This window comes from Lytechinus pictus, chromosome 15, assembly GCF_037042905.1.
Source record: "Lytechinus pictus isolate F3 Inbred chromosome 15, Lp3.0, whole genome shotgun sequence".
NCBI classification, from domain to species: domain Eukaryota; kingdom Metazoa; phylum Echinodermata; class Echinoidea; order Temnopleuroida; family Toxopneustidae; genus Lytechinus; species Lytechinus pictus.
Window position 1 is genome coordinate 6594851 of NC_087259.1, and position 144179 is coordinate 6739029.

Sequence of the window (144179 nt, forward strand, 5' to 3'; positions counted from 1 at the left end):
ACCACGATGGTAATTATGTGTCCAACCAATTTTGGGCAGTATTTTACCCAATGCGGAAAGCATATAGTCCAGTAAGGTTAAAAAAATAAGCAGCCATTACTTTAGAATGGGCAAAATTTTCATCACACTGGATCAAGAAAAATACCCCAAAGAAATGCCCAATGTTGGTTGGACACATAATTACCCTCATGGGGCACTTTTACCCAATATTTTTTTAGAGTGCACTGTGATTTGATTGTTCGCCCATTTTGTCCATTGTCTGGAGCGGATGAAAACGAATGGAGCCACCCCAAAATTTTGTCCGCTGTATCCGTTATGCTTATGAATACGTTTTGTGTCCGAGAGAGTAAGAGGGTATAGTGAAACAGAGTGGGGGCTGAATAGAGAGAGAATAGTAAAGGAATTAGAGGGTTTGTATAGAGGGAAAAGAAGATTGATTGTCATTGACAATATGAGGGGTCTAGAGATGCATCAAATCGCAATTAATTTTCGAGGTTTTTTTTTGTAGCCCCCTCTCATTTCCGCGGTCCCTGTAATAAATGGTCAAATATTATCTGTTTCATATCTTTCTGTAAATAAAATTGGCCCTTAATTCCCTACAGAATATTTATTCATTTATTTTCTTTATTTTTTACTTGAAGGGTAGGCCTGTTCAATTATGAAAAACTGCATCCTTTCCAAAGGCGCCCTGCAATTTAACAAATAACTCAACATCTTGTTCAATATTATTACACTAATTGTGTGAAAATACAGTTTAAGTGGTGTGGTTATGCAAATAATAATATACAAAAAATAACATATACGTAATATATTATTAATTATGACTGCAAAACTGTGTTTTACTCTAATCTAAGCCTAAGGACGACATCTAATTGAAAATACTGTTTTACATTGGCAACCCTGCTGAATAATAAATTATGTTTGCTGTTAAAACTTTCCACAGTTCTTCAGATAATTGTTTTACTAATTATGTACTTCTACTAATATTATTACTTTTATAACTAACATTATCATCATTATTATTATTATCAAAACAACAATTATATTGATGATAGTGGTAGCAATAATAGTTAATGTCATAATTATCATGACAGTTACTATGATCATCATGATTCATCTTTATCATTATCATTGTGACCATAGTAGTAGTATTCGTAGTAGAAATAGTGGTTAGGTTCATGAAGCAAACATAATTACCCGAAAGAAAACAAACAAACTACAGTAGGTCTACTCTTTTTCTTTAAAATTTAATATCACATCGTAATTGTGTTTCTTTCTTTTTATTTTTACAAAATACAATTTCAACATTGCAGTCACACACAATAAAATGATTATAGTGCTTGTAATATAGGCCTATTCTACAAAACGAAGCAAAACTAAAAATATCTTAAAGAAATATCAACAGTGCACACTTCTATTTCAAAAGAATTTGAAAAGATCAATCCAAAATTACATGCAGAAATATTTTTTTTTGTTTGTTCAATTTGTCTAAGTGGGGACACCCAAGTTGTCTAGTAACTTTATATCCGGAGTAATTATCAACCGGGATTATATAATATTCTTAAAGGGATGCTCCGGGCTGAAAATATTTTTATCTAAAGAGAGAAAAATTCACAGAGCGAAATGTTGAAAATTTCATCAAAATGTGATAACAAATAACAAAAAAGTTATTGAATTTTAAAGTGTAGCAATATATTGCGAAAACGGTTATATGCACGTCTTCATGAGTATTCATTAGGTGGACTGATGTCACATCCCCACTGTTATTAAATGATATCATAATTGTTTCATTTTTTTCATTCAGCCATTATACAATGCAGTTTTGTAACAGTCAAAGGAGCGCATCAGTTGGGTGACAGGGGTGGTGGTACACGGAGTGGGGGCGGTCTTTCCATATAATATTTGAAGAAGTGTTAAAGGGGGGGGGGGCGATAGAGAAAAAAAAGGGCGAAAGAGGACGAAAAAAGAACTAGAGCTTTTAAAAATTATAGGTATGGATTATGCAACTTAAAAAAAAAAAATCGTCATCTAAAGTCGCCCCCCCACCCCCATTAAGACATCCGTGGTTGGCTGGCATCAGGGGAAGAGAGAATACATTCTACAACTGTAACCATAAACAATCTGCACTGTAAAAAAATCCCGTGTTTTAAGGAAAAACTTTTTCTAGCCCAATTTTGTAATGAAAACATCGTAAAATGTACAAAAGACCATATTACATGGTAAAATTACGGAAAAGGCCCTATTTCTTATCACGGTAAACCATAAAAGTTTCTTTGCAAAGTTGCCAGGAATTCACCATTAAAACAAATAGGTTGAATTTCAGGCAACATGATCCGCTACTTTTCACAGGCCGTAACTTTTAAGGTTTCGGGGGTTTTACGGTATTTTCACTGTCCAATTGGGTCTTCCTTAAATTTTACGTTATTTCGCGTACAAAATTGGGAGGGAAATAACGGTTTCACCGTAATCTAACTGTGCAAAATGCGGCATTTTGCAGACAGTACGAACGACTGATAACCTCGAAAAATAGCATAAGGGTAGTGAAGAAGAGAAACAAATCAAATATAAAAAGAAGTAGTCATAAAAAGGAAAGAAGCACGTGTAACGTCTGGTTGATACTGCAAATACAAATTAATTCACAATTTGCCCTTATTAAAATAAATTGCATGAAAGCTGAACGATATTAAAGCATGTTAAAACAGGAGAGCTGCGTGGCAGAAATATCTGGCATTTCATCATTCTTGCTATATTGCTGAAGATCTTTTCCTTTCATCGTCTGCATGATTTTTCTTCTAAATTTCTTCCCATTTCTTAAGCTTCGTTTTCGCCTTCTGTCTCCAGACGGCTGTATCCTTTGGATGGTTTGCCGCGTGATCTCAACTTTCTCACGGTTACCATGGCAACCATGGTAATGAAGAATCCAGCGGCCGCCACCAGCATCATATTGACTGGATTAGCCAACCATGATGTGTCTGAGAGAGAGAGAGAGAAAGAGAGAGAGAGAAGAATATTATTATTCTTAAAGGTTTGCATGATATAAACAGTGTAATATATACTCAGAAAATTATTTTAATGACCTTTTTTTCTCCAAGTTATGGTGTGTCTATGGGCCTATCTTGTGTTAAACCTTTCGAGATACTGGGAAGAGTGATGTTGAATATCAGGGGCCTCGATCCGTGTTTTGGATAGGGGGCAAACGTGAAGAAATTGCCCCAAATTTTCGCGCCAAATTACAATACAGAATTGTGAACAATTACAATTTGTAGTATTTTTATACCAAGTTCAATGGTTTTACAGTAATTTCCAATGCAATTTAAGCATTATATTTGCATCGCATATTTTATTTCCAGTTGCCAAATTTATATAGAGGCAATCGCCCCTACCCCTCTCAACCACCCCCCCCCCAACCTGGATCGACGCCTCTGGTGAATATGACTTATACCATCTACGTAGATATATAAACAACAAAAATCGACATTCAACAATTTGGAAACAATGATGGCGCTATTTTACCAAAACACTGGAGGTCCATCAAATTACGGGTCTACGTCTGGGTCTACTAAGGCATCAGAGGTTCTACCATGGAGCTATTTTTGTAATCGCTCCATGGTGCTAATAAGATGTAAGTCTGTGGTTTAATTGCCGGCAGCTAATTTTTTTTCCCGGTAAGGCTCTTAGGCCCATGCAGGAGCAATCAAGCCATTCTATTTTCAGGGCATTTTAATGCGATATGCATTTTTTTGTATCAACACAGGAGATGCGGACCCGGGTGGCTTGAATGAGCAACCCCTCCATCCGACGTTTTTTCCCCAGAAAATGTGTAAAACCGAGAGAAAATGATAATCAATTTCAAGTCTTGGTGCATGGTGTGCTTTCTACTTGTTGTTTGATCTGTCGTTGTTATAACTTGACGTCATTTGTATTTTATCGGTTGTCCATCATTGTGAATGAATTGAATGAACTTTGAAATAAAAAAAGTAATATAAAACAGATATTACAAAAATAAAAGAAATTCTTTGCAGTTATAATGAGTCCCCTGGCTTATATCACTATAGAAACGCTGTTTAAATTTTTGGCACATTCTTTAAGTCCATCACTGTAACAACTTAAAAAGACTTTTAAACAGGTTGTTTAAACTATTGACAAGTTGTTTAAAAATGAAGTTTGAATAGCTGTTAAAATGACAGGCTTAAAAAGTACTAAACATTTTAAGCATTTTTTGTTTATAGTATAGAGTAAAAAACTCACCAATGGACCCGGCATGTTGACTAGACGTTGGACCGTTGGAAATGGTGTGTGGTTGGGAGCTCGAACCCCGAGACTCGCCGGCTGCACGTCTTGCCCTGGACACACATCCCTGTGAGCATCGGGACGAGGGGTCATTGTCTTCGCAAACAAGGATGTCACAGTGAAGGTAGACCTTTACGCACAAATAAAATATGATAGAAAGAGTTCTCGTTAGGGTATTACAGCACAATGGCGGATCGAGGTAGGGGCACATCCGCCCATGCCCCTCCCTTCCCCCTTTGAGAGGCACACAACAAATTTAGGGGAATATTGTATGCATTACGCATACGAATGTGAGGACTTTGTTATTTTTTTTAGCTTTTTCATTTTTTCCCCTGGAACAAAATTACCTCCATTTTGTAGTTAAAACCTTTTTTGTTTCTGTTTGTGGGGTTTCTTTTTGCTGGTCAAATTTTTCCTGTACATAATCCCCCCCCCCCCCTTGGAAAATCCTTGATCCGCCTCTGTCACAGCAAATTCAGTGTAGCGTCTTTTTATCATTGGGAGTATCAGGATTTCATAATAGTGATAGCAATTCTTATTTCCGAAGGGTAGCCACTTCAGCTCTTAAGAACCATTCTCCCAGCGGACCCTCTATGTCATTACCCTTGTCTAAATGTTAAGCGCCTAGCAAGAAGGCAGAAGGTCCCGTTTTTTAAAAGTCTTTGGTATGACTCGGCCTGGGATCGAATCCACGACCTCCCGGCAAGAGGCCGGTTCAGGTCTACCGCTGAACCACCTTGCCCAATTTATTTTTTTAATGCGATTTTACAGGTTTGTCAGATTCATGATAGGAAAAGACTGATGTGTATGAAAAATGCAACAAACACTACAAAGATCAAATTATATCGTATCAATTTATTCGGGCTTTCCTTGCTGGGGGCCGTTTCATAAAGTTGTTTGTAAGTATATAAGAGTGACTTGAAGAACGGCTGGTGATCCTTTTCTGTGGTAAATGATATTCACCATTAAATGTTCATTGGTGATTGTTAGCTCGTAAGACTTTGAAAGGATCACCATCAGTCGTTCGCATCTTACGAACAGCTTTATGAAACACCCAACAGGAATGAATAGTGTCACACAGTTTGATCACAGTGTGTTCATATGTGGACTATGTGAAAATATTATTCACAGTCACTATTAAAATCTTCAAATTGTGCGAAGATGTGGACGCCTCGACAGTCGACAGTGTGACTGTTCACGGCGTATTCGCATGATCGACTGTGTATGTGATTCACACTGTTGGAATGCTCAAATTTTGCAGTGTGAAGGTGATTTCACACTGTGTCCCATACTGTGAACACACTGTGGGACAATGTTATGCATACAAAGGGCCTAATTTTCCAAAGTAGTTCTTTCCTGCTACGATTCTTGCACATTTTGAGCCTGAAAGGTATATATAGTCACACAGACCAGACTCTCTCTCTTTCTACTGCTATTAAGTTTCCTTATTCCAATTCTATTCCTCCCTTAAAGCAATATAAATTTATTGCATGGGAAATCATCAAGGGGGCGCTCTGTCGTCCTGCTCCAAATTTATTTTATCATTCCACGATCACCACTCCCCTTACCTCGGGGTATTCACCAATGAAAGCAAAGGCGTCGATAGAGAATCCTTTTAACGAGGCTTCTTCTTCGTAAAATGCAACGGTAGCATCAAGTCCACATCTGTGCGGATGTAAGAAAATGAAAACGCCCAAAATTATATAATGACGATGATAAATTCAAAATTAATGATAAAGATAAAGATGATATTAGTTGTGCGGTATCCTGTATCCACCCTTTTTTAATTTCGAACTGTTTTCTCCTTGGTCAAATATTTAAGGTGACAGTCAACCCTCACAAAAAGTCGATGAGGAAAGAGAAAGGTCGCGCAGGCCTGCTGCTGAAAATTTCATCAAAATCGGATGTCAAAAAAGAAAGATATGACACTTTTTTTTATGCTTAAAGTTTTCACTTAATTTCACTTTTCACTTAATTATTTAAAAACAGTTATATACACATCGGTACACTCTTAAAAATATTGGGTAAAAATGCTCCATGTGGGTAATTATGTATCCAGCCAACGTTGGGCATTTCTTTTGGGCATTTTTATTATCCAGTGTGATGAAAATTTGCTCATTCTAAAGTAATTGCTGCTTATTTTTAACCTTACTGGACAATATGCTTCCCGCATTGGGTAAAATACTGCCCCAAATTGGGTGGACACATAATTACCCTCGTGCTGGTAAAAATTTTGCCCAATATTTTTTACAGTGTACGCAAATGAGGTAAGCGACGATGTCGCTCACTCACTATTTCTTTTGCATTTATGAAGTATGATTTACTTTGATTTTTTTTCGTCCCAGAACATGTTGAAATATTGCAGTAATAACCTCTACTCTCATTCTGACTTTCTCAATAGCACTTCACTGTGTTGTGTAAATGACTGTTTCGTGGAAATGAGAGAAACTTAGAAATGGCACAACTTTCTAATTTCACTTCCGATTTTAGTGATATTTTTAGTGCTAAGGCCACCGTACATCTTAGGATCGGTCCACGATCTGATTTTAGAAAAAATCGCATTTTGCTCATTTTCTGAAAATAATTTATTGAATGAAATGTATTTTTTATTTGAGGTTCAAATTAACAGAAAGAATGGCAATTTTGTTGGATGATTGCAAGTCTTTAGTTTGGAGTAAAGGCAAAATTAGGTTCATATCGTAGCCAATCGTACGATTGCTATTACGTCATTACGACGAGATATTAAATTCGCTTTTATTCTAATAAGGATCATAACAGTGTCATGGACAGATTTGAACATAGGTAATCGTGCCATGATTTAGAACGCTACACAGCAAGAGATGCCATGTCTCAATGTTAGCACGAAATTCTACTACGTTTTATTCCTAAAATCGGGTCGCACACCAATCGTAAGGGGTGCCGTGACCTTTATAATAGTCTTATTTTCTGATCTTTGCAAAGATATTTGGCAGGTATGAACCCACTCCTGTCACACAAAAATCAGAACAAGGTGCTCGGACACACACACACACACAATGGTACGTTTGCTTTGAGAGCGCAAAAATTCTAAGAAATTCGTGTCATTTTCATATTAAAAAGCAACCATAATGTACGAAATTAAAGAAAATTGTTGACCTCGAACTTAGTTACTTACCCGTCTCTAATGAAGATATATTTGGTTGGGTTCATCGGGAAGACATCAGGCGTTGCCCAGCAGCGATCGATCAACAGAGTCAGCTCGGTAGAGGCATTCAGTTTTACTCCAAAGTACAGCGGTTCTCCCAGATACACCTGCGCGTCGAGGTCGGGTGGAGGCGCGGTGAAATGCTCATCGGCGTAGCGACCGAGATTGAGCGAGAAGTTACCGTAACCCACCTCGGTGAAACTCACGATGCCAAGCTTGGGCTTGAAGTTACTGCCAAGCAGACTGTGACGGTTGATCTCGCAGATGACCGGGATCTTCAACCGGAAGTCTCGGGTGATCAGCGAACCGTTTTCACCGGTCGGTTTGAAGTACGTCACGACATTGGAATATTTGATGACAGTATCAGTTTGCTGTATGAATAATCAATAAGAAATGACCAGCAAAATTGATTGTGAAAATGAGATTGAATGGTTATTCAGCATTTCGGTATTGATTTTGGCTTCATTGCTACCTTAGACTTGGGTACCAGGCCCCTTTAATCCAGGGGCCTCTGACCCGTGAGAGGGGGGGGGGATGGGACTGAAGCCCCCTTCCCCCCCCCCCCCCACACACACACACCTGCCCTTTTTCGATGATCATGTACAATATCATCATGCCGCCGGACACTTTCAAAATCGCTGCGTAAGATTGATTAACAATCATGGAATCTATAATCTTCAACTCTAATACCCTAAGGATGGGGTAGTCACTGCCGAGATATATCTTGCAAGTTGTAGGTGACCAGATTTTCAAAGAATAATCCATTGATTTTGAGTGTTCCCGAAATTGCAAATTCCAAGTAAAAAGACGAACAGAATTGCCAAAATCCGGAATAAAAGGAATGTACTTTAAGACGATGACGACAACGATTTAGGGTATGGAAAAGTCATGTCAAAATGCATCTTTATAGAGCAACGCTGACGACAACGATTTAGGGTGTGGAAAAGTCATGTCAAAATGCATGCACTCGGGCTCTGGGACGCTCTGAGATCGAAAGATGGAGGCTCGATCTGGACTTTTTTTACAAGTGCACTCATAGTACCACGAATGCTAATAACCTTTCCATTTATTTGAATGGAAAGGATAAAAGATTAATGTCTTAATTGCTCACGGGCATAGCATAGGTTTCACATGTGCTAAAAATTCGTTAATAGCCTTATTTTTCACTGGAATCATCATTCAAATTACGAGTTTTATTTTACCGTGTGAAAGAGCGGCTAGTCAGGCACCTTAGACCACTCGGCCGCGGCTTCTCCACATTTAGAGCATGGTGCCTGCCTTGTAATGTCAGTTCGCCCCCGCCCCCTACCCATCCACCCCACCCCGGGATTCGATCTGAACTGTAAAAGTGTAAAAGTTTACCTCGCTCTGTGTATCGCACTCATCATATCTGGTCGTGACAGCGATTTGTGAGCCACTGTAGTCGTAGCCGGTGCAACTCTGATCTTCGAAGTGGACATCGACAGCGTCCCCGTTGTTCTCCAAGAGGGTTCTATCGAGAATGGCGGTCATGCTCATACTGCCACAGGTGACAGAAGCTCCTGTGGATGAAGACATTAGTAAGCGCTTGTACGTGAAAATCAGTCGGGAGTTTACGATTCAGAAAGGAAACTTGCCGGTAGTCCCGAGAATAATGCCACAATATATTCGCGCAAACGCTACCGCACTCCATATTTCTGATGATTTCATGACATTTATACGAGCAAAAAAAATCGTACAAACTTCGTATGCCATCGTAGTGAGATCGTAAGATGCGATCGTAGGATGCGAATACCTTACGGTCATATACTACGATGGTCGCGGAACAAACGTAAGTGGAGTAGGGCCTATCAATGGAACCAGACGCAATCTTTAAAAAAAAATATTGATATAAGCAGAATCCAAGGCCTTTGAAACAGTTCAAATTATCGTGTAATATAATGACGAATATTGATAAAGAATGATAAAATTTCGGACATCATACCTGGTGCAATAGTTGTACCTGCGGGTGGAATGTGTCTTGTGGTGCTGACTGTATGGGAAACAAAAAATAAGTAGGTATAAAATAACAACATCAACAGCAGGAATAATGATAATAATAATAATAATGATGGTAACAATCATAATAAAATCTTACCAATCCATTAATTACCAAAAGCGCATGGTCAGAGAATGAAACAAATCATATTAAGTACACTATACTTTAAAGGTCAAGTCCACCCCCAAAGGTTGATTAAAATAAATAGAGAAAAAATCAATCATGAATAATGCTGAAAACTTTATCAAAAATCGCATGTAAAATAAGAAAGTTATGACAATTTTAAGTTTCGCTTATTTTTCAAAAAACAGTTCTATGCTCAACTCAGTGATATGCAAAGGAGAGAGAGAGAGAGTCGATGATGACACTCACTCACTATTTATTTTGTATTTTATTGTTTGAATTACACAACATTTCAATTTTTACGAATTTGACAATTAGGATCTCCTTGCTTGAACCACAAAATGTTAAAATAATGGAACTCCACGTGTTCATGGAGGAATGTGTTCATGGAGGAATGAATCTTTGTTTTATATGACAATGACGAGAAAACCAAAATATTTCATATTTCATATAATAAAAATACAAAAGAAATAGTGAGTGGATGATGTCATCAGTCCCCTTAATTACATACTGTCCAGGAAGTGAATATAACTGTTTTGTGAAATTAAGCGAAACTTTTATGTTATAACTTTCACATTTTACATCCGATTTTGATGACATTATCAGTGTTATGAATGTTTGAATTTTCTCTTTCCCTTCAAAAAAGCTTTGGTTGTGGTTGACTTGTCATATAAATTAAATGAGAAAATCAAGCAAGATCTATTATTAAGAAAAAATACTTACTCCCGATGGTTGGGGAAGGGGGACTCGTGGGTGGTATTGTCGTCATGTCGTCAGTTGTACCTGAAACATAATTTACCGAAAGTTACTTAGGCGGAAACTATCACAGAAAATCTTCAATTCGCGATTGGAAACGAAGTTTGATTATTCACCTCTGTAAATCTCTATACTCCTCCTGCACTGCAAAAACTCCGGTGTTGATTTAACACCAGCCCGGAATCTATATATGTGCACACCAGAGAAGTGTTAAACAACACCAGTTTCCTTTTGGTCTAACACCAGATAGGTATTAGTATTAAAACAGCATCGGTTTGATTCCAAATTGGTGTTGTTTCAATACTTCTCTGGTGTGGACATATATATTCTGAGCTGGTGTTAAATCAACACCGGTGTTTTTGCAGTGTGCATATATATATATATATATATATATATATATGTGTGTGTGTATATATATATATATATATATATATATGTGTGTGTATATATATATATATATATATATATATATACACATTTTGTATATATATTTTGTATATGTATATTTTGTATATTTTGTATATGTATATATACATATATACATATATATACACATATATACACATATATATACACATTTTTCATTTCATTTCATTTATTTCATTTATTCATTTATTTTGAGAGCTATGCTCCTTTTAAAATCTACGATTTTATTTCTACGGCATTTACTAAACCTTTTGTGATTATTTTATTCCTTATGCCGAAGCAGACTATTTTCTATATATATATATATATATGTATATATATACATATATATACGTGTGTTTATACTGCATGGTTGAAGAATATCTGTATTAAACAATTTAACAATCTAACAGCGTTTGACCGATACATAGTACATACATGTATCTTATAAGGATCTTCTACAGACGTGATGGTGAAAGTCATCAATTAACGAACATCAGTTCAAAATTTTGAATATGAGTATCATGACAAACCCTTTGAGTTAATTTCGTTGGGCAACCACTGTTGGCCAGAATTTTTTCCCAAACCGAGCAGATAATAATGACCACATTAATTGACCAATTTGTGTTGTAAACATTCTGCTCATCTTCTGGGGACCTGTTGCAGAAAGAGTTGCGTTTAAACGCAAGCCAAAATATCAAGCGCAAGTCCCGAATACGGGTGCTTCATTGGCTGAAAATCAAGTGGCGCAAAATTTTTTGAGTTGCGTTTGATCGCAACTCTTTCTGCAACCGGCCCAGGTCGCTGTGGACTTGTACGTTCACTAGCATCTTATGCCAAGTTTCTCAAAAATATACTAGTAGTCAATAAATATATATTTTTTTTTTATCTCAAATTGTTAAAGTTTTTAGTCTTGTATGGTATTCATGGTATTGTGAAATAGATAATTGTACTTACTTAAAGGCCACATTGACGAGTAGTACCAATTAATGTTAGCATCTGAATGTTGAAGACAAAAATAAAAACAAATGAATGGTCTAACACAATAAAAAAGGATGCGATATACCTGCACAATCTTTTGCGGGACTAGATAAAGTATGAACATTTACTTGTACATAACGTTGTTTTATCTCACTGATTCTCTTCGATTTGGCGACAGTGACACCATCTCCTATACCGCGACATTATTACAAAATCATAATATTCATAGAATGAGTAAGACGCTGAGAATTTCATAAAAATACATTGTATAATAACACTTATTGAATTTTAAAGTTAAGCAATATTTTGTGAAAACGATTATGTGCATGCCTTCGTGAATGTGCTGACGTTCTCATGTTCCCGCTCTCTTCTTTTCTTCTTTCATGACATAAATTAATCACAATTATTTCATGCTTTCTTGCATTGTGTATACGACTTTTTTTTTCTTGTAAAACAAATGGGTGTCATCAGTAATGACCTTACACGACAAAGCAGTGAATGTCATTTTCATTTTTGGATTCTTGGAGAAAAACATTTTAATAAAATACAAAAGAATAAGGAGATATGACTTCATCAGCTCGCCCTTTGCGTATTCATGAAGAAATGCAAAGAACTGTTTCACAAACTTAGTCATAATGTTATTTTATTCTATCCAATTTTGATGATTTGAAATCATATCACTTTTTTCAACGTGGAGTAGCCCACTTTATCTTCTTGGAACAGCGAATTCTAATTTTCTTGATCGAAAACAAACCATAACAAGAAATTGGAACAATTATTTATCTAATCGATAAACGGCTATTGCGATTTTTTTATTGTTTACTAATCATTTTTACCGAGATTGGTTTTTAGAAATTTAAAATGAATTTCTATCTATGACTTAAACTCACGATATTATTGATGCTTTACCATGGAGCAAACTGTTAGTTTTTTTTTTTAGTAAACGGGGAATGAAAAATGATACAATTATTAAATATCATTTCATATTCACCTTATGTAAAAAAAATGTAAAATGAAGATACGCAAATGCTATGACACTGACATTTACAAAAAAATAAATAAACCCCCTGGGCCATGGTTTAATCTATACAGTGTATCCCCTTCTTTAAACGTTGCTGGTCTCTTAAAATGCCCCTATAACTGACAAATATTGCACCCTAAATTACACACTATATTTTCTAACAAACTTAATGTAATTTATCAACCAACCATCTCATCAGTGAGCAGCTGACAAAATAAACCCATTAATCATCTAATTAATGATTTAATGCTTAAATTTCAACTGTGGGGGTAGGGGAGCCCGAGGACAAGTGTAACAAAAATTACTAAATTTGAATTATCACTTATATTAAAGCCAATTACATGCTCAAACCTATATAAAACGAAAGATGCATATCTTGGCTTGACATATAAATAGGTTTGGATTAAGTAAAACAATTCATTTAGAAGCTATGTTCATTTAAAAACGAGAGGTCAACTGTTACAATTGCCCCACAGCACGGGGTAATTTTAACACACCTTTGGGGAAATTGTAACACATGAAACTGTAACATTTTGTTTTTCTTTTTCAAAGTTTATGCACTTGACATCAGATGCAACAATTTTAATATTTAACTTTAAACAACATTAGCTCCATACAATCATGACAATGGTTGACGCACTTACATTTTATTTTCGAGCTATTATTATGGGAAACGTTTTGGCCGGTTGTTTAAAGGTTGTTGTGGCTTTGAATGATAGGTACCTACCCAACCGGTGGCGTACCGTGGGTCACGGCATTGGCGGGGCACCAGCAAAATTTTTGAGTCACTTATATAGTGATCGCGCGAAGCGCGCTAAGTTGTCAGGTATACTGACCTAATAGAGACATTTTAAGGAAGCACTTGCAGTCATTGTAATCATGAATAACATACGCATCTCAGCAATCAAATAATGCGAGCGCGAAGCGCGAGCTGAAAATTTTTGATATTCAGACCTAAAAAAGGACTTTATAATCGAATTTTTGTAATCATGATACGTACCTGTCATGCTAAACAATGCGAGCGCAAAGCGCGAGCCGAAATTTTTGTATATATTGATCCCAAACAGGGAGATCTTAAGGACTATATTTTAGGAATAGTATACATATCTCACCATAGTCATGTAATGCGAGTGCCAAGCGCTTACTGATTTTGTTAGAATTACATCTGAACACATGAAGCACTTTTTGTAGTCAATGTTATCATGATTATCATACGCATCTCACTAATCAAATATTGCGAGCGCGAAGCGCGAGCTGAAAATTTAGATAATTCAGACCTGAAGCGGGGCAGTCTAAGGCTTGTTTGTAGGAATTCACTAAGACCATACGTATTTCACTAACCAAATGATGCGAGCGCGAAGCGCGAGCTGAAAATTTTGGATATTCAGATCAGAAAAGGGGACATTTCAAGGACTGATTTTAGGAATTCATGGAGAGCAGACATATCTCACCAATCCACTGAAGCGATCGTAATCACGGACAGGAAATGTTTTATATTAAGACCTTAACATGGGGCAATCACTTTAAGTAGTCATGAAAAAGAAGCATATATCACTACATAAAACAATAATATATTTGGTGTATATATATTGACTTGAAATCGGGAAGTTTTCGAACAACAGGTTTATATCTCTTTAAACAGACAATGCGAGCACCAGGAACAATGAAGACATGGACCCTGAGCAAATTATGTTTCATAAAGTTATGATAAAAATGTTTCCTATGTAATATAACATAACATGATTATAATACAATATACAATTATATATAATGAATAATAATTTCTTCTTTGCCACTACGTTCCTCTTCCTTTCTCCCTCTTTTTCTCCTTTTCCCCGTTTTTTTTTTTTGGTCAGCCGATTGGGGGGGGGGCACGTGCCCCCCATGCCCCCCCCCCGTAGTTACGCCACTGTACCCAGCATATCTTTAAATAGACGACTGTGGTGAAACACATTGTGCTTTTTAACTTTAATGTATTCTTTTCCGAAGAAAGTTATATTATTTCTTAAAGATTAGGAAATGACAGCTTTGTCTAAAAAATATGCCACTCTTTCGGACATAATAATGATATTTCTTTACCTTGTTAACAAACCTATCGAATCTGGAATAACTGTTTTTTTTCAGATATTTTGTTCCAAAGACATGTTCCTCTTTACTCCCTTTAATTTACTAGGCAATAGAAATACATATAAATGCCCGACATATGGTATAAGGCATTTTTATTACCTTTTTGTATTATACTGAAATTGTATCGTGTAAAAATTATGGTAATTCAGCCTTTCGCTGATAGTTTAATTTCATTGATTTATCCATATCTATTGAATAGATATGTTCAAAGTTATTATTTTCATGTCTGAGCTTATAGAAAAGGTTTCCATTTTCCTTGTAAACAAAACATTATGATTGACAAAACGTTTTCATGTTTTAGCTTATTGATGAGGCTACTCTGTGCTGTGCTTTTATTTCCAATTAGCCTAGATAGGCCTACTCAGATTTACGATTTTGACATTGGATGAACCTATAATAGTAGTACACTCTCATCGTGTCTTTAACTTATTATTTTCTAGTAGAGTGATAAAGATTACGAAAAACAGACTAACACATGAAAACACTATAGGTTCGTATTACTATTAAACAAGTAATACGCAAACCTTATTAGAAAAAAAAAACCAAATCACATTTTGTATTACCGATTACAACAAAACAAATTTGACAAGATATACGTTAAAAGTTATGTAGACCTTATTTCTAAGCTTAGTATATATGATAGCCTTGAAGGCTATACCTTTTCCTTGCAAACAAACAAAATGATCGACAGATTCATCTCAAGTTATGCAATTCTATTTTCCTATTTTCTGAGTATTATTTTTAACAGTTTACAAAGTGAAAGGGGCAATTGTATCACGGTGTTACATCTGCCCCCGAGGAGGGTGGCCACATTTGGAAATATTTTTTTTCCTATCAAACGTAGCATCTGTATTCGTCGTTGAAATTTTATTCAAATCCAGGCCTAAGATCATACTTTCTAAACATATAAAAATGACACCTATTGCTTAAATTACATATTTTTACATATGTGGAGGAGCCGTGGTGTAGTGGTTCTGACTCTCGCCTTGTAAACAGAGGGTCGTGTGTTCGAATCCCACCGCGGTCTGGCGTCCTTTGGCAAGGCGTTAATCCACACTTTGCCACTCTCGACCCAGGTGCTAAATGGGTACCCGGTAGGATGTGAAAGTCATTGTAGCTTGTCCAGTACTGTGTGCGCCTCACCAGCGACTGACTGGAATACTCCCAAGGGAGTGGAGGATGTGCACACATTGTGTGCGGGAATGACTGATTGAATCCGATGACCGGGGTAATAATATATCTGTAAAGCGCTTAGACACGTCGTTCCGATGTATTAAGCGCTATATAAAAACGGATTATTATTATTATTATTATTATATTTTTCCAGAAGACAAACATTATCTTAAAAAATCTAAAATCTTAAAATCCATATTTTATTGTTCGAAATAGACACCAGAAATGAAATACTCCGAAAATTTGTTTTGCCCAATTGATCGTGGGCCCGGCAGCCGCTGTGCAGCGAGGCTCTATCCCTTTAATTGTTGAACGCCACACAGGGTAGCAGCAACATTACATTATGTAATGTGAGATATTACTTTCCTACTAAAAAACCCTATTATTTTGCTGTAGAAAGTTTCGCGAACTGGTATATTTGCTTACACGATGAAATGCGCATGCTCTGTAAAAAGCTTATCTTTGTAAAAGTTTGTAGCTTGTTTCTGCTAGCAATGGGAACCTCTGTTACGTTTGCCCCGTGTTACAATTGTCCCCGATCTCCCCTACGAAATAATTTAAATTTTGTTATTCATCACGCATACGATATCAATCTTCAAAACCGTGTATTTTGGGGGTTCATTAATGAAGGAATTAAAAACATCTTACCATTGCCTGCTAGAGAATTTCCGACAGTTACAGCCAGCAGAAGGCTGATCAAGATTGCCTTTGCCATGGTCTTTCTTGACAATATGTTGAACTCTTCTATTCTAACAAATGTTTGAAATGACCAGCTTCCACTATTTCCTGTCCATTCAACAGATCGTCTTATGCCAAGAACTGTTAACGTCTATGAAGGCTTGTATTACAAACTTCGATTTTTATCACAGATTTGAGATCGTAACATCTCCATGGCGTTCTCAGCAACTTCATGTTCGCGGAAGGATTTCGTTATCCAAGACAGGTTCAACCAATGAGGGACTCGAGATTCGCGCATGCTCAGCTAATCATGAAGTCCCGGCATGAAGTTGTAGGAACTGCATTGGACTACCGTTTCCAATGTATCATTAAAATCAATAAGGTAAATTATTGATTATTTTTTTATAATTTTTTTAAAACTTATTCATGAAAGCCTTCCGATTATTCTCACCCCCTCTCTTGAATGGCTGCCAGATAATTCTAACCAGTTGATGATAAAAAGAGCTATTGTTCGAACCAATGCCCTTTGTTTACAGCACTGTCTTAATGAATCCGAAATGTAGGCATACATGTTTTTTTTCTCGAAAATACTCATATTAATTACAGACTCGGGCCATTTACAATGGAATGTTCGTGTTTCTAACTGATCAAGGTGTATTTTCATTCGGATTATCCAGTATAGTTCATACAACTTGACGTTTGCAAAAAGTAGGTAGGTAGGTAGTAGTAGTAGTACTAGTAGTAGTAGTAGTACTACTACTACTACCAGTAGTAGTAGTAGTAGTAGTAGTAGTAGTAGCTAGTAGTAGTAGTAGTAGCAGCAGCAGCAGCAGTAGTAGCAGTAGTAGTAGCAGTAGTAGTAAGTAGTATACTACTTTACTACATGTACTACTATACTACAACTACTGCTTCTTCTTCTAATGAGTATGACGATATACAATGGGCTAAGATAAAAATAATAATGGTGATGGTGGTGGTAGTAGGGGTAGTAGTAGTAGTAGTAGTAGTAGTAGTAGTAGTAAGCATGTAAGAAAGCAATACTCCTTTAACACTACTACTACTACTACTACTACTACTACTACTACTACTACTACTACTACTACTACTCCTACTACTACTACTACTACTACTACTCCTCCTACTACTACTACTACTACTACTACTACTTCTACTACTACTACTACTCCTCCTACTACTACTACTACTACTACTACTACTACTACTTCTTCTACTACTACTATTACTACTACTACTACTACTACTACTACTCCTACTACTACTACTACTACTACTACTACTACTACTACTTCTACTACTACAACCACCACTATCACTACTATTTCTAATTGCAATGCTCTACTTTTTTTTTATCACACTACTTCTTCTACTATTACTATTTTGACTGACATAAAACCAAATAGATTTGAGGTTACCTAAATATAAAGCAAAAACATCAGTGGCATTGTCAGTGTGCAGTTTAGTTTGTTTATTTCCCTTGTTAACACCAAATTAAGTTCTCCAATTCAATGATGGTTGCAATAAGGCCAATATTGTCACATATTGCAGCATTGTCCACTCTTTCCTCTTCAAAATTGGGCAAAATAGGTCTAAATGAACGATTATTCAGCAATTCTATATTTCACCTTCCTGTATAAAAAAAAAAATTTACTCAGAAGGGGATCATTCATTGTTTTTTTTTTTTTTATCTCATCTTAATTCTTCAAAAAGCGGATTGGGATACATACATGTAGGCACGTACTTAGGTTTGTATTATCGAAATATTATCTCACATATTTTGTTTTATCTCGAGTGCTATTTGGCGATTAAATAAGCTTCAATACTAAATATCCGTCTATGACGTTATATCTAATCTCCAAGTATTTACATAATCATCAAGCCAAAACAATAAGCGTCTTGTTGGCTGCCTAAATCAAATAAAACGAAATCCAGAAGTGAGTTCAATGCACCAAGCAAACGTCAGCAAAATTAATGGAAATTATGAAAAAATAAAGATAAAGGATGTTTACGTGATGATACCGGTCAGCTTGAAAATAAGGATAATAAGAACAATGATACAATAAATTATTATGTTATTGTCTTTATTATCTTTATAACAAAGATAATTTTGATTAGATTATTTTTGCTTTTTTACTTATTTACACAGAATAAACAAAACAAAATAATATCGTTTTGTTTATTCTGTGTAAATAAGTAAAAAAACAATACTAATCTAATCAATTTTTTTGTTTGTTATTTGTTCGGTATTCATTCACAAGTTTGTTTTGCCAGGTCACGATTGGACACAACTTTCCTTATTGCCATACACTGCTGGAATGCATGCGAAATGCCTTTCTACCATTAGCACTACTACCGCAACCAGGATCTTGCTACTTCTACTACTACTACTATTACTACTATTACTACTACTACTACTACTACTATTACTATTATTACTACTACTACTACTACTACTACTACTACTACTACTACTACTACTACTACTACTATACTACTACGACTACTTATACTACTACACTACTACTACTTATACTACTACACTACTAGTACTACTACTACTACTACTACTACTACTAATACTACTATTACTACTATTACTACTACTACTCCTACTACTACTACTACTACTACTCTACTACTACTACAACGGCGACAACAATTACTACTACTACTACTACTGCTGCTGCTGCTACCACCACCACCACCACCACTATCACTACCACTACTACTACTACTACTACTACTACTACTACTACTACTACTACTACTATTACTACTACAATTACTACTACTACTAATGCTACTACTACTACTAGTAGTAGTAGTACTACTACTATTACTACTACTACTACAATTACTACCATTACTACTACTTCTAGTACTACTTCTCCTCCTCATCCTAATAATACTTCTTTTGTTACCGCTGCTACTATATTGAATTACCTGTTGCTACTACTTTTCAATGAAACAATGACGATAACGTCTTTTACTACTAGTACTACAACAACAACAACAACTACTACTACTACTAATACTACTACTACTGTAACTATTACTGCTACTACTACTCCTACTACTACTACTTCTACTACTCTTACTACTACTGCTACTATTCATAATACAGATACTACTTCTACTTTTACTACCTTGACTTCTACTGTCTGGTGTGCTATCGTTTATTCTTCTCAAATGTCATACTGCCCCCATTTGTTTTTATGTTATTACCACAATAAAACGATGTTGCACTGTAATCGTTTGATTCGTTTCAAATTGTGTATTCTCTTTTCTCATTTGGTTGTGAAATTTCAACTTTCGCCTATTTCAATTCTGTGCAATCATCAGCTTTGACATACTTTATCTGACAAAAATTATTGTAGAGGCCTTTTCGTATAAATAATGCAAAAGAATATGCATTGTTTTCTTTAATTTGTTTTATATTTTACACACTGAGAAACTTGAAGTGTGATTTGTAAGAGACCGATTACGTGATTTCTTTTGCTTCGTTTTGCTTTATCTGTTGTTTGCTAGTTATGATTTCGATCGGGTTTCAATCTTCACATAAAGGCCAAATTCTGAACTCGGGTTTAATTGCAATTCTGGTCCAAAGTTGTGGTTTAAGCCAATTGTTTTAGAAATATCAAACAGGAAAGATTCATTTTGACAGCAGGCATGGAGCTCACTTCATTCACTACTGCTTTGGAATAATAAATAAACCTCTTTTCTTCACAATCATATCTTTGAAAAATAACAAAAAAAATGCGTACAAATTTGATAGAACTTTGTACATTTTCGGGTCCCCATAATTTTAGCAAAGAGGTATACAAAGTTCTGTAAAACAAACTTAAGAGTAAGGGTCATAGAGTCACAGGATGCAATGTCAATATAACGCGCTGTCTACTCTCATGAAAACCAAAATGTTGCACCGTGTCATATATACATGTATATTTGGTTCACTTGAATTTGTATTGTTAGCTGTCGTATCAATGAGGGCGACAACATCAGAATAATCAGCTAGGGCATGCGCATCCTTTGAAACAACTGCTCACATTCACTGCGTGTCATCAATTTATCATCTGATAAGTCATCAGATCTGACAATTTTTCTCGATTTTGATTGGCTGAAAAGCACAGATGTTACCGCTATATAGTTACCAATAAGACAGACTTTGTCGAAAGTTTTAAAACGTTACTTCTACTCATACTTTTAATACTACTACTACTACTACTACTACTACTACTACTACTACTGCTGCTGCTGCTACTACTGCTATCACTTCTAATAATAATGATAAAAAGAAGAATATGAGTAATCGTAATACTTTAAAGTATAACTGCTACTATTATTATTACTACTACTAAATGATAATACATCTACTGCAGATATATTGCTGCTTTTATTTCTTTACTACTTTGTCATCCACCACAGTGAAAAAATTGTATTTCTTCACTCACTGCTATCGATACAACCACGTTTACTACTATTACTGCTACTTTCTCATTTACTGCTTCTGCTAATTCTATATCTACTACAGTTGCTAAAACCATTCACATCCAAAATTTTAATCGGTGAAGTGCACAAAAGGGAAGTTTATCTTAATAGAAAAACCTAATGTCCGCTGGTACCACTTCTAACAAAAAGCCTAAAAACGTGCTTGCTTTGGCGGCTAGTAAACATCAAACCCTTTGCACGCATCCATTCTTGAGAGCGCTGACGAAAACATCAATTGTTTTATTTTGTTTGTAATTTATTTTCGAGGTTATTGCTCCGAATTCCTCCTTTATTTTGCTGGGAAATAAAATAAAGTTTACTACTGATGTGAAAAAGTATTTGCATGTTTAAAGTAATGCATGTTTTTTTTTCATTTTCCCCCTTTTCTGTGACATGTTGCCTAAATGTTTCTGTCATGGTTACCATTTTCCTTGAATTTGACGGGCTGTCTATATTTGTTAGTATGGTAAATACTATTAAATGATAAAGTTGCCATAATATTTACTTCGTGCAATTGGACCGTAGCCTCGTTTCTACTTCATGTTAATGGGAGGTTGATTTTACTTTGAAAGAGTCTATTCTTTACGTTTGAATTACAAAATAGAAGAAAAACAAATTAGTACAACAAAGAAGCTCACCTTTGTTTCAACGGGATAATTCGGATATAACAAAATGATATGTAACTTCAACCGCTACAGTATTGGATACTTTGTTGTCGTAAAAAGGATAGAAAGAAAGATATCAGAGGAGGATTAAGGGAAGGAAAGGAGAGAGAGACAGAATAGATGGTGCTAGACAGAAGTTAGGGAGAAATGGAGAGAGAGAGAAAAAGAGAGTGAAAGAGGTAGTAACAGCGAGGCAAAGAGAGTAAGGGGTGAAACGGATGGGGGAAAACTGAAAAGATATAAAATTGTAAATAGTATAGGGATAAGAGAGTTTATAAATATATATTAAAGAAATTTGACGTGATTTAAAGAAAAAAAGAATGATAAAACAATCTCGTTTTTGTAGACGCCCCCCTTCCGTGGTCATTGTGATAAATAGTTCTCAAATGTAATCTGTCTCATCTCTTCCTACAAATAAACTTGGCACTAATTCCGTAAACAAGTATTCAATATTACAATATACTTTTGAAAATCCATTTTGAGTGGTGTGTGCAAATAAAAAAAAACCCTAACCGTCATAAAGTATTAATTATGACTGCAATATGTTTAATTTTACTGTAAACTGTTAAAAACACACATATTTTACAGGAAAAAAAAATTCACAGGAAGCAATAACAGAATCATTCTGTAAATTCTTAAAACAGGAATATTTTTGCAATTTAATAGAACACGTCTGCTTAAAAAGGGGAAAGGGGTATTATTTTAGGAAGTTTGTAAGGTTCCATACACCAAATACCAATTCCCTATAATTGTACACGATAAAATGTAAGATTACGCAATTTTGGTGAGATTACAGGTGTTCTCGAGACTCTGCTGTAGGAACTTCTTTTTTTAAGGATAGATTTTCTAAGTGTACTCTAAGCCTAAGGACGACATCCAATTGAAAATACTGTTTTACATTAGCAACCCTGCTGAATAGTACGTTTGCTGTTAAAACTTTTCCACAGTCCTTCAGAAAATTGTTTTAATATATACTACTATTAATATTACTCCTTTCAAAACTATCATTATTATTATTAATATTATCATCATCATCATCAAAACAATAATACTGATATTGATGATAGTGGTAACAATAATAGTTAATGTCATAATTATCATGACAGTTTCTACGATCATCTTTTTTCACACCAAAATCTGCATAGGTAATTCATGCCCGCTTTCCTGCTCACATCTCTCTCTCTCGATTTCTTTTATTGCCTTTCTTCTTCCTGCCCTTTCCTTGCCCTACTTCATATGCGGATCCAGGGGGGCCGAAGGACCTCCCCCCCCCCCCCCCCCCTATTGGCGGAGCAAAAAAAAAGAAGGGGGAAAGAAGAGAGGTGGGAGAAAAAAAGAGGAGGAAAATAAGAGGAGGAAGACGAGTGAATAAAATAAGGTCAGGGAAAGACTTGGAACATTTAAAAAAATCTTTCATGTCACTATATGAAATTTTCGCTCACGCTTCGCGCTCGCATTGCCTGTTCGATGAGATACATATCTTGCTCAATAGGCTGATATGAAGTTTCAGTATCAAGTTCTGAAGTCAATGTACAAAACATATTTCAGCTCGGACATCGAGCTTTCATTATTATTTTTGTCTACAGATTAGTTTTTTTAAAGTGCTCTGTAAAATATCCGTTTTAAGGTGTAAATATCAACATTTTCAGCTTGCTCTGTGCGTTTGCAATTTGTTTGGTGAGTTATATGTATACCTCTATATTAATTCTATAACAAACTACTTAAAATCCCCCTTTTATGACAGTTTGTCAAAAATTTCGACTCACGATTTGCGGTCGCATTAATTGTCAAAAATATATTAACCTATGCATTCTATTTATAATTACAAAAGTGCTGAAAATGTCTGGCTTTCAGGCCTCAATATCAACAAATTTCTAGCTCTCATTAGGCTTATAAAATTAATAAATAAGATAAAATTTTCATGAATTCCTTTAGTGACTTAATTGTCCCTTTTTCAGCATGGAATATCGACAAGTTTCATCTTGTGCTAGGAAGAGGAATAGGAAGAAAGTCATCATTTTTATATAATGACAAAATGTCCTGAGAATGTCCCGGTCCTCGGTCAAAATAATCACATAATGATATGAAATATCAGCTCGCGCTTCGCATCATTAATTAAGTGCGATCCACATCTATTTCACAATTTTCCTATGCAGTACTTGAAATAGTGCTTAAATCTACCATTTTCACATATGATTATCAAATATTTTCAGCACTCGCTTCGCATTATTGATTTTCCTGATAAAAGAACAGTATTCAGAATGCCCATAATCTGTCTAACTCTAACGCGCTGGCATGTTTATTGATTTACGAAGCTTGTTCTTAATTTAAAACGTGCTTAAAATACCCAGGCTTAGATCAGAATATCAAAGATTTTCTGCTCGCGCTTTGCGCTCGCATTATTGATTTAGGAATATCCCTAATTACTCTTACTTTTTCATATGTCCCGTTTTTAAGTCGGAAATCTAAAATTTTCCGCTCGCGCTTCGCGTTCGCATCAATATTGTTCAGTTATATATGTATCCGTTTCATGATTACAAAAAAGGGCTTAGAATAATATCTTCTTTTTCTTAGGTCGACATGTCAAATCTTTTTAGCTCGCGCTTCACGCTCGCATTATCTAATCCTTAAGATATGTATCGTCTTAAAGGGATGGTCTAGGCTGGAAATATTTATATCTCAATAAATAGAGTAAGACTCACAGAGCAAAATGCTGAAAATTTGATCAAAATCGGATCACATATAACGAAGTTATTGAATTTTAAAGATTTGCACTATTCCGGTGAAACAGTTCTAGGCATGTCTTTATGAATATTCATAAGGTGAGCTGATGATGTCATATCCCCACTTGTTATTTTGTATTTTATTATATGAAATTAGGTTTATTCAAAAAAATTCTAACTAGAACTAAAACAATTGGATGAACAACTGATTAAGTGCATTAGTTATTTGTTTACTCTATTTATCAACATATAAATATTTTCAGCCCGGACCAACCCTTTAATGGCTAACTGCAAAGAGTCCTTAAAGGAGAAAGAAACTCTTGGAGCAAGTTAGCTTTTGTGAAAGCAGAAAAATCAAAGAATAAGATCAACAAAAGTTTGAGTAAAATAGGACGAGCAATAGAAGAGTATGAGCATTTGAATGTCGAGATCACTAATGCTATGGAGATCCTCCCATTGGCAATGCGACCAAGATCTATGATGTCACAGATGAACAACTCTCCCCTTTTGGACACTGAAAATATACCCCAGAACATCTCTTTTTGCTCATTCTAATCATATGACAAACGATTCATCAATTATATAATGTTGTGAAACCTCTGTACTTGTCCTCTCATACAGGGAACACCTCACCTTGTGATAGACTCTATAAAAGTGAGAATATAAGTGAAATAAGTACTAAAGTAATGAGGGAGTTGTACGTGTGTGACATCACAGATCTTGGTCGCATTGCCAATGGGAGGAACTACATGGCATTAGTGATCTCAATATTCAAATGCTCATAACTTTCTTATTATTCATTCAATCTTCCTCAAACTTTCAACAATTTGTTTCTTTGATTTTTCTCTTTGATATGGAGTCAGCTGGTTTCAAGGGTTTCATTCTCCTTTAAGATGTCCCTTTTCGATCCGGCCAGAACGCATATTAAAATTTTCTGCTCGCGCTTCGCAGTAATTATGTAGGTACATACGCATCATGTTCAGGATCACAAACATTGCCCAGAATGTTCAATTTTCAGGACAAAATACATGAAATTTCAAAAAGTTTATCTGGAGCTTTGCGCTCGCACTATTTAAATAGGGTTTGTGAGATTTTTAAATTTATGTAGTTTTATAAGAATAAAGCTAATAAGTGACTGTTATGAGTACCCCATCAAAATACGGCGAAAGATGGATCCGCCCTTGCTATTTCTTTTCTCGTTTTGTATTTGCTGTATCTGTGTTACAGGCTTATCCCGCCACAAGCTTTTTGCTTTTAGGAAATTATGCCTTCTTCTGTTAAAAAATCTTTTACGAAAATTATTTTTATGGATTAAATTGCAAATTGATATCATGTGAAAATGGAAGAAATTAATATTTATTTGAATTGAATTGAATTGAATCATCTTCTTCATCGTCATTATCATTATTGATGTGAACATAGTATTATCATTATTATTATTATTATTATTATTATTAGTAGTAGAAATAGCAGTAGTTGTAGTAGTAGTAGTAGTAGTGGTAGTAGAAGTAGTAGTAGTAGTAGCAGCAGTTGTTGTTGTTTTTGCTGTTGTAGCAGTAGTCGGTGGTTAGGTACATATAGCAAACATTACAACCCGACTTAAAACAAGCAAAATACAGAAGGTCTACTTTATTTCTTGAAAATTTATTATCACATAGTAATTGGGTTTCTTCTTTTTTTTTTTCAACATTGCAGCCACACACAATAAAGTGATTCTAGTGCTTGTAATATATGCCTATTCTACAAAGCGAAGCGAAATAAACAAATTATCTTAAAGAAATAACAGTGCATACTTCTATTTTAAAAGAAATTGTAAGATCAATCCAAATTTTCATGCAGAAATAGTTCATTTTTGCATATATATTTTATATTTTTGTTATATTCTTAAAGTGTGGTTACCAAATCGTGCAGCCAACGTAGGCTCAAAATAGGCTTAACTACATATGCCATGTATGCATGGAGTCTCAGAAGCAACATAATGTTATCAAACTGGGTATAAGTCCAAGTAAGATTTAGAAGAAATAGTATTAGTATAGGCCATGTCAAAATGATTGTAGATTGTAAAATATACAGTTTGAATAATCAAAGTGTTAGTTTTACCTTTAAAGCTTCTTGTTTATATGAAATGGTTATAGACCAAACGAGAGAGAATATAGAAAAAACAGCGCCCAATATCTCCGAAATAGCTGATTACCATCACATGAGCAAATTTTGTTTTATTCGTTCATTTTTTTTAGTTCATATATTATCGATCTGGCTTTATCAAGAACATAATGCAACAGAATAATAGTGTGACAAAGTACGAGAAGACATTTAACATTGTTTCTAATGATTTTTGTATCAAACCATAAATCAATTCAACTTTGGTCAGTGGTTTATGGATTCAATTAAACTTAGTATCCTGCTCGACACATTGATTGCAGAACTAATGAATATTTAGTATACAATGCAATTGTTTAACCGTCAAAACAGAGCATCAGTTGGGTGGCAGGGACAGTCGCTTCCTAAAATTTTTAAGAAGTGCTTTTAAAAAGAGAGGAAAGGGGGGAGTGAAAGACAATGAAAACAGAATTGAAGCTACTCAAATTAAAGCATGGATTATGCATCGTTTTCATACCCCACTATCAAGTTAGAAAAAAAGAATGACGTCATCTAAAAAAGGTCACCCCTCCCCTATTAAGACATCCGTGGTTAGTTCGCAGTCATCACGTAAAGAGGGAACACATAAATCTGTAATCGTAAACAATCAGCATTGTACGAATTACCATGTTTTACGGAAAAATCGTAATGCTTATATTATATTATTTTGTTATGTAAATAGCGTAAAATTTACGAAAGACCCGATTAAACGGCGACATTAATGAAAAAAAAACTTTTCACGGTAACCATACAGGTTCTATAAAGTTGCGTTCTGGCAACTTGATGCGCTACGTTTCACCGGCTTTTTACTGTAAATTTTTTTTCTTTGGGGTCTTCCTGAAATTTTACGCCATTTAACGTACAGTATTGGGCGGGAAATTACGGTTTATACGTAATCTCCCCGGAAAAATAATATGGTAATTTTAAAGACAGTCCAAACAACTGATACACTCGAAACAAAAATCAACAACAAATAGCATCAGTGTAATGAAGTAGAGAATTAAATAAGATTAAAAAAGAAGTAATCATAAAAAGCAAGAAGCACGTGTAAAATCTGCTACTGAAATTAGAAATTAATTCACAATTTGCCCTTTTTGAAATAAAATGCATGTAAGCTGGACGATAAGCATGTTTAAAAGAACAGGCGAGCTGGGAGACAGAAATATCTGGAATTTCGTATAATTCTTCGTATCATTATATTGCTGACGATCTTTTCCTTTCTCCTTCTTCATCATCTGCCTGATTCTTCTTCAAAATTCTTCCCATTTCTTAAGCTTCATTTTCATTTTCTGTCTCCAGACGGTTGTATCCTTTGGATGGTTTCCCGCGTGATCTCAACTTTCTCACTGTTACCATGGCAACCATGGTAATGAAGAATCCAGCGGCCGCCACCAGCATTATGTTGACTGGATTAGCCAACCGCGATGTGTCTGAGAGAGAGAGAGAGAGAGAGAGAGGGGGGGGGGAACGCTATTATTGATGAGCGTTTGCATGATATTTATACTCAAAAGTAAATTATTCTATTTTTTAAACCAAATAATGATGCGTCTATAGGCCTATCTTGTGTAACGCCTTTCGAAAGACCGGGAAAGTGATATTGAATATTAGGGGCGTCGGTTCGTGTTTCGGATAGAGGCAAAAGTAAAGAAAATGCCCCCAAAATTCTGCTCTCGGCTCGCCAAAGGATAATACAGAATTGTGAGCAAATGACAAATTGTATGTATATGCAAAATTTTTATGGTTTTATAGTGATTGCCAATGCTTTTGAAACATATTTGTATTGCATATTATGCAAGTATTGTTGGTGATTTTTTACCTGATGCTAAGAAAGAATGAATACTTGTAAGCAACAACGAGAGAAACAACGGCTTAAAGGCTCTCTCCGAAGAACCTGGTAAGGAGGATGAATGTCTTCAAACCCGGGTCACCGTGATCCGAAACTCCCGCTCTATACCGACTGAGCTATCGCGCTCTCTATGAATTCTCTATTCTATTATGACTATTGTTATTCATGATAGAATTCTACACGTGTTCTTTTTTGTAATAAATTGACGTCACATGTAGGCCTATTTTATAGATTGTCAATCACTTATTGTGAATGCCTTGTTTTATAATACTCTGAAATAGTCAATGATCTCAGAGATTACAAAAAGCCCTAAAATTCTTCACAATATTTGGATCAATATACCGACCGACACAGGCGAGGGGAATAAAACACACATTTATGTACTTATAGCCCCTAGGTAAATATAAAAATGATAAACATATCCAAGATATAAATGAAGACATAAATATGAAGAAAACAATCGAATTAAAATAAAATGTTATAGTGAGCTCACTGGCTTATATCGCTTTAATAATATTGTTTAAAGTATTGAGCACACCCTTAAAGTTTAAGCCCGTCATGCTAACAACTTTTGAAAAAAATGTTAAAAATAAGTTGTAACAGTTTTAAACAAATTGTTTAAAATCTTAAACAAGTTGTTAAAAAAAACCAAAAGTTTGAATAATACATGTAGTTGTTAGAGTGACGGGCTAAAACAAAACACTTAAAATGTAAACAGTTTTGTTTACACTGTAGATGGGAAAGCTCACCCATTGACCTGGCATGTTGAGTAGACATTGGACCGTTGGAAATGGTGTGTGGTTGCGAGCTCGAACCCCGAGCCTCGCCGGCTGCACGTCTTGCCCTAGACACACATCCCTGTGAGCATCGGGACGAGGGGTCATTGTCTTCGCAAACAAAGATGTCACAGTGAAGGAAGACCTTTTGCGCACAAACAAAATAGGATGATAAGAATTCTCGTTAGTATTAATATAAAATTAATAATAATGAATAATATTATTATGGTAAGGTTAATGGTTTTACAGTGCTTTAATGCTTTTTTTAAACATATCTTCGCATTTACAAAATTTTCGGAATACATTTTCTAGGGCGATCGTCCACCAAATGAACTTGTAAGATTTGTGTTTGAGAATAATATTGTTGAGAGCTATACAGCGACAGGATGAAGGAATTTCCCAAATTTGATGAGCGAAAATGTTGTTTTGGAGCACTTTATAATTTGAGTAGGGTGCTTAGCAGCATTTCCTATACATTTTTTCCAGTTTTCAAAATTTCGGAGGGGGGGGGGCAACGATCCTGACTGGGGCCAAATGCCCCCGTGCCCCCTCCCCTTGGTATCGCCACTGCCCCTGTCGCCCTTGATCCAAATGTGTTTTATTATTCCATGATAACGCCCCCTTACCTCGTGGTATTCACCAATGAAAGTAAAGGCATCGATGGAGAATCCTTTTAATGAGGCGTCTTCCTCGTGGAATTCAACGGTAGAATCAAGTCCACATCTGTGCGGATATAAGAAAAGTAATTAAAATCGACGAAAATATAAGGACGATAATAGATTAAATATTTATAATATAGATATTCCTCACCTATTTATAAATAAAAACTGTTTTCTCCTCGGTCAAATGTTTAAAGTGAAAGTTCCTCCCCCCCCCACAACAAAAGTTGAGGAGCAACGAGAAAAGTCAAGCAACGCTGAATGTTTCACCAAAGTCTGATGTAAAAATACGAAAGATATAACACTTTAAATTTTCACTTATTTTTACAAAACAGACATATCGGTATGCAAATGTTGCAACCGACGATGTCGCTCACTCACTATTAATTTTTGCATTTTATGAAATATGAAATATTTTGATTTTCTCGTCAATTAGCATGTCAATATCTATGTTCTGTTTTTAATGCTAGTTTCAAGACAGGTGAAATTCCCAGTGACTGGAAGATTGCCCGCATTACCCCATGTATATAAGAGCAAGGGGAACAAAGATGACATTCCTAACTAAATGTTGTATGTCACGTATCGAAAATGATTGAAAAAGGAGTTCAATTGCAATAGTAAACTATCTTAAAGAGAACGATATAATAAATGTAGATCAATGTGCATTTCTCTCTCACCATTCTACAACTACTTGCCTTCACCGGGTAATTGATGATTTTTACGAGGCTCTTAACAATAAAGAATTAATTGGTTCATGTTTTCTCGACATCTCAAAATGCTTCGACTGTGTCTTTGCACGCTGAATTAATTTTGGGGGATAATAATCACAATTGTTTCCATGTTATTTTCTTTAATTCAAGATTTACACATTGTACCATTGATACTTGTTATTAATATATAGAAGTTATCAAAGAACTACTGCCTTTTATTAGCTCATCAAATTTGAAGGTAGGGGACAAAACTATTTTTACGATTGTTGAATTTAATTGTACGAATGTCAAAAAAATGTACATTTCAAACAATAAATTACAATAGAAACAGTCAGTTACATCGTCAACATTCGCATTTTCACCTCACTGTGATGCGCAAATGACTGTTTCGTGGAAAAGAGTGAAACTTAGCAATGACATAACTTTCTTGTTTCACATCGAGTCCGATTTTGGTGGCATTTGAGGTACGTGTTATACTAAAGAGTGAGCCATAAAAATGTCCCAGTGGCTTGAAGTTGTTTTGTCTGAGGTGTGATCATTCAATCATTGATCTATTGATATGTCCTGATGGAGTTATCCTCCCGACATAATTTGGTATCATTTGCATAAGGATCTGTACATGCATGACTGACTACGAGACAATAGGTTACACGGGCCTAACTACAACTGGCAGGCCTAGATATTCATTCGAGCCAACCCATAGCTCAATTTTTAAATTTGATATTGCTGATTGACAAAAATGAATGAATATGACTGACAATCTAACACTGATTTTAGGGAGGGTACCTACTGAACTTCCTTTTTTTCCAAATTGGAAAGATATATCACCACTATGGAACTATATTTTTACTGGCGGAAGAATTAGGGCCATTTTACTCTCTCAAGTGATGAATTTGATCCCGTCAGGTGTAGTCTTCATAAATGCTGATTTATTTTTAAAATGAGCCGATCGAGGTACCCTTTTCTGGTCAGACATGGAATGTCAGACAATTATCCTATCCACTGGTGGTAAACATTCAACCCCCGAATTTCCTCCTTATTTATTATGAATTCTTTTTAAGTGCCACTTTAACACACGAGTCTATGGGAAATGAATCAGGCCTGTGAGCCCTATAGGTCGTAAATTTTCAGTTGCGCCAAGTTGCTAGATGAAGAATGAAAGTTTCACCAAAGTAACTGATTGAATACAGACAGATCCCTGCCCATCATTCAACCCCCTACACACCCACACACAACACATCACCTCTCTCGCACACACACACCCACATACATTCATTCACCCTCTCCACCCACACCACTGGTGTCGATCCAAGCGGTGAATCTAATGTTCAATGGTGGATGATCCATAGACCAAAAGCTTCAGTCTCTGTATTTTGGTTGTTCCGCTGAACTACGTTGGCTCCACTCACCATACATAGACTGAAGGGGATGGGGCCCCGTACCTACAGCCAACGTATAGTGAACTAGCGTTTTATAGATCGCGATTTAAAACTGTTTTTTAAGCAAAATTGAAAGTTTCATGGTTTCCATTATCAGGGAAATATAAATAAATTAAGTAATTGCATACCTTGGGCCGGAGTTATTGAAAAAAATCCTCTGGATGATTGAGAAATCTGTCATCTAAGACATTTTCACCTGACCTGACGGTTTTTCTTGCAAGTTGCCATCTTGAATGACGTCATTATCGTTATTAACTTAATGTCTCGAATCGATATATCGCGATTATAACTAGTACTAGTACTAGTATAACTAGTATCGTTTATCTTCGGTTTCGTTCGCATATGGAGCAGATCGTATAATATCGAAAGCAATATCGATATCACATTCGTGATTGTTGACGTTCGTTTGTAAATATTTTATAGTTTGGCTGCCATTTTGACCATTTTTATCGTGTTCAACCCAATTAAACATCGGTAAAGTATATTTTTCATGCCTTTTTCATCTATATCGTTTAAAGTATTTAAATGTTGGAATATAAATAATTAAAAGTTTGTTGTTTATACATCCTTAGATTGTAAATTCGATGTGTAAAATTACATCAAACTTTGGACTGTGAATTGACAAAAGGGAGGGAATGAGAACACATGCGAGCCCACACGTACACCCTACCGTCGGTAAATGGGGATTACAGTAAAATGTCAGAAATTGTTGAATAAATCCCCAGAAACGACGGTTATTCCTGTCTAGATGATCCATTGCTTCTTCCCCCACTTGAATAGTATGACGTCCCGGATCGACGCCAGTGACCCAACACACACGCTTCCTAAAAGCTTCCAAAACACTTTCATAAAGCAATGTTTACATTTTCTCATTTCCGCTCATCTCTCTGGTCATGTATTTTGTCGATCAACAATTGCCACCTGTCCCATTGTTTAACTTCAAAATGGAATGCCTGATTTGGAAGCAGTAAGTAATGTTGAATATTTCACACGTGTGTGTGGATGTGGGTTAACCAGAGAGCTCCGGGCCGTTCGCGGGCCGGAGCCCACAGGGCAACCATAGGCTGCCACGGGTAACATCGAGGCAGTAGCCAGACCCTCAAAAAAGGGGGGAGAGACCGCCTTCATTCACTCGCTTTCAAAAATGCAAGCAAAACTGGCCGATCGATATACCGAGGGCGCCTGCGCGAATTTCGCCGAGTCTAATTTGCGCATGCGCCATCGGTATATCGATCGGCCAGTTTCGCTTGCAATTTTGAAAGCGAGTAAACGAACGCGGCCTCCCCCCCCCCTTTTTTTTTTGAGGGTCTGGATACTGCCTCGATGTCAGGATTCTGCTGTCCGTTAGACCTTCATCCATAGAACTGGGAGGGGGGTGCATGATTTATTTTTCGTTTCATTATTTTTTGTGTCTTTTGGTACCCCAACCTCGAAGGTAATCATATAGTATTTGCTACCTGTGGCAGCCAATGGTTACCTTCTGGGCTCCGTTACGCTTCGCGGGCACCAACATATGAGGGGAGAATATCGTTATCAATAAATCATTTTTTCTGACTCCGTCTGTAGTATGATTAATTGTCTGATCCATGCAAAGATATTTGGCAGGTATAAACCCACTCCCGTTACCAAAAAAGGGAACCAAGTGCTTTACGCACAAAATATCGGCACTAACGCTTCACTCGAGCGCTAATTCGATATTTGTATAATTTATCAGCAAGCATCCGTATGTAATAAAGTACAAGAATATATATTTTTTTAAATCGTCGGCCTCGAACATAGTTACTTACCCGTCTTTAATGAAGGTATATTTCATTGGGTTCGCCGGGTAGACATCAGGCGTTGCCCAGCAACGATCGATTAACAGAGTCAGATCGGTCGAGGCATTCAGTTTTACCCCAAAGTATAGCTTTTGACCTAGATACACCAGCGCGTCGAGGTCCGGTGGCGGCGTGGTGAAATGCTCATCAGTGTAGCGACCGAGATTGAGCGAGAAACTACCATAACCCACCTCAGAGAAACTGACGATGCCAACTGTGGGCTTGTAGTTATTGCCCAGCAGACTGCGACGATTGAACGCGCAGATGACCGGGATCTTTAACCGGAAGTCACGGGTGATCAGCGAACCGTTTTCACCGGTCGGTTTGAAGTACGTCACGACATTGGAGTACGTGATGACAGCATCAGTTTGCTGTATGAGCAATATAAAGGGAATAAAAAGTGTTGCCTGTATCTGAGACTCGGGTTCCAGACTTTCAGGCCTCTTAAATACAGGGGGCTTGGACCCTGGGGAAGGGACTAAAGCCCCCCCCCCCCTCCACAAACATTCCTTTTTTCAGTGACCATACACAAAAATGTGTTCCGTACCAGACACATAATTGTGTAAGATTGATTAATAATCAAGAAGAACTCTAATCTTGAACTCTTACACTGTGAAAACAACGGTGTTGATTAAACACCAGCCCGGAATCTATATATGTCCACACCAGAGAAGTGTTAAACAATACCAGTTTGGTTTTGGTCACCATGTAGGTGTTTATACAACACCAATTACCATTCAAACAGTATTTATTTGATTCCAAACTGGTGTTGTTTCAATACTTCTCTAGTGTGGACATAATAGATATCGGGCTGGTGGTAAATCAACACCGCATTTTTGCAATGTACGTACACTGCAAAAACTCCGGTGTTGATTTAACACCAGCCCGGAATCTATATCTGTCCAAACCAAAGAAGTATTGAAATAACACCAGTTTAGATTCAAACCGATGCTGTTTTAATACTAATTGGTGTTGTATAAATACATATCTGGTGTTAGACCAAAACCAAACTGGTGTTGTTTAATACTTCTCTGGCGTGGACAGATATATATTTCGGGCTGGTGTTAAATCAACACCGGAGTTTTTGCAGTGTAATTATACACTATCATAGAATGGGGTACAAGGCTTGCCTAAATATTTAGCAAGTAGTAAATGACCAGATTCTCAAGAAGTAATCCATTAGTTTTGAGTGTTCCCGAAATTGCAAATTTAAATAATGGGATATTTATGAACATCGTCCAATCTAATCCAGACTGCTATAATGAACTTCATACAAAATCAGGTTATAAAGTTGAATGATAAAGGAGAATGGAAGCACGCACAGTAAAAGGACGAACAAAATTGCCAAATTTGCCAGAATAAAGCATATGTGTATTTTACGACGATGACGACGACGATTTAGGGTGGGGAAAGCATGACAAGATGAATGTTTTAGAACACTCAGAGGCGGTCTCCTGGGATGCTCGAGTGATTACCTGAGGGTTATGACAGTGCCCCCACCAACCCCAACCAGAGAACGTAATGAAGTTTGTGCCCATACGGTCGGAATGGTTATTCACTGTGGTGTGAAATTTTTACCTCGCTCTGTGTATTGCATTCATCATATCTGGTCGTTACAGCGATTTGTGAGCCACTGTAGTCGTAGCCGGTGCAACTCTGATCTTCGAAGTGGACATCGCCAGCGTCCCCGTTGTTCTCCAAGAGGGTTCTATCGAGAATGGCGGTCATGCTCATACTTCCACATGAAACAGAGGCTCCTGTGGATGTAGACATCAGTAAGCGCTTTTACGTGAAAATCAGTCGGGAGTTTACGATTCAGAAAGGAAACTTGCCGGTAGTCCCGATAATATATTAACGCCACAATACATTCGCACTAACGCTACCGCACTCCACATTTCTGATTTTCATGACATTATACAAGCAAAAACAACAAATGTCCCATGCCATGCTAGTGAGATCGTAAGATTCGATCTTAGGATGCGATCACCTTACGGGTATACTATGACGGTCGCAGACAAAACGTACATGTACATGGAGTTGGGCCTTTCAATGGAACCAGACACAATCTTTGAAAAAAATAATGATCGATATTAGCAGAATCTAAGGTCTTTGAAAAAGTTCACATTATCGAGTAAATATAATGACGAATATTGATAAAGAATTATGAAATCTCGGACATCATACCTGGTGCAATAGTTGTACTTGGTAGAATGCTTGTGGCGACTGCATGAGAAACAAGAAAAATAGTTATAAAACAACAACGATAATAATAATAACAATCATAATAATATGTAGATAATAAGCGGATGTATAGAATTAACGCCAAAAGTGTCAAATTGACCCCTTTCACACTCTATCTGGTATAGTTTGGGTTCAGTAAAGTCAATTTTTCATGTATTTCCTTAGCAACAAAGTTTCATTGGTGTCAAAAAAATAATGATCGATATTAGCAGAATCTAAGGTCTTTGAAAAAGTTAACATTATCGAGTAAATATAATGACGAATATTGATAAAGAATTATGAAATCTCGGACATCATACCTGGTGCAATAGTTGTACTTGGTAGAATGCTTGTGGTGACTGCATGAGAAACAAGAAAAATAGATGTATAGAATTAACGCCAAAAAGTGTCAAATTGACCCCTTTCACACTCTATCTGGTATAGTTTGGGTTTAGTAAAGTCAATTTTTTATGTGATTCCTTAGCAACAAAGGTTAGATGTTTTCAATACAAAATTGTTCATAATATCATTGGTGTCAATAAATATTTACATACATAATATATATATATATATTTACATTCTTATGAAACCCGTTCTGCCAATGACTTCCATTTTCCAAAGGTTCGAACATCATATGCTAAATCCACTCTTTTATTCACTGGCCCTAAACTGTGGAGTTCCTTACCAAAAGAAATTAAAAACTCAGTATCACTCCATTCCTTTAAACGTAATTTCAAAAAGTACCCGATTGATACTAATTTAACAAATAACAGTAGAGCTTAGAAATCAAACTTATCTTCCATTTTTTTGTATTGTTTATGTCATTACTTATTAAAGTTATCATTCTAAATTCTTTTCCTATACGTAACGCTGTTTAATTTTTTTTTATGAATGTGTTTATTTTTCTTAACTATTATTTTGAAAGTTATGAATGAGAGCCATATTCACATTTTGATAGCGCTTATTTGTTTATTTTATGTCGGGTGCCTGATTTTAAGACTTATTTTGTCTTCTTTTGCTCCCCCACAGTAATGTACATTTCTTTGTATTATTTTTGAACAACTCGGTTCACTTTCCTTTTTCAATTATGTTTGTTTCCTATTTTGTACATATTTGTAATGTTTTTATATTATTGTGGAAATAAATGATTTGATTTGATTTGATATATATACATATATATATATATATATATATATATGTTCTCTTCATCCATTTCTTTACAATATTTAAATAAAAGAGTTGCCAAAGCTGTTGTACATGTATAACTTTACACACATATATATATATATATATATATATATATATATATATATATATATATATATATATATATACATGTATATGAGAAATTATACATGTACAGAAGCTTCTTTCATTTAAACATGTTGTGAAAAGAAGAAATGTTCTCTTCATTCATTTCTTTCATAGTATACAGCATTTTATAAAATACATGAATATACAATTAATGTATATTTTTACCTGGCATGCCTGTAGTAACTGTGTCTGGGGCTGTAGTTTGCGGAGGAGGGAATGTTGGTTGAGGGACAGCACTGCTTGGTATAGCTGAAGAGAAATCCCAAAAATGAAATTTAAATGCACACGTTCAAGTACAATAAAAACGAATTCATATTGTATTCTCTCAGTAAAACCTTACATAAAACAAGTAAGAAAGTCAAAAAGGGGCCTAAGCTTTCGATCCTAGCAGAATCTTCGTCGGAGGCAAATAAGATACAAAGTTACAATACATGTATTATAAATTGACAGGGTTTTGATAAAAAAAAAACCCTTTTTTCCAACGAATTATGCAACTTTCTGTAAATCAATTTAAACTATACAGTATGATTTAAGCTCTTAATGTTTTAAATACACATTTGGAGGAAGAATCAAGAGATGACAACATTTTTTTTACAGAATTTCCATCATAAAAGTTAACATTTCCCTAAAATCAATGAATCATGGAATTGAATGCTTAAAAAAGAACCCTTAAGTAAGTTGAACCTCATACATGTACATTTACATGTAAACCCTGGGTATTATAAGTCTTGTCAATCTAGGGTATGGGGCCGACAAGAATTCGCACTATGGTAGAAAATCTATGGGGTTTCAAAGCTTAATTTCATTAGATCAATATGCTCTATCTAATTTCAATCAATTATGCCAATTTTAATATGTGGAATACAAATTTGGGTTTAAATCTGTAAAAAAGCACCAGAATTGCTTATTTTTTTTAATTAAAGAAATCTGATCAAATGCATATTCAGTATAAAAATATTTTTAATGTTTTTAACTGTTTCTTATACTTTTTTACCTCTTTATGTATTATCGTTTTATCGGAAATTCTTGGGCATGATTTTCCAATCATTAAACAAAAAGTACAAATAACGATACAGATACAAATTGTGGTGAGAATTCACATTATATTCATAAATGAAATCACGTTCTTGAGCAATTCGTGGTCTTACATGCACTTGTGTAATACCATAATCACATACCCATGCATGCATCCCCAAAATATTGTCCTGACTCTTGAACGATATGGTGTGGCCATATCGTGTTATGGATTTATCATATAAATTTCTGAGGGGAGAGAAGAAAATAATACACCACTTAAGAAATAAAAGTATAAAAATAAACATTCATAAAAAAATCACACCTACGCAAATTAACAACGCACAAGTATATGCGGTGTTTTAAAACACATAGTTTAAAACGTGCCAACCCTGCGAATCGATGTATAAAAAAGCCTTAAAATTAAAAATGACAGGTGGAAGAAAAAAATGTTTGGTGAGAGGTCGTTTGAATTCGAGGTGTGATTACAATCTTTTAATTTCAGGTGAATTATACGTTTTATGATATTCCTATACTTAGTTAAATAGTAAATAATGCGGATCAAATTTAACAGTAACCGTCGTTTAATGTTTGAAAAAGAGAAACAAAATTAAAAGATAATAAATACCTGGACAGTTATTGTCTGTTACAATGATGTCATCAACTGCAATAATTCCTTGTGTCGAAGCACCGACTTCGCCTATAAAGACGATCTAAAAAAAGAATGTTGAAAATAAATCATTAACACACAAAATGTGACGTGAACAGTTCAATTCTACTATTAGTAATCGATAGCCACATGATAGGATGTGCCCTTAAATAATTATATACCCATTATACTTTTAAAAAGTGGATTGACATATTCTTTCTATTTACAAAGGGTTTATAATTTACACGATAGAGACGTCTATTTCTTGCTGCTTGTTGTTACTGAAATGGCATTGGAGATAATAATTGAAATTGGTTGACAGAAGGGAATTGACCTTTTTAAATTCTTCCTGAAAGTTTCCTTAAATTATTTTTGCACGAGTTTCTGCATTCATCGTTAAACGAAATACAAATTCACAAAAACAAGCACAAAAATAATTGATGAAAGTGTGACATTTAGATGAAATAGGAGTGCAAGGGACAGCTTTCATAAGTAACACGAATGACTGGATAAAAGCCATTTCTCTGTATAAAGGGGAATGCTTCACATAAGGGTTTTATGCACTTTAGAGGAAAAGTATCTACGTAAAAAAGGATGCCCTGAGGCTCCTAACTCCCATCTTCATCTCTGATCCATCCCCTAGTAAATGCATATTTATTTAAATAATTTGTACGGGAAAACATTGTTGCTGATTTATTGAAAATAAAGCCATGTAATACCCTGTAATCGTAGTCTCGTGCTACAGACACTTGTCCGTAATTCCATGAAGCACCCTGAGTCGAGTCTAACATCCATGCAGTGACGTCATCAGGGAACCCACTCCTCTCTTGCGCAACGGTGAGGGCGCCAGCATCATTCCCTTCGAGATAATACCAGAAGGTAACACACCCCCTGGTTCCTGTCAGCGCATTGAAGTGTGGACTGACCATGCGCGCGGTTGTACCAAGGGTCTCATTGGTCTGATCAAGGTATACGTAATAGCCTGTACACAGAAAACGGAGTGTAAGAGAGAAAGGGTTATATTCTCGTGTGAAATATCTCAATACAGGATAAAAACACAAATAAAAATTGTTTCATAAGATTGTAACCCCCCCCACACACACACACATACAATCCGTTTTGAATTAAATTCGCAATGATAAGCACGGTCATTTCCTATCGACGGACGTCCAAACTGAATTATTTTTCATGTTCTAGGCAGCACTAGATTTACGCAACACCTTTGGGACGCGACCTCTTGGTAAAAAAAATGTCGATATGCACATGCGCAGAACAGTTATTCGTTATTTTGTTCAAGCGCATAACGGCATTTCTGACCAGAGTCAGGTGTCGCAGAAATCAAAGCTCAAATTAGAGCTGCCCTTTTATGTGTACATATATGTTTATATACCTAAAGAGGAGCCGAATGTATGATCGAACGGGGGTCCGGTGCCATTGATTGTGCCTTGTTTTCTTATCCAATCGAAGTCGTCAACTGTGACGTCATTTATCCATGTACAATAGTCTTCTTCAAAGTCGCAATCACCTGTGTCAAATGAGCAGAGAGACAAAAAAAAATTTAAAAATGAAAAAAATAATGCTCTGGGTAGGTTTTTAGATAATCCGAACAACCTGACCCTAAATGCTTGCCAAGGTTTGTCGAATTTCTTTCAATTTAAGTAATAGTAAATAATGACCTACGAGCCATTATTTTGACTGTAAAGAACTCCAAAAATCTTTAGCCGTAGAGAAAGAGAACATCATTTCTCTTTCATCGTGTTACATGAAATATCATGATAACTTGACGGACGCACATGTTTGAAAAAAAGGTATATTCTGAATACTAAGACGTCGATTTGTTGTAATGCGACCACAAATATTTGTTTTCTTTTTATAGTCTGATTACGCCATTAATGGTGTCAACAGGTAATTATACATAATTAAAAACATTTCACTTCACAATTATACAAACATACAAATTAGTAGATATTAAGAAAATAATAAAGGCGGCAAAATCTTTGGATGAGATGTATTTTTATGCAATCAGACATGAAATATTTTATTGTCAAACGGTCCCATAAACCAGAGTTAAAGGTCAAGTCCACTACAGAAAAATGTTGATTTGAATCAATAGAGAAAGATCAGACAAGCATAATGCTGAAAATTTCATCAAAATCGGATGTGAAATAAGAAAGTTATGACATTTTAAAATTTCGCTTATTTTTCACAAAATAGTTATATGCACAATTTATTCACATGCAAATGAGAGAATCGGTGATGTCCCAAGATCCCAAATTACTCATCCTTTTTCATGATTTACAAAACATGAATAGAGTGTCTCGTTCTGTAGGTCTAAATCTCGAAATTTTCCGCTCGCATCAATTGTTTAGTTATATTCTGGTTTAGTTACAAAAGGTGCTTAGAATTTCAATTCTTAATGTAAAAATGTCGAAAAATTTCGGCTCGCGCTTCGCGCTCGCATATTTTTTTTAATTCTACAAATCACTAATGTCTTCATGGCTAACTGCATGCAGTCTGTACCAGGTACCTTTTCCATTCGTTTATTTCTGCTCACACTTCGCGTTCGTAGTGATTATTTAGTTGCATACACATCTTTTTAAGGATAGCAAACATTTAGGTAAGAATACATAAGATTCCCTCCCCCCCAAAAAAAAAAAAAAAAAAAAAAAAAAAAATTTGCCAGCGCTTCGCGCTTGAATTATATAAATGAGGATTATGATATCATATATCATATATCTATGTTGATTAATAAGAATTAAGAAGTGAGTATTAGGACAACTCCTTCAAAGAAACCAACTAGCACATCAATGATATGGAGCTCATCCGGCATCTCGCAACGAAATTTAACACAATTTTACTTTCAGCCAAGTTGACACTGTTCATGCGAATTATATTGGTGACATAAATTGAGGATATAGAATTAAAATTGATGAAGAAATTACATAGAAGCACTTTTTGTGATCTATGAATAAATTTCATAAAATTCAGCATAAATAATTTTCAAATCGTTGATGTGGTTTACGGTACACCATGTGGAGTATTATAGAAACAGTGGATAGAAGTCATATTCAGGACTACATTCAAGAAAGATTACTCTACTCTCACATTTCCACTTTCTCGCCTATCCATTTATTGATTTTTCTTCTTCTTCTATCCACTGTTTCTATAATACTCCACATGATATACGGTAAACCACATCAGCGATTGCACATGCCACCATGCAAACCTTCAAACAACATCCAAATAATTTTCGAGTCCAAATTTAAAAAATCTGTGCAGAAGTTTGGTGAACCTCATAAAGCTCTACCAGATGGAAGAAAAAAAAAATAATAATCGATCAATAAATAAAAAAGAAGAAGCATTTTATATGAATTGTTGAAAATATGCATGAATTAATTTCGCATAAATCAGCATGAAAATTGTTCTCGTCAAAATTTCGAAATTCTGTGTAGAAGTTTGGTGAACCTCATTAAGCTCTACCAGATGGAAGCAAAAAAAAATTAAAATCGGTGAACAAATAAAGAAGAAGAAATATTTTTTGTGAATTTTGAAAAATCCTCATAAATTAACATATTTAATGAGTTTCAAAATTCTGTGCAGAAGTTTTGAACCCCCCCCCCCCCCCACAAAATGCTATCATATAGTGCAAACAGAATTGAAATCGGACCAGAAATGCCGAAGAAGAAGCCTTTTAAAACTGTGGACGGACGACAGACGACGGACGCCACGCCACGACAAAAGCTCATCTGGCCCTTCGGGCCGGATGAGCTAAAAATCATCTTTGAGCGGCCGATCGGTAAAAATATGGCTTAAATATCCCCCCCCCCCCTCTAATTGGCGAAGGCTGGATCAGCCTTTGCTCTCTGTTGGTATTAAATAGATCACAAGGGCGGCATTGTTTCAAAGGCAGAAGTTCTTCAAAAATGTATCAAAACTCACCTTGGGAAAGACAAGACCCGCTTGTAATTCTGATGTCATCAATTGCTATGTCAGACGTGTAACTTGATCCAGCGACCCCTTCAAATACAACCTTATAAGAAAAGAGAAAACTAACACGCCATATAAAATACTACTACTACTACTACTACTACTACTACTACTACTACTACTACTACTACTACTACTACTACTTATACTACTACTACTACTACTACTACTACTACTACTACTATACTACTACTACTTTTACTACTATTACTACTACTACTACTACTACTACTACTACTACTACTACTACTACTACTGCTGCTGCTACTACTAATACTACTACTACTACTTCTACTACTACTTCTACTACTACTACTACTACTACTACTACTACTACTACTACTACTACTACTACTAGAGACTACTTCTACCACTAAAACAAGTACTATATTACTGCGACAACTGTTGCTATCATTGTCATAATAATTATCAACTTGTTTTCCCTTTCTCCATACCCGATAATCATTGACAGTGGGTGCTAAGAACCTGTCGATATACCACTGGTTCCCCTGGTTTGAGGACTGAGACCAACTTGGGAGAAGCTGAAGTACATTTTCACCCGGCTCCACGATGTACACATTGAGCGTCCCGATTGTACTGCCGTACATGTGGTAGTAGAACTCGATGCAGTGACCGCCAGCTACCTGGAGGGTTGGCGACCAGAGGCGTGCCTCATCTCCCAGAGTTTGAATGGACGTTTCGATGAACATGTAATAGCCTGGAAGGAAAACACAAAACCTCATTAGGGGCAGATTTCACAACGAGTTTATGCAACTGTGGTAGCTTGTATGGCAGTTACACGGTAGCAACACTTCACAATCAAGGTTTTCAAGGTAGTTTTTAAAGAAGTTATGATGGTTGTAAAGACCCTTTTACACCTTCACGGATGCAACACGGATCATCCCGGATTGTCAATCCGGGGTCATCTGTGTACAGTCCGGGATTACCGTGTACACACCGGCTACTGATCCGGCGCCATCCTTGATGGACCGGCATATCCGGGACAAATTAAGATTGAACATGTTCAACACGGACGGATATTCATCCGTCTCTATCCTTGTAGCCACCTTGTACATCCGTGAGCTACTGAATGCATACAAACCGGGAGGTCCTTGTTAATACCGGCTTTATCCGTGGTCGAAAATTTTCCAATGTTTGCGTACATGAACTAGTCCGTATTCATGGCCATGTATGTGCACGTTTCAGACGTTGCAATTAGAAACTTCAATCTTGGCGAATGCTCTAGAGATATCCCAGTAGAGACTTGTAAGGAGACTGAAAGGAGGTCCCTGTAAGAACATCCGTGTATTCCATGACTCCCAGAAGCTTATCAAGCAGATCCCTAGTGTTACATTGTCTATCCTTATAGAAACCACACTTTTCCGTACACTTCCGTGTAAATACCCAGTTTAATCTGTATTCACTCCGGCAATGGTAGAAAAATATCAATTTGGCACCCCGGATCTCAACGGATTGAGATCCGTGATGATCCGCGTTGCATCCTTGGAGATGTAAAAGGGGCTTATGTCTTTATATATTAGGCCCGGATAAATAGTTCAATGAGTTCATGATTAATAACATCTCTACAAAAAGCGTTCGAATAAAGCATTGGAATTTTCCAGTATCAGCAAATATTATTGTAGTTATGGAAGTTATATTTTTTTTGTCTGTACTTTTAGGTAATTTGTTTAAAGGGGATAACCTTTATGGGCCTATTGTAATTTTACTTTGGTTATCCCCACTTAACATAACGTTTTTTTATACTTTTATTTAACTACTTAAATGATTTTGATGGAAATTTGCTATATTCAGAATTTAAAAATGCAATTCATTTCAGTTAAACAATATAATAGAATTGGTTGAGTGTCAGTAATTATGAGGAATTTGGAACCATTTGGACACCGGTCCAGCAAATGTTTTGTAATGCAACTCTAAATTGCCTCATCTCACTTTCCTTTCCTGAGACAACTCCGAGGTTGATCGAATCATTTATCGCTGGGACATATAAAGTTCGCTTTCCCCCATGACAATCAGTGCTCTTTATTACTCTCCATTGAAAACTGACGCCTATATTGCTTTAAATTTAAAATTAGAAAAGCACAGTTAAAAAAGTAAAAGGAAAATGACCGACCAGCTGAGGTGCCGAGGGTGTGGTCGTTGGGCGGGCCCGTGCCTGTAGAGGGAGTGTTCGCACTCTGTCTCAACCAATTAAAATCGTCGCTGCCAGTCTCCTGGTAGTATCCACAGATGTTGGGATCCTCGAAGTCGCACTCATGGGTCACTGTTGAAGAGTAAGGTGTAGAAAAATGTTTAACATGGAATATTGTTCAAGGATGCAGTTGGGTATCGGTTCCTATAACAGACTTATATAGAATAATTATATTTTTGACGTTTTTTTTGTTAATAATTAAAATTAATAGGACCCTATCCGGTATGAATGAATAAGATGTTGTATACTGGATCTGCAAAATGGTACACGGAAACTGTTTGGAGCCCATCTGTGGTAGTGTCACGTTGAAAAATGCATTTTAAAAGAATGTAAGTTGAAACAAGGACAGTGAGGGAGAGAAAGAAAGGGAGAGCAAAGAGAGAGAGAGAAAAAAAAAGTGTCTATAGAATGTGCCATTGATGGTGAGGAGTTAATCAGCTGTGCAAGACATTATTGTCTTGACCTAGCATTGTGTCTTTTAAATAGCAGGCGTAGCAATACACCTAATTACTTAGGTTAGTACATTGTATGTGTATTCATAGTGTCGAGGGAGGTGACACACGTCTTCTTGAACACCATGAGGAAAGGATAGTTGGTTCTGGCTGCTCTGGAAAATGCAGTCGAACTTGCATCGAATCCTTGGTTTGAATTGGTTGTCGATCAGCGTTACCATGATAGTTATTGGATGACGAAGTTACCATATATTAACTTTTATGAAACGGGGCCAATGCTGCTCCACAGGGAGTGCATATGGCGCACTTTAGCACTATGTGGGACAGAGTGGGACAGCCCTGTGATGGATCCTAAGAGTTTAGACGGGTCAATACATGGTTTGACCCGGAACAAATTGCAGCAAATGATTTTTCAACTGTTTGTGGCAGTACTTGACCTCAGGAATAACATACCAAAAATCTACCGAAATCCGCATACGGGAAAGTAGTTATTTTCAAGATGGCGTATAAGATGGCCGCCATTCAATGTAAATGGATATATCTCACTCATTATCAACCCTATAATCCTACTTTGGTTCATATTCCATGGTCCAGTGGGTAAACGAATTTAGTGATACAAGTTAGAGTGAATATTTGCACTCAGGGGTACCTGGAAAATCCAAGATGGCGCCCAAAATGTCTTCCGTGGCCCAAAAAAAAAAATCCACAATTCATCTATTACTTACTTAAGTGGCTTTAATTTGCTTTCTATTCAATTGTTTTTATGGTGAATTATACATCAGGACAGGTTACAAGGACAGCAAGTGGTCTGGTGTATCAAAAAATCAAAGATGGCATCCAAAAATTTGAGTTTAAAATTGCTATTAATACTTAAAGTGGATATAGCTCATATCATATCCACCTGGGAGATATGATTTTGGTGTCTAGACCATGGTTTCAATGGTCAAATAATACATTGGGACAAGTTACAATGACAGTCAGTGGTCTGGTATGTTCAAAATTCCAAGACGGCTTCCAAAATTGGAGTAAAAAAAAGCTATTACTACTACTAAAAAAAAAACCCAACATAGTTTGTTCAATACCCGGGAATATTATTTCTGTGCCCATACCATGGTTAAATGAGTGAAATAATAGATTGGGATAAGTTACAAGGACGATGGGTGGTCAAGTATGTCCAAAAGTCCACAATGGCTAAAAAAAGCATAAATTGGCCGCTGGTATTTATAAATGGAAATAGTTCATTTAATATTTGTGAAGGGCATATTATTTTGATGTCTATACCATGTTTTTAAACTAGTAACAAGGACATTCATTGGTCCAGTATGTCGAAAATCCAAGATGGCTTCCAAAAATCGAAGTCTAAAATGACTGCTGTTATTTTAAAAATGGACATAGTTCTTTTAAAATCCACCAAGGAGATGTGATTTTGGTTTCCACACTGTTTTCTGGTTAAAATAATACGTTTGGACTGGTTACATTGATCTGCAGTTGTCCAATTTGCCTAAAAATACAAGAGGGTTTTCAAAAAACGGCATTAAAACGACTCATATCACTAATAATGGTCAGAGTTCTACAATATCTATCTGTAAGAAATGTTGGTGTCAAAATTGTGGTATGACTGGTCAAATAATATATTCGGACAAGTAACAAGGATGGTTAGTACTACATTATAAAAAAAATCCATGGTGGATTCTAAAATTTCATAAAAATTGGTGCTCTTACCAACTCATGAAACAATATGATAATTTATCACCATGCATTTGAGTGTAGGCACCAATATTATTTCTAACCGGTGGATATTGTTTGAAGTGTGTCCATTTTTAAGTAACAGCACTCACATTGGAACCCATTTTTGAAGCCAACATGGATTTTAAGGCAAAAACAATTAACTGCATATCATAGTAACCAGTCCCAAAGTATTTTTGACCCTTGAAACCCTGTGTAATCACCAAAATAATATCCCCAAGTAACAACAGTCATTTAAAGCCATCTTCGATTTTCTGACTGTCCTTTCGACTTGACCGAATATATTACTTGAACCTGTAAACTCTAGTATATACACCAAAATCATACCTCCTATGCATATTTCTAATAAACTATGAATACTTTTAAGTAACAGCCGTCAATTTACACCCGAATTTTTAAAGTCACCTTGGATCTTTTTAACATACAGATAACTGACTGGTCGTGCAATTTACCCTACTGTACTACCTGGCCCTTTCAACCACGGTATAGACACAAAACTCATATTCCCCTGACATATATGAAACAAACTATGTCCTTTGATAAGTAACATCCTTGTTTGGAAGCTGTCTTGGAATTTTTGACATACCAGACCGCTGTCATTGTATCTTGTCCTTTTATATCATTTGACCTTTGAAACCATATTTTAGACACCGAAATCATATCTCACAGGCGGATATAAAATGAGCTATACCACTTTAAGTATTAGCAGCCATCTTAGAATCAATTTTTGGAAGCCATATTGGATTTTTGGTCATACCAGACCACTGACTGTCCCTAAAAATTGCCCTAATGTATCATTTTAACCCTTGAAACCAGTGGTTAAGACACCAAAATCGCATCTCCCAGGCCGATATGAAATAAACTATGTCCGCTTTAAGTAACATCAGTCAATTTAGAATCAATTTTGGACGCCAACATATTTTTTTTTATCACAGGCCAATGACTGTCCCTGTAACTTGCCCCAATGTATTGATCGACCCTTGAAACCAGTGGTTTAGACGCCAAAATCTCATCTTTCAGGCCGATATCATGAGCTATGTCCGCTTTTAGTATCAGCAGCCTGTTTTTATGAATTTTTGGAAGCCATCTTTCGATTTTCGGACAAACCAGACCACTGACTGTCCTTGTAACTTATCCTATATCATTTGACCCTTGAAACCAGTGGTTTAAACATCAAAATCACATCTTCCAGGCCAAATCGAAATGAGCTATGTCGATTTAAGTATTAGCAGCCATGTCAGAATCTTTTTTTTTTTTGAATCCATCGCGGATTTTTGCACAAACCAGACCACCGACTTTCCTTGTAACTTGCCCCAATGTATTATTTGACCCATTCAACCACGGTATAGACACAAAAATCAAATTTCTGTATATTGAGCAAACCTCTGTCGTTTGTTTTAAGTAGCAACAACAATTTTAGACTCCATTTTTGGAAGACATATTTGATATTTTAACATACTGGACCACTGACTGTCCTTGTCACTTGTCCCAATGTCTTATTTGACCATTGAAAACATGGTCTACACACCAAAATCATCATGTCCCAGGTAAATATGAATGAACTATGCCCATTTTTAGTTATCAACAGGCATTTTAAACTCCATTTTTGGAAGCCATCTTGGATTTTTGAACACCAACTTGGATTTTTTTTTTTGCACACCATCCCACTGGCTTTCCTAGTCACTTGTTCCAAGTACTACGTCACCATTAAAACCATTGAATAAAAACCAAATTGAACCCACTTAGATGAATTGTGGATTTTGAGCCTACGGTAGTCATTTTGAACGCCATCTTGGATTTACCAGGCACACTGGAGGGCTTATAAGTCACCCTAGCCTGTATCAACAATGTTTTACCCCCTAGACCATGGAATATGAATCGAAATAGGATTTTAGGGTGGATGAGGAGTGAGTTGTATCAATTTTGAATGGCGGCCATCTTGGACGCCATCTTAAAAATAACCACTTTCCCGTATGCGGATTTAGGTAGATTCTTATTATGTTATTCCTAAGGTCAAATAGTACAAAAACCCGGTGAAAATCATTTGTTACAATTCTTTCGGGTAAAGGTATAGTTATAATGATCACTTGTTTGCCGCTCAATACACGTCATATTGTTATAACGATTTAATAAATTTATATTACTACTACCACTTCTACGGTTTGAATAAAAATACTACTACTACTACTAATACTACTACTACTACTACTACAGCAACCACTACGACTACCCCTACAACTACTATTATTATCATTTTTTATTATATCATCATTATTTTGTTTTTGTCATTTGTTTGGCGTCTCTCCTCACGATATATACTCTTTAACTTATGCGAATAGTGAAGTGGGTGCTTAACGTGCAAAGCTGGTGACTCTCCTCTACACATGGCCTCCATATAACGTCCTTTCGGAGGGACGGAGTGTTTTCCACTGTAACATAGCCTGCATCTTTGGAACAGGGGAGAGACGTTTACACACAATGCACTGGCTTCAGTTATCCGCCTGGGGTGAACTCGAACCCAAGATCTTTTCAACAGGCAGACGCTTTACCGACTGAACTTTTCTTATCAGCCGCAACATTTTTAATGATTATGATATGTGATTAGTGAGGACACGATAAATGATAAATTACAATAACAAACTACCTTGTGCACAATATCCTGAGGAAATCGTGACGTCATCAATTGCTAAGTCGCTTGTAAAGCTGGACCCAACTATTCCCTCAAACGTAACCTTAAAAGGATCTATGTCTCCACGTGTGATGTCAACCTGGAATAGTCAAATAAATAAAAAAAATAATATATATATAAATATGTATACCAATTAAAATTTCCTTTGTCGGGTGAAGGTGGGTTTTGAACAATGACAAGCCGCCATTGCCTCAGCTGGATCAAAGCTATTGCTTTGATACAGTACACGTATGGGAGAAAGCTCTCTCTCCCCCTCTCTTTTTCTCTCTCTCTCTCTCTTTGTGTGTGTATATATATATATATATATATAAATTGGTGATGCCGAAAAAATGTCTCCGCCGGGAATCGAACCCGGGCCCCCAGCTTTGAACGCCGGTGCCTTAACCACTAGACCACAGAGACGGGTTAGTGGCTAGGGCGACCCCGATCCGACTTTACACATTTATATATATATATATATATATATATATATATATATATATATATATATATATATATATATATATATATATATATATATATATATATATATATATATATATATATATATATATATATATATATATATAGATTGATTGATTGAATTTATTTTTTCTTCATTTCAAACAAATTGACAAAGTAAGTAGGAACAAAACACAATATGAATAACAGAAATGAAAAAAAGGGAACTCACTGGAAAGCTTCGCTTGTTTATGTGAGTCCCCTGAAATAAATAACTGATTAAAATTTATCAAATACAAATATAAATTAACAATGTTCAATAAAATATTTGAAGACTACTAATGGGGTCAAGCTTCGTATGTTTATGCAATATACAAAAATTAATACATTGAAGACAATATATTCATACCCATGGTATACAGATATATATATATACAAGATAACAATTCAAATATTGTACGTAAGATAAATTTAACAAGACAAGAGGGAATATTAACAGAGAAAAAAAACACAAAACAAAACAAAGACAGTGTACCGAAGAGGACAATACAGGACAAAACAGGACATATATATATATATATATATATATATATACACACACAAATTAAATTAAAATGTATCAAGTTCAGGGAAAGTGATCGATGTTTCAACTGAAGCAGAGCGTTACAGGAATTTTCCTCACCTCTGGTCTACCAATGGTTTCGCGCCTTGGTCAAAGGCGGCTCATCAGGACACTGAAGCTAGTTGGATTTGGTGGGGGCCCTCGGTTGGGGCAATGGGTGCATTTCACGGTCCGGCGGTTCTTTGTTCCTTCTTTTGTGACGGCATGTGCTGATTAGTTCGGACCTTCGGTTGAGTGAGTTTTTTCTTGTGCGTTGCGATTAAGAGTTTTTCGTCTAAGCATAGGTTGCAGATTCCACTTCCCCGCATTGCCAAGTTGGATTTTTTCCTTATTGCCCATTTTAGATTATATTGTTCCCCTTTCTTTTGTAGATCCCATATGTATTTAGATAGTTCTGTTTCGTTTTTTATATTTCTCGTTTCGGAAAGATTTTGTGTGATTTCTGAATCTTTCTTTAAAAGTTCCCCCTGCTAGGCCAAAGTACACTTTGGTGATTGCATCTCTTTGGCCGTGTGTGACAGATTTTCTTTTGATTTTCTGATGACTTTTCTGATGAAAAAGAGAACCCTCCGGAAAAAAAACAAGCGACTGCCGAGTGATGGAAGACTGCCCTCTAAGGGGAAATTGCCTGACCAAGTCGATAATATACAAAGCATCTGTCACACACGACCAAAGAGATACAATACACAACATCAATTGTATATATATATATATATATATATATATATATATATATATATATATATATATATATATATTTATATATATATAATGACTATACGAAACTGCAGTTACTGAAAAGTGCTCAACTACATGTACATATAGGAGTTTCATGTAGTATAGTAATAGGGTGGAGCGAGTTGCTTAGATTTTAGTTGTACAGACTGTTTCCCCCTGAGGGTTCATCAGCAACTAAATCAAATTTAATGTTGAACTAAAGTACAGTTAAAGAGAACAATAACTCTAGTGCAGTCAAGCAAACAAACAAAAAACACAATGTAAGGGGGATAAATGACTACAGTGAACAGGTAATAATAGCTATTCTTTAAACTGAGTAAGGAGAATTGGGGTAATGTTGGGGTGGAGTGGGTTTGACACATAAGGGGGGGGTGTTCTATGGTTAACCATAACCTGAAAGTAAAAATTTATTCTTGTGTTTACAAGTTGAAATGAGTTCTGTTCTTGAGTTTATCATTGCTGCTTTCTTGGCCGTGATTATGTGGTACTTCTCCCACAGACACAGGTTGCATCTCTTTGTTTTGGGTGAGTAGGGCTGCGAATGTCTTACGATTCTCCATTTGACTGAATAGGGCGTTCCTTCATCATTCAGTCTCCATATGTACTCGCTGAGCTTAGTTTGGTGCCGTTTCCCCCGATTGGTGATGCTTGCTTTGTGGTTAGCGTACCTTGTCTTGAATGGAGTTGATGTGAGCCCGATGTACACTTTCCTGTCCCTAGATGTCACTACCTCGGCTTCATAGATGATATTGGTGGCCATGCATTTTCCAGGGATCGGACAGTCTTCTTTCTTTCTGCAGTTGCAAGAGTCCTTGGTTTTGTCTTTGCTAGTGTCTGTAATCTTGTTGTTGTGAGCTTTTATTGCTGTGGCCATGTTGTCCATGCAGCTATAGCTGACTTTCAGCGTGTTTCTGTTGCAGACCTTGTGGAGCTGATGTTCTTTTGGGAAGTGCTGTTCCACAAATAATGTGAATACTCTCTTTATTACAATACAAAAGAGGTGTTTTACCAGCAAGGGCTGAATTACATGCACCGAATAAATATAGTAGGATATAAAATTTAATTCCCCTGAATTCAAACATGAAAAACAGATATTTACAGGATTGTACATGATCGCAGATATTTAAGCACCAATGGTTGTGATAATTCAGACAAAGAAGTAATGTACATTAATAGCACGTAACTTAAAAATTGCCGTATTTACATAAGACTAATACTCAAGTGATTAGAACTAGAAGTGAATTTTGTTATGTTTAGTTTGTGTGCACCAGTGGCGGCTCGCCCACACTGCACCGCTCGATCTCTTATTTTGCTTTGTGTTTATTAGGTTGGGTTCATAGTTCACGTTTGTATTGTATTCTGGAAGCTACTAGACAAATTCGGAACTGTATTGGTTTGTAATCTTTTCATATTTGGTGTGAACTTTTCTTACTTTGCCTATGGCTATGCACTGTTGTACACTTTGCATGAAGCCATAATACACATACAACTTACGCTGTACAGTTATTGCGTTCAATCATGCCTGATCTTGTTATTTGTATTGTTCTATTCTCAAACCAACTTGGCATTCAAAGTCACAATGAAGCTGTTTACAGTAATTCTAGCTCTTGTGCTACCTTTGTGTATATTATACAACTCCCAAGAATGTTCTGTAATCTGATTGGTCCAAATCGGATCACATGAAATTCAGCGAATTGCACTATTGCATCCAAAATGAACTATCCTGCACTCTAACGTCATACCAAATGCACTATCCTATACTCTGACGTCAGAGTGCAGGATAGTGCGAGTTCTGGAATTATTTAGAATTATCTAGAATTTAGATCAAATATATATCATTCGTAGGAACTCAGTAACATGGGAGAGGGATGGGGGTTGTATAAAACAAACAATGCACGCATTCTTGTGCACAGAGGACTTATAAGTGCTCGACACGCCAAATGGATATACCGCACTCGGTCATGCGGACCTCGGTGCGGTATATCCATTGGCTCTTCTCGCACATCGTTCATTATTTGGCCCTGCGTGCACGCGCTTTAATACGTGCAATATTTGTATAATGTACTACAGGTGTTATTCAGTGCAGCATGATGGCATTTTAACCGTAGCAGCGGTGTACAGAGGTTGCACGGGCCTAATCACAAGTGGCAGGCAGAAGATATTCATTCGTTCCAACCCATTGTTCTTTTTTTTTATTTGATATTGCTGATTGACAAAAATGAATGAATATGACTGACAATCTAGCACTGATTCTAGGGAGGGTACCTACCGAACTTACTTTTTTTTTCCAAATTGGAAAGATATATCACCACAATGGAACTATATTCTTACTGGCGGAAGAATTAGGGGTCATTTTACTCTCTCGAGTGATTAATTCTTCTTCTTCTTGGTCTTCTTTCCTTGGTTGGCAACCAGTCAGGATTGACTTTTTTTGCCACAGCTTTTGTTCATTTTCAATAGCTTTGAAAGAATTTGATCCCGTCAGGTGTAGTCTTCATAAATGTTGATTTATTTTTTAAATGAGCCGGTCGAGGTAATACCCTCAGAGATTTATCCTATCCACTGGTAGTAAACATTCAACCCCCGAATTCCCCCCTTATTTTTTAATGAATTCTTTTTAAGTGCCACTTTAACACACAAGTCTATGGGAAATGAATTAGGCCTCTGAGTCCCCAAGGATTTTCCGAAAGGGTGGCAAATTTTTTGGAGGATATTCCGTCCGCGAAAAAATTTGACAAGCAAAAAAAAAGGTCTTCAACCACAAATAATGGGTTTCGTACCTGTCCAGTAAAAAAAAAATGACAAGCAAAAAAAAAAAAAAGGTCTTCAAGCTAGGGGGTAAAGTGTGTTTTCATTGCATTTTTACATTACAAATTATTAATTTTGCTTCTCAAAGGGGGGGGGGGGGGCACGTCCCCTGGATCAGTTATGACTCGTCAGGGGAGGGGGGCAGGGGTACAACCCTGCATCAGCGTGATTCGTCGGGGGGGGGGGGCAGTTTGCCCCCCCCCTTAGGTACGCTAGTGAACCGTAGGCTTACTGGATGTTAGTGTTTATGTAAAATCTACACCTAAGGTGTACCGTAATGACTTTCATTAGTCATACATGTAAAAATGATGCGTCTCCACTTTGATGAAATAACTTGCAGCAATAAATAAATAATGCAGTTGGCAATCCAATTGTCTTAGTTCTTGCTATAAACAAATATAAACCTCATTTCATAAATTAAAATACAAAAGAACAAATGGGAACATGACATCATCAGCCCACCTCATGAAGACATGCCTAAAACAGTTCAACCAGAATAATGCAAATTTTTAAAATTCAATAATTTTGTTATTTGTTATCCGATTTTGATCAAATTTTCAGCATTTTGCTTACTCTATTTATTTAAGTATAAATATCTTCAGCCTGGAGCATTTTTTTTTAATCATCATGACCATTGACAAGTTTCACAAAGGCCTGTACATGTAATGTTGACATATAAATTTACCAGTTCACGGTAAAATCAGGAAAAAGGGGAATTAGGTATGATACCTTTTCTATTGATGACTTATTGGTTTTGCAATAACAAACATAATCACAACGTGTACATATCATTGGTATACTAAATGGAGGAAAGCAAGGTAATTAAGGTAAAACTTGGGACTTGGCTGTGTAATAGCTCAGTCGGTAGAGCGGGGGATTCGTATTCCGGTGACCCGGGTTCGATTCCCACTTGGTGCGCTAGTGCCCTTTGGTAAGGCATCATTACTCATTACCAGGTCCTTCGGAGAGGACCTTAAGCCGTCGGTCCTCTGGTTGCTTGCTTAAAAGCATTCATGCTTTCTTAGCAATCAGGTAAAAAAATCCCCACCAATCACAGGGGCGACAATTCAAGGATATTCATGGTGGCATGTTTTCAAAAATAATGTAGTGTTCACTAGTTTCATTTAGTTCATATATTCATCTTTTTTCAGTATTTTCCATTGAAAAGTTATGTTATTGATTGAAATTGAAGTATTCTCATCTCATTCAATTATGTTTTCTCTCAATGTATTTGATTTGATTTTATTTTATTTTATTTCACATATTTCACAAGTACAAACAAAATTATGAAACAATATAAGAAAACTTATGAGAATACAAATCAGACAAGGCATAACAATTAATTCAAATTAAACAAAATAGCGATTTGGAATTAAAGACAATTTAAAAGAGTGAAATATGAGGGAACCTGCATAAAAAAGCAAGGCTTGTTAAGTCTGCAGGATCCAGAAAAAAATCGGTCTTAATGAGGAGAGGACAGGTAAGTAAATTGATTATAACAAAGGAATGCCAAAAATGTGACGATTGTGTAAGGAATACAAAAAATAAAAAAATAAATAAATAAAAGAGTCCGCCACTCTATGACAATTATTTATTACTCATTACTCGGCCAGAGCGTATTAACAAAGTGCATGAATATAAAAGTTTACAAAGGGAAATTATAAGAATTGATAAGCATCGCTTTCAATTTACGTTTGAATATATTAAGTGAGGCACTATGTACCATATCATCGGGAAGATCGTTCCAAAACCTGGGCCCTTCAAATGCGATAGTTCTTTGAGCAAGGAGAGTGCGAGTACGCGGAAGGTGATAGGAGTCACTTAGCCGGGTGGGATATGTGTGGATTAGATTGTTCCTTTGAAACATAGAAACAAATATATCAGGCAATTCACCTCTTGAAAGCTGAAACATAAATATACCAACTTTAAATGCATATATATCAGAAATTTTGAGTACTTTATTTTGGAAAAATAATGGGTTTGTGTGGGAATAAAAACCAACTTGATTAACCACCCTAATTGCTCGTTTTTGTATCGTGAATATTTTATTAATTAAGGTTGTATTGCAATTACCCCAGGCCAATATTCCATAATTCATATGGGATAAAACAAGTGTAGAATATAATGTTTTTAAAATGTGATCAGGAAAAAAATATTTAAGTTTATTCAAAATGCCAGTGTTACGAGAAGATAACTTACATATATAATCAATTTGACATTTCCATGATAATTCATGATCAATGTAAAGACCAAGAAATTTGGTGGAATTAACTTGTTGCAAATTAACATTGTTTATAATTACATGGTCCGGCAAAGAATTCACAGAGTTACTGAAAAGCATAAAATTTGTTTTGTTTACATTGAGTGACAACTTATTTGCTTGAATCCATGTCTGAACAGACCGCAATTCCCTATTCAAAATGGTAAGTAGTAAATTAGGGCTACGGTGTGACAAAAAAAGGTTCGAGTCATCCGCGAAAAGAATAAATGATAGGTCATTCGATGAATTATTAAAATCATTAATATACAACAAGAAAAGCAGTGGGCCTAGGAGTGATCCTTGCGGTACACCGCAAGAAATAGTTTTCATTTGAGATTTATGGTCTTCTATTGAAACAAATTGTTTTCTGTTAGTTAGGTAACTCGTGAACCATTCCAAGGCCTTTCCACGCACACCATAATGTGATAACTTGTAAAGCAAAATATCATGATTAATCGTGTCAAAGGCCTTGGAAAGGTCCAGGAATACACCAACTGTGTGCAAAGAATTATCAATAGCATTTGCCACTTTGTGAATAAAAGAAAGTAAGGCGTGTACAGTGGAATGTTTTTTTCTAAAACCGAATTGGGAGTCGCATAAAATATGATTATCAGATAAGAAATTTGTCAAACGAGAATAGATTAATCTTTCTAGAATTTTAGACAGGGAAGTAAGGAGTGAAATTGGACGATAGTTGCTGACAATCCGTCTATCGCCTTTTTTAAACACTGGAACAACCTTGGCTACTTTCATATTTTGAGGAACCAGACCAGTTACCAAAGATTGGTTGAATATAAAAGTCAAGGGAGTTAAAATTTCATTAATGACACGTTTTATGACACAATTCGTAAGTTCGTCGCATCCAGGACTTTTCTTAGGTTTTAAATTATTTACAATATTTTTAATTTCAAATTCAGTGATCGGAGTAAGGAAAATGGTTTTAGGGTTGGGATTTTTTAGAAAGTATTGGAATCTTTTGTCAGGTTCAGGAATATTATGGCAAAGAGTCGCACCAATATCAACAAAATAGTTGTTAAACACGTCAGCCATATCTGCAGGATTAACAACCGTTACATTATTATTTATAATTTCTTTAGTGAATTCCTTCGATTTCTTTGTTTGTAAAACATTATTTATCACCTTCCATGTACTCGATGCATCATTTTTATACTTATTAAATTGATTAGCAAAATACTGTTTTTTAGCTAAACGTAACAGGGATGTAAGAACGTTCCGATAACGAACATATTTACGTTTTAAATGACTATTTTCAGGATTCTTTTTGTATTTACAATATAAATTGTTTTTACGATTTATTGACTTCAGGAGCGATTTAGAAACCCACGGAAGTCTTGGTATTTTTTTATAATTAGATCGGGAAAATTTTCTTAGCGGTATAGTTTCTTGATAAATCGACATAAATATGTCCATAAACTTGTCAAAACAAACATTAACGTCGTGAATATTGTATATTTCACTCCAGTCAACCAATTCCAGTCTCTCTCGAAGTCTAATAATATTGTCATCCGATAAGTCACGAAATGTATGTTTAATATTGTTATCTTTAGAGACTCTATCAAACACAATTTCAACAAATATTGGGAAATGGTCGGATATATCCGATACCAAGATGCCAGATGATATATGGGAAAAATCGTTAACAAAAATATTATCAATTAAGGTTGATGACGTATCTGTAATCCGTGTGGGTTTTGTTACTAATGGAATGAAAAAGTTGGATAACATCATATCTATAAATTCTTGATTACAGGGGGTATTACGATCTAACAAGTTCAAATTAAAATCTCCCATTATAAAAACCTTTTTATTATTCAAAACATGCATTGACAAAAGACTTTGAGCACAGTGTAAAAAATCATGGACACTACCTTTAGGGGGTCTGTATATTTCTCCAACAACTATTTGTTTTTTATCAGGTAATTCTATTTGGATAAATATGCATTCAATAACCTCAGACATCACATAAAGCTCGGTAAGTTCATTGACTTTCAAGTTATTTGATACATAAAACCCAACCCCGCCTCCTCTTTTGTGTTCCCGATTGTTTGTATAAAAAGTAAAGCCGTCAATGGTTACGAAGGATCGCTGCTGGTCATTCAACCACGTTTCAGAAAATCCGATAACGTAATATCCATAACAAAGTTGCTCAATGAATGTCTGAAATTGGTCGATCTTTTTATTAATGCTTCTTATATTATGATGGAGGAGAAAGAGTTTATTTTTTGAATTGCGGGAATTTACAACAGTATCGTACTCAGAGAAGTATTTGGTACATATGGAGTGTATAGAACGATCTTCAGGATGGAAATCAAATTGGAGTTCTGGCATTTCCAGGTTTAAGTAACGCTGGAAGTGGCCATTATCATTTAAATCAATATTATGTTCATCCATAAGGAATTACGAGATAACTGTAGAAAATAGAGTGAGGATTCCTGTTATGTATAAAAGTAGAAAAAGATGCATTGCTTACTATTGATAAAACGCACTGGCTGAGCAAATTATAGAGTGGCAAATGATGTACAAGAATGTAAAACAAGTCAATTACAGAATTAATTAAAGTAAGGTGATATTCGAATATCACAAAAAGTAACCAAGCAAACATAAACGATTTGCTTCTATAATCATTGGCTATTTGCAACCACCAAAGTATAAAGAGATAACAAGTCATTACAATGAGGTAATTAAAAGAATTGCATAACAATCATTGAAAATATTCAGAAGGTCAACAAAATGAGATAACTACTTTTGCATACTATGGCGACAGTATCTTCAATTTAACCTGAGAATGCATGTGAGCAAAATAGTAAAGGAGTATGAAATGCAGTAAAATATTGTGAAGACCATAGAGCAATAATTCAAAGCAAATTACATACAATTTCCAAGAAAACCCAGTCATTTTAAATCGAAACCATCACTTATGTTATAAATAATGATACTTCTATCTTGGTTTAGTTTTGGATTAAACAATGAAAATTGGCCGAGCAAGGCTGACAAAAATGAAATAAAATATCAAGCTGTCGTGCTCTTTGAATGTCATATAGCAGAAAATTGAAGACTAAAAGGAAAACCGAGTTTCTCCTCGAGGTTGATTTTTAGTGATATAAAATGAATTGATTGATTAAATGCAGTTTCATGGACTAAAATGAAATAGTCAAATCAGATCCTAAAATGTTTTTAAGGAAAAAACCCATGAGGGCAAAAACATCAGTGTGAAAAGTAGCACTCATTTGGTATATATTTGAAATGCAAATAAAAACCACAAACTCAGCATGAAATATTTTTCTTCTCCATTTCAAATATATGGGAATGACCAAGAATTAAAAAACTCAAGTAAGGATATTCATATAAGTCAATATGCTAAAGTTATGAGTGAGTTCTTTTTAGGTGAAAAAAGGAAAGGACCCATTCGCAAAAACAACTGGAATTAAAGAAAATTGGGGGCTAAAGCTCTGGCGGATCCAAAGCAATAATCAAAATGTTTAATGTAAACATGCCAGCCATTTTTACCCAAGTGTGCCCCCCTCGAAGCAATTAAAGACCTTTTTCTCGTCAATTTTTATTGGGACAATGATACCTTAGATGTAAACCTTTATTTATGCTTGTCAAACTTTTTCTCGGGAAAATGTGCCCCCCTTTTGGAAGAAACTGGGTCCGCGTTGTCGCTATCGGTGCCATTGGCACTGTTCGTGAATAGTTCAAAATTAGCGCTGTGACCTTGTAATTTTAGTCGAACAGCACTAGCTAGTGATTGGGCTAACATCATCTCGCTGACAGTGCTGTTAGTGCTCTGTTAGGGCCAACAATGTTTCTGTGTGGCCGGTACAGGATTATATCCTGAATTTGCCAGACCATATCATTTTACAAGATAATAATGAAAGATAGAGAGAGAGAGAGAGAGGGGGGGAGAGAGGGCGGGGGAGAAGTGATATTTTCATTTTTATTTTGTTCGGGCACTCTTTACCCGACAAGCCTCTTTATCAATATCACAACATTGATGATATTACCTATACTTTGTGACTGTGTGTGTCGGCGAGAGGGTGAGTGTGAGTGTGGGTGCGTGTGCGGTTTTTTTTTTTGGGGGGGGGAGTATATCTCTGATACTAATAACAATGCTCGTGTTCTCAGTTTACAAGCATGTCCAACATGATGAAGAATGAGCATAATAAAAGGAAAAACACACGTCCGAATAGGCGAAGACAAAACAATAAAACAAGTCAAACAAAAAATCTCACCTGTCCAATAATCCAATAGTTTCCCCGATTCCCATACATCTGAAAAATGGGGCTACCCAGGGGGTCCCCGACCTTCGACACGTAGATATTGAAAATGCCCATGGTCGCCCCGTACATGTGGTAATAGAATCGAAGACACTTCGTTCCGCCGGCCACTACCTGGTTATAGGGGCTTGTCAGACGTGCGTTCTGCCCCTGAACTCTGGGACTTGATGTCTCGATGTATGCATACAGTCCACCTGTATAAAATTGTTCATAGTCATTAATTGACGCTTTTCCTCATAGGCATTCTCCCCCCCCCCCCCAAAAAAAAAAAAAAAAAAAAATGAATTTTTTAAACATATATTTTCTTCAAACATATATCAATGCCTTTGGTAACTATATAATTAAGTTATCTAATAATACACCTATCATAGGCCTATACGTTAGTTTCTAAAAAAAATGTTCACCAAAAAGAATTAAAAAGATACACACACCCTCACATTAATACACACCCACGCACCTACAAACTTGTAATGAAATTGACGAAATCATGTTGCACGCAGGCATATTTGTAAAATCATTACAAAGCATACTTTAATAGGTTTAAATAAGGTGGATAATATTAGGTATTAGTGATATTATGATTCACCACGTGACCGCACTTTCATGCAAACTACTCATGAATATTCATAGATGGGATACGTCACTTACTTCCGGTCGTGTGATCTGAGCTTGGTCCTGTATTGGTAGAAGAAGTAGGACCAGAGTGCAAGATCCAATCAAAATAATCTGTGCTATCTTGAGTCCATCCACAGAATCCTGAATCGAAGTTACAGTCAAATTGGCTGGAAGCTGTACGGAATAATAATAATATTAATAATAATAGTATTAATAATAAAACTAATAATAATAATAATATTTAGTCACCATAATAATAAAAATATAAATAAAAGTAATAATAATAATAAAAATAATCATTAAAAGTAAAAAAATAATAAAGGTTTTATTGTAAAAATTATACAAATGGCAATTTTATGATGATGCGTCATAACACGGGTGCAATGGTAAAGCCAATAGTAAGAGCGTATGCAAGTCACGCGTTTGTCATGTTTGTACTTAAATTTTACGCAACCTTCCAGTCATACATTTTAGCGTGCAGCAGTTTTCCCCAAGTTTGGATCAATAATGCTACCATGTTGACCTTGATGATTAGAACTTTATCTATCGTTAAATGTTCAAATACATATTCGCACAGCAAAGGATACTCTGGCAGCATTTAATTCAATCGTCCTTGTCTTTGTGTGTGAGGGTGTGTTGTAAATATTGAAAAGTGTTTACTTGAAATAATTAGAGTAATGCTAAATTTCTTACGTGTTTTAGGCGCAAGGCCGCCACGTATTAAAATAACAGAATAAATACTTCCCATAAAATAAGAATTTTATATTAAGCCAGTCCTGCAACTATGCGGGATGAGCAATGGAAAAATCAAATGACGTCCACCATCGTTAGACTAAAACAGACTCAGGTGGCATTGGACCTATGTTGTATAATGTGCTTCACCACCCCCTCCACCGCGTCCCAGGGCTATTTAGTACACATCATACAACATAGGTCTAATGCCACCTTGGTCTAAGATTATTTGCATTTTGCCAGACGAGTTAGAATTGGATACATAAAGATTTCATCTAAACATTACGACCAGGGCCCCTTCACACGAAGGTTAGCGATTAAACCCTTAAAAGTAGACTAAGGTGGCATTAGACCTATGTTGTATAATGTGTATCACTAGCGTACCTACGGGGGGGGGGCAGAGGGGGCAGTCTGCCCCCCCCCCCCCTGACGAGCCACAACCCATGCAAAGGACGTATCCCTGCCCCCCCCTGACGAGCTTGAAAGACCTTTTTTGCCACGGCCCCTGACAAGTTGAAGACCTTTATTGGCCCCCCTGACGAGCTTGAAGCTTTTTTCTTTTTTTTTTTTTTTTTTTGCTTGTCAAATTTTTTTCTGGTACGAAATCCTTCATTTGTGATTGAAGACCTTTTTTTTTTTTTTTTTTTTTTTCCTTGTCAAATTTTTTTCTGGTACGAAATCCCTCATTTGTGATTGAAGACCTTTTTTTTTTTTTTTTTTTGCTTGTTAATTTTTTTGGCGGACGGTTTTGCCCCCCCCCTGTGGAAAATCCTAGGTACGCCACTGATGTGTACTAAACTGAAATTAACCCAAATTTGATAGTAGACCATCTAGGTTAAGCCCGTGTGGCAATAGGGTTCCATGACATCTACTCCGGCGACAATTCATCCGATGGAAAATATGCATGTTATGCCAAGCACAAAATCTAACTTCCAAAATTAAATAAACACTAATCATTATCTTTTAACTTTTCGATCTGAACCAAAAATTCTATTAAAACCTTACTCTATCTAACCAGATGCCCTCTGAAATATCAATAGGTCACAGGAGCAAATGTCGTGTCACCGACATTAGACCATTCGAGAAGTCAACGAACTGCTTGCAGACCTCTGAGCTGCATGGTAAACCGATTGAAGCGAATGCGAATGTGCGTACAGTTGCCTAAGATTCTGGATCACAGGACATGTACATGTAGATAAGGCCTAAATCACTCGAGACGGTAGCCAGTACTACAGGTTTATCACCATGGTATCACCTGTGAAGTTTACCTTCAGGGGCGGTTCTAGACAAAATTGCCATTGTGGGCACCTTGGGGTATGACTATACTGACTCAGTATAGCTGGGAATGTCTGCAATATCAGGGGGGCATTTTCAATGACGATGCGAGAAAATTACCTTTTTTCGACAGAAAGGGGTATTTTAGAGACTATGGTGACTAATTAGCTGGGAGTAAAATGTCTCTAATATCAGTCTCCCTCCTATCCTGGCTGAAACAAAATTACGATGCGCGTTCGCGTAGCGACCGAGCGAAAATATCACATATTCAAATTGCTTGGGAATGTATTTTGAAACCACTATACTTTTAACATGCTCGCAAGGGCTTGTCATTTTGCCTCTTGATAAGGTAGACCTATCGGTATGGTGGGGTGTCGTGGTCTAGTGGTTACGACTCTCGTCTTTCAGTCAGAGGGACCTGGGTTCGAATCACAGCCATGGCGCGTTTTCCTTCAGCGAGAAATTTATCCACATTGTGCTGTACTCGACCAAGGTGAGGTGAATGGGTACCCAGAAGGATTTATTCATTGACACTTTAGCGCCGATATGGCGGCTGAGCTACGACCGGGGCAAAAATATGATAACCACGCATCAATGCGCAGTTGAGTATATGCACATAGTAACAGCGCTATATAAATGGTCATATTACTATCATAAGGATTTTTAAACCAAAATAAACAAATTTATAGTTTAAACCTCAATTATTTACGGCAACAGTAGTTAGATATTCGCGATGGAGTAGGAGACGGGTTGCTTGAGGGGCCCACATTGTACAAGCATTGCTTTTTAGTGGGTCCCTCCATTTCCATCTAAATTTAATTTCTATTGAAAAATAGTATATATATTTAAAACCTACAATGTGTTGCCCAAATCGTCTAAGTGTTTTTTTTTTTTTTTTTTCACTACAAATGTATGATTAATTTTGTTTGCAACGGATACAAATATTTATGTTTTATATATGGTATACAATTTGTTTTTGTTTGATGGAAGTGAAATAAATGAATTTTGAATTTTGAATTTGAATTTGAATTTGCTTGGAAAATGTTGTTTCTCGCTCCCTAAATCTAAGTCATATCGAATGTCCTGGTGCTGGCAAGGCAGTCTCATATGGCTCTGGGAAGCGAGGGTGCTGAAGCACCACAAAAAATGTCCTTGTGTGTATTATTCTCCATAGGCATCAATGCACCCCCAAGGTATTATGTAAAATGTTACTCAAATAATGTTCGTTTTGTAGTGAAAACTTGTTTTGGGGGGCTTTTCTAATTCCTCGGAATAAAAAAGACCTCAATTTTTTTAGTGAAAACCTTTTTTTTTTTTTTTTTACCTTGATCCATTTTAGGTGATGTCCGGACGGTTGTCTCGTTGTCAGTTGTACCACTTGCTGAAAAATAATTTACCGAAAGTTTACGTAGAAACTACTGAAGAAAATCTTAAATTTGCGATTAAAAAAAAAAATATTTAATCATGTTCTGCTTCTTAATTTAAGAAGCAGAACATAAATATTACTCCCAAATGAAATGAAAGAAATTTTGAGTTTTTATTTTTTAGTAGAGGAGGGTAGAAATTTTACGTCTTGCGCCCGTTGCCCCCCCCCCCCCCGATCTTTGCCTAGAAATCATGATAACCATCAATCTCTTTAATTGTTTCTTTCTATTTCATCTTTTCTGTAATATACTAGCAGTCAATAAAATGCCCTTTTGATTAAAAAAAAAATACTTGTATTTTCAACAACAAAAAATATTTACTATCTTCGTTATTATATTTTCTACAGTGTAGAAAAATAAAATTACAGTCTATATTGTTTATGACTATTTTAACTTTTCTAGACGTTTGTATATTATTCAACATATTCAATAAATGATGATCATATACTTACGAGACGAGTGCGGCATATGCGTGAACCATTCATCATTGTTAGCATCTGAATGTTGAACAAAACAACACAAATTGATGACTTAATACTCGGAGTTAATAACAATATCAAACATGCCTCTATAAGAATAATATGATACCAAGTATCAAAGCGCAACTGAGTATATGCACACAGTAACTGCTCTATATAAATGGACATATTATTATTGTGATTATACATATATATATATATATATATATATATGTGTGTGAAGTTATACATGTACTACAGCTTTGGCAACTCTTTTTATTTAAATATTGTGTGAAAGAAATGGATGAAGAGAACAATGGTAGGCGTAGCTTAAATCAAGGTTCCCCAGAGCTATCTACCCTTTGGAAAAATTGGTGATGCCGAAAAAATGTCTCTGCCGGGACATATATATATATATATATATACACGCACACCCTCACACACACACACATTAACATATATATATATATATATATATATATATATATATATATATATATATATATAAACATATATATATATATAAACATATATATATATATATATATATATATATATATATATATATATATATATATATATATATGAAGAGTTTGCATGTATGCATGTAACAGGGACTAAATCCACTTTTGTTCATTCTTCATTATTCAATATGTTTCCTTTCAGGAAGATTTTAGATTCAAGAGTGATCAATATAACAAAAATCACAATTAAGAAAATCATATATATGTCTCTGATTTTATATGATTCTTTAATATTTATCATTGTTATGGATTTAGTCCCTTTTGCATGAAAACTAATTTCAAGTTTTTGCTATGTCGGGCAAAACTTGTAATTACAGGTAGTAAACAGGCCAGTAAACCATTTCATGACAATTATAAGGTTAGGGGAAGAGAGAAGTACCAATATATTGATGTTAAACCTTGTGTAGATATATAACCCTTCTGGACTTTTCATGCAAAAAGGGACTAAATCCAGAAGTATATAAAAATTCATATAAAATAGAAGAAACATGGAGCATCTTTAACTGTCATTTTTATGACGTATATTTTTCATTTGTAAACACAGGAACAAAATATCCTGAATGAAAACATTGATTTAGGTGAAAAAAAAATGGATTTATGAATAGTGAACAAAGGAGCACCCTTTTGCATAAAAACGCAATTTTCACGTCTATTCTTAATAAGCTTCTTACAAATTTTGGGAGTTGGACTGTAGTCAGTTTGAGGCACATGATAAATGTTGATTTAAACATGCAAGAAAATGGCAAATGATAAAAAATAGATTTAGTCCCTTTTTGCATGTTAACTCTTCATATATACAGTGCGTCCAAAAACATAAGGAAACCGGAATTTCCATGTCTTTTTCTTCAATGGCAAAGAAGCTATGTCATTTCATTTACATAGTCATATAATTCAATTATTCCTCTTTTTTGATACCTTGCATGAGACAAACACTTCACGCATTAATAAGCGAGACGAGTTTTAAAATGTTAATGTCAAAACCAGGTTGCGCAGAAAAATGGGACAAGATTGGTTCGAGATACGACAACCGTGCTTATTTGACGATTGGCTCAGTAGCATATTTTGTAATCTTTTTAAAATTCTCTCACTGATCCCTGAAATTAGAGTGGATATACATTCACACGCGAGTTTCTGCGCAAATCTTTTCCGAAAAGCCTCATTATTTATTGTTTGTAATCTGCCATGCGTGAACGATTTGCTTAGCTGTTGATTTCAAATTCGAGAGGTTATTCCACTCTTGCCATGAGTATCAAATTTATAGTAAAAAAAAACACATTTAATAATTGTGAAATCTATCTCTGAAAACGGGTTTCCCTTTTTGTTGGACGCACTGTATCTACTCGGGGTAGCACAGGCGCGGATCTAGCCGAATTAGCCACAATAGTTTTGAGAGGCCGACTATAATGAGTAAAGACAATATGGCCTCTAAACTGATATTGGCCCGTATTCTGAAGCACGGTCTAACTCTGTGCTAAAATTAATATTTAAATGTGGGTGTAATTCGGGTTAATAGACCCAATGTCTACTGTCAGGGATTTTTCTACCCGAATTTTCTCTCCATAGTTAAACCACAACTTTAAACCAAGGTTTAATTCAAGCCCGAGTTCAGAATACTGGCCATTGTGTCTTATCTGGCTGGATCCGCGCCTGGGGTATATAGAGCTCTAAGGAACTTTTCTCACAGCGGGCCCTGCATAACATGTTATGTTATTACTACCCTTCTATTCTCCAATCTAAAATATCGAGCGCATTACATGAAGACAGAAGGTCCCATTTTTTATTCTTTGGTAAGTTACTCGGTCAGTGATCGAACCCACGACATCCGTTCATAAGGCGACGCTCTACCACAGAGCCACCATGCCCGGTATACCTATTAGTTATCAGTAAAGTAAAATGCTGTGATGCATGATGGGGTGTTCAAACTTCGCGGACATTTAAAAAATATTCATCAGGCTTAAGTTTGTTCACGAATTATTCACATTTTATGAAAACCAAATCAGATAATAGCTACCAAATTGACGGCAAGATCGTAAACTGTAAAATCATTGACGAAACTGTGAAGTAGTTCGGGGGTTACGCCGGTATCGCGATCTCGAAATTCTATTCCGATCGACGAAAGCGCGCTGTGCTGGAAATCCGTTCTGAAAAAGTGACGGTGACCGTACTTCGCGGACTAAAGGTTTTGTGGAGATTTAAACAAAAACTCAAGCTTAAAAGGTGACATATTTATATCAGATTGACGGCAAAATGCTATAGAATCGGTCAGTACTACATTTAACTCACAATCTTTTTATAACTGCTTGCAAAATGAAGATATCTTGATGCTTGTTGAGAAATTCATATTTCTTCGGAACGGGCGCTAACAATGGCAATTTTTTCCGATCTTTTGTCAATAATAAACATTTTTATAAATACTGAACTAATCCTAAAGAAAAGTACGCGAAAGGGTAATTTTAAGTCGCTTTTTACGTTGATGATGTCAGATTTTAAAGATATTGAATACTTTTTGAGATAATGACCGTCCGCGAAGTATGGACACTCGCGAAGTTTGAACTCAATTCTAGATGCGTCTACCCCGTGTACATCCATGTACCCTCAAGGAATATGTACCCCTGGGACAACCACCCGCTAGGAAATGTCTGTCTTGTACGCAAGTAATAAATGCAATCGAGACTGATCTTACATATCAAAGCAGTCTAGATCTAGTGAATATTTTACATTATTTCTGAGATGATCGACAATCAAACAAATCTTACCATTGCCTTCTTGCAGAGAGTTCCGCACACTTACAGCGAGTAGAAGGCTGATCAAGATTGCCTTCCTCATGGCTTTTCTTTATTGTGTTGAACTCTTCTATTCTAAGAAATTTCTGAAATAACCAGCTTCCACAATTTCCTGTTCATTCAACAGATCATCTTATGCACGGAACTTTTAACTTTTCTGAAGACTTGCCTTCAAACTTCGATTTTTATCACAGATTTGAGATCATAACATTTTCATCACCATTAGTTCTATTCGATTTCGCGGAAGGATATCGTCAGCAAATACAGGTTCAACGAATAGGGGACTCGAGTTTTGCGCATGCTCAGATAATTATCAAGTCCCGGCATGAAATTATAAGAACTCTATATTAGACTACCATTTTCAACGAATCTTATTGAAAAGGTAAATGACTGATTAGTCTTCATAATATTAATAACTACTTATTCCTGAAAACCCTCCTATTATTCACACCCCTCCCACCTGTCTTTAATGGTTGCCAGATAATTCCAGACAGTTGATGATAAAAAGGGTTATTGTTCGAACCCATAGGCCTACCCTTTGTCTTAATGAACCCGAAATTTATGAGAGCTAATTTTTTTTTTTCTGGAAAAAAAAGGCCCTAAGAAGCGGGGGTGCTGGGTGTACTATTATGCAGCACCCCCATGTATTCTGGAAGATGTGTGAAAATGTAAAAATGTAACCAGACATTCATTACGTAGTAAAACCTTCGGTAAAACCTTTTTTCTTTTATTTTTGCTTTTCAAATTCGCTTCACCATCCCTACTCAAAAAATAGTTCCCAGGGCCCTGCGAAAACACTCCAATTAATTACAGACAGGGACCATTTACAATAATATTTTCTCAAAGGATAAGGCGTATTTTCATTCGGACCATCCAGTATAGTTCATGCAGCTTGAAGCCTGCAGCTACACGGGCATGTCATCATTCATATTATGGGATATTATCATACACCTGTGCTATCATAATTAGGAAACATAGTAGTCGTAGTAGTATGGGAGAAAGAAATATTATTTTAATCATGTTAATACTACTTTACAACCACTACTGCTGCTGCTGCTGCTACTACTACAACTTCCACTAATACGGCTACTTCTTCTCCTCCTTCTTCATTTTCTTCTTCTTCTGAATATAATGATATCCAATAATGGACGAAAGATAAATAAAAAAAATAATAATAGTTGTTGTTGTTGCGGTAGTGCTGGTACTAGTAGCAGTAGTACACACTAAGAAAAATAGGTTCAACTTTGCACCAGACCAGACCAGATGTCACACTGATAGGAGCACCTTTCAGGTACAACTTTGTACCATTTTTGAAAGGTGCAACTTTGCACCTCTCTAAAAGGTGCAAAGTTGCACATTATAAAATACAGAATTGCACCCCAAAGGTACTTATTTGCACCTGCAAGAGAGTTGCAAAGTTGTACCTTTCCAAAAAGATGCAAAGTTGCACCGTAAAGGTGCTCCCAGTCTGACATCAGCATGCACCTTTCAAAGGTGAACCTGTTAAGACGGCCACGGATCTAATTTTCCTCGGTTTTCCTATTAGGATGCCACTGTGCCTGGCCATCCGCTTCATCTGTTTGGCCAAACTTTCAGGTGGTAACGGAATTCTTCTGCGATGCACATAATCAGAGTCAGTGATTTCCAACTCTACCTTTAATTCCGCAATAATTAATTGGCACAAACAGGAAAGAAATGGCGGATCATGTGTATGGGGTAACATACCTTTACAGCACTGTTTGATTCCCAATAAATAAGGATTCACAAAAAGCTTATTGAAACTGTTACTAAAATGCCAACACATGATTCCCCATATAAAACTAAAAACACATGCTTAGACAATTTTTCTTAAAATTACTTTTCCCAAAACAGTCATGACAAGCATAACATGTTCATAATATTCGAATTATGCAATTATTTTGTTAATTCAAAGACCCCTCAACACGTACGATTTCTACGTAGATTGTTCCTAGACCCTATTAACTCTATACATTATTTAGGAGCAATTTCAAGAAAGAATATAGTTTGATTGTCATTACACGTATACAAGACGCACACTCTTACACATACAAACCAAAAAAAAGTATTTATTTCATTGCCAAGCAGGTTCAACTTTGCGATTATTTTGATAAGGATGAAAGTATGACAGGAACCTATGCTATACGCGAGGATCAAACTTGCACCCCAACAACCATGACCACCCACTGCGAGCCTGCGCAGGCGCGGTGGCGAGTGAAAGGTGCAACTATGCTCGAATACTCGCTCTGCACCTTTTCCCGCAAAGTTGCACCTTTCTTGCACCCCCCCCCCTATTCCTTAGGGTGTACGACATTATTTAAGAGCAATTTCGCAAGTAAAAATATAGTTTTATTGTCATTACACATATAAAAGACGCATACTCTTACACACACACACAAAATCCTCATTCCCGAGCAGGTTCAACTTTGCGAGCATTTTTAAAAGGATGAAGTATGACAGGACAATAGACTGTCCGCGAGGTTCAAACTTGAAAGGTGCAAATATGCACGAATTCTTGCTCTGCATCTTTTTCCGCAAAGTTGTACCTTCCTTGCACCCTATTCCTTAGTGTGTAGTAGTAGTAGTAGCAGTAGCAGTAGTAGTAGTAGTAGTAGTAGTAGTAGTAGTAATAATAGCAGTAGTAGCAGTAGTAGTAGTAGTAGTATTGGTATAGCAGTAGAAGTAGTAGTAGTAGTAGTAGTAGTAGTAGTAGTAGAAGTAGTAGTAAAAGTAGTAGTAGTAGTAGTAGTAGTAGTAGTATGGTATTAGTAGTAGGTATAGCAGTAGTATAGCAGAATAAGTAGAAGTAGTAGTAGCAGCAGGAGTAGTAGTAGTAGTATGTGTCACGATACTGCAAAAAATAACAATGAAAATTTAGTTTTAAAATTGATTTCCTTTTCTTTTATTACAGGAAATAGATCAATCAACAAAACAAAACAAAACATCTTACATGTCTTGAAGTGTCAGTTCTGATTATGTTCCAAAGTTATGATAGTCCTGTATTAAATCCAGATAAAATCCAAGTTGGTTGGCGAAGATTCCTTAAATTATAGTTCACAATGATGGCGATGATGAAACAGATGTTGAAGCACGATGAATAACAAGAGTCACTGTAACAAGTTCAAATGTCCGTCACGGTGAAGACGATGTTGATGATGATTAACAGTCAATGTCAGCAATCCATGGGTTGAAAAGCGTTCATTAAAACAGGTTGTTGATCTCGATGAGAACTGAAAATTCCTCTCTCAAAGTAACTGCAAACAGTTTATTGATGGCGTGCAAATAATTCCAGATAAATGTTGTATTCCAGTTGGAAATAAACTATGCTCTGACATAAAGTCTGGTGTGAAACTCTAAGTTCTGATCTGATGTGATGATGTCCTTGAAGAAACTGCCAGCTTATATACAAATTATTCACTATTCTGGAAGCTTCTAGTATTTTCTTTAAAAAGAACATTATCCTTCTTTCTGGAATAGTCCACTTCTAGAAGACTCTTGAATGACCTCAGTGAAATTAACAATGTAAACAACAAAGCTAATCCTATTGTCCTTTTCACTACCACAAGGAATCTCTATTGTGTTGCAGTCTATTATTGTCTCTCTTTGTGCATTCCAGAAATAACAAAAATTACTCTCATTGAATAGACATGCCTAACAAAGCTTTACTGAGACACTCTAGAATATTCTCAATTAGTATATGCCACAAATATCCTTACAGAGGAAATAACCAAATAAATGAATGTAATTGCTCTTACAATTCTACTTATATATAAACACCTCCCCCACCGGGGAAAATAAAGCTCTACCGTAGTAAAGGTTTCTGTAAGATTACTTTTCTTCTTTAAATAAATGAACATCAAAGACATTTTCTTCTAATGACACACTTGGTCGAAAGCATAAATAATTTCACTTTTTATACTCTTGAAAGAGCATCAGCAATTACATTATTCTTTCCTTTTAAGTGTACAATTTTCAATGGGAATGGTTGGAGCATAAGGCTCCATCTATACAGTCTTTGGTTCTTTGTTTTGAATTTCTCCAAAAACACAAGAGGATTGTGGTCTGCATAGACTGCAATCTCTCCATTGGTTAGATACACCTCAAACTGCTAAAGGGCTAGTACGAGACTCAGGGCCTTTTTTTCAATAGTTGAGTACTTCTTCTGAAACCGATTGAGTTTCTTAGAGAAGTAGCACACTGGTTTTTCAATGCCTTCTTCATCTTCTTGGAGCAATACTGCTCCTACTCCAACATCACATGCATGAATAGCTACTTTGGACGGCTTTGTGAAGTTTGGAGCTGTCAAAACAGGCTCATTTACCCTAATGGCCTTTAATTTATCAACTGATCTCTGAAATTCGTCAGACCAAACATACTTCACTTTTGCCTTCAGCAGGTTTGTCAGAGGACTAACCACTGTACTGTAATTTGGAACAAATTTCCTGTAGAAGCCACTCATACCTAAGAATCTGAGCAATTTTTTCTTAGTTGTGGGAACTGGGAAGTCTAAGAAAGCTTTATCTCGGCTTCCCTTGGTAGCACTTGCCCTAGACCAACCACATGACCGAGATATGTGACCTTTGCCTTGGCAATTTTACTCTTCATCAGATTCACTACTGGGTTGGCTTTATCCAGCCTGTCAAACAGTGCTCTCAAATGATCCAGATGATCATTCCAAGTATCACTGTACACTGCCGTCTATGTATACGACACAATTGTCAAGCCCAGCAATTACTTGATTTGTTAACCTTTGGAAGGTTGCTGGTGCATTTCTCATTTCAAAAGGCATGACTTTGCATTGACATAAGCCTTCAGGTGTAACAAAGGCTGATATCTCTTTGGCTCGGTCAGTCAGTGGCACTTGCCAATATCCTTTAAGCAAGTCTATCTTTGTGATATAGGCAGAATTTCCAACTCTATCAATACAGTCTTCTAACCTAGGAATTGGATACGAGTCAGTCTTAGTTACTGCATTTACCTTTCGGTAATCAATGCAAAATTTCTGAGAGCTGTTTGACTTTGGAACCATTACAATAGGGGAACTCCAAACACTCTGACTCGGTTCGATTATGTCATTATCTAACATAAACTGTATTTCCTTATTCACAATTTCCAACCTGCCTGGTTTGAGCCTATAAGGATTCTGTTTGATGGGTCTTACATCACTTACGTCTACATCATGTACAGTTAAAGACGTACGCCCTGGTTTGTCTTTACACACATTTTCATATTCTCTTAACAGGCCAGATATATTATTTATCTGATCTTCAGGCAGGTGTTTTAATTCCTCATCCATATTTTCTAACATCTCTGAGTTAGACAACTTTACACCACATGGTTCGTTCTTAGATACATCTGTATACACGTAAGCCAATTCATTATCTGTCTTTCCATAGCATTCATCTTCTTGAACATCTACATGCTTTTCTTCTTCTTTGACATGTGTTATACCTATTGGCTGACTAGCCTCTCGCTCAAAATATTATTTTAGCATGTTTACATCACAAACTCTTTGAGACTTTCTTCGATCAAGGGTACTGATCACATAGTTGACATCATTCAATTTCTTTTTTTATTATGTAGGGACCACTAAACCTAGCTTTCAAGGGCTCACCTTGCAAAGGCAACAACACTAACACTTTGTCTCCAGGCTTGAAACTTCGCTCTCTTGCATTTTTTTTATCCTGAACTTTCATTTTTCCCTGCGACACTGTCAAGTGTTCCTTAGCCACATGACAAGCTTTTGAGAGCTTTCTCTAAACTTTGACACATAGTCTAGAAGGTTTACATCATCATCCTGAACCATAAACCTCTCTTTGATAAGCTTTAGGGGGCCCCTAACCTCATGACCATAGACCAATTCAAATGGACTGAAACATGTGGACTCATTAGGGGAATCCCTAGTTGCAAACAGTAGGAATGAGATTCCATTATCCCAGTCATCGGTATAGTCTTCATAATAAGCCCTAATCATGGTCTTCAGGGTATGATGATAGCGTTCTTATGCTCCTTGGGACTGTGGGTGATAAGCAGAGGACTTGATCTGCTTTATTCCCAACTCCCTCATAACTTGCTGAAATATTCCTGACATGAAATTTGACCCTTGGTCAGACTGAATTTCCTTAGGCAGACCATACCGAGTGAAAAACCGCACTAACGCCTGTACTTCTGTTTTTGTAGTGATACTCCTCAAGGGTATCGCCTCTGGAAAACGTGTAGACAAGTCCATAATCGTCAGGAGAAATATGTGACCCGACCTCGTTCTTGGTAAGGGTCCAACACAACAAGAACCCTAGTAAAAGGTTCATCAAATGCAGGAATGTGTATCAAGGGAGCAGGCTTGATAGAAGGTTGTGCCTTACCAATAATCTGACATGTATGAGATGTCTTAAAGAAATGCACCACATCCTTGTGCATCTTAGGCCAATAGAAATGCCTCATAATTCTATCTTCTGTCTTCCGAATACCGACATGACCTGCTATAGGTAACTCATGAGCCATTTTCAGAATCTCTGTGCGGTAACAGGGAGGAACTACTACCAAGTGAATTATACACCAATCTTCATCAGCTGGTCTCCGGGGAGGTCTCCACTTCCTCATCAACATGTCATCTTTGACATAAAAGCACTATGGAACCTTATCAGCCTCAGCCTCTGAACATGATTTATGTGACAAGCTTTTCAATTCTGGGTCTGCCTGTTGTGCCTGTACATGGGAGGACTTACTAAACAAAGTATCATTGTTACCAACAGAGCATTCAACACTTTCCCCATTCAAATCCTTGAAAAAGTTTTCAGCCAACCAGACATTAGTACTCTCCTCTACATCAGCAGAATCCGCATCAACATTTGCAGCTCTACGAGTCTGAGACCTAGTTACAACACAATCCGGGAAAATCCCTGGAAAATCTTCCTGCAACAATTCAGTCTCAGCTACCTCAACCAGCTTCTCCGAAACCACTGGAGATGCAACAACTCTATCTCCAGCCAAGTCGTTACCTAACAAGAAATCAACACCTTCCATTGGTAATTCTGGAACGACAACAACAGTCACAGGACCACTAACTAGGTCACACCTTAAGTCGACCATACGCAAAGGAACCGGCATGAAATTTGGGCCAATACCTTGAATTAAGATTTTGGCATTCTCTGAACTCTCCGGAGGAAGAGCCAAATCCCCTGGCACCATCACCACTGAGCTACCGGCAGCACCAGTCGAACAAAGGGATACTTCACTTACATACAAAAAGCTTCTAAAGCTTTCATCAACCTGCTTGACTTTGTCAGCAAATACCAAAGAAACATCTTGAATGGGCTCTGATGGGACAAACTCCATCGATGGAACACTTGTTTGCTTGACAAAACCCATGTCTTTCTTTACTTTGGTTGGCATTCCAACCAATTTCCAACATGGTTCTTTCAAATGTCCTGATTTATGACAATGAGTACAAATTCTGGAACTCCGACTCTCAGACCTTTTGGTTGATTCCGTGGCCCCCACTAGCCTGATTCTTGTTAGTGTCTTTGTCCTTGCTAGCATATTTTCCCTCGCCAGGTTTATTGTGGGATTCAAATGACCCTTTACCTTTCTTTTTCCAATAATTCTTGAAAGGAGGCCTATCTCCACTACCTTTATGTGTGACCTCAAATTCATCAGATACTATGGCTGCTTTACTGACTTCAGTAACTTTATGGTCATCTAAGTGAGATTTAATGCCAAAAGAAAGACTCTTTTTTTAAATTCTTCTAGGAGGACAACTTCCCTAAGGCGAACAAAGTCTTTGTCAACTTTCAGTGATCTGTACCACTTATCGAACATCATTTCTTGTTCCCTAGCCAATTCAACATTGTCTTTGCATGTTCCTAAATTTATGTATGTACGCTTCTGGTACCAACTCATATGCATTGAGAATTATTTATTTTACTGTAGCATAGTCACATGATTGCATTTCAGAGAGCGAAGAATAGACTATTGCAGCCTTTCCAACAAAAACACTTTAGAGGAGAAGAGTCCAGTATTCCTCAGGCCAATTCAGTCTCTTGGCCACTTTTTCAAATGACACAAAATATGTATCAACTCCCTCTTCATCAAATTTTGGCACAAGGCGAATGTTCTTCGCCACATCAAAGACTTGGGGAGATGTATCCTTAGCAGAGTTAGTATTTCATGAGCTAACTCCATTTCTTTTAATTTTAACTGGTACTCTAATCTCATTCTCACCTTTTCAATGTTTATTTTCTCCATTTCAATGTTTTATCTCAGATAAAACATTGAAATGGAGAAAATAAACATTGAAAAGGTGATAATTCTTTCCTTTTCAACATTCTCTTTCATTTTCATTTCCATTTCAAACCTTGCCAGTTGAATCTGAGCATCATCTGAAACAATGACAGAAGTTGCAGACTCCTCTGTAAGCTTCATGTGACTAGCTAATAAGTCAATTATCTCTGCCTGGGGCTAGAGATACACCCAAATGATCACAAACTGCTATCAAATCATCCTTTTTCGGTGACTTCAAATGCTCATATGACAGTTATGTCATTGCAAGAAATTCTTCAATATCAAATGTATCCATAGTGGAATATACAGAAATACAAGCATGTAATAACACAGTATAATCTAGAACTTTAAAACAAATCCCTAAAATGTTTTCAATTCAAATTGGCTTTCTGTTCATATTGGCTTTCGTTTCCCGGAAAAGCCCTGTTACACCCACAAATGTAATAATCGCCCACAAATGTAATTACGCCCACAAATGTAATAACACTTTACCCACAAATGTAATAACGCCTACAAATGTAACAACACTTTACCCACAAATGTAATAATTTCACCCACAAATGTAATAATGCACTTTACCCACAAATGTAATAATTTTTGATCGCCCACAAATGTAATAATGACTATACCCACAAATGTAATAAATTTGAAGGGATTTTTGGCGAATCCGTTCTAAACTAAAATCCTATAGTAATACGTTCATTTAGCACAAAAGTGCAGTCTTTTTCCAGACCCGGTTGTTTAAAAGATTATAATAAAAGTCCAAAGTCTTTTTTCCAGACCCGGTTGTTTCAAAAATTATAATATAAGTCCAAAGTCTTTTTACCAGACCCGGTTATTAAAAAAATTAGAATATAAGTCCAAACTAATATACGATAATGATATTCCAGTGGAATAAAAATGAGAATCGAGCTTAGTCTTTTCTCCAGACCCAGTTAATTAAAACTGGTGGAATAAATGTCTTTGTTGTTATTTCAACTTATACGGCGCGTATTGTAAACATATGCGCTAAGAGTAAATTGAGAATCAAGCATAGTCTTTTCTCCAGACCCGGTAGCTAGAAAATAAATCCCTATAGTAATGCGTTCATATAGAACAAAAGTCCAAAGTCTTTTTTCCAGACCCGGTCGTTTAAAAAATCATAATATAAGTCCAAAGTCTTTTTTCCAGACCCGGTTGTTTCAAAAATTATAATATAAGTCCAAAATAAGATTCGATAATGATATTCCAGTGGAATAAAAGTAAGAATCGAGCTTAGTCTTTTTTGTCCAGACCCAGTTAATTAAAACTGGTGGAATAAATGTCTTTGTTGTTGTTTTAACTTATACAGCGCGTATTGTGAATATATGCGCTAAGAGTAAATTGAGAATCAAGCGTAGTCTTTTCTCCAGACCCGGTTACTTAAAACTAAAAACTAAAACCCTTTACCCACAAATGTAATGATTTCACCCACAAATGTAATAATTTTCGATCGCCCAGAAGTGTAATAATGACTTTACCCACAAATGTTATAAATTTGAAGGGATTTTTGGCGAATCTGTTTTAAATTGAAACCCTATAGTAATGCGTTCATATAGCGCAAAGTCAGTCTTTTTTCCCCAGACCTGGTGATAAAACATTTAAACAATCTTCCAAATAAAGATCCCAAAATTAATTCTTCTTAATGTTGAATAACATAGAAGTTTAGCGTAGTCTTTCCTCCAGACCCAAATATTTTAAATAGCAAATAAAAAATAATAATTATAAAAAAAACAAAGACCCCACGATCTTGTTAATGTTTAACAAAATGTAAATATAACATAGTCTTTCCTCCAGACCCAGTTATAAAATAATCATTCAAAAACAAAACAACAACAACCAAAAACAGACCCCGCAATCTTTTCAACATTGAATAGCATCGAAATATGGTGTAGTCTTTGTTCCAACCCCGGTTATTTCAAAATAGCAAATCATAGAACAATATTAACAAAGACCCCGCAATCTCATTGATATTGAATAACTTTAAAATATAACCTAGTCTTTCTTCAAGACCCAGTTATTCTAAAATAACAAATCATAAAAAGATATATAATAATAATAAAACAAAGGCCCCACAATTTTATTGATGTTGAATATCATGGAAATATAGCGTAGTCTTTCCTCCAGACCCACTTATTTCAAAATTACAAATAATTTTTTAAAGAGTCAACAAGTAACAAAGACTCCCAATACCTTATGAATTTTCAATAACATGGAAATATAGCGTAGTCTTTCATCCAGACCCATATCTTTCAAATAACAAATGATGAATAATAATAATAGATTAATAATAATGAAAAACAAACAAATTAGGCCCACGATCCTATTTATGTTGAATAACATGGAAATATAGCGTAGTCTTTCCTCTAGACCCAGTTATAAAAAATAATTAAAAACACAACAACAAAACAAAGACCCTACAATCTTATCAACATTGAATAGCATGGAAATATGGTGTAGTCTTTGCTCCAGACCCAGTTACTTCAAAATAGGAAATTATAAGAAACAATAAAAACAAACAAACAATATTAACAAAGACCCCACAATATCATTGATGTAGAATAACGTTGTGGTTGTTGTTTTTGTTATCTTGGGTTTTAAGGCGCGTATCATTCAGATATGAATATTTACGCCTATGATTAATTTGTCTTTTTGTGGTATGCGTTATCACAGGGTTTTTATAGTTTGGAAGATGCTGGGGTCTAAGTTTTAAGATTAATGTTTCGCTTAATTTGTATTTTTAAGAGAACTGGGTGTGGGGTAAAGACAACACTCTAAACCCAAGCATTTTAACTGGGTTTAATTTTGAAGATTGGTCTTAGCTTAGATTTTTTTTTCAATATTTGTTTATCGTTTAAATAACCGGGTCTAGATGAAAGACTAAGCATAATACTCGTGTTATTCCACAACAATAAGGATATGACAAAGTATTCTGTTTTTAAGATTGTTAAAATTATTTTATAAATGACTGGTTCTGGAATAAAGAGAACGCTCTAAACATGTGCTTTTCCACATGGTCTTAATTTGGAGGATTGTTGGTTCTTAGATTCGTTGTTGGGGGTTGGGTTTTATTGCTTTTTTATTCTTGAAATAACTGTGTCTGGAGGAAAGTCTACAATCGATCTTCATGTTATTCCACAGTTATTAGATTATTGGGTATTCGTATTAGAATATTTGTAAAAACTATTTTATTTTTTCAAATAATAACAAAGTCTGGAGAAAGGATGTTTGCTTTACCCATGCATTATTACAATGTTTTGTAGGGGTCTTAGTATTAAAAAAAAAAAAAAATGGGTGTGGGGTAAAGACATATTTTTTTTTACTGGGAGTAACTTTTGAAGATTGGTCTTAGCTTTGAAGTTTTTTTATTTCATTTTTTAAATAACCGGGTCTGGAGGAAAGAGTACGTTTTAAAACTTGTGTTATTTCACAAGAATAAGAATATGATAGGGTCTTACGTTAAAAGATTTTTTTCGTAATTTTTTTAATGATAAGGTCTGGAATACAGACAACGCTCGAAACCTCTTTTTAAAACAGGTTCTTAGATTGAAGGATTGTTTGGTCTTAGATTTTGAGTTTTTTTAATTACTATTATTAGCGTTATTTTGAAGAAAAAAAATAACTGGGCCTGGCTGAAAGACTACGCTAATGGGGTCTTTATACTGTTTTTGTTGTTGTATTGTTATTCATAATTTTGGAATAACAGGATTTGGAGAAAAGACTAAGCTCGATTTTCATTTTTATTCCACTGGAATATCATTATGGTATTTTATTTTGGACTAAATAACCGGGTCTTGAAAAAAGCTTTTTTAATTATATTATATTTTTTAAATCACCAGGGTCTGGAAAAGTCTTTAGGCTTATATTATGATTTTTGAAACAACCGGGTCTGGTAAAAAGACTTTGGACTTATATTATAATAAACTGTTGGTCATAAAGGTGGAATATTTTTTTTCACCAAATTTTCACAGCGTAATTATTACAACATGATTTGAATATGGCATTTATGGTGCATGATAACCACTTTACTTTATTATTCTGCCTTTTACACACGTTTGACAGTGATATTTTACAAGTTTATGTCCTAAGCGATGGATGTCATGAGCATAGAACAACAATGACGACAATATACAGTAAATTAAAGGATCATGAGATATTTATTTTCAATCTCTCTCAGTTTTCCAGATGACTTCTTTCTTGTGATTTCATGGACAAATTTGCATCAAACTTAAGTCATTGTTCTTACTTAGTCACTAGTATTTGAGGAATGACCTCTCTGTCGTTGATGGCTCGGCCTGGGGCATCCCATGCATGCTCTATGGGGTTCACATCCGGCGAACAAGCTGGCCATGGCAACTGTACGACGCCCTCTGCTTCCAGGAATTCCCTTACTGCAGCGGCCCTGTGCGGTCTAGCGTTGTCATCCTGCAGTCGGAAATTGTGCCCATACACTCGTCTTGCATATGGAAGACAGTGGAACTCCAAGATATCCCTGTAGGCGGCGGCGTTGACGTTTCCGTCCGGAACCACCAGTGGCGTTTTCCCTCCATAATGGATGCCGGCCCATATCATCACTGAGCCGCCTCCGCCTTGAGTCGTCTCGTGGATACATTCATCGCGAAGGTTTTCCCCGGCTAATCGACGAACTCGTTGTCTCCCATCCTTTCGGTCAAGGATGAACCGGCTCTCGTCCGTAAAGACCACATGTTGCCAATGTCCTGGATGAAGCCTTCTGTGCTCCCTAGCCCAAAGAAGACGAGCTACTCTGTGGCGTACAGACAGGCGTGGACATTTGGTCAACCTCCACAAGCGACGAAGACGCTCGTGGGCAATTTCCGGTTTCTGCGGCTGAAATTCAATTGGCGATCATCTCTTCTTGTGGTCAATATGGGACGTCCTGGAGATTTCCGTGGTCGCACATTCCCCGCCTCACGTTGACGTTTCAGGATCTTAGAGACTGCACTCTGTGATATCCCTAGGACTTCTGCGATATCAGTCTGCTTGTAGCCCTTGTTACGTTGGGGAATTGACTCCGGACAAGCCCCCACTGTTACGCGGAGGATTGATTCACGGACAAGCCCCCACTGTTACATTTGCTGGTCCTGACAAGCTCTTACTCAGTTACTGTTACCTGTCCTGGACAAGCCACGTAAACCTCCTGAATCTTGTTCTCCATTCAGACACTCCTCAATTAGCAAACAAGCCACGCCGTGTCAAATCGTTTAAAAACAGTTTATTTACAAAATGTACACATGACGATTCAGATTCACAAGTCCGTTGTTCACATAGCGATATCCTTTTTTTAGTCTGTCCTCCAGACTTAAACGTGTATTATTATCTCGTCACACTCCCTTCCTTAAAAACATGCTTATAATTTTTTCAAAGAAATTGCAATAAGTATGTTCGCAACTCAAATTTTGCTTGTTAATATAAACGAACATTATCACAATGAAAATAGCGCTTAACCAAACACAGTTAATGCATTAAAACACATCGAAATGCCCTTTTTCAATTTCACGCTTTTTGTGCAGCAATTTCGCATACTTTGGCAAAAGAAAAGCATAATATAAAACATAGTATAATGAAATGAGTAAAACAGACATGTATTGATAGCGCATGCATGTAGTAAAACTTATTCATCAAAAGGTACACACATGTTCTGAAATACATGTATGTTCGTAATAATCACAGTCATAAGAAATTTCATATGAATAATCAACATAGAAATACATGATATTACTTCCAAGTGTTATGAGAAATGCGATATAAAAAGCATTGCTTCACTGAGTCCAAAAGTCAATAATACGAGAAATCATTCAAGATGTAAGTTCAAACTTCTGATTTCCAATATCTTCTTCCAACTATAGTTTCAGTTCAACGAAGTTCAACATCATCGCTTCAGTTAGGGTTCATTGAATGTTTATGAAGATTCACAGTAGGTTCAGATTACTTGATCCAAGATATAGTGCAAACATGAGCACAGTTGGCATCCAAAAATCCAGAAAAAACACAAGTTCAGTTCACTTTCAAATCAAACATGGTAAAGAGTCCATTCCGGAGTATCCATTAAATTGAGATGACAAGTAAGCATTTAGGTATAAATTCACATGATGATATAACTTTCAAGTTCAACTGTTCACATAAAGTGCAGTTTCCAAATTTCACCTTGATTATACACAATATCAAACGTTCACAGTTCAAATGTCACGATGAATTAACACGCTGTCAAATGTTCACTGCTCAAACGTCACGACGACATAACACGATGTCAAACGTTCACTGTTTATCACATTGATGATATCAAACTTTCATTGTCCGAATTTCACATTGATACACACGACGTTAAACTTCCATTGTCCAGAGTTCAAAGTTCACACAAATTCGAAGTTATCAAATTGTTCAAAGTTAAGGATTCAGTTTACACTCGCGACAATGTGTCTGCAATAATGTTGTCTTTTCCCGGTAGATGTCTAATGTTCAAGTTGTACTCTTGGAGCAGTAGACTCCACCTTGTAAGTCTTTGATTTTTGTTTTTCATCTTACTTAGAAACGTCAAAGGATTATGATCTGTCCATATGTCCAATGCATGTTGAGATCCACTCACATACACTTCAAAGTGTTGCAGTGCAAAGATTAACGCCAAAGTTTCCTTCTCCACAGTGGAATAATTTCTCTGACTGCTCGAAAACTTCCTTGAGAAGAACGATATGGGCCTGTCTGTTCCCTGTTCATCTTTCTGCGTAAGAACAGCTCCGGCACCCACATCACTAGCGTCAACCATCAGAGAGAATGGCTGACTAAAATCTGGAGCCACCAGTACAGGATTGGTAGATAGGAGTGCTTTCACTTTGTCAAAAGCACTCTGACAGTCACTGGACCAGATGAACTTCACCTCCTTCCGTAGTAGATTGGTCAGCGGGGCGACGACATCAGAGAAGTTATGGCAGAATCGTCTGTAGTAGCCTGCCATGCCAAGAAACCTCATCAGTTCCTTCCGGTTGGTTGGAGTCGGGAACGCCAGAATAGCTTCTACTTTCGCTGAGAGTGGTCGAACATGACCTGAACCAACAACGTGACCCAAGAAACTAACAGTAGCACCTCCAAACTCACTCTTTGCCAAGTTGACTGTCAATTTGGCATCAGACAATCTCCTGAACAAATCTCTGATTCTTTGTACATGAACTTCCCAATCTTCACTATACACAATCAAGTCATCTATGTAAGCTTCACAGCCTTCAAGACCAGAGACAAGACGATTCACAAGTCTTTGGAATGTAGCCGGCGCGTTTTTCATACCGAATGGCATCACAGTGTAATGGAATAGGCCTTGAGGTGTAGCAAATGCAGAGATTTCTTGCGCTCTCTTAGTCAACGGAATCTGCCAATAGCCTTTAAGCAGATCGAATTTGCTCACATACTTCGCCTTGCCTATACGGTCAATACAATCATCTACGCGCGGTATCGGGAAAGAATCGGTCTTTGTACTCGAATTGACTTTTCTGTAGTCGGTACAGAAACGATACGACTTATCCGGTTTCGGAACTAAGATGCATGGCGACGACCATGCGCTGCTACTTGGCTCGATGATGCCATTCTGCAGCATGTACTCTATTTCTTTTTCAAGATTCTTCATCTTTACTGGGTTAGCACGATAATGTGCCTGCTTGATTGGGGCGGTATCTCCCACATCAACATCATGTTCAACAACATCAGTACGAGATGGGATATCTGCAAATAACTGCGGATACTCATTCAACAGCTCTTTCACATCCCTCCTCTCCTTCTCAGACAAGTGGGTTAGTTTGTCATTGATGTGTGTTAGAACTTCTGAATTTTTCAATTTCACACATGGTTCATTTCTCTCAATGTTACACATCTCTTCACTTTCATCATTCAGCTCAGATTCTACAGCACTCAACACTGGTTGTGCTCTCTTTTCATCATCTCTTCGAACATAGGCTTTTATCATATTCACATGACATACACGCTTTTTCTTTCTTCTATCTGGAGTTTTGACGACATAGTCAACATCACCAACTTTCTTCAGAATGGTATACGGTCCAGTAAATCTAGCCTGCAAAGCATTACCAACTACTGGTAACAAAACCAAAACCTCATCACCTGCCTTGAAATTCCTTTCCTTGGACTTCTTGTCATACCAAGACTTCATTTTCTCCTGAGAATCAGACAAATTCTTCCTAGCAACTTCACAAGCACGATGCAATCTCTCACGGAAAGACGATACATAGTCCAACATATTCACATCTTCCTCATCTGACAACAACCTTTCACTCAACAACCTGAGGGGTCCACGGACTTCATGTCCATACACGAGCTGAAATGGGCTGAAACCAAGAGATTCTTGAACAGATTCTCTCAAAGCAAATAGCAACAATGGAATTCTTCATCCCATTGTTTCTCTGTTTCCAAACAATATGTTTTGAGCATGTTCTTGAGTGTCTGATGACATCTCTCAAGTGCTCCTTGCGATTCAGGATGGTATGCACTAGAAACTACATGTTCAATCCCTAACTGCCCTAGCACTTGCTTAAAGACTTTCGACATAAAGTTTGATCCTTGATCAGACTGAACGGTACGCGGTAATCCTACAGTCGTGAAAAACTTGATCAGCGCCTTGCTCACATTGTTTGCGGTGATACGTCTAAGTGGAATCGCTTCGACATACCTGGTACTTGCGCACATAATGGTAAACAGGAATTCATTACCCGATTTTGTCCTCGGAAGCGGACCTACGCAATCTATGATAATTCTTGCAAACGGTTCATCGAACGCTGGCACTGGTTTTAATGGCGCGACTGGTATTTTCTGATTCGGTTTACCTACTACCTGACATACATGACAATTTCTGCAATAGTTTGCAACATCCTTTTGTAAACCCGGCCAAAAGAAATGAGAAAGGATTTTCTCCCGAGTCTTATAGACTCCCAAGTGACCTGCAAGTGGTGCTTCATGAGCAAGACTAAGTATTTCTGGCCTATAAGTAGAAGGAACTACAATCTGGTGGACCTCTTTCCAAACTTCATCAGCAGGAACATCTATCGGCCTCCACTTTCTCATCAAAACACCTGACTTCGTATAATAACAAACAGGCACGGTCAATGCCTCCTCTTCAGAGATCGCTCTCTCAAACATGGATACTAACTGAGGATCTTTTTGTTGTTCCTCCAACAACTTACTCTTACTTATCGGCATTGGTTCACATTTACTTTTCTCTTCTGTACTTTGAGTTTCTCCTGCACCCTCATTCACATTTGATTCACATTCATCATCAACCAAATGACAAAAGAAATAATCTCCCAAGTTAACCTCATCTATCTCACTAGACTTCGATTCAGATTCTACTTTCTTTGCCATCGAACGAGTTACAGCACAAGACGGAAACACAGTAGGAAATTCTGCAACCAACTGCTCTGTTTTACTACTCTCACACGGAATAGCACTCACAACTGGACATGGTACAACTTTATCACCAGCAAGATCATTCCCTAAAATGATGGAAACATCTGCCACCGGAAGTGATGGTCTCACAGCCATTTTCACACTACCAGAAACAAGGTCTGATTTCAAGTCTACCACATGAAGGGGTGCTTTTACAAAGCCATCTCCTATTCCTTGGAGCAAAACACTAGTTCCAACACAATATTTCTCACCAAAAGGCAACACACTCTCCAAGATCAAAGACTGAGAAGCACCAGTATCACGCAACACTTTCACTTTTCTTGCTTCGACACTACCAGCTAGGGAAACATATCCTACAGAAACAAACGGTTCATATTGCTTTTTCACTTTCTCTAAGTTAACTGGCTCAATCCTACTCTCTGAACTTTGCAAATTTTTCACAAATGCATTTGGATGTGCATTACTTGATTCACTTGTTTTTCCTTTAAGTGTAGGACACTTTGCTTTAAAATGACCAACCTTGTGACATGCATAGCATTTCTTTTCTTGCTCGTCATCTTTAGATTGTGGTTTTACTTCTTTCTTGTTGTGTGCTGAAGCACCATTTTTGTTTTTGTTTTTCCACTTTCCAGATTTGTTTGTCTCATCTGATTTTTTGTTTGTGATTTTGTGCGTTAACGCATAATCATCTGCAAGCTTCGCTGCTTCATTAAGCGTTCCTATTTGCTGCTCTTCAAGATGCAACCTAACATCGAAATGCACACTACGCTTAAACTCTTCGAGAAGAATTATTTCTCTAAGCTTATCAAAGCTATCTGCATGGAGTGACGAACTCCATCTATCAAACAACTGTTGTTTGCGCCTAGCAAACTCAAGATGAGTTTCGGTCTCATCTTTGCGTGTTTTCCGAAATTGTTGACGGTACGCCTCCGGTACAAGCTCATAAGCACGCAACACTGCTGCTTTTACAACGTCATAACGACCCGCATCATCAACTGACAAAGCTGAATAAGCATCTCGAGCTTTACCCTTCAACTGAGATTGTAACAAGTGCGACCATTTTTCTTGCGGCCAACTCAAACTAACAGCTACCTTTTCAAAGTGAAGGAAATATTTCTCTATCTCCTCCCCCTCCTGAAAAACGGGAACCATTCGAACATGTTTCGCAACATCAAAATCAGACTTTACTTGCCTAATTTCTTCTCTTTCTCTAGCATTCTCATGCTCCCTTCTCAAAACTACTTGTTCTCGTTCAAGTTCAACTTTCGCTATCTCTAATTCCAACTCTTTTAAACGTAATTGTTCTGTCAAGTCCACATTCACAGACTCAATCGGAACCTTAGATAAAGCCTCAAGTGGCAGAACATCTTCCTCTTCCACTAACCACTGAATTACAGCTTTCAGAATTTCTAATTTACGCCAAGTAGTCCTTACCTCAGCAACCTGGTAATGATGAGCAATCTCCAAGAGATGAACCTTCTTCAGAACCAGCAACTTCTCAACACTGGGAGAATCAACGAAATCGTCCAAAGAAAATTCCGCCATGGTCAACAAAAGACCCTAATCTTTAACGCTGAAAAGACTAGAAACAGCTAAAGAAAACCTTTAATTCTTAGCCAAGACAATAACCAATATGGTTATCACAGTTGAAAATTATATCAACCACAGAAGAAAATGTCAACCTGACCTGGCTGACCCTGTAGATATGACCTCAACCTACAGAAACGGTAACCTGACTCGGTCACCCCAGTTGAAAATTTTTCCAACCACACTGTCAACTTGACTCCAGTCGACACTGTCAGTTTCCATTAACCGACACAGCAACCCTTTAAAAAATGGTTAACCAGTTGAAATATCATCAACCCAAATTTCATTCAACAGTACGTGAACAAAACACATCTCACAGCGAGACACACTGAAACACACGGAATTGCCTATGGGACAAACGGCACGCCATACTCAACCTTGTGCGCCATCACACAGTGTATTTGAAATAACCGTGTCTGGAAAAAAGACTTTGCACTTTTGTGCTATATGAATGCATTACTATAGGGTTTTAGTTTTTAGTTTTAAATAACTGGGTCTGGAGAAAAGACTACGCTGGATTCTCAATTTACTCTTAGCGCATATATTCTCAATTTGCGCCGTATAAGTTAAAACAACAACAAAGACATAAATTTCACCAGTTTTAATTAACTAGGTCTGGTAAAAAGACTAAGCTCGATTTTCATTTTTATTCCACTGGAATATCATTATCGTATTTTAGTTTGGACTTATATTATAATTTTTTAAATAACCGGGTCTGGAAAAAAGACTTTGGACTTATATTATAATTTTTGAAACAACCGGGCCGGAAAAAAGACTTTGGACTTATATTATAATTTTTGAAACAACAGGGTCTGGAAAAAGACTTTGGACTTATATTATGACATTACATTTGTGGGCGTTATTACATTTGTGGGTAAAGTGTTATTACATTTGTGGGTGCAACAAGCCCCAAAAATTATTTGTTACGATACTGCAACAAATAACAATGAAAAATTAGTTTTAAATTTGATTTTCTTTTCTTTTATTACAGGAAATATATCAATCAACAAAACAAAATAAAACAAAACATCTTACATGTCTTGAAGTGTCAGTTCTGATTATATTCCAAAATTATGATAGTCCTGTATTAAATCCAGATAAAATACAAGTTGGTTGGCGAAGATTCCTTAAATTAAAGTTCACAATGATGGCGATGATGAAACAGATGTTGAAGCACGATGAATAACAAGAGTCACTGTAACAAGTTCAAATGTCCGTGAAGACGATGTTAATGATGATTAAACAGTCAATTTCGGCAATCCATGGGTTGAAAAGCGTTCATTAAAACATGTTGTTGATCTCGATGAGAACTGAAAAATTATCTCTCAAAGTAACTGCAGTTTATTGATGACGTGCAAATAATTCCAGATAAATGTTGTATTCCAGTTGGAAATAAACTATGCTCTGACATAAAGTCTGGTGTGAAACTCTGAGTTCTGATCTGATGTGATGATGTCCTTGAAGAAACTGCCAGCATATATATAAATTATTCACTATTCTAAAAGCTTCTAGTATTGTCTTTAAAAAGGACATTATCCTTCTTTCTAGAATACTTCTAGAATACTTCTAGAAGACTCTTGAATGACCTCAGTGAAATTAACAATGTAAACAACAAAGCTAATCCTATTGTCCTTTTCACTACCACAAGGAATCTCTATTGTGTTGCAGTCTATTGTTGTCTCTCTTTGTGCATTTCAGAAATACCATACATTAATCTCATTGAATAGACATGCCTAACAAAGCTTTACTGAGACATTTCTGGAATATTCTCAATTAGTATATGCCACGAATATCCTTACAGAGGAAATAACCAAATAAATGAATGTAATAAGCCTGTTCACGGTTGTAAACTGCGCACGAGCAGAAAAGGGTCATTTGAGATAAACCATGAAGGTGGCTTTCAAATTCACTGACATAGGCATTTGTGATTTGATGATTATTCATGTATTCCTTTCAAAATATTCATTTTATCACATCCAAGCTGAAGAGTAATAAATAGAGCCTTCATAATCATTGGTATTTGACAGTAGCCTAAACAATAGTCAAATGTGCCAAAGGCAGACAATAAAACAGATTTCCAAACTTTATCCCTGATGTACTATTCTAGTCACCCGGTCTATACAATGCCTTTTGTTCTTAGAATTTGAATACTCTACCGGTAAAGCTTACGCAACATCTACATTTGAAAATGATAGTGCTTATCCTAATGAAAAATCACAAAGGTCATTTGAGAAAAGCTGATCATGAGCTAACCATGAACTGGCTTATTGCTCTTACAATTCTACTTATATATAACATAAGTATGTAAATAAGTATGAAAGAAAGTAATACTACCTTAACACTACTATACTTTACTACTACTACTACTACTACTACTACTACTACTACTACCTCTACTACTACTACAACTACCGCCACCACTACTATTACTAATACAATACTATTTTGACTGACATGATATAGATTATATGGACTGCTTTGAGAGACATGGTTGTTTCTAGAGGCTCAAGGGGACCGCAATGCGACTATGCACGAGGGCTTTGCCCGTGGGCATGGTCTGGCCGGTGCGGTACCCGCGAGCCGAAAGAAACTACCATGTCTTGCATATCACAGCAGTCCATATATATTTTATGAACCGAATTAAACGTTAGATCTAAGGTCTAGTCTAAACGGTTAGGCCTAGCCCTGACGTTAGGTCTCGAATATCAAAGCAGTCCATACCTGCTCTAGATATTTTAGGAACCAAATTAGGCCAGGGTCTGATATTTAATAAATCTAACGTTACAGTAGATCTACTGTAGATCTAGTCTAGATCTAGATCTCCAATAGAGTCGAGATCTAACGTAACTTAGATATTTTACTTTTAACTGGAACAGATAAGTCAGATCTAAGATTAGATCTAAAGGGAACATTAGATCTATCATCAAGGTCTGGAACTTAGATGTTACGTTACAGATCTAACGTTAGAGTTTAGACCCTGACTACTCTAGACTAAGCTAAGGCTAGAACTAGACTCTAACGTTAGACCCAGCGACAACACTGTCATTAGGTCCAGACCTAACGCCCGGACCTAACGTTGTCGTTTGTCATGCATATAGGCCTAGATCTAGTTCTAGTCAAGTTCGAGTCTAAAGTTAGTCCATAGAGTCTAGATCTAGTGGCGTGCAGCGACAGTCTTATTTTTTTTAGCCGACTCACCTTTTGCAAGTTACATGCATTTGAACAACTGCAACAGATTTGATGATTGACGGATCTAACTTACATCGGTTATGTCCTTAATAAGTTAGTGTTATTTTCGATAATTGCCTAGATTTTTGCAGGAATAAACAAGCAAAAGTCAAAGATCGGCATCGTTCCATCGATATGTCATATCGTAAATGCGCGAATAGTCTAAGACTTTCAATCAAATCGCGCGGATATTTATGGTATCCTCAATCACCGCAGAAAGCAACATTTTGCACGCAATCAAATGGGGATCTCAGCCAGATTTTGCTATGCCCGTCGTTAAGGGGTGGGTCAGGGGGCAACGGGCAGAAATCTTGTTAACTATGCCCGTTGCCCTTGGTTACCACCTTAGTTTGTTGTGTTGCAGGCATGGTGGATTACATCCCGGGATTACACTGCCCCTTTTTTTACCAATCAGAAGAACGGATTATTCGACATTCTTAAAGAGAGGTTTATAAAACCAGATAGGTTTAAGGCTACATAAGAAAACAAAAACTGTCTATTTCCCCATTTTACACCAAATAAGGTTCACCATTGCAATAAGGCCAAATTGGCACATATTGCAGCATATTTCACTCTTCCCTCTTCAATATTGTGCAAAAGAGGTCTGAATGAACGATGATTTAACACTTTTCTATATAGTTCGCCTACCTGGATAAAAAAAATTTGATTCCGAAGGGAATCATTTATTGTTAATCGTAATTCTTCAAAAAGTGGAATAGGATACAATGAGTACGTGCTTACAGTACGTTTGTATTATCGGATATTGTCTCATATATTTTGTTTTATCTAGAGTGCTATAAGCATCAATACTGAATACCCGTCTATGACGTTATATCTAATCTCCAAGTTTCTGCATAATCATCATGCAAAAATAATAAGCGTCTAGTTGGCTGCCCAAATCAAATAAAACTAAATCCTGAAGTGAGTTCAATGCATTCAGCAAACGTCAGCAAAATTAATGGAGATGGGGAAAAAATAAAGATAAAGGATTTTTACGTGATGATGCCGATCAGCTTGAAAAAAAATAGTCATATACCGTGATATAATATTTATTTAGCCCTAACACATCGTTTATAAATACTAGGTACAAAATAGTGTTCCTTCAACACAATATATAGATTATTCCTGGTGATGTACATATCTTTTCGTTCATAGATTCATTGTTTTATGAGTTAGTAAGCCAACCTGCGTGCTTTGAAACATCCTTATAAAGCTGTTCTGTTTGTTTTTATTTCTATTATTATTATTACTAAGCTACTATCATTAGCATTATTCGTAGGAGCATGATTATAATAATCTTTACCTACGATCAACAAAATAGTCATTAAATAATTTTTATTTTATTTTTGTTAGACTACATGTATATATATATATATAAATACACAGTATATATCATCCAATGACACCATTACCTTAAATATATATCATTCTTCTATCAATGAAGAGATGGGGCGACAATAAGGGTTGCGTTTTAATATGGTTCAATATTATTTTCAGAAAATTGTGAGGGATCAAAGAGAGTGAGCAATTTTTTCAAATTTCTGTAATAGATTTGGCATGCGGAAAATTGAAATGGGCAGTATATTCAATACAATCTATAAATAGCATGATTTGGGATTCAAGGTGAAAATCTATCCGTTTTTATTTTCTTTTGGTGCGCGTGTGTACCCGCCCATATACCAGTCAATAGGCCTACTTCTTCTCTACCACAAACGATTTCGAAAAAGAGGTAGAAGTAGAAATGATATGTAGTGATTCATCATCGTTATTAGTAGCAGCAGTATTAAAAAATGAAATATGTAATGTAATGTTAGTCATATTATATCCGGTAACGAAAACAAGAGCAGCGTGCCCCCCCCCCCCTCCCCTCACTAGGAAAAAAATACTTTTCTTCTTTCGATACCTCTTCTTTACCACAAATTATTTCGACAAAAAAAAGGTAGCAGAAGAGATAGTAGTAGTGATTCATCATCACTATCAGTAGTAGCAGTGTTAAGAAATGAAACATGTAAATTAAAGTAAATAAAATAACAACAACAACATCATACTGTTCAAGTTTAAATTCAGGTTTGGTTCATTTAATTTCTCAACTCAATTATACAACATAGAAAACGATAGAGATATAAAAAGACGCTAATCAATACAACAAATAAATATACATTGTAGGCAATATACAAGAAAAATAAACAATATTACTAGTTGCGGTTCCAGGGGAAAGGCGATAACAATAAGAATGAGAAGAGAAGTAGTAGAAGAAGAATAATAATAAGAAAAAGAAGAAGAAGGAGAAGAAGAAGATGATGAAGAAAAGGACGAAGAAAAAGAAAAAAAGAAGTAGAAAAAGTAGAAGAAGGAGAAGATGAAGAAGAAAAAATACTAAAAACAGTAACAGTAGAAGAATTAGTTGAAGTATAGTAGTAGTAGTAGTAGTAGCAGTAGTAGTAGTAATAATAATAATAGTAGTAGTAGTAGTAGTAGTAGTAGTAGTAGTAGTAGTAGTAGTAGTAGTAGTAGTAGTAATAATAAAAGTAGAAGTAGTAGTAGTAGTAGTAGTAGTAGTAGTAGTAGTAGTATTAGCAGTAGCAGTTGTTAAGTAGTGTTAAAGTAGTATTATTTTATTACATACTTACTACTACTACTACTACTACTACTACTACTACTATTACTATACTACTTCTCCTACTACTAAAGAAGAAGAAGAAGAAAGGAAGAAGAAGGAAGAGGAGGAGATACAAAACAAGAAAAAATGTTGAAAGAGAAAAAGAAATTGTTACAGAATATTGCCCTCGCATATGAAAGGTTCTGCTTGGCGCTATAACAAAATTTATGAGAACGATCAACGTCACAATTATGTTGAGCAAGATTTTTGATAAATGTAACAAACATAGAAGTAACAAGAAAAGTTCTCACAAATTTTATCTAATACAAACTTGCCCCGAATCGGGTCACTCTGTCAAATCTAGAAAACGATTGTTATGTGAATTATGTTTACGGTCCTCATTGATAATTGACATCGATAATCAAATCATAAACACGAATGACTCGTGCCAGTGATAAGACAAACCCTAAAGTCCCAGCAAAGACTGCTGCGAAGCTGAAGTCTATTTTTACGCGTAAGAATATCACGGAGTAATGTGCCCGAGCATGGAAATTATGAAAACTCAAATGAATAAGAAAAGTAAAGCCAGGAAAAGTATTTGTATTGTTTTTATTTGAAATGTTTCTGTAAGAGAGCACTGTGTCGATGTTAAAAGGTAAAAATTATCATAGATTTTGAAGTGACTATAGTGAAAATAACAAGAAAACTGAATAGTCCAGGATAGAAGAGGCCTCACCTTGTTTTTTTCAAATATACAATATTTTTTTATAGTTTCTTGTTAATTCGAGGTTGCTGATTACGAATCTGAATGATGCCACTCGTGTAACCTTGAGCATTTTCAGCAAATTTGCAAAATCCGATGTGAACTCCAAAATATGCAAATTACCCATGAAAATCGTAAAATTGCTCACACAATGGGTCTAAAGTACATGTAATTGTGCAGCCGGAATGAAATACTCTCCGAAAAAATTATTTTTTTACAAAATATGTATTTTCTTTACATTAAAAATGGCCGCCATAGACCCCTGTCTAACCTATTATGCACAATATGAATGAGGAAAATTAATTTTCACAAAAGTGAGCACTAAAATGCAAGTAAATATTATCTATGAGTGAACTTATGTCTAAAAACATGTTTTTAAGAAAATTTATTATTCAACATTCCATGTATGTGATAAATCCTGTATTTTTATATTAAAATGGCCGCCAAAGGCCCTAACAGTATAAGATGTTAGAGAGGTCCAAAACAATCACAATTGAGTGAGCACTGAAATGCTTTTTTGTGGTAAATTATTGGAATACTGCCTAAAAATACAATTTTTAACGAAATATGTCATTCATGTTTCATGTTTGTATTAAATACTATATTTTGACCTTCAAAATGGCCGCCAGACACATTGACACTATTACGCACATTCGAACTTGGACAGGAGATAGCACCATAAAATGCATATAATTGTGATCTATGAGTAAAATATTGTCTGAAAACATAATTTCTAACAAGATATATCATTTCTTCTGCCAGATAGGTGATAAATACTGTATTTAAAAGGCAAAATGTCCGGTACAGGCCCTAACGGTTATAACGTAAAGGGGACAAATAATTTTAACAGAATTTGTGCTTTGCTTGACTAAATGGTGTTGTAACTGAGGAAAGTCACTTTCTGGATTCAAGTAAATAAATTATCTCTAAAGTTGCAGAAAACAAATTATATGCTCTTTAGCAACACGATTATAGAAGTTCCAGATGATGTTATATTTAATGATGTGTTATTTGACAGAGTAAAGACGACAAGGTTTCTGGGGTTGCACATAGATGAAAAACTGATTTGGAAACCCATATAAATCATCTCTGTAAGACATTATAAAAAATAGTGGTGTAATATACAAATTGAAATCCTTTTCTCTACTGTTATTCTTTGTATGATGTATTCAACATTAATTCTCCCGTATCTAAATTACGGTGTTCTTGCAGGCTTGTTACGATCGTCTGCGTTCGCGGAGCGGGGATGGCCGCACCCTTTCGAGAAAACCGGGGGAGCTTTTCTCGAGAGGGTGGGTTGGCGGAGGTGAGTCAAATAAACGCACCTTTTCGGGACAACCGGGGGAGCTTTTCGCGAAAAGCTATGTTTAATAGTTTTCTAAACCAGTCGTTTCTATGAAAATTATTCATCAAGTAATAACATCAATATAATATCAAAGACAATTTTTAGAGGTGCATAGATTTGGGGGGGGGGGGCTTGGGGCGTCCCCCCCAAAAAAAGGAGAAAAAAAGTAAATAAAAGGGAGAAAGGTGAAATATATAATTTTTTGAATATTTTGTATGTCAAAATCTGATACAATTTTTTTTTTTTTTTTATGAAAAAAATGTCGAAATCTTTTCTTGCTCGCTCACAACTTATATCTGGTCCTTCAAAATTTGGGGCTCATTACGCCACTAATAATTAGGAGAAAAAGAAGAGAGCTTGCAGTTTTCTGTGATTTTGAATAAAAGTGAATATTAATGAAGTAATTCTAGACCCCCCAACAATTCCACAAAGCCATATAAAACAATGGAATGATTAGGAGAAATAGCGTATTCTATTCTGAATAAATTTGCATTTTGCATAGAAGTGTGATGAAACAAATTAGTGGCGAAATGAGCCAAAGATTTTGAGGGGGACAGATATGGCGTATCGGGCTACATTGAAAAAAAAAGTTTTGAGCGAGCAAAAATTTAGACATTTTTATCTTTAAAAATATCGAATTGTGTATGGCATAATATTCAGAAAAAATTTATTTTACTCTTTTCTCTTTCCCTTTTTTTTTTCTTTGTCGTTATTTTTTAGGGGGGCGGCAAGCGCCCGAAGTCCTCATCTGTACACTGCTAAAGCAATTACTTTGAAACTGGCTTTCATTCGCAAGCTGCTAGCTAGTATTAGTTACCATGTACAGCAAAACCCGGTCGACGTGTACACCGCCGAGACTATTGAAATCAAATAAGCCTAAATGAAAATGCACAAAATTTGTGCTTTTGCCTTCTTTCCTTCCTTTTTAATGCAATTGTCCGTCGAAGTGTTCCTAAGATGACACACATGGACAGACATGCACCCATGCACACGTCCCCACACACAACCTCACCTCATATGCGGCCTCCATAGAGTCATACAAATTTAGAAAGTAACACAAATAAACAATTGGTATAACAAGAGACTACTCAGCACTGCCTATCGTGAAAAGCTCCCCGGTTGTCTCGAAAAGGTGCGTTATTTTGACCCCCCCCCCCCCCTCCCTCAACCCAACCTTTCGAGAAAAGCTCCCCGGTTTTCTCGATAGGGTGTGGCCACCCCCGCTCCATTCCCGCTCCGCGAACGCAGACGATCGTAACAAGTCGTTCTTGCATGGGGTTATTCTCTTAAAACCAATCTTGAAAGGGTGTACTTGATTCAGAAAAGATCTTTAAGAATTGTTTGTAACGTTAACTATCGCTCGCATACTGCCCCACTTTTGTATGAGCATAGAATTCTAAAATTACATGATATCTATGATTTTCAACTTGGTACTCTAATGTATGCATACAATGCAGGCATCATGCCACCAGCTCTGGTTACAATGTTCATGAAAAATAGTGACATACATAACCATTATACACGAAATGCTTCTGCATTCCACTTACCAAAGTTACGTACAAGCTTTGCTTTTAGGACAGTTGGAAGTACTGGACCCAGGTTCTGGAACTCTCTCAATTCAAATATAAAAAAATCGGTAAGCATTTATACTTTTCAGCGTGTACTTAAAGGTTATCTTCTTAATTGTTATTTGTGAGTTGCTCTAGATTAAGATATGCTTTTATATACTATTTCATTTTACTTTTGGAGCCTATACAAGTGTATAGAAGACTGGAGAATGTTATGATATATCAATATATATTTTTCTAGTATTTTGTCTAACTGGATTCTTCTGCAGAGGGTCAGCTCATCTTTTTTTCCTTTTGTATTCTTTTCGTGTGTTTCTTTTACCTTTGTCATGTTTTAGCATTCTTCCATCGTATATCACCTAATTATAATGTTGTTAGTTTATTAGACTTAACAATTGTACTTACAAGCACTGTATTCTATTCTTTTTTGTGCGTTTTTGTCATTGATTAGTTGTTTGTTTTGTTTTTTTAGTTGTTAGTTTTGTTTTTTTAGTTTTAAAGATATTACATGTACACACTGAATACTATTTAGTCATGTACTTGAAACAAAGGAGACCCTAGCCTTACAAGCCCTGCTTTTTCAGGGGTTCTCCTTGTCTTTCGTTCAATACGTAATTAGTTATTTGCTGTGTTTCGTTGCCTACTGTAACAATGGTTTATGATTAATTGATTTGCATTTGTAGAATGTGAAATCACACTTGTAAGACAAAATGTATGCGCAGAAAGAAAGACGAATAAAATATATTAGCTTATCTTATTTTATATATTGTCTGAAAACATGATTTCTAACGAAATAGATCATTTATTATGCTATTTAGGTAATAAATGCTATATTTCAAAATTCAAAATGGCTGCAATATGGCCTTTTGTGGAAATTATCTTTCCCCATTCGAATTGCACATTATAGGATAAGGGCCAATGGCGGCTATTTCCAATTTCAAAATGCAGCATTTATCAACTTTATGACATGCACAGGAAAGAATATATTTCGTTAGAAATCATGGTTTTAGACAATAATTCACTCTCACATCAAATCTATGCATTTTTTAATAATCAAATAAAGCAAAATTCTGTCAAAATTATCTGTCCCCCGTTACAATGTACATAATGCTTTGGGGTCTTTGGCAGCCATTTTGAATTTCAAAGTAAAGGAATTTATCACCTTTATGACTAATATGTGATGTATATATTTAGTGAGAACTCATGTTCAAGACAATAATTTACTCATACATCAACAGTTAAATGCAGTTCTGGTTCTCAACCTTGTGAAAATTAATTTCCCTGTATACGCATGTAACATAATTTAGTTAGGGCTCGTAGCGGCCATTTTCAAAGTCACAGATAATTTTATCACCTGCATGAGAGAGGAAATGCTATATGCATATATAATGCACACATATATAATGCTATATGGAAATCACGTTTCAAAACAATATTTTACTCATATAACAGAATTATATGGATTTCATAGTCAAGCCTATCATAATTCTTACAAAATTATCTGTCCCCAACATTGTAGATAATACTGATAGGGCCTATGGAGGTATTTTGAATAATAACAATATTGCATTTATCTCATGCATGACAAAAGAAATGATATGCTTCGCTAGAAAGCATGTGTATCCGATAATATTTTACTCGTATAGATCACAATTACATTCATTTTATGGTTCTTACTCTTGTGAAAATTAGTTTCTTCATTCGCATTGTGCATAATACAGATAAGACCTATGGCGGCCAGTTTGAATGTCGAAATGCAGCATTATTACAGAAATCGCAGAGGAAATGATATGTCTCGTTAGAATTCATATTGTCAGACATTGTTACGCTAATATTTCACAATCATTGGCGGCGGAAGGCAAAAAATTTAGGGGGGGGGTCCACCTGAAATTTTGTGATGGACACAGGTAAAAAAATTTGACAAGCAAAAAAAAAAAAAAAAAAAAGGTTATCAACAAAAAATTTAGGGGGGGACCGTCCCCCCACCTCAAATTTAGGGGGGACCTGTCCCCCATCCCCCCCCCCACTTCCGCTGCCTATGTTCACAATTATTGGCATTTTATAGTGGAGCAAATCCAATTGTTGTCAAAATGTTTTGTCCCCTTTTTAAGATTGTATACAATATAAGGGGTCTATAACATCCATTTTGAATTTTTCAATAATCTTTTTCAATCACATGCAATAATTGTGCTCTTGTTTTTTTAAAGTATTTTACCCCATTCATATTCTACATAATAGGGTATACAGGGGCCTATGGCGGTAATTTTAAATATCAAGAAAAATATTTAGTAAAATATCGTTTTTCCGGAGAGTATTTCACTCCTACAACACAACTACATGCATTTTATAGTCAATGTGTGGGCGATTTTATGATTTTCATGGGTAATTTGCATATTTTGGCGGCCATATTGGATTTTGCCAATTTGCGGAAAATGCTCAAGATGACTAAAATGACATAATTTAGATCCGGAATCAGCACCATCGAATTGACAAGAGCCCATGAAATAATATTGTATATACGAACAAAAAAGGCTTAGTCCATTTTCTATTGGGCCTATCCTTGACTAAAATTATTGTACTTGTCATCATGTCTGTGAGGTAAAATACATTATTTGCATGAAGTGGCCTGATTAAAATGGCTAACCGTGCGACGTGTCTCAGAAGAAGAAATGAAATACTAGTATTTAAACTAATGTAATGCTAATCATACTATTTAAGTTTAAGTTCAGGTTTGGTTCATTTCATTTCTCAACTCAATTATACAACATAGAAAATGATAGAGACACAAATCAATACAACAAATGAATATACATTGTAAGCAATATACAAGAGAAATAAACAATATTACTAGTTGCGGTTCCAGGGAAGGGCGATAACAATACAACTGAGAAGAAGAAGAAGAAGAAGAAGAAAAATAATCTAAACAATGATAGTAGAAGAATTAGTTGTAATAAAATGATAAAGTAGAAAAAGTAGTAATAGTAGTGGTAGTAGTGGTGGTAGTTGTTGTAAAGTAGTATTGATATAGAATCATTTTATTACATACTTACTACGACGACTACTACTACTACTACTACTACTACTGCTACTACTACTACTACTACTACTACTACTACTACCATTACTAATACTTCTCCTACTCCTCCTCGTCCTACTACTACTACTACTACTACTACTACTACTACTACTACTATTACTACTACTACGCCTACTCCTACTCATACTACTACTACTACTACTACTACTATACTACTACTACTACTACTACTACTACTACTACTACTTCTACTACTACTACTGGTACTCCTACTTCTACTACTACTACTACTACTACTACTGTTACTACTACTACCACCACCACCACTTTTATTTTTTTATGCTATTGGAATAGAAGAATGAGAAGAAGAAGAAGAATGAGGAGGAGATCAAGAACAAGAAGAAAATGTTAAAAGAGAAAAAAAAATTGTTAGAGAATATTGCCCTTGCAAATGAAACGTTTTGCGTGGCGCTGTAACAAAATTTGTGAGAACGATCAACGTCATATGTTGAGCAACATTTGCCATATAAATATAACACACATTGAAGTACCAAGAAAAGATCCTACCAAATTAATTAGTACAAACATGCCCCGGATCGGGTCACTCTGTCAAATCTAGAAAATTATATGTTATCTGATTATATGTTTACGGTCCTCCTTCGTAATCGACATTTAATCGACTTATAAACACGGATGTTTCGTGCCAGCGATAAGACAATCCCTGCAGTCACAGCAAAGAATTGTGTGAAGCTGAACTCGATTCTTACGCGTACGAATATCACGGAGTGATGCGCCCGAGTATGAAAATCAAGAAACTCACAAGAATAAGAAAAGTAAAGCCAGGAAAAGTATTTGTAATTTTTGAAGTGCTTCTGTAAAGAGATCAGTGTGTCGATGTGAAAGGTGAACATAATCATAGATTTTGAAGTGACTTTTGTAGAGGAAAGAAGAAAAAATCTAAATATCTTGTACTTATCATCGTGCCTGTGTGGTAAAATATACTGTGTGAAGTGGCATGATTGAAATGGCTAACCGTGCGACGTGCCTCAGATTTGGTCTATTTATCTTCCTATTTCAACGAGGTAAGTATTGACAATATGTTTTTATATTTCTTAAAAACAGTGTGTAAAATATGTCAAATGACTATGATGTTGAATATAGATTTAAGGCAGGGGGTGCCCCCCCCCATTCCCCGTATGAAAGAATGCCCTTTTTCAAAATGGAAAATGCCCAATATCAAAATGAAATGTGCGCTTTTTCAAAATGAAATACCCTTTTTGAAGTAAAATATTATACATTCTAGGTTTAACAAATCGTAAGTTTTTCGCTCGCGCTTCGCACCCTCATCAAATATTCTTTAGTAAGTTATTCATCCTGTTCGTGGTGTATACAAAAATGCTTAGAATGTACGAATTTCAGGTTGGAATATCACGAATTTTTGGCTCGCGCTTCGAGCTCGCATTATCCGATTGGTGAGATATGTATCCTATTCATGAACCACTAAATGCAGTCCTTAATAGGTTCATTTTCTGGTCATTATTTTAGTTTGGGCCTCACCCTCGCGTTAATTCTTTAGTTAGATACACATCTTTTTCATGATTACAAAAACTGCTCGGAATGCTTAAATTTTCATGTCTTATTACATGAAATGTCCAAAAGTTTGAGCTCGCGATTGGAAATATATAGAAAGAAGGATCTTGAAAATAAAAGGAGTTGAACCAATTGCTACGTCCTGCAGCCTCTCTTTTTTTTTGTCTGTCACGCCTATATATTATAATACCTAACATAACTCAAAGAAACATATCGACTAATAATGATTTGGGAAATACTACAGAATCATACTATTAAACTGATAAATTATCTGTCAAAATTTACAAAAATTGCATCAATTTATCACTTTTAAAGCAAGTATGCTAACCTTTGTCTCCCATTTCTCGTAATTATGACTCAATTCTTCTACGGGGGGGGGGGGGGGGGGGGCAACACATTGACCTCTGTTAGGTCAGGTGGATTCTTTAAACCTTGAGTAGTTGTGATTTTATTCTTCTTTTTTTTACATTGGGGAAGAGAATTAGCTTTAATGACCGTGGCGTTTTAAATTTTATATGTGAATTCTTGAAAATAATATTGTTTTATGATTTCGCCTTTTTACATTGTATCAGTATGCGGTGAGAACATCAATGGCATTCAGACAGTAACACCATATTGTGACGGGTTTCTCACACTGTACGACAAGGCGCCATCATATCAGATACAGGTGCCGACTTTTCCGTTTGGATTCGGTGACCCCGGAAGTAAATGCAACTGGTACTTCTACGCTCCCACTGGTAACGTCATCAAAATGGAGGTTGTTTACCTTCATATTGGACAAAACGAATCGCTTACGGTCTTTGACGGCGATAGAATGATGAGCGGAGATGGAATTGATATTAGGGATTATTTGGAACTGGATTTCGTCAGCGAGAGTAATTCCTTGACGATTCAGCTGAAGTCTGGGCCAGTTTTCAAAGGAACAGCGGTCCTCCATGTAATGGTCCTGAAACCAAAATCAAGTGAGTTGAAAAAAGAATCATCGTAGGCCTATCCATTAAAAACATATTCATTTGAAAAACCTCAAGATGTTTCTTCTAAGCCACCAAGGTTTCTAATGGAGACAATGTCGGTGATTAAAATATTGATATTATTTATGCACATTCACTGTTTAAAGATACATATCCTTATATGTCGTTCGATTTCTCCCTCGATCTTAATAGAAAGTTTTGATGTTTTGTCGGCTAACCCCAGCCAATGTGGTGGCACCATTGATCTCGACTAATCAACTCCATCTTTTGAAATTGAGGTGACCAATCAGGAAGCCGGCAGTAGCCCCGCCTACTGTGTCTGGCAAATAACCACGCCCCCGTCGACAGAAGCCATGCTCCGTTTTCTCGACGTGCGTCTCGATTTCTACGATTACTTCGTGGTTGCCGACTCGATGGGTAACCGGCTAGCCGAATTCTCCAATATCCGGTCTACTCCGTACGAAGTAGTGTTGGGATCCAACCAAATGGTCTGTCTCTTTGATGCCTATGAAATCCAGTCTGCCTCGTATGTACGATTTGAGGTCTTCTACAATGGTGAGTTGATACACCTTCATGTATGCCTACACTCTTAAAATGTTGGGCAACATACTGTCCACACAACGATTGGTTTGGTTAAAAAATTTATCCAACTCTGGGTAGTTTTCAACCAATATTGTGTAGTTTTCACCCAAAGCACACATTACTAGTATTGGTTTAAAACTACCCAGAATTTGATAAGAAAAGAATGAGATTTATGACCAGGAGACGTACTTATAATGCAGCTGGAAAATGCTTCCCTTTCCCTGTCCTGACAGTTTTCCGAGGCAAATCAGGCTTAGCCAAAGAACTTCTCGTTGGTACAACGAGATATCTCTGTTTATACAAATATTTCCGATGCTTTTCACAAATTCTAGGGTCAGATAAAAAAAAATCCACCCCACGTGAAATCTGACTTTAACGTACGTCCCATCCTACTTTATTTTCTTAAAAGTTTCTCAAAGAATAAATGACTGTACATTATGCAAGCGAATACATTCATGAAAGTTGTGAAGAGACTTTTTAAAAAGCATCGTGGGGTCGGAAAGAAAATACTCCCCACGTGAAAGCTGACTTTAACGTACGTCCCATCCTACTTTTTTTTCGCATGAGAAAAACTCACTTTTGATAATAAATGATTGTTCATCATGTAAGCGAATACATTTATGAAAGTTGTGAAGAGACTTTTAAAAAAGCACCGTCTTAGACCACAAAATAACGAGTACGAATAAAGTGCACAACCCTTTTTATATAAAAACTTACCGTTATCAATGTCTTTGCTTTCAAGATACTACGGCTGAAGAAGATGCTATCAACCTCTTAAGCGGAGGTCACATAACCCTCAACGAAGAGCAACCAAGCTTTTCCTTTCAGACAAACAACTTCTCCACCGATTTGGGCGTCTATTTCGGAAGCTACTGGTTCGTCAACGGCCCAAGCGGATCCAAATTATCCGTCGAGATCTCGGACATGGATACCGGGTCCGGTGTCTACTTCGACGTTCGGAGCGGATTGAACACACCGATCGCCAGTCTATCCGGGAGTTTTGAAGTGGATACGCTCATGACATTGGACAACACGGCGGTTATTTGGATGTATTCGCATTGGCGGGAACCGGGCCAAGGAGTGACTGTGAATGTGAGCATATCAGGTGTGCCATTGAAGCGACTGTCGAAAAATGACTCTTTTTTTATCATGAGGAGTGACGGAGAGAGATAGGAAGAGAGGGGAAGAGAACGATAGAATACAAGAGAAAGTGAGAGAGAAATAAATAAAAGGGGATCAGTAAAGAATATTGTCAATGGGTATTTCAAGATGAACACCAAGAAATGCTAATAGTGGACGTGTGTTCCTGTCTGATTTTGGGATCATAATTATTCATGCGAAATATTATTTTAACACATTTTACATCATGATATACACAATGTACTGCTGTCATAGACAAGTAAACGATACTATGACTTAAAATATTATTCATCATGTTTATTATACCATAGTTCTCATGAAAACATGGAGTTTTCGGAGTAATTCTGAATGATCAATTACTGTCTAGTAAAATGCAATTGAGAGAATGTTTGAAATGAAAGATGCAATTCTGATGTTTTATGTGCCTGCACTTGTTTACACTTTCTATATCCATTCTTTGCTCATCAGACAGCATATTTTTGGATTCATCGAACATCCTCGCATCGTGCGGAGGATCCATAATCCTCGATCCGAATCATTTACCTTCACTTTCGTTCTCATCTCCAAACTACGGTACAACGATCGACCAGTACACCGCGTGCTACTGGTACTTCATCAGTCCCCCAAACACCCGCGTGCGGATCGACTTCCTTGACATCGAGACGCACAGCGGATACGTACATGTCTTTGATAGTGTCAACAGCCCGGCTGTAACGGTATCAAGCATCGCCGGTGAGGGCGCTTTACCCCCTTTCCATTCCTCTGGAAACGGAGTCTCTGTCCTGTACAACGATTTGTCTGATTACATGAACGGCCGTGGACTCCTGGCGGAAGTCAGTATCATTGACGGTGCGTATGATTTTTCATAATAGTTTGGATATTGATTAAAAAGGATACGTGATAGATGTTAAGACCTGTTTTTCAGATTGTACCAGCTTGTGTGATAGGGGCGCCGTGGTCTAGACTTTATGACTCTCGTCTTTCAATCTGAGGGACATGGGTTCGATTCCCATCCATGGCGTGTTTTCCTTCAGCAAGAAATTCACCCACATTGTGCTGCACTCAACCCAGGTGAGGTGAATGAGTACCCGGAAGAAATTCCTCGAATGCCAGAGCGCCTGTAGGCTGCACGGCTATAGCCGTGGTAATAATAATAATAGCATTATTGTAATGCGCAGTTGAGTATATACACATAGAAATTTCGCAATATAAATGTACAATTATTATTATTATTATCATTGTTATTATTATCATTATTATTATTATTATCATTGTTATTATTATTATTATTATTATACCTGCAATCAATTCTAAAATCACTGGGTGTGACCAACAGTGTAATTTAAGGTTAGAGCGGTTAGACAATACCCATTTGTGCACGAGATTATGTCGATCTAGTGAAGTTTGTCATTACCCTCTTAACCACTCAAATGACTAGACCTAGTGGAGAAGCCGGACGTTGAATACTTCCCGATAAATCGTTGGACATGATATCTAGATCCGCTTTGTATGAATTAGGTATACCGGTTTTCGAAAGTTTATGCGTAACAGGTAAAACGTTTAATGATATGATCAGATGAAATTATGAATTACAGCAATAATCATGTTGTTACTATTTTGTATACAGCGAGTACTCCTAAACCAGATATTTCTTGCGGCGGTCAACTCTATTTAAATGTCACCCAACCATCTTCTGCAATTAAGACCCCATGGTACACCACGCCCTCTACGGTATTTGCCTCAACACTCTGTTACTGGTACGTAACGTGTCAAGCGGATAAAGCAGTTTCCTTTGAAGTCAACGATATGCAGACCGTTGACGCCACTCTGAACGTATACGACACCGTGAACGCTTTGCAGCAGGATGTGGCCGTTATCAGAGGGGAGACCCTTCCGACCCCGTTCCTGTCATCTGGACCGGGTGTGACTATCGTGTTTGCAGACTCTCCTTCAAGCTACCCGGAACGTGGGTTTTCTGCAATAGTCGTAATATCAGGTACCGAAACAGTCGTAAACAAATTACTAGATTTAATGACATCAGGAACATACTCTGACTCGATGCCCATGACAATGCCTAGCTCTACGATACCGAAACAGCAATGAACATGCCATCATGCAATCCATTTGAGAACAATGCAAACGATGTGTCTATGACCTTCGAACATAGGCCGAGATAAGTTATAATGGTCATAATGTGCCCGATGCAGAATCATTTTCTTTTGAGATATGAACATTTTTTTTTCAGTAACTCGATTTCAAGTTATCCTCTACTGTAATACATGAAATAAGACTCAAATTCTTTTCGATCGGTCCATCCTCCCGAGAAGCAACATATCCTATCCTTAAGCTATATTTTTCTTCTGTAGATCCGTTCTCTTGGGATGGAACGACAGTCATGACGTCGTGTGGTGGAAGCATAGACATGTATTCTACTTCAACAAGTCTGACCGTCACCTCGCCGACTTACCCAAGCCTCCAACCGACCGGAAGTTTCGACTGCAGATGGTATTTCAGCGGAGAAAATGGCATGGTGTTCACGTTGGAAATCTTCGATCTCGACACGGATGTGACAACGTACGTGTACGTCTTCGACGAGGACGAAACTGTCACCGAGATATCAGGCAACAACCTTGCAACAACGGTCGTCGGGTCTAAGAACTCCCTCCGTGTGAGATTCTCTGACTCATCCATGACTGATACAGCACGAGGGCTGAAGGCAAAGGTCAATCTTAATGGTAAGCACCTGACTTATTCAAAAAAAAAATATGGAAGCCCAGTCCTTTCGATATCTTGAACGGAAGTTATTCGAAATGATTGGAACTCCTTATATCAATAATCTAACTCGACTTGAAGACCCAAACAAAAATTATATTGGCACTTTAAATTTTCAAAGATTCAACGAATTAATTTGCAAATGATTAGGGTGATGATTGTTTTACAGTCTGTATCAACTGGTAGCAAAAGCCACTGCCAAAACAATTGAAAGGGAGGCTTCGGAAATAATGTCACCATGTCTTTATTTACAGTTCCTCCAAACTGGGACGACTCTTCTGCTTTGGCTACCTGTGGCGGTGGGATTCCCCTAGATTTTGATACACGAACCTTCCTTTCTACGACACCTAACTACCCAGACACAAACGGGGACCATTTTGACTGCCGATGGTACGTGACGAGCCCTTCAGACACTCGCGTCTCTGTCCAGCTCGTTGATTTCCAAACGGATTCGAACTCGTTCCTCTCCCTTCATGACGGAAGTGCATTATCTGACCCGGAACTGTATCGTGCGTCTGGGTCTGTCTTTCCGACAGAGGTAAACGCCACCGGAAACGCAATGGCACTCCGTTTTTACTCAAATCGGGCTACAAGTGGAAGAGGTGCTTCCATCACCGTTACATTCTTGGGAGGTAGGTCTTTATATTGTATTTGTCAAAAAATTAATATCAATATAGAAGTGCTGTGGACGATTGGATAAATCTCAGGACTATAAACCACGAAGTCCCGGGTTCGAATCCCACCGCAACACTCGCGTTCTTTGGCAATGCGTTTATCTATACTTTCAACTCCCCTCCCAGGTGTAGCAGATGAGTGCCCGGTAGAAAGAAATTTCTCGAATGCTTGAGCGCCCGATAAAGATAGCCTTGCTAGAGCCGGTGTCACTAAAAGCAGAGCACACTAGGAGCTGGGAGAACAGCTTGCGGAAGTGAAGATGCTACCCTGGTCAAAATATAACGATATGTTTAATATTCGCATTATTGTTACAGTGTAAAGGGGATAGGATGTGATCAGAAAGTAATCCATTGTTCAAACCTATGAGTTGGAAAAAATGGCACGAGTTATGTTTCGCAAATATCGAATGGCCGAGATATGGTGAGTTTTTTTTTTTACTGAGTTCGATCCCAATGATATTCAAAGCCTCAATATCATCTAGTCCGATCACGTTACCAGGTCTCGAGTCACAAGACTTGTTCACGAGTGTATATTATAATAGCATTCCTTTCAAAAGAAGAAATTATATCATTTTTTTTTTATTTTCTTATTCAATTATTACATGATTCAACCACCAATGATACTGGTAAAAATTTATCAATGTGCTGAAAAACAATGTAACTTTCCGTGCTATGATTAATTACAAAGTGTTAGCTGATAAACTGCTTGGGAATTATTTGAACACTATGTAGCATATGATGTTTGAAGGTTTGCATGGTGGCATGGCCAATCGCGGAAGTGGTTTACGGTACACACCATGTTGTGAGTCATAGAAGGACTAAGAAAAAGTGGATATAGGTAGACTTCCATCTTGAAGACGGACAGTCGACCTATCGGAAACGTCAAGTCTTCTCTCATCTGAACCTCCTCTCGGCGACCCAAGCCAGCCTTCTCTCATCTCTCCACCAACTCATGCCTCTCAGCTCTTATGGTTTACAGTTCTTTTAAGGACAATACTCATTTCAGAAAAGAATTCTACCGTCCATCCTCCTACCTTCTCGTCTCTCGTTTTTACTTCTACCTCTGTCCACTTTCTCAGTCTCACCACACATCATGATGAACTGTAAAAACCACTTCCTCGACTATGTAGCATATTAAAAAAACTCTTGTTTGATTCTCGTATCCCCCCATTCTCTCTCTTTACCCCCGCTCTCTCAGGGAATCCTCCTACCAGTGACATCCGTTTGGTAGGTGGTAGTGGGCCTCATGAAGGGCGTGTCGAACTCTATCATAACAACATCTGGGGTACGGTCTGCGATGACGACTGGGGCATAGAAGACGCCACAGTTGTCTGTAGGTACGTAACATTCAGGAGCAAATCATTTGAATGGATGGTTTGCGTTTGTTGCTTGGATTTGTTTTGCAAACCTGAATAATAAGAAATAATGTACCAAGTAAGCAAGAAAGGAATATCTGCAAGGCTAAGTTCCTACAAATTTTGCCATGTCAGTACATTTTTTTGTATTTTCTTTGGCGTTTGTGGTATGATACGCCACGGCTCTTGACCCTAAGGGTTATGGATATTAGTGAGTTGTAATTGCCAAGTACCCGTCAAAACATCTCGAAATTATAGCTAATCTATCTATCACCATTGTCTTAACATAACTTGGTTGAAAACACTTAAGTGGTCTGTAAGTTTGGCATTATGCTTTGTCACTTTATACTCTAGGATGTTGGGGTACAGGACCGTGATTGCGTTCTGGTCCAGGGCTTACTTTGGACCAGGCACAGGACAGATATGGTTGGATGATCTTCAGTGTAGTGGAGACGAGAAGCATGTCATTGACTGCACTCACGCCATGCCAACCGGTACAAACAACTGCGGTCATTCGGAGGATGCCGGCGTTACGTGTGGAGAAGGTAAACATAAATTAGGGGACTTTCTCTCGGTGACGTACACTCTAAAAACGGAGAGCTAATTTAGCTCTTAAAGAGCGTGTATAGTGACTGCACTTCGGGGTGCTGATTTTTCTCGTTCAAATTTGAATTAGACATTTCAGCACTCCGAAGTGCAGTCACTATATACACACGCTCTTTAAGAGCTTAATTAGCTATCCGTTTTTTTTAGAGTGTACGGAGTATTAAAAACAGAGTAAGTGTATTGAAATGTCTGTCATGACAAAGAACAACGAAGAAGTCTTTGTCAAATATTAGTGAACCAAAACAGCAGTTTAATCCTTGATTCTGGAATAATGAATATTTGCAATTGTTTGTAAGCTCTGTAACTTAGGATGAAACTGCTGTTCCAGTTCTCCAATTTTCGTCAAAGACTTTTTAGTTTTCTTTGTCATTTGAAGGGCATTATTCAAGCTCTGTGACTTAGGATGAAACTGCTATCCCAGTTTTCCAATTTTCCCAAAAGATTTTTGAGAATTCTCTGTCATCTGAAGGGCATTTGACGAAACGTTTATACTCTGTTATTGATATCATCCGTACGTGGCTGAGCGACATTTTTTCGAATCATACAGTGTACTGGATATCCTTCTACTTCTCAACTATCTGCCCTAGAATATTGTCTCTGATTTGAAAGAGGGACAATAACAAGCGGAAAAGGGAAAATAGCTACTTTACTGACTTGAATCAATGAATAGGGATTGGCTTTTGAAACGCTTTTGCATTTCAGTAAAGCCCTCCGTATTTCAGTTGATGACAAGGGACTTAGGAGCTCTGGTGCTATCAAGAATGCATGTATTATTTTAATATAAGTGAATAGCTCTTCTGAAGATTTGAGAACAAATGGCAATACAAATAATGTTGAGCATTGTTTCTATTGTCATTTGTTTTTCGCTAAACGTTAGATATCCAATTCGTTGTGATCTTTAAACCTTGAGCTACAAACATAATCTTCTACAACCATAACCAACTATAAGCTACTCTGTAAGTTCTCAAATTAGATTTAACATGGATTTAGGATAATGAACCTTCTGCTCAATTCCATGGTCGTAGATCTGTAACACTAGTATTACTATGAAATAGTTAAAGAGTTGACACACTGATTCTGATTGGATGATATTGGTTGTCCTTAACAGTATGAGAACAGAAGCTCAAATTTGATTGGCTATTGTTTTCCTTATGATACCCAGGTGCTGATGTCACGTGTGACAGCAATTCGATGACGGTCCTCGTCGATCGCGCTCTCCTGGTACCGGGCGATGATGCGACCGATGTCTTTCTCGCCGATGGTTCCTGCGTTGGTTACGATCACGACAGTGTAAAAGTTGCCATTTCGACGTCGTTCGATGACTGTGGTACTACATTGGAGGTAAAGAAAGTTGGTTTGAAGATTTCAAGTTGGTCGACGCAAGAGACCCCAATTTTCGTTTTCTAAAATGTAAATTCCATGTTTTTCGTGTTTTGAACTTGAAAGCCGATCCGTGTTTTCGGTGACTCATATCTCAATAAAAATTTTCAATAGTGAAAATGTTAGAAAAGGGCAAGTTTCCATGCAGATAAAGCTTGCCAAAAACACTACGTAACAGCTTTGATGGACATACTTTGGTGGCATTTATTCTCTGCACAAGGATTGTTGTTTTATCATATGATTTTTTTCATTATGGTGTAATGTATTTTTCTTGGTTTATCCTTTTTCGGGGCATGAAAAATGGGGGTTTCCGTCAAATCCATGAATTCGTTGTTTTCTGAATGGCGTGAAATTTCAGTTTCCAGACCGCGGAAAACTTCAGACCAGGGTCCCGTAACACGAAGGTTAGCGATTAATCGTACGTTTGATTTTCACGATTGATTGTGTATTGTAGTCAATGCAATCAATCGTAGAAGAGTGTTTCTACGATCATTGCTAAGCTTTGTGTTACGGGCCCCAGGCCTTTACTCTACGTCATTGGATGATTGGCCTGCCGTTGATATTGGTGTTAGGAAACCTCCTCTTCTTCCTCCTCATTTTCTCACCTAAACTCTGACCTCTCTCCCCATTATTTTAGCCATCTACACTTCCCATTCACTCTGAAGCCAAACTAATAAAAGTTGCTAGATTAAATAGTGAGCTTGTTGCAACTAACAAGACCTAGTCGATTGGCTTATAATGCAGTCCAGACCGTTTTCTAGTCAGTCGGGACTAGAGGTCAGTGAAATATGATGATAGTTACACCGAGCTTTAGTCATTTTAACTGGTTCGTTTTGTATTTGTGGTCTCGTTTTATGATACTATTAGGAAACAGAAGACACCATCACCTTCTCCAACGTCATCACGTACTTCGAACCAAGATCCAAACATGGTGAGACTGTGACACGAGACGCTATCCTACACATACCGGTCACGTGTTCTTTCGATCGGCACATCATCCTTGGCAACAGTTACAAACCGCAAGTGGGCGTGGTCTCTTTCTCCGAAATTGGCTTTGGGAACTTCTCTTTGGATCTCGCACGGTACAAGGATGCCAACTTCGCCGAACAGGCGGTAGAGGATGAGAGGATACCGCTCGGTGAACCGGTGTTCTTCGCGGTCAATCTGACCGCGGTAACTGACGTGACGGTGCTGATCGAGTCATGCTGGGCGACGCCTCATCCTTACCCCTTTGACCAGGCGAAATATCATATCATCACTGATGGGTTAGTGGCTGTATATGCAGCACCATTTACATCATAATGTATCTTCTCAAATTCTGAAATACTTCTTTGCTGCAAACAGCATTTATTTCCATAATGTAAAATGATCCAAATTATGCCAAATTTAGCTCTTATTTAATGCTATTAAGGTGCTTTACATCGAACCTTGAAAAAGGTACCTCGAGTTCCTTCTATAAACATGCCCATGCACTAAATTGACCAGGCGAAATACTTCATTATACTAATGGATAAGTGGCTATAATATATGTAACGCCATTGATCGTTCGTGCTCGAATTCTGCAAAGATATACCTTCTCTGTTAGAATCGTCGTGATGTAGCGGTTCTCTTGCCATGTTACCACAGGATTTTGTGATCGAGTCCCACCGCAGCCTAGAATCCAATGGCAACTCGTCAATCCACATTTTGCCGCTGTCCACCCAGGTGTTAAATGAGTTCCCTCGGCAGGAACACCTTTGCAGTATGCCTTGCAATTGAGTTTGGAAACTTGTTTGAATGCTCACAGGAAGTGGAGAAAATGTACGCATTATAATATTGTATCTGTAAAGAGACGTCGTATCTTAGAGACATCGTTTCGATGTATAAAGCACCATACACAAGGTGAAAAGTATTATTAATAAATGAGAATGATATAATTTAAAAAAAATAACAAAATAACAGGATGATTCAATGCATGCTCGACAGCTTTTAGAGAGGCTGTAAAACATCGACCAATCGGATATGTTTGTATAGTAGTCGATTCTGTGTAAGTGTATTTTTTTACGATGTTGAATGGATTTTCATTGTCTGTAGATGCGCTAAGGATCCAACGGTCGTATTCTATGATAACGTCATAGATGACCCGATGATGTCTGCCTTCTCTCTACAGGCATTCGGTTTTGTCGGAGAGTATGACCAGGTATGCGGAAAACAATTGGAGTAGGCGTTGAATTAACTCATTAAGTTAAGAATTTTTTTTCTTCTCATTTTCCCCGGCCTTTATTCTACCAGAATTGTATTGCTTTTCTGTTGAATATATGACCATACACTCTTAATGTTAGGCAACATGTTGCCCATACAACAATTGGTTAAGACTTTACCAAATATCTGGGTAGTTTTAAACCAGTAATGTGTGATTTGGTTGAAAACTACCCAGAGTTGGATACATTTTTAACCAATTGTTGTGTGGACAGTATGTTGCCCAACATTTTAAGAGTGTACTTGTAAGTGAATATGGTTAATATGGACATGATGACGAGGTCAAAATAGAGTTTTGAAACGATCCAGTTTGTAGCTTTGGAGAAAAAAACAATCGATACAAAATAACATGATCTTTGTCGACTCTTGCAACATTTAATATAGACACTCTTCACGGCATAGGCTTAATTTAGAACACCGACCTATCTTTGATTGCATAATGAATAAGGTGACATTGAAGAATTAAATCATCTTACTGGGCATCGAATGTTACAGAACGGAATAACAAGCTCAGATTGTCAAGAGTGTTTTTTTTTATGAAACTACCTATGCAAGAAATGGTGTCGTAGGCAATTTCTGGACATAATTCTTTATACTTTATCTTACTTCTAGTAATGCGTGTGAGCTGTCATTGCTCCAACAATTCATATTATGTAAAATTCTCTAAATTTCCTTTCAGGGAAAGAATAACAATTGCAATGAATCACTTGATCAGAAAGTAGTATCACATTACTCTGCATATTGTGAACTTGTGTTATATTCGGTCCATGAATGTTTGCAAATATTGTTTTTGTCTGAGGAAAGAAATATAAGGGTCAATTTAAGCAACAGCCTCGGAATCTGAAGTCTCCAAACCTGTAAGCTCGACACGATTCTTCCGTGACAATGTACATGCGGTCAAATGGAATTCCTAATGTATATTAATGAGTGTTGGTAATTGAGCTTAAATGGACGAATTGGTCGTCAAAAGAGACTGAGATTTATATATTTTTTTAAATTCAGCAGTTTCTTGATCAAATTTGTTCAAATAAATCGTGAACATATTCTAATTTCTTATAATTCAAGGTCGTATATATTATTAAATGAAAAAGTAGTTAGTTGAATAAGCAGTGCGCCCCTCTCCCAGTAGGCTACTGCCCTTTAAAATGTCGGTATCGACCAGTGATTAAGGTGTAGGTGCTGTGGCCGAGTGATCTGGCGCCTGACTAGACAGTTGAAAGTCCGGGTTCGATCCCGACCGCCACACCTATGTCCGTGAGCAAGGAATTGAATCGACAGTGCTCTTTTGATATCCCGCATTCAAATGAATAGAAATGCTGTATGTTTTCTTGGAAACTTGGTGGGACTTTATTTTTTCAACATTCTTTGTTCCATACGTGTTAGGTGTTTATACACTGTGAGGTGCTAGTGTGTGACGGCAGTGATTCCTCTTCGCGCTGTGCCCAAGGCTGTGTGAGTCAAAGAGCAAAGAGAACTGCGGCCATCCCGCAGGTTCGGGATTCGAGCTCCCAGCCCCACACCATCTCAAACGGTCCGATATCCCCTCAGCGGAAACGGAGGGGGATAGATGCATTCGGGCATGCACATTCATCGTCAGGTAGGCCAATATTCATTGTTGTCCTTAAGGTACAGTCGACAATGGGTGACGAACTGACGATCCAGAAAGTTTTGAAGATAATTAATTATTGTTCCTAATTTAATCGATAAATCTGCGGCGTTTTATTTTTTCTCGAGTTCTGCGCCATTCTGTAACGAACAATGCTAATTTCGTGATTATTGTAACAAGTTTGACCATTCGTCGTTGACCATGTTGTCATTTTTATCTTCTTCATACATAGCTTGACTAATACTAGCGCATAAACTGTTCGTGAATACTTGGCTAATGATTTTTGCAGAGAATGTATTATACTGGGTAGATAGCAGGAAAAAGAGTTACTAGAAAATGTTGAAAGCATCTTTATATCACGAATTACGTTGCAAAATTTTTGCCGCTTATAATGGTCTCGACTTTTATACACCATTTTGTCGCGAATTTCAGAATTTTTGCCATCAATTTTTTCGATCTGAAAATGTCTATAATATTTTGGGCTGAATATGTAATGCTGCTTTATTGATCAGAATGAACAAGATTTATGATAATCATGAAAAAAAAAATGCACCAAATTTTACAAATAAGGTCACAAAATTTTCGGCGTTAAGTTGTCTTGATTTTTGCGCCTTTTTGGCGCAATCTTTGCAAATAAGATCCCGTACATGAAGCTTGTTGTTGCAAATCTATTCACCATGCCTCGCATTAGTTTATGTTCACTCGTTTGTCATTATCATTGGGCGCATCATTCTCTCATTTCGGCGGCCATTGCTGGAGAGAATATGCTTGCATATAGCAAGCTATAAAGTGAGCAGAAAAAACCTTGAATCGTCACATCTTGGTCACACCAACGTTATAGGTGTGAACAATTATCGGGTACATTCTCGTCATGTAATAATAGAATGATCTAATCTGGTGTAATAACATCAATCAACTTATCGGTATGAAGGTAGACATTTCTTTACCATTTCTGTGAGACGTATTGCAAGTAAGATCAAAATATGATATATATTTAATTTCCCTCCAGGTAACATCTACTACAGTGGCGATATGAACAAAATGGTGGCGATGGGCGTGTCCGGAATACTGCTGGCTGCGGGGGTCATGATGGCTTACGTCACATTCTCGAAAGGTCAACAGAAGTCAAAAGGTTACAAAAGTCCGGCGAAAGATGACGATTCTGATAGCGAGCCCCTAATCGCGGCATAATTACTGATCGTGAGGTCGTGACGTGTCAGTGACAACAGTGACGTGCCAAGGGGACAATTTTTGGGGGGGGGGGTGTATTTGGTATAAAGTATTGATAATCATTTAAATAATCCGATATCCGAAGCTCGCAATGTTGCGATTTTCAGAGTTCGTTATAGGTGCAGATGTTTGAAGGGGAGCATCAGCACTGCCCTTCAGCACACTGTCTTCCTTAGATACTAGAGCATTTTAGCAGTCACTTCGCCGACGCTTTCTATAACGCAGAGAATCTTTTGTCAAAGCCCTTCATAACAAAGCAGCCTTTGTCGAAAATCGGTGAATCAAAACAGTAGTGTCGTCCTAGACTCTGGACAAACGACATATATTAGCAAGTTTTTGTCTGGTCCGAATCTTAAGTTGGTGTGCTGTGCTGGTTTACCACTTTCTTTTTAACAGTAACCTCTAATCCGTCCATTGTGATTTGACGGGCATTTTCAATAGCTTCTGAATGTTGCGGAAAGTGTCTGTGAATTGGATGCTAAAATACGTTATATTGTCATAAGCATTCCGTCGGATTCTCACCAATGAAACCGAATCTAAACCAATGGGATGTCATCGAAAATGTCGTCATCGTTTTCTATACGTCTGAATGAATGTGACAATATTTAGGATTGGGAGATGTTTCATTGGACTCGCGAAAATGTTTTTATGCGCGGTCGATCTGAACCAATCAGATACAAGTATTTCCGTAGCTTATAACAGGTTTAAGTGAGGATCAAAGATCTTGTTTTAGGAGTGCTCATTGCTTTAAGCATGTTACCACAGTTTGCCAAACAGTATTTTCTGTTTTCTACACCGTAATAGATTAGTATTCTAGCGTGTATTTTTATCAGCATTTTCAAGATTACGAGAAAAGCGCAGCAAATTGCAAGATCTTCTTAACGATATCCATATGAATTTGATCCATAGATAAAAAAAAAAAAAAAAGCAGTCGAGAACTGAAAGGACCCCCCAAAAGAGAAGATTCTTTGGAAGTCGATTAAAGATTGCTATCCGAAAATAAAAACATATCAAAGGAATACTCCGAAGGCCGAAATAACATGATTTGATCAGATAAAGTGAAATTGGACAAGGAATAAAAAAAAAGTTATGACATTTTAAAAGTTTGCGTTCTTTTGGCGAAATATTTCTAGGCACGTAATCGATGTCTTCATGAATATGATATGGGCAAGCTGATGCTTCATGTTTTTTTTCTAATTCTTTTGTAATGAAAATTATTCTTTATGACCTTCATGCTGATGACACGGTAGTCTTTTCTCATAAAAATGTAACAACTATTGAACCCAACTTAATTCCGACCTGAAAAGAATAACAACTGGTTGTGTGATTCCAAATCGAGTCTTAACTGTGATAAAACAGTTAGTTCTATTGGCTCTCTCAAAATGATAGGTAATGTAATAGGTTGAACTTGAATGTTAATAAGATATATAAAAAACAAGTACAATTAGCAAAATATTTTGGCATGTTGTTAGATCCCAGTTTAAAAAGGAATTTGCATATCGAATATACATATTCTAGAATAAATGCACTTATACTTTTATTAATCCGATTACGTCACTCTATTGATCAGAAAAATATGAAAATTGTGTATAATGCCATTATTCTTTCCCTTGAAGTCTCAAAGTCGTCTTACATAGGCTCAATGTCTCCTTCCTTGACCTATGAAGTATTTTGAATTTGATACAGGCCCTGGGATTACCTTTTTTAAGGGGGTGCTGATGCAAATTTGACAAACAAAAAATTGTGTTTTCACTATAAAAAAGGAAAGTAATTTTGGTCCTGAGAAATCTGACAAGCAAGAAAAAAAAAGGATTCTATACAAAATGTAGGTCCTTATGTTTACATTTATCGACTTTGTACCACCCACCAGATATCCAGAGGGTGTTGACAATGCATGGAGAATTATACACGCAGCACCCCCAGGAAAATCTTATGGGTGCTTCAGCGCCCCTGTTTCACGGAGCCATGGTTTGATGTATTTTCCCCATATCCCCTAATTTTCCCCTTTTATTCCTAGAGACTTTTGCAAGACTTTTCTTATCCAATCCTTGGACCCCATGGAAAAACAGAACTTTCTTTGAGCAGAGCTGAACTGGGTGTCCTTCCAATTTCCGACATTTTCATGTCTCTTTGGTTTTATTGTCTCACCTGCATAGCAGAGTGAGACTATAGACGCCGCTTTTCCGACGGCGGCGGCGGCGGCGGCGTCAACACCAAATCTTAACATGAGGTTAAGTTTTTGAAATGACAGCATAACTTAGAAAGTATATGGACCTAGTTCATGAAACTTGGCCATAAGGTTAATCAAGTATTACTGAACATCCTGCCTGAGTTTCATGTCACATGACCATGGTCAATGGTCATTTAGGGTCAATGAACTTAGACCATGTTGGGGGAATCAACATCAAAATCTTAACCTAAGGTTAAGTTTTTGAAATGTCATCATAACTTAGAAAATATATGGACCTAGTTCATGAAACTTATACATAAGGTTAATCAAGTATCATTGAACATCCTGCATGAGTTTCACGTCACATGACCAAGGTCAATGGTCATTTAGGGTCAATGAACTTTGGCCGAATTGGGGGTATCTGTAGATTTACCATCATAACTTTAAAAGTTTATGGATGTGATTCATGAAACTTGGACGTAATAGTAATCAAGTATTACTGAACATCCTGTGCAAGTTTCAGGTCACATGATCAAGGTCAAAGGTCATTTAGGGTCAATGAACTTTGGTCAAATTGGGGTATTTGTTGAATTACCGCCATAACTTTGAAAGTGTGTTGGTCTAGTTCATAAAACTTGGACATAAGAGTAATGAAGTATCACTGAACATCCTTTGCGCATTTTAGGTCACATGACCAAGGTCAAAGGTCAATGAACTTTGGCCATAATGGGGGTATCTGTTGAATTACCATCATAACTTGGAAAGTTGATGGATCTTTCTCTTGAAACTTGGACATAAGAGTAATCAAGTATCACTGAACATCCTGTGCGAGTTTCAGGTCACATGATCAAGGTCAAAGGTCATGTAAGGTCAATGAACTTTGGCCACGTTGGGGGTATTTGTTGAATTACCATCATATCTCTATAAGTGTATGGGTCTAGTTCATAAAACGTGGAAATAAGAGTAACCAAGTATCACTGAACATCTTGTGCGAGTTATAGTAGTTTTCAAAATCAGCACTGCTGCTATATTGAATCGCGTGATGCAGGTGAGACGGCCAGAGGCATTCCACTTGTTTAAGTTGTTTTATACTTGTCAGTTTATATTTTGGTTATGTTTTTTTTATTGTGAATTTCGGAGAATAAATAAATACAATAAAAATACAAACTAAATGGAAAAAGATCGATGAACGATTTGTGTTTATTGTGGTCTTAATGCGTGAAATTATATGCATTTGCAGGGATTTAAAACTGTAACAAATTGAAAGTGTACTCCCCCCAAAAAAAAACATTGACCGAAGGGGGGCAAACCAGTCTCATTCTTAAGGTAAACAAACTTTTAGTTACAAATTACACAATGATGCTCTATATCACTGGCGGATCCAGGGGTGGCACATCCGGCTCGTGCCCCCCCCCCCATTTGAGAGCCATAATCATATTTTTAAATGTAATTATGCCATTTTTACCCAAGGTGTTCCCCCTCCCCCTTTGAAAGTGAGGCCCTTCTTTTAGCTTGTCTATTTTTTGCGGACGAAATGACCTTAAATTTTGATGAAACTTTTTTTTCTTGTCAAATTTTCTTGGGAAATGGGCCCCCTTAAAATCCTGGATCCGCCCCTCTTCTTTGTAATTATTTATCATTAAACTATATGAGTACAGTTTACCAAATAATTGACAATGATTTTAAACAATAAATATACATGCTCTCTTCATAAAACAATATCATAAATGGGAATAATTTGTGATTTCTATCTCGAGCGTCTCATATAATCCGGCGTAGGTGGGGGGGGGGGGGGGGTTCGAGTGGGGCAATTTTCCTATATCCACCATTGTTGCTGTTTTCGTTACATGAAAGTTATAATTATAGTCACTTTGCCATCCAATGATAATTATCTTTCATGAAATCCTTGATTTTGATTGGCTGGTGAGCACCGTTTCCATGGTATATAGTTACCATCGGATGGTAAAGTTACCATAGTATTTTTTTATATGCAATGGGACCACAGGTTTTATAAATTTTGTTTTAACTTAATGGCCCGTATTCTGAAGTGGGGTTTAACTTAAACTCAGGTTTAAAGTTGTGGTTTAAGTATGGATGGCCAATTGTTACATAAATCACTAACAATAGAGATATCATATTTCAGCTCATTTGGCTCAAGTATAAATAGATGATTGTCTTCACCATCAATGAATCAGGAAAGAGCACAGTAAACATAACAAACATACAACTTAATAAAAATTTTGACCCTTTTGGTTTCCCGTAATTTTAGCACAGAGTTAGACCATGGTCTAAGTTGAACCCGACTTCAGAATACGGGCCAATGTGTCGAAATCCCCCCCCCCCCTCCACTCTCTCTGCATCTCTCCAAATTAAACTACCCCTCTGCACCTTTTCGACGCACTCATGATCTCCAATATAGAATTCTAGAAACGCATTTGTATTTGGGTGTTATTCCAAAATTAGATCGCAGGAAATCAGCTCAATATAAAATTCAACATAGGTCCATACAGGTCTAAGAAAATTTGTTATGAATTTAAATTTGGATTTCGTTCAAATCAATTTCTATTGAAGTATGAATTGATATCTTATTATTATGTAGAAGTGCCTTGTTTTGAAAATGGATTTATTTGTTTCTTGTAGAATATATTGCGATCGATATGCATTCATTCGATTTCGTGTGCCTGTAATGTTGAAATTATTAAAATTTTTATTAGAAAATTACACAATTAGGATGTGCTATTACATTTCTAAGAAGAAAAGTAGGCCTAAAAACTGTATATTGTTTAATTTTGCTAAATAATTTTTGCTGGGGTGCCGTCTCATCTGCAACATCTGCAAACAATTTCGAACAATAATTACAATGATAATTTGGCTGGGTGTAAAAATGGCAGAGGTAAAAATGGCAAAGGTAAAAATGGCAGAGGTAAAAATGGCAGAGGTAAAAATGGCAGAGGTAAAAATAGCAAATGTAAAAATGGCAGAGGTAAAATGGCAGAGGTAAAAATGGCAGAGGTAAAAATGGCAAAGGTAAAAATGGCAGAGGAATAAATAGCAGCGGTAATAATGGCAGAGGTAATACTGACAGAGTTAAAAATAGCTGAGGTAAAAATGATAACACTTAAGTTGGTATTTCCTTTTCTTTTTTCTGGACTTACATGCACGACCTTCTCATGTCAAATCGCTCTTCTAATATTCAAATTTGAAGAACACTTTGAATCCCAAATATTGTACTTAATTCATTAAAGGGGAAATTCACACTGACATAAAATTTATCAAAATGATATTGATGAGGGTTTTAGGGAATCCATCAAAGATTTTAAAAGCTACTAAAATTTTACGTTAATGGGGGACGTCATTTGCGAGCAGTTTTCCCCATATTTGGTGTAATTATAAATATCAATGAAATGTCATTTTGTAAAAAAAAATTATTATGGTTTTAATTGCACCTTAAGTATATTAACATACAAATAATTTCACATCCGCTCCTGAAATAATTTTGTATCAGCAATCATGAACCACTGATTAAAAAAATGAAAAGTAGACATTTTGGTGCATAAAATACAGGGTAGTTACTAGAATATGACGTCACAGAAAAAAAAACTCAAACTAATAACTTTCATAATCTTTGATGGGTTTTCCGCAAACCTTCACCAATATATTTTTTTTCTGCTATTTTCACAGTAAAACATTTGTCAGGGTGAATTTCCCCTTCAAAACAGGTCAATAGAATGGTACCTCAGAATCACCTATACATTTTAATAAATCCTGATTCCCTACACATTTAAAAAATCATGAGGTAACCGTTACCATAGAAACTAGTTAAGGAATCTGATATCCACTTAGCTGCAATGAGGTATTACTCTGAAAAAATGAACACTAGTTGCTATTATTATATCATTTACATTTAACCATATACGTATCATATCAATATCTATTCGGATCCATTATGATGTTGAAATATGAAAAATTACTTTTATTACAGAACGTTTTGTTGTTTTTCTGTTATCCAAGTTATGCAAGTGGTTCAGAGAAATCCCGAACTCGTCTATTTCAGTGTGTTCATGGTAGCGCACATTAGTGTTTACATTACAATTCGTTTGGTATGTATGTGATGAAGTGCTGTTCTATACTATACGAACTGGCCAATATACATCCTTTCAACACTCACTAATTGAAATCATTTTGGCATGCAAATGTTTGAATTTAATCATATCAACGATAAAGTATAGACCTAATATAATTTTCAAAAATCCAAATGATATCTCATCAGTTCATGATACTAATTTTGTCGATAGGAGTCCATTCAAGGTCAATAATTATGACTGATATTAACTGCATGGAAAGGCTCTATATTTTCCTTGCTGATTTAGCATGTCATGATCTTTACCTCTGTCATTTTTGCCTCTGCCATTATTACCTCTGCCATTTTTACCTCTGCCATTTTTACCTCTGCCATTTTTACTTCTGCCAGATTACCTCTGACATTTTTACCCGGCACCGATAATTCACCTGCACCATGCTATTGTCAACAATACCTATAGTACCTAGAGTAAATAATAATGATAATAATCAAAACAAGATCTACTTTTGTTTAGGTAAATAGCTCCTTTAATATTATTCAGGGATTCTTTTCCACGTTACGGAGTCTATATTGAAAAAAGATATGTATCCCCAATTAAAGTAGCGCTTCTTCAAATTCTTGTTTGTAACCAAAAAATATTCAAAAACTCAAGTTAACCCGAGCTACCCCTTCCCTAAAGTGGTACAATCCACCCCCAACAAAAGGAAACACAAATGCGTAGATGACTCAACAATAGGCAGAATACATTAAATTCGAAGGTGGCCTACTTCTGGAAAAGTGAAGATTTTATATTAAAAACGGATAAAACCTTTGAATTAATCTAATCTGAAGGGGCGCTTTCATTTTTGTTCAAAAAGGGATGTAAACAGATTCATCTTCCTCATCCAAAATAATTTCCTGATGCTATAAGATTTATTTGTAATTACCATACACCTGCTTTAAAATGGTATGGTCTAAGTCAAAACATCGGCTGGGCGTTGACCTTTTGAAAGTTACTAGGGAAATTCACGCGCATAGCCAATGTTTGTAGAAACTTCGAAAAAAGTGCATAGAAGCCAATGATAAAACCTGGGCGCGCACCACTAAACTTACGCGCAGTGGGAAATATCTAAGCGCTGACGTCACTTATCCAAACAAATATATAATCCATGCGATAAATTTTCACTTCACAAGCTAATTTACCTTTGCCTCCAAGTTTGCACGTGCTGAAAATTTGAGAAATTATTGAAAGACTTTCAAGCACAGGGAAATTTGTTGGTGATTAGAATATAAGGGGAAAATGGGCTGCTTTCCCAAACGGAGCAACCGGGTTTTGCCCGTGTCTGAGGATGTTGAAAATCCTGGGACCGAAAATGACCAGCCACCCAGAGCAATCAGAGCAAAGGTTAGGCGACGAAAGGCCAAGAGTGGGAAGGGGTTCTGGAAAATGTTCACATCATTCTTTGCAGGCATTATGTGTGTAAGGAAACACTTCTTGTAATCTTTTCGATTTAAAACAATGTCACTTTGATTTAAAAAGAATAGTAGTCATATCAATCAGAGATTCTGGAAAATGTTCACATCATTCTTTGCAGGCATTATGTGTGTAAGGAAACACTTCTTGTAATCTTTTCGATTTAAAACAATGTCACTTTGATTTAAAAAGAATAGTAGTCATATCAATCAGAGATATTAATCAGATTCAACAAAGATTATCCCAAAATAAAGAAATCATTCAGATATAAAGCCTAAATATAGTAATATTTTGATATTTGTGCTAATATTCATGTTTGTAAAATTTTGTAATATTACTATCAATTGAGGTATTCACTCCATTTTACAGTAGAAAGAAAAAACAACAACAGTAAACAAACAGGTAAAATAATGACACGGGACCGAGCCCATTCCTTCACGTTCATAAAAGTTTGTCTCCATGACAATGCTCACTTTGGACCCCTATTACATTATGACGTTTGATGACGTATTTATGTTGTTGTTTTCATTTTGCAAATGATTCACTTACACAAAATCAGCCTAATCAATTTTTCGGTGAAATAAAATCAGCTTCCTTAAATTTGATTGGTCTATCGGTTCTCTAAAATCGATCATAAGAGTTAGTGTCTCATTCCCATGTATTCAGCGCATGCGCTATTTGTATGACGTCATCATGCGCTTACTTACTGTATTATTCTATTTTTGTAACATGGTGGTAAGTTGCAATCGAAGGAATTTTCTACCTATGTCCTATTTCGACATGATCAACTATAACCACATTTGACAATATGGATCTCAAAAGACCCCAGTCAAGGTAAGTAAGATCAAGACGTTCATTCATCAAATGAATGTGCCAATTTAGCTGGGAGATTGCTGGGATGTGGCTGGATTTCATCAAACTGCAAGTTCCCGATGTATGAAGTGCACAGCACAGCTAACGTAGGATTATTGGATCGGTGTCCGGACACTTTATATTTTTGTCTTTGGATTAGATCTAGGCCTACACTAAAAATATGAATTCAATTAGTTGTAATCATCTTCTGTTTTGTTCTCTATAATATTTCTTAACATTTTGTACTGAAAATTGATGAAACTTTGCTGTTGTAGTCCAAATGACTTTCTGAATTTGATCGTCCGGACACGCAACAACTGGGTACAGTAGTACCGTAGCGCACTATGCTTGCTATGTCTAAGACTCTAAGGCTAAGAGTAAGAAGGCTAAGCCCAAGTTTAAGTTATGGCCTTGCCAGATGCGATCCACCGGTACGTTGTGAATAGAAATAGTAACTAGGCTCAGCCTCAGGCTATTACCATTTGATTTTGCACAAGTTCTAGCCTAATTACTCGGTCGTTCAGTGCTTTTGGCTTTGTTTGAATGCTTGCTTGGCCCTGGCTGGGCCTTTTTGCTTTAGTTTAGTTTGGCTGTAACCCAGAGAGCTCCAGCCCGCGTAGCGGGCTGGAGCCCAGACGCGCAGTGTACAAACGGGCATTGAGGTGAGAGTACCGTGAAGTTTGGTCAATATCATTTACATAATACATAATTAAAACAGAAATTAAGCACTTACCACGATTGTATGGATGATAGTCTAACGAGTGGCAGTTTCCTGACATCGAGGCACAGACTGGAACCTCAAAAAACGATCAGTTCTGTCGCGGTGGCTCTCCTTCTTTCAAAATTCATAGCAAAATGGCCGTTCGAGAGGGTGTAGGGCGCATGCGCGAATTTGACAAAGTCTATATGCGCTAGTGCTATACTAGCCTCGGTCTCGATCGGCCATTTTGTGTTGAATTCTGAAAGAGGAGAGCTACCGCGACAGAACTGATCGTTTTTTGAGGTTCCAGTCTGTGCCTCGATGTCAGGAAACTGCCACTCGTTAGACTATCATCCATACAATCGTGGTAAGTGCTTAATTTCTGTTTAAATTATGTATTATGTAAATGATATTGACCAAACTTCACGGTACTCTCACCTCAATGCCCGTTTGTACACTGCGCGTCTGGGCTCCAGCCCGCTACGCGGGCTGGAGCTCTCTGGGTTAGTTTGGCTGGGGCCTGGCCCTGGCCTGGCCTGGGACTGGGTACTTCAGCCTCAGGCTCAACTTCAACTAAATTATAAGACTTAAGTAAGACTGATGTCGTGATGATGTTCATGCAGGCTCCACTACACTTCAGTAAAATCAGTCTAACGACGTTACTCGTTTAAATACTAAGTCTCGACTAGACTAGAGTCTAGATACCGCTACACCTACCCGAACCTCGGGCTCAACTCAAGGTCCAAAAATGGCAAAACTCGCTCTGACTGAGTCTGATGGTGATACTCTGAGTGGCAAAGATGGGAAAAAATGCATATTTATTGTAAAAGTAAACTAGATCTAGCTTAAAAAGAATAAGAAGCTGTATTTCTTACTTTTTATCCGACCTATTTTCACTCCATATCCATCCTCCGATTAGCCTCTAAATTGCTGATTTGGTCAGAGCCAACATCAATTTCCTCGCACCTAAATAATTGGCTGCCGATTTTAATAAGACATCGCATGCGCGAGGATCCTATTGGCCTAGTCTATACTTGCTTAGGTAATAATGTTAAGTTAATTAAGATCTGGTAGAATCTTGAAATTGAATGGACAAAAAGGAAACACAGGTCCATATTAACATTTTATACTGTGTTTTACTGTTGACTTGTTGTGTTTCTTCCTCAACTCTCAGGCATCAGCCTCTAAGCCATTCAACAACTCTGTGGCTCCAGTATCCATGTACGCCAATGCCGATGACTCCGACTCGGATTCCTCAGATGATGAGTTCACAAGCCCTGTCCGACCACGCCGGCCACGTCAAGGATTCAAGGAGGTGCAGTTCACCATGGCAGAAGAGCCCAAAGAAGGTGAAGCCAAAGAGACCAGCGATGAAGCAGCCAAAGCTGATGAAACACCTGAAGAACCTAAAGCAGCTCCAGGTATAAAATCTATTACTATTCACTTTGTTTTATTTTTCTTTTTAAATGGAACAGAATTCATATATTACAATTGGTTGGTGGAGTGTATTAAGCCATCCCATGGGAGACTGAGCCCACATTGTGTGTGGGCTTGAGGTTATGGAAAATATGTTATAGTGAAATCATTCAGTCTCTTTACAGGTTTAAATTGACACGGGAACATGAATTAATTCTACCTAATCTAGCAGATCTCTAGTTGAAAGCTCTGTATAAACTATTGCATTTTATGAAGCTGTTCTTCTGGTGACTGCTATGTAAATGCTGCAGTTAGAGACTTTCCAAGGATTCCTAAGAAAATGAGTTTAAATTTAAAAAAAAAAAAAAAAATTTCACATCTACCATAGATACCAATGCTGCAGTTAGTGACTTTCCAAGGATTCCTAAGAATATGAGTTTAAATAAAAAAAAAAATAAAAATGTGTTCACATCTACCATAGATACCAATGCTGCAGTTAGTGACTTTCCATGGATTCCTAAGATTATGAGTTGAAAATACAGCTTAGTTCACATCTACCATAGATACCAATCATTCAGTCTCCAACAGATTTAAATTGATGCCAAAACATGAATCAATAATCCATCAAATATCTAGTCAGAGTTAGAGACAGAGACTTTCCAAGAATTCCTAAGAAAATGAGTCAAAAAATAAAAATTTGTTCACATGTACCATAGATACCAATCATTCAGTCTCCAACAGGTTTATATTGATGCCAAAACATGAATTAATTCTACCTAATACACCAAATGTCTAGTTAGAGTTAGAGACAGAGGCTGTCAAGAATTCCTAAGAAAATGAGTCGAAAAATATAAAAGGGGTTCACATGTACCATAGATCCAATCATTCAGTCCCAACAGGTTTAAATTGATGCCTAAACCTGAATTAATTCTACCTAATCCATCAAATGTCTAGTTAAAAGCTCTGTCTATTATTGCATGAAGCTGTCGTAATTTCTTCTGATCACTGCCATGTAACTGCTGCAGTTAGAGACCTACCAAAGGATTCCTAGGAAAATCAGTTGAAAAATAAAATATGTGTTCATATCTACCACAGATACCAATCATTGCGGGAACTTGAATTAATTCTACCTAATGTATCAGGGCCCCATCTTACAAATAGCTGTGATTGATCCAATCAAACTCAAATCAAACTCAACTATGTGGAAATCCATCAATGTCATAATCTTTTCTACAGGAAATTATCAATGAGTTTACAGAGCCCAGGGCCCCATTTTAAAAAGATTTATGATTGATCCAATCAACCACAACCATGGAAAGCTTGCAATGTCAACATCTATAATGCAGGTTCAAAACATTTACTATATATGATGTAAACTCATACGTTCATTATTTTCTTGACAACTCAGTGTGCTTCTCTTTGTTTATAAAGTACATTATGCAAAATTTCTTGAAGAAAAAATTAAAGCATTGATGGATTTTCATATACGCTAGATGACGTGGATTGGATCAATCGTAACTCTTTGTAAGACGGGGCCATGATCTCTGGTTTGACCATTGCATGAAGCCGTGGTATAGGATTTTCCAAGGATTCCTAGGAAAATGAGTTGAAAAATAAAAATATGTTCACATCTACCATAGATATCATGTCAAATTCTACCCGAGGTCATCCAAAACTTTGATTAACCATGAAGAATCTGTCTTTTCTCAAAGGTGATATCTAATCCTTGTAAAACAAAGATCTCCAAATAGAAAGCATGTTACTGTACAGCATAATCATACAGTGATTAGAGGGATTGTGTTCAAGAGATTAACATCTACCAAAGATTCTCTTAGGTGGGAGCTTAACCATGGTGTATCATGTACATCTTTTGTTTAGCTCGGGTTATATTTTTTAAGCCAGGAAGCGAGAGAAAAAAATATATAAATATCAAATGCCATTATATTCAGTTTGCAATGATTAGAGGGATTGGGACCAAGTCACCAAGAGGTCAGCATCTACCAAAGATCCTTGAAAAGATTTTGATGAAAAATAGCCACAGTGTTTTCTCTCTTTTTAAAGGAAATTGATATAAAATGCCTAAAATCAGAAAGGTGTTGAATTATATTTAAAAATCTTACACTTGTGTCAACCAAGATTGGGGGACCTAGTGGATATTTATGTTAAAAAACAAAATCAGTGGCAAACTAATGAAAAGGGTAATTTGTCTATCACACTTAAAAAACCTTAGGAAATGCTAATTGGTCTTAAAATTCTTTGCATATTTCAGTCTTCTGGTGAATGCTTTCAAATGTATTTAGAAGTTAAATAATCTTCAATCAAGCACTAAAACCTATTAAAAGATCAATTTTAACATTGTTTTTGCTCACATTTGGAATTCAGAGAACTACGGTAGTTTCATATAGATCTGTCTACAAATATTTTTCATATCTTTAATTTTTCTTGTTATGCCATTTGTAGTCACTTTGTTTCTATCCTTCATGTACATGTTCCTATATTATTATTTTTTTCAGTTCCAGTGGCTAAATTGACCGTACCTATCACTGAACTTCCTAAGCCTAACGAGTGCAGCACCGAGCAAGACACCCGAACCACCAATGAAATCATCAAGGATTTCCGGGACACTGGATTAGTTGCAGACGTTGACGGAAATGTCAGGCCAAAGGGCGTGGCATTTGATATCCACTTTGACACCGTGAGGGTGCGCCCCAAGACAGCCAAGGGCTTCCGTGTCCCAAAGGGACCTCGTCGTCTTCAGAGGCTTGAGTTGCCCACCAAAGGAGAAGGGGAGAAAATTGCAAATAAAATCAAGGAGAAGCAGGAGAAAGCTGCCCGCAAAAGACAGGTAATGTGTTTTTTCTTCTTTTAACTTCAATAGAAAAAAAGAAATAGTCCACACACCCACAAAATATTACACCTATGATTTTGTTATGTTTCATCCTCAAAATAAAAGTACTTCAGATTAATCAGAATTTCTCTTTCGGGCGATATTAGACCAGCAATATTTTGTGTTTTCCAAGTAAACCACTGCAAGAATTTTCTGATTCAAGATTTGATAATAAAAATAAATTGCAGAAATCACTAAAACAGGCTAGATTTGGGAAATGGAATTTTTCATAAATTTTCAAGGGTTCTCATCTTATTTTGTAAAACTTAAGAAAAAAATTCTGTCATTCTGAAAGTCAGACACTTCTCAAATTGTTTATCTCACCATGTTGCATTATTGCCACAGGCAATTCATGAATCCAGGCTCCAGAAGAAAAAGGAGAAGGATAAGAAAAAGAAGAGAGCTGTTCAGTTTGTAGCCGACGCTGACGATCAGAAGAAGCAGGCAGCCGCACAGAAGATTGCCGTGAAGGCAGAGCGCGTGAAGAGTGCCCACCTCAGTCAGCTTCAAGACCGCCAGCGCAAGGTTGAGATGAAATCTCAGAAACACCAGAAGGTCCTCGACGCCATCGCTGCAGCCAATGATCAGAAGAAGAATGATCTGGCCGAGAAGATTGCCAGCAAGGCCGAACGGGTGAAGAGCGCCCGCCTGTGTTCTACCCAGGAGAGGAAGGCCAAAGTAGCGGCTACCGAGAGGCACCGAGATAGTGTTCGCAGACGCTGCGAATGCGTAAGTTTAAGTCATCTTTAAGCTTTTGGGAATATACACTTTATGTTAAATAATCTTTTCAGGGGGCTTAGACCTAGGAATAGGGGAGTGGGGGGGTCTTTGACATAATTGTCTAGTTCAATGGCTTAATTAGAATTTTATTTATAAAATGATAATATTCAAAATATTCAATGCTTGCAAATTTACTATTTTCATAAAAGCATTCATAGAGTCTTTGATGTTTTTCTTATTTCAATCTGTCAATAATTTTGTGAATCATTGCAATTTAGCTGAACATATGTTAAAATGTTTTTCATAGGTAACCTACTATGATAATCACTGGCATATCTGCTACATGTATAAGGTACATGTAAGAACAATTAGGAAGATGAACATGTAAAAGCAATATGTATGTAGATAGAGGTATTCATGATAAAGCACATAGTCATTTATAGTGAATGATAAATTTGATAGATTTTCTTTTTGTAGAATATTTCATGTAAGAAATCCTTCACTTCCAGCAAAAAAGCCCAGACCCAGATTATGACAAGATCAGCACTTACAATGGCAGCAGCAATAACAGCAGCAGGAGTGGTAGCCGTTGCAGCGACAAGGGCAGTCTCAAAACTGAGGAGCTGCCTCCATCCTACTTCAAGACCAGCTCCTGTCTCGTTTCTGTCGACCGAGACGAGCATTTCGATGACTTCTTTGATAGGCCTGTTGGAGAAGGTGCTGAGGAATGAATACTGCACCCTCCAAATAATTTTGAGATATATATTTATGTACTGTAGTATTTTATGAAGTTCTATGGAGACACAAAGACATATGATATGATTATATTTTGAATTTATACCAAAAATATTGTCATTATGATATTTAACAAACAGTTCACTTTCAAAGTAGGTTGCAAGGCAAGGCTTTTATGCATGCTACAGCTGGAAAGAGTGAAGGGCACTTTGGTAGGTACATGTGTCTGTATTTTATGAAACTGCTGGGGTATTGCATAGTCCCACTAACTACCCTTTGTGCAGCAACATTGATAATGTGACAGCCTAGTCTAATGCATAAAGTCCCAAATTTATGTGCAACATTTAAATTGTGACAAGGCCAGTCTATTGAATTTTCAAACAGTTATCAACTGCAACCAAGGCTGTATTGTGGCAATACTGTCATTAGGCCATTTGACGACTATTTTGAAGCTACCTACCTTAATACCCTGTCTAATAACATGCCTCATTAGATCATCTGTTTGTTACATGCTTGTTTTATTCATCATCCAATATAAACCAAAACAACAACCCACTCTAGAAACTTTTTTAATTGGCAACAGAGATACAAACTTCCTCCATGACCTCTTTTAATTTTGTCCCTGTTTCACTGGAATAATTTACTTGATTTATAAATTATTCAAGGGAAACAGGGACAAAATTAAAAGAGGTCATGAAGTAGTTTGTATCTCTGTTGTCAAATTAAAGTTTCTAGAGTTGGTTGTTGTTTTGGTTTATATTGGATGATGAATATTACAAGTATGTAACAAACAGATAATCTAATGAGGCATGTTATTAGACATGGGATTAAGGTTGATACACAGGGATTGGTCATTGCTATTTTTCTCAGAGATATGTAATGAAACAAACTATCAAGTTGCAGATCAGATATAGCAGAATGACTAGTGCATAGCTAAAAATCAAGCTAAATGAATTCCCAGTAAAATGTATGATCTTAAAATAAATGTAAAGCCTAAAAACAAAAAATATATAGTATGATTAGTACTGAGTTATGCTGACATGTCACAATTTGCACCCCAACTTCATGGAAAGACCCATTAACATTGCAGATCCAATGAATTGAACTTTTTCATAGTTATGGCAATTTGGGAGTTCCTGGTAAACCTATATGCCAATAATTAATATGTACATGAATAAAGTCATTAATAGTTAAATCCATAGCCTCAAATTCGGCTCTAACTAAACAAATCACAATATTGTATAAACAGGGAAGTGTCATGAATTGCAAAAAGTTCACTGGTCCAGTAACACATAGCCAAGTGATCGATCTTACAGTCAATTTGTGCAATTGATCTACAATCAATATCTCATCTCTGTTATACCCACCATTTCCATTTCATCCTGAAATGTGGAAACAACTGAAAATTATAATGATCATCAATTATTTTGAACTGGTTCAGTGAAAAGCAATTAGCATAAGAAATTTTGCAAGAAGAAACTACTTTTTTTTTTTTTTTTTTTGGGGGGGGGAGGGTACAGACTTAATCATAAATTATTTTGAACTGGTTCTGTGAAACGCAAGACGACTAAGAATTTTGAAGGAAAAAGAACTATATCTAGTTGGGGGGCGGATGGGTACAGACTTAATCATCAATTGTTTTGAACTGGTTCAGTGAACAGCAATTAGCAGGGTTCCCACAGTCATGGTAAATCTTGGAATATTCTGGAAAAATTTGTGGTCAAGATAATTTTAAATTTGTTGGTGTTGGTGAAACAAAAATGGTACCCTGGTCCGAAACGGCCCATATACTAATGATAATAGATGTACATGTCATGAGTAAGATAGTGGGTGGAACGGATGGCTGTGAGGGGAGGTGGAGGCCAACATAACGTTTCTGATTTTTAAAACTAAGCCAGAAAGGAAGTCATGGAAAACAGCAATTTAGTCATTACCAGAGCAAAAAATAAGCAAGATGAAGAGATTCTATTCTGTAAAAGTAATTCAGTTTTACGCCACCAGTTAAATGACATTTTTAAAGGGCTGCAAGTATCAAGGTTCACTTCTGAACTTTTAAAAAATATAACCAAAATGACTTATCATCTTTGGGATTTGAATTTAAATTAATGGCATGACATACTATATAAAGATAAGTAATTTCAGTAATTATTAAGCTAATAGGGAATGAGTACCAGATTTAAAAAAAAAGATAAAAATGAGTGTGAAACAAATGCTGTATTATTTGGTAAAATAGGTTTTCAAAGGAGAAATAAAAAGTAAAATATCTTAGATTTTATACCAATTTCCAGGCAGATGACAATAACATATTGGCTCATCAGATTACCAGAGCAAAAAATAAGCAAAGTGAAGAGATTCAATACTGTATAAAATAAATCACTTTTCCGTCAATAGTAAAATTATATTTTTAAAGGGCTGCAAGTACCAAAGTGAATAGGAGAATGTATTCTGAATAAATTAGAAGCAAATGTCTGGGGGATTTTGAAGTAGACATAAATAACTCAATAAGAAAAAAAAATCATGTCTGTGTTAGAAACAAAACAAAAAATATTCGTTGGTAAACAGGTTTTATAAAGGGGAAATGCATACTCTCGAAAAACGCAAATTCAATTTCAGTCATGAGTGTGGAAATAAACGATGGATTGAGTAGTTTGAATTGACAGAGTATAAATATCAATAAAATTGTCTTTATAACTAAAATGACTTATCATCTTTGGGATTTTAATTTAAATTTAATGCTATAATGAGCAAACATAAGCCACTAATATTAATGATAAAGATGAGTGATTTGGGGTAGTTATTGAGCTAATAGGTAAATGAGCTGCAGATGAAAAAAAAACTAGATAATTAAATAGGTGTGAGAAAAATGACTGAATGTAGAATTTGATAAAAATAGCTTTTTTAAAGGGGAAATTAAAATTAAAAAAATTCTGAAATTTCAAAGTGATTACCAGTCAAGGAACTACATGTTATATAATATTTTTAGAGGGCTGCAAGTACTAAGGTGAATAGGAGAATAAATTCCCAATGAATTATAAGCAAATTTCTGTGAGGAGTTTTTGAGGGGACGGAAAAGACTCAAAAAGGGAATATCGATATCTGTGTTTTGAATAATAAAAAAGATATTGGATTGACAGGTTGTATAAAGGGAAAATGCATACTCAAAAATGCAAATTCAATTTCAGTCATGAGTACAGAGATTAAAAAAAAAATGGATTGTGTAATTTCAATTGACAGAATAAAAAAAACTAGTATTAACTTCATACCTAAAATGACTTCTGATGAATTTTTAAGAAAATTAATACCAATGTAAGCAAACATAAGTTATCTTTGGTAACATTTAAGTCAAAAGGGAAACCAGTACCAAATGAAACCACATACAAAAAACTGTAGAATTTGGTATAATAGGATTTTAAAGGGAAATAAGAATACGATTTTTTTTTTGAGATTTCAAACTGATTTCCAGGCAAATGACCATAACCTGTTTTGGCTAATCAGATTATCAGAGCAAATGATTACCAAAATGAAGAGATTAAATACTGTACAAAATAAATCAGTTTTGCATCCCCAGCACTATTTCCAAAGGGCTGCAAGTACCAAGTTGAATAGGAGAATATATCCCCAATAAATTAGAAGCAAAAGTCTGTAAGGATTTTTAAGGAGGCATAAATAACTCAAAAAGAAAGTATTGATGTTATTCTGGGTTTTGATAGAAAAATTCCTACTCAAAAAATGCAAATTCAATTTCAGTGAAGAATATGGACATAAAAAAGTGGATTTGTAGGATCAGTTGGGAGGATCGCAAAAAAAAGGGGGGGGGGTGGGGGTGGGGTCAATGTTATAAAAAATTAAGATGTGTAACAGGTTAGAATCAGCAGCTTGAATTAAGTAGGGAAAATGATTAAAGAAGAAAAAGTTATATTTCTCGATGGAAAATAAGTAGGGCTACTAGAATAAAATGATTAACAATTGAAAAATCATGAATTTGTTGGCTTAATAGGTTGTGCAAAAGGAAAATAAATAGAAAATAGACAAACCACTGACTACAGGTTGAATTTGGCAAAAAAAGAGAAGTTTTTATAGGAAAAATATAAAATTTCTGAGATATCAAACTGATTTCCTGGCAAAGTATTATAAAAAAAAAATGGCAGTTCAGCTTATCAGAGCAAATAATTAGCAAAGTGAGGAGTTTGGATACTGTATAAAGTAATCGGTTTTATGTCAGTAAAATAATTTATTAAAAGGACTGCAAGTACCAAGTTGAATAGGAGAATATATTCCCAATGAAGTAGAAGCAAATGTCTGTACGATTTGATATCTGGGTTTTTAATTAAAAAAAAACGTTGGGTTTAACACAGGTTTTATAAGGGGAAAATGCATACCCTCAAATATGCAATTTCAATTTCGGTGATAAGTACGGAAATAAATAATAGATTGTGTAGTATCAATTGACAATTGCAAATGGAGAGGAGTGGGGGTCTACATGTATATTAATTTATCAAAATTTATGATTACTATCAGGTTAAATAATGTTTTTGAATTATTCAGGGAAAATGAAAAGTGAAGAAACCATTGTGCACATTTATAACAATTGATGTTTCACAGAATGTATCAGAAATAACAGGCTTAAAAAATAATTGGAAGTCATTACTCTAATCCCCTATAAGCAAATATCTAGGAAAATATATTCAGTCAATCCTGGTTTATATAAAACATATATAACAAACTACCCAGTTTAGAGCAATATTCTGTTGCTTGATCATATCCCCCTTTTTTTTTAGATAGATGCAGGCATAGTGGACACCCAAGATTAAAATGATTAAAAACAAATCCTGGCTCATTTTGGGAAGGGTCAGTAATTATGTTTTCTAAAAAAAATTAATATCTCTAGCTAGGTGGATGAATTGGAAAATAGGAATTCCAGGGCATTGCACACCTTTTGATAACTGTCAATTAGGAATAGTTAAGGTGTTAAAATATCCAGTTTCTAATTGACTATTTGTTTTGTTTTTTTCATTACGTGGTCAGCTTTGCCTCGCAATTTTGAAATGCAAAAATCTAACCAGTTTGAGCCATGAGCTAAATAAACAATATATAACTTACTCTTTCACATTTTGAACATGACTTATCCCTAAATAGTGACAAGTGCAATAAATAAGTGAATGATAAAGAATAGGGTACACTCTAAAAATCAAAGAACTATGAAGAGCTAATTTAGCTCCTTAAGAGCGTGTATAGTGACTGCACTTTGGAGTGCTGCTTTTTCTAGTTCAAATTTGAACTAGACAAATCAGCACTCCGAAGTACAGTACAGTCACTATACACGCTCTTTAAGAGCTAAATTAGCTTTTCGTTTTTTTAGAGTGTAGTTTTACTAGTCAAGATAGATTAATAATAAGCAATATAACCAATGAAATTCACATTAGTTAACCTACAAGCCTGGTGGAGATTTAGCTGATACATATACCTAAAATGTAACAAGTATCAAAGCATTGGAAGACTTTAAAAAATTGCATCTAGCCTTAGCAAAGAACCAACTAACCAAATAAAATTTTTATTTTGCTCACCAGGAAATAAACAATCTCTGTGGCTTGTGCTTATTCATGAAAATTAATTTATATCAAAACAAAATATGCCAGAAATAATGGGTTTTGAGAATTGGGAGTCTTTAGAAAACTTTAGAAATAAAAGAAGTACAAAGTGAAGTGTGTAAAGTAAATTCCATTTTATCCAAAAGCATATAAAAACCAACAACTTTCCCAGTTGTTAATATATTACAGCATTAATGATATATTTCCCAAAGTAGGAACAGGGCTTAGTGGAAACCCAAGACTGAAATAAAGATAAAAACAAATCCCAACTCACTTTGGGGAGAGGGTCAGTCTTGAGCTATCTAAAATGGGCATGAAATGAAAATGAAAACTGCAATATTAAACCGTAAACCACATCAGCGAATAAAGCATTTTTATTCATTTTTTTTTTTCCATTTGTGGATGTTAAAGAAGAGGGTATAAGCAATGAAATTCACATTAGTTAGCCTGGTGGAAATTTAGCTGATACATGAACCTAAAATGTATCAAGTATCAAAATATTGGAAGACTTGAAAGTAGTATTTAGCCTTAACAAAGAACCAACAAACCAAATAAAATTTTCATTTGGTATACCAGTAAACAAATGATCACTTTGGTCTGTGCTTGTTCATGAAAAATGTTTTATATTGAGGTGTTACACCGGCGAATTCCTGATTGATTAATTAGTGAAAATTTGCAATAATTAAGAAATTTTCTTTCGATATAGTTTGTGAATGATAAACAAAAGATTAGTTATACTTCTAAAGATAAAATTGTGATTATTAGCAAATTTAACAATTAAAAATCACATTTGTGTAACCTACAAGCCTGGTGGAGACTTAATGTCCATAAACAATATATAATGTATGAAAGTATTTGAAGATGTAAGAAATAATGGGTTTTGAGAATGGGAAGTCTCTGCTGAACTTTCAAAATAAAAAGATACCAAGTGAAATGTGTAAAGTAGATTCCACTTTATCCAAAAGTATAATAAACCCAAAACTTCCCTGGCCAGTTGTCAATGTATACATGTAGCTTTGCTGTTTATAGTTCCCAAAGTAGAAATAGGGCTTGTAGTGGACAGATAGTGGGAAAATAAGATTTTATAGATGAAAAGATGAAAGAAAATTTTAAACAAAGAAATTTATAAGAAGTGATTAAAAAAAGGATGAAGAAGATGAAACAAAAGGAAAAAATTTTGAATGATAGAATATTATAGAAGAATTAAAATTATAGAATCAAATAAGTTATAAAATGAAGACGGAAGGAGAAAACAAAGAAATACATAAGATTAGACAGAAGAATAGACGAAAGACCAGAATCAAAACAAAGAAATACATGATACATTATTGAAAAAATGGAAGTAGGGGAAAACAAGAAAAAATATAAGATTTGATAAGAGAAAGATGAAAGTAGAATTAAAACAAATGTATAAAAATTGATTGAAGAAAAGATGAAAGAAGAGTTGAAACACAAAAATACATAAGAATTGGTAGAAGAAAAAATAAAGGATTAAAAAAAGAAATACATAAGATTTTATCGGAAAGAAATGATAGAATTAAAATATAGCAGTGAATAAGTGGTTATGAAGTGGAGATGGAAGGAGAAAACAAAAAATACATAAGATTAGATCTATAGGTAGAATAGCAGATGAAAAAAAAATTAAAGCAAAGAAATACATGAGAAATTATAGAAAACAAAATGGAAGAATGAGAAGACAATGAAAAATATTTTTTGACAGAAGAAAAGATGAAAGCAATATTAAAACAAATACATAAGACTTGATAGAAGAAAAGATGAGGTAAGAATTGAAACAAAGAAATAGATAAGAATTGATTGAAGAAGAAAAATAATTCAAACATAGAAATACATAAAAAAGGATAAAAGAAAAGGTGAGAAAAGAATTTAAACACAGATATGTACATAAGATTTTATAGAAAAGAAAATGAAGAATTAGAATGAAAAATACATAAGAAATTATCAAGAAAGGATAGAAGGAGGAAAAAAAAATTGAGATTTTATAGAATATGAAATATAAATTAAAACAAGGAAATACTTAGACGGAACAGCTGAGTGATTAGTAGAGGCTTTCTCAAAGGGATCAAATTTGGGAGAAATTGCTAGTCATGTTGAAAATTTGTAAGAGTCAACAATAATTTGCTATGCAGAAGGATTGTTATTTATAATGCAAAGAAGGGTCACAACTTATTAAGGCATTTGTTAGAGATTCCTGTTTGTACGAATTACTAGTTTAAAAGAAATTAAGAGAAGACTTCATTTTTAGGACCTCTCATTCCAATTCGTCAAAATGGTTCCCAATAAAGGGTCACCATCCGTGATACCAAAATATGATATCATTCATTTTGGCAATGGAGAATGAATTAAGAAAATTGATAAATTGGGGTCACTATTCATTAAAGTTGTTTGTTCTTCATAATCAATATTGTCTTGGGTCGAAAATCAAGGACAAGCGGTGCTATCTTGCATATGTATACAAATAAAATGGTCGCTGGTCATAAAGGAGTGCTAGTCATAATGAAGAAAAATGGTCACTAGTCACGAATAAAGGAAAGGTGAGCTGCTAGTCATCAAGTAAAATGTTCACTGGTCACATATCGAGTAAAAAAGGTTGCTAGTCAATATCAGGTAAGAGGGTTGATAGTCATAATCAAACGAAGGGTCACTTGCCAAGATTGAGTAAATGGTTGTGTTAGGGTTAGCAATAATGAAACTGAATGTTCACTGAATAAGGATCATGAATAAACAAAAGTGTCCCTATTTATGATCATAAAAAAAAGAAACAAAGATCGAATGAATAAGAACAAGAAAAATAAATTTAAGATAAAGGAAGTATATTGCAGGGAAGAGGAGAAAAAAGAAGCAAAGAAAGGAATGTGAAAATATGGGGAAAATGTGTGAAAAAACAGGTATACATGTAGCAGCTAAATTAATGAAAAGTAAGAAAGCAAATGCCAAGAATCAATGAAATAATTATGATAGAAAAGGTGAATAACATTGTTGAGAATGAAAAAGAACAAAAATGACATCAAAACAGGGAGAATGAGGATGAGTAGCATAGTAAAAAAAAAGTGAGACAAAAATAGAGAGAGATTATATAAATAATACATGTATATAGAAGTAAAGAAGATGAAAAAACAAATATACGAAGAACTGGGAAAATACTTAGTAGAATAACAACTCTGTGAAAGATAAGGATAAAAAATCTGCAGAAAAGCAGGAATGAGAAAAAGATAAAGACAAAAGAGAGAGAGGAGCAGAAAAAGAAAATGAATTATAGGAAGAAAATCAGGAGGAAATGGAAGAAAAGGATAAAGAAGGAACAAAGAAAGGGGAGTGAAAAACATGGATCGGAGTGAACTACTCAATGAGAAGAAAGAAAGCAATGATCAAGAATTAAAAGTGATTATGAGAAAGAAGGGGAAACACTTGAGAATGAAAACAGTGAACATATCAGAACAAGGAGGAGTATGAAGATTTGAAGCATGGTGAAAGAAAAAAAGTGAGACTAAAATTGAGAGAGGTATTGTAAATAATATAAAGTAGTAAATAAAAAAATTACATAAGGGAAAAAAAGGAGTGTGTGAAATACTAAGTACAATATAAACCACCCTTTGATAGGTGGAAAGAGGAGAATAAAGAATGAGACTGCACAAATTCAGGAATGAGAAAAAGATAAATAAAACAATGAAGAAAAAGGAAGAAATGTAAGATGAATTATTGAAAGAAAATTAGAAGGGAAAGGGAGAACGTTAAAGAAGGAGCAAAATATAAATGGGGAGGTAGCATCTGATTCAATAAAATAGTGAAGATCAAGAAAAGATTAAAAGTGATAATGATAGAAAGGGAGTACAACAAGGCTAGGAATAAAAAGGAAAATGATGTCAGAACAAGAAGAAAAATAGAAATGATGATGAGGAGCATGATGAAAGAGGAAAAAAAGAAGAAAATGGACTGGAGAACAGTTATAAGACACAAGAGGAAAATATGAATAAAACATTGCAAATTGAGCGGGAAAACACCAAGAGCAGTAGCTTTCCTTTACAACTCAATTAAATTTAGCAAACCTTTCACTTTACTCATTCTTACACAAAAAAGTGTGATACATACCATCCATTTATCCCAATTGGGCTACAGAACTGAATAGTGCAAATGATATTAAACCATATATACATGTATGTAAAACAACAAGTACAATTATGACTAGCAACCCTTTTCATTAATTATGAAAGAAACACAGTGAAGTGTAACATGTAGAAAAATACATGTTTATTCACTATCTGATATTAAAGTGAGATGGTCCCTAATCTCAGTCAATTTAAGTTGTAAAATTGTGACTAAATGCAGAAATTATTAAAAATGAATAACAAAAAAAAGAAGTCTGGCAGATATTAATTAACGTATGGGGCTTAAGAAAAGAAAAAAAAAATGGTATCTTGGTGAAAAAGAAGAAGTGTTGATAGATACTTGAAACAGTGGAGAAAAGAGGATTTTATTTGTTTAATATGTTGGTATTTATAATTGAAATGTAAGGGTGGCCATTACATTATAGAGGTGAGCACACATGTACATGCATACTGTTAGCAAGTGCATGAGTGAAACAACAAAACAAAGTAGAAAAGGCAAAATTTGACACCTAAGAGAAAAACCATTCCCCTGCTCAAAAATGAAGAAATAATGGTTACTAGGGTGGTCCCAAAAATCTGAAAGACCAACTAAAAACAATAGAGATGGAAACACATAAAAGGGACACAATTTGCAATGGTATTGATGTGAACAAGGAAACCAGAAAACTTGTTTCTAAAATAATGGATAAAAAATAATGAATTGATAAAATGTTTTACTGTGCAGGGATTTATAAATGCAGTGTTAAGGTAGCCATCACTTTGTTAAGATGAGTAAGCATGTAGATTACTGAATATTTCATAATTATTGGAGGCAAGTGCGTGAGTTGAAACCACTATTTTGTGTGTAATACAAATCAAAAATGAATGTGAACTATGTAACATTTGACAACTTGCAGATTACCTCACCCCCTTCCCCGTTTCGATTTAAAAAAAGGAACATGGAGAGCTAACCAGAGCAGGAGAAAAAAATAATGACACACACAAAAGAGAAACTTTCCAGATGAAAAGGCATAGAAGACTTATATTTATATCACCGTTAAAAAAAAAAGAGACCAAATATTTTAATAGAGACATAATCACTGTTCAGTTTTAGGATCATTTTTTCTACTGTGTTGGTCTTGATAAAGTACAGTGTTAAGTTAGCCATTATTTGAGAAAGAGATGTATGAATAAGCAAGTGGAAGGAATTTAAATGTATGGAAAGATAGATTTTTAAAAAAAATTGGGAGGGGGAATGAGCCCTTGTCAAAGGACATGCTGACTACATGGAAAATCAAAATAAGTCTTAACACATCTTAAGTTTGGCAAGAAAAAAATCAAAGAAAAAAAATCACTTTGTGATGGAAAACCAAGTGCAGGGGGGAGAGAAGAGAGAGAGGAAGGGGTGGGGCATTATCACAACTGCCTATTTCATCTTACAAGGCCCAGGTCTGGCAAATGAAGTTGAATTTTAGGTAATGAAAGAAATTGTTAACTCATTGATATGTATTACTTTGAAATACATGTAGGAACTGATTATGGAGGAAGAAAATAATTTTGGAAAAAGAAAGAAGAACGAAAAAATGGCTCGAGTCTGATATCAGAGGGGAAGGATGTAACTGCAAAAAAAGGGGGGGGGGGTTAAATACATAATACAAGGGGAAAATATTGAGGGCACAATTATTGAGGTATTAGAAAAATGTGATTCTATGATTGCAGGTTAGAGTTATAACAAAAAAAACAAATACCCTGTACTCCCTTTTTTCTCTTTTTACTTTCATGTGAAAAGAAAAACTCAATTAAATAAATGTTATGTTGAGATGAGTGTGATGCAAATGAATAGAATAAAAAAGTGTGGAGAGCAAAACTTTGAAAACATGAAAAAAAAGCAGAAAATGAAGCTTAAAGCTAGCCATTTATCAAATCAAAGAGAAATAAAAACTAAAAAAAATATATATTACCACGAAAGAAAGAAGGGGTGAGTATGTTGACAAAATAACCTTTATTGTCTGTGATACTAATGATAATTGCTGTCTCATGAATAATCATTTTAGAGGGACAATCATATGCAAAAATAATAGTAAAAAAGAGCACAGATCACCAAAGGGTAGGCCTGTGTAAAATAATTTCATCCATGACAGGAGGTAGGAAATGAAAAAAGAAATACTATGACT

At 36.2% G+C, this 144179-nt stretch overlaps 4 protein-coding genes across 5 annotated transcripts; 1 reads left to right on the plus strand and 3 right to left on the minus strand.

The window, feature by feature from the left end:
* Positions 1–1228: 1228 nt before the first annotated feature.
* On the minus strand, positions 1229–18427 carry LOC129278283 (ZP domain-containing protein-like). Of its 2 annotated transcripts, none has more exons than XM_064110400.1 (10): positions 18399–18427; positions 16726–17103; positions 11733–11774; positions 10338–10397; positions 9438–9485; positions 8837–9015; positions 7445–7845; positions 5859–5955; positions 4249–4420; positions 1229–2972 (listed from the first exon to the last, which is right to left on the minus strand). In XM_064110400.1, exons 2-10 carry the CDS (start codon positions 16790–16792, stop codon positions 2812–2814), a joined length of 1227 nt encoding a protein of 408 aa, XP_063966470.1. In that variant the 5' UTR covers positions 16793–17103; positions 18399–18427; the 3' UTR covers positions 1229–2811. The 2 variants fall into 2 exon arrangements, with proteins under 2 accessions (XP_063966470.1, XP_063966469.1); XM_064110399.1 differs by having other exon boundaries at positions 18189–18404.
* A 7847-nt stretch (positions 18428–26274) lies between these two features.
* Positions 26275–51576, minus strand: LOC129278284 (ZP domain-containing protein-like). The gene is made up of 16 exons (XM_064110177.1): positions 51439–51576; positions 50271–50394; positions 45351–45500; positions 43675–43937; positions 43172–43262; positions 40623–40757; positions 39952–40214; positions 39212–39296; positions 37735–37818; positions 36576–36614; positions 36220–36258; positions 35614–35792; positions 34006–34406; positions 30037–30133; positions 29384–29555; positions 26275–28218 (listed from the first exon to the last, which is right to left on the minus strand). Exons 4-16 carry the CDS (start codon positions 43927–43929, stop codon positions 28058–28060), a joined length of 2001 nt encoding a protein of 666 aa, XP_063966247.1. The 5' UTR covers positions 43930–43937; positions 45351–45500; positions 50271–50394; positions 51439–51576; the 3' UTR covers positions 26275–28057.
* A 9705-nt stretch (positions 51577–61281) lies between these two features.
* On the minus strand, positions 61282–69491 carry LOC129278227 (MAM and LDL-receptor class A domain-containing protein 1-like). Its single transcript, XM_064110688.1, has 5 exons — positions 69267–69491; positions 65981–66025; positions 65429–65485; positions 62131–62271; positions 61282–61676 (listed from the first exon to the last, which is right to left on the minus strand). Exons 1-5 carry the CDS (start codon positions 69334–69336, stop codon positions 61420–61422), a joined length of 570 nt encoding a protein of 189 aa, XP_063966758.1. The 5' UTR covers positions 69337–69491; the 3' UTR covers positions 61282–61419.
* Positions 69492–101939: 32448 nt separating this feature from the next.
* LOC129278285 (deleted in malignant brain tumors 1 protein-like) lies at positions 101940–118477 on the plus strand. Its single transcript, XM_054914488.2, has 15 exons — positions 101940–102238; positions 103319–103708; positions 103910–104272; positions 105042–105404; positions 105908–106288; positions 107067–107435; positions 107806–108174; positions 108466–108843; positions 110084–110222; positions 110595–110785; positions 112009–112187; positions 113094–113491; positions 114300–114405; positions 115848–116061; positions 117080–118477. Exons 3-15 carry the CDS (start codon positions 104071–104073, stop codon positions 117259–117261), a joined length of 3471 nt encoding a protein of 1156 aa, XP_054770463.2. The 5' UTR covers positions 101940–102238; positions 103319–103708; positions 103910–104070; the 3' UTR covers positions 117262–118477.
* Positions 118478–144179: the final 25702 nt, after the last annotated feature.

Coding starts and splice junctions, on each gene's coding strand:
- LOC129278283 (XM_064110400.1), bottom strand. CDS start 16,792: ATGGCAAAGGCAATCTTGATCAGCCTTCTGCTGGCTGTAACTGTCGGA. Junction 10,398..11,732: donor CTCGTCAATGTGGCCTTTAA/GTAAGTACAATT, acceptor ATTATGTTTCAG/GTACAACTGACGACATGACG. Junction 5,956..7,444: donor TATATCTTCATTAGAGACGG/GTAAGTAACTAA, acceptor ACATCCGCACAG/ATGTGGACTTGATGCTACCG.
- LOC129278284 (XM_064110177.1), bottom strand. CDS start 43,929: ATGTTCATCGAAACGTCCATTCAAACTCTGGGAGATGAGGCACGCCTC. Junction 36,615..37,734: donor AGTTACTACAGGCATGCCAG/GTAAAAATATAC, acceptor TTTCTCATGCAG/TCACCACAAGCATTCTACCA. Junction 35,793..36,219: donor AAGTACAACTATTGCACCAG/GTATGATGTCCG, acceptor CTACATCCACAG/GAGCCTCTGTTTCATGTGGA.
- LOC129278285 (XM_054914488.2), top strand. CDS start 104,071: ATGCTCCGTTTTCTCGACGTGCGTCTCGATTTCTACGATTACTTCGTG. Junction 112,188..113,093: donor ACTGTGGTACTACATTGGAG/GTAAAGAAAGTT, acceptor TGATACTATTAG/GAAACAGAAGACACCATCAC. Junction 113,492..114,299: donor TATCATATCATCACTGATGG/GTTAGTGGCTGT, acceptor CATTGTCTGTAG/ATGCGCTAAGGATCCAACGG.
- LOC129278227 (XM_064110688.1), bottom strand. CDS start 69,336: ATGAGGAAGGCAATCTTGATCAGCCTTCTACTCGCTGTAAGTGTGCGG. Junction 66,026..69,266: donor CTCTCTGCAAGAAGGCAATG/GTAAGATTTGTT, acceptor TTCAACATTCAG/ATGCTAACAATGATGAATGG. Junction 62,272..65,428: donor ATCACCTAAAATGGATCAAG/GTAAAAAAAAAA, acceptor TATTCCGTACAG/CTTCCAGCCAATTTGACTGT.